We start from the raw sequence: 144,179 nt of genomic DNA on the forward strand, positions 1-144,179 counted from the left end.
AGAGATGGTGTTAGACTGCAAACAAGCCATCACATGCTGTCTAAATATCTTATCTTAATGCCTGATTCCTGCAGTTTATGGCTCGTCACAACAACTGGGATGTTGTCTGAGTGGGGAAGAGGCAAAGAGCCAGCGCAGGATTAATGGAATGGCATAAAATATTTGGAAAAACTAATTTACGGTCGTATTTTTTTTTTCTCTTCTTGGTGAAGAAATAGCTTTTGCTTATAAAATAATGAATGGCTTGCAGCCTGTGGAATTCATCGAGTTATATATCAAGGAAATGAGCCTAAAAAGAATAAATAATCTGCTTCATGTGCCAGAGATCATAATTCTCTGCATATTTATGCCCGCAATTTACAGGGAATACATCATTTTTGTGGAGGATATGAGCAAAAAAAAAAATGTAGTAGGACTAGTAGGTCAAAGTTTTCCAGGAATGAAAATAAGTCTTCAATATTTCTAAGGTGAGATAATCAAAATGAAGACCTTTGTATCGACTCACTTGACAGCTAGCTGACTAATCAGAGCTCCTGCTGCTGCTTCGTGGTACATTACATTTCTTATACGTCCTCTTTGAATGTCTAATATGAACTTTGAATGTTAACAAAATAAAAACAATTAGCTGCCCTTTTTAGCAAACAAACATGGATGACATTGCTAGCTTGCTGTTCTCACCCAGGTTTATTATTTTAGCTTCTTAGCAATCAAACATTCACTCACAATACTAACACACTGCTCTTAAACAGGTATGTTTACCATTTTATCCTATCCTATTTTAGCGTGTTGGCGTTTATGGCGTTCACGCTCTTTGTGAGCTGATGAATTACCCATCACTTAGTTTTAGTTGAGTTAGCATGCTAACATGCGCATAGCTGTTTTTTTTTTAGCAAGTATCTTATTTTGTCTGCATAAATCGTCCTCTGAATGCCGATGATAACATGCTGTAAATAAACAGGTATACCTTTATTTAGTTTAGCATGCTAACATGCTCAAAATGACAATGTCAAACTTTTACTTGTTGGCTGTCAAACTAAACATGCTAGTTTGCTAAATGCTTACAATGATAATATGACACTGTGTTTCTTAATTTGGAAAAAGGTCCGTTTCCTGTTTGTAGTTGGTCCTGTGAACATATTTACATCATTCAGTAACAACATAACACTATTTAAATGAAGATAGAATAATATACAGAAAACATAATATAACAATGCATCAATTATAAACCAATATACTGTAAGTGAGACATTTCAAAAACAATATATTTTATTAGTGGGTCATCAGCTCTGGTTCTTTTTTTGTTTTTTTTTCTCAAAAATATCTTTATTGAGTTTTCTCAAATGTAGAAAGAAAAAACACACAGGACCTTGTAGCTCAGGTTCAGTTTCAGTCAACACTTGACCTTTACTGTGAAATACTTTAAATCTTCCATTTTATTTAAAAAGACTGTGGCAAGATGAAGTGACTGAGAAGAAATCAGATAGTAAGGGAACACAGATGATGTATACAAAAACCCTCTCCCCTCTCAGTTTGAGTGTTTGTGTGTGTGTATGTGTGTGTGTGTGTATGTGTGTGTGTGTGTGTGTGTGTGTGTCCTCAGCACAGGGACACAGTACATGACTTAACACAATGCCACCCACTCTCTCATAAGAACAAAGTGCATTTGAATAGCAAAGGCTATCGGGGTAGTGGTGGATGGAGGAGAGCAACGATGTGGTACAGTGCCTGTCAGAGGAAGAGCACTGGCTGACACTAACACACACATACACACACACACACACACACACACACACACACACACACACACACACACACACACACACACACACACACACACACAATAACTGTTTATTGTACCAGTGATTCCAGTTTGTTTGCCTTTTTGAATGTTTCAGGCTTCTGATTTTTGCTTGTTTTTCTATCTCTCAGTTCAGTTTGAGATCTTAAGAGCTGCAAAGATCCCACTTTTTTTTCCCAGGCTCATTGTTGTTGTGTTTCGTCTGAGAATCAAATAAGAGGCTTAGGGATGACATGCAGTGGTCTCTACCAGTCCCCCTTCCTCACTTTGATCCCTGGACCTTGGGACAATATGGACGACAATCTACTTATGAGAAATGTGAAAGAAACAGAGATACAGTATGTCCCTCATAATCATAAAATGCTCATTAACATTTGTCTCCCATCACACACACGTGAGGACGATCTGCAGAATTCCCATTCTTCTTCCTGTCACCCACACATGAACGATCACAGATAAACACATTGATCCTTTTCCCGCTCTGTGACAGTTTGAAGGACGCTGTCAGCCCCCCTTTTTCCATTTCAACTTACACCTCCTCCCCCTCTTTTTCACCCTCAGCCACTCCCCCTGTTTGCCCCTTTCCACCTGACTGGCCAATGGGACCAGACGAGCTTGTCTGGGAAGGGAATGACTGGGTAGTGGGAGGGGGAGGACCAACAGGACAGGACCCAACACCTTGCCAAGCCAGACAGCCAGGAGCAGACAGGCTGAGAGTACAATTTTTTTTTATACATCTGACTTCAGGTTTGAAACATTTCAGCCTGTTTGTTACTCAGCATGGATCTATTTTGCTGCAGGTTTGGAGGAGGGAGGCTCTAAACCCGAGAGGAAGACCAGAGGAAGAAGAAGAGGAGATACACAAAAGGAAAAGAAGCTCCTGACACCAAAGCAGGAGAAAGTACATCAAAAGACAGAGCTGACCAAGGCTGGCAGCACTGCTCCTGAATAACTCAATTCTGGACTAAGGACACACACACCTAAAGACCTGCACGATGCCAATGGGAGGACGGAGATTCTCAGATGTGGAGATGTTAGTGGGGATGGAGGACAAGCCAGCGGACAACAGCAGGGGCAGAGCTGGGAGCTGCGTGGAGTTTTCCAACGTCAAAGTAAGTTTAACTTTTGCTCTGTGGCTTTTGATAAGGGCCGTACTGTGCGTGTAATCACTGTCCTGGATTTAAAGATGTAAAGGGTGTGCAGATGAAAGTGATTTCTATTTTTCACAGGAAAGATGGGGAATTTCCCTGAACGCTTCACAGGGACACACAAGAATGTGCTTTCACACTTGTTGCACACACTTGTTGAATTTCCGAGTGGAAGAACTAACAGAATAGGGATGAAATATTACTTGACTCAGTCACAAAAATGTCAAAGCAGAAGTGTTGGGAAACTCATTAAATCACCATTGGAGCTCTCTGTGAGAAATATTTGTGTTTCTCAAAGTTGTGTGTGGTGGTGTGTGAATTATGATTGTGTGACCTTGGAGCTGAGATGGCTTGGTGATGACCAATATATATCATATAAAAAAGTGTGTTAATATGGCTGGAATTAATACCAGACAATACGGCCTGTTATTTCAGAACACCTGATTAAGAAGGATTTTATGATATTGAGTTCAATAATAAAAAAAATGGACAAAATGTAAAACATCAGACTGTGACTTGAAAAGATTTTTGGACAAAATGTTTTTTTGAAAAAAAGAAAAAAAAATCATTTACTCATAACATGAATCACTGAAAACTGAATTATCACCATAGACTTTAAAGATGGAGTGGACTCGTTGGTCTCTCTTTTAGCTATCACTATCTTAATTATTTATTTCTTTATTTTACCCAGAGGAGTCCTTTCTTGATGGGAGGTTGGATCACCCAGAGGTCAAGCTCAGATGCTCATCTTGGCTGAAGTCACTCCTAGCTTCTCTCACCTCCCACTGAGAAGCAGCAATGCCCTTTTAAATTCAATTTAAGCATCGTTATAATTTAATTGGGGAAGTTATATTAAGATATACTGTAAGCCTCTAGAGTTTTCATAAACGAGAACTAATTTGGATTTCTTGAAGCACAAGCCTGTAAACAGTTGCTTCTATAAAGGTTGGCATTTTAAAAGGAGCTCTATGGGGGTTAACTCACTTTCAGAACCAGCCCTAGTGGCTATTGGGGGAACTGCAGTTTTCTTTGGCGCTTCTTCTTCTTCTTCTTCTTTTGCTTCTTCTTCTTATTATTATTATTATTGTAGACAGCAAACACAAACCTTGGACATGTGTGTTTTTCATGCGGATACAAATCTCCACAATACCATACACAGTACGCATAAAATCAGTGGTATTAAGAAGGATAAGGTCAACCGTTATTACAGCCACTTCACTGTGCCTCGGTTAAAGCCAGCAGACCTACAGAGATTTGTATGTGATTGGAAAGAGCGTAGCTGTGCGAGGAGGGTCTGAGACATGCTGCCAGATGCTCATACTGCCTTAGCAGTGGACGCAGCTGAACCTGCCGTGTGTGTTTTTCCCCAGCTTTGCAATGTATCAAGATTACCGTACTTATTTGAAAGCATACAGCTTTGCTCGTACTCAGTATTCATTATATGGCGCTCTATGGATTGGCAAATATTCGCTGCTTCTTAGTCTTGCTTACTGCCTGAGTGCAGTTGACATACTGGAAGGCTAATGTTTGTGTGTTCTGCTTCCCTGATGACAACACAGTTATCAAGTTTGAGCATCATCTATGAAGTTGGAGATGTATGAAATGTGGCCTGTTGGACACTGAGACCCGTCATTGGTAGTATTGTTTTTTGTTTTTTTTTTGCTCTTGATGCTGTTTATATTTCTTGTTTCCTGTTTTTGAGCTGCTGCAGCAACTGCATTTCTCCCTTATATAATTGATTTTCATGGGAATGGGGGGTCTTTTTAGAGAAACCCACATCTGCTTCTGTGTTGTATCTCCAAATGTAAGATAGTGAAACCTGAACTCTGAAATGTACAGCAAAGGCCTCTCGACACCGAATAGAGGCCAACATATGGATACGGCATGAAAGCGTTCCTGACTAATGCAGTACAATCATTATATGTGTCACGACTTACATGTTGTTTGTTTACACACTCTGTTATTGGGGGACACGTTGGAGCTGTTGGTGGTTTGGTGCGTAGCTTAAGGGCATCTCGACTGGACTCGGGAGGTGACCTGGCGCTCTCACTCACTTTTCAGCAACCGGACCAACTTCCAAATGTTGGTCTATAGGTTTGTCCGCACCAGGACTTGAACCAGCGACCCTCCTGCAGCTGCATGCCTCCTCACAGTCACACGAATGATCATGCACTCTTCGCTCAGTCATATACTGTGAGGTATTTTAACATGACTGTCTGACAGTTTGCACAGCTCTATCTTGATATGATTGCTATCAATAATATCTCTGTGAGTCCCTCCATTATTTAACATCGCTCTGATTACACAGTGTCTTGGCATTCACAATCAACAAACCTTATTTCTATGTAAACGCAGCATGCAGATGTGGAAGACACACACATCAGACTTGTACGTCAGGATCTTTCATTTGTTGTTGTCTGATTTAGTCCTCGGGGCTCACATGCAGGACAGAGAGCGATGCAGACTGTGTTTTGGATACAAGCTGAGGTGGATCTCTTTATGTGAAGCTGTTTATGGTCTACTAAAAGTGTGTCAACAGAAAACAGAGCAGCTGTACTTGTTATAAATTTTTCTTTAAACACTTGACGACAGTCTCCTCATACATCGCAGACGCTGTTCATTGTAAAGAGTCAACAACAGACTTCCAGAATGAAGTGATACCTGATTGGAGGCACGTTTTTTGGCCCGTGTGGCGGAGATACCTCAGCCCTCCGTGCACACGTCTGTTTATGATCAGTTCTGGCAGCGGTTTAACTACACTGTTATTTCTCTCAGCTGCCATCTCAACATTATTGCAATTATTAAGTTGAATGTGTTTAGAAAGAAAACTATCCTTATCAAAATGTTTCTGCTTTATTGTCACATTATATTTACGTCTTTTACTTTCCTTTAATAACTCACACATGATGGACTCGTTCCAAACTCGGAGGGGTTGCATGCTTTCTAACGCTGATATCAATATTTATCAGCTTATAGAAACCATATACATCTGACCGCATGAGGTCATCTGACCAGATTTACTCGACCTTCTCATCAGAGGATAAACTGTGGGTTATCTAAATACAGGGTAATCCCTACATGACCTACTCTTTATTTTATTGCCGTATGCGTAAAATGTCAGGGGTCACATGTGTCGAGAAAAAGAGCATGAAACGTGTCTCATTTTCTCCCCTCCTTCTCCGTCTGATGTGAAAACAAAGCCTTTTCTTCTTCTTCTTCTTCTTTTTTTTGCGGTTGAAGTTCTTCGGTCAATTGGTGGCCATGTTTTGTGCACACACATAATAAAACTTAGTTCTATGGGATTACAGAAGCGTGAGTCTGAGTGTACAGTAGGAAGTCAGGTGGCATCACGTGCGGTGGCCCACAGACCGGACAGACTCCGAGGAATGCTGTTTTTGTGGAGTGAGACTCTTTGTTCCAGACCAGGCTGAGGGGCTGCACCTAAAAGCATCAGCAACAGTTCACTTACAGTCCCAATACTGAATCAAGACTTCTATATGAACAATTAAACAAATCAAGTCAATCAATCAATTATTATATATAAAGCACCAAATCCTAATAAATGTAGAAATGAGAAGAACGCAGTAAAAGAAGGTTGTTTGACTCAGAGGGTGGAGTGTGTGTGTGTGTGTGTGTGTGTGTGTGTGTGTGTGTGTGTGTGTGTGTGTAGTGTAGGGGAATGACAGTCTGTTTGTGTTCAACACAGCTCTATAAGCTATGGGCCTGGGCTCTGATGCTCAATCAGTAATACAGCTATAAACACACACACACACACACACACACATACACACACACACACACACACACACACACACACACACACACACACTTGAAGAGTTTGCAGTTCAGAAGGCGTGACGCACGGTGTATCATTAAAGTTATCTCCTGGCTCCTGCAAGTGTATCATTACTGTCCCTAAGTCATAACAAATCAGCCTTACTGTTTATGTATTTAGACATGTATGATGCCTGTGTATATATTAAGCCCTGTGTGTGTGTGTGTGTGTGTGTTGATGAAGGTCCAGGTGGGTAACAGTCATGTTATATGAAGGCATGCACGTGAGTGATTAATGCATGTACTGTGTGTTCTGTGTGTGTGTGTGTGTGTGTGTGTGTGTGTGTGTGTGTGTGTTGGACTTTGCTCCTTTGTCTCCTCAGTCTTCTTGAGATTTTCACAAATTAGCACATTAAGAGATCAAAACACATCTTTGGAAATTCAGATCCAACTTTCATGCATATGAAATACACTCTGTAATACACACACACACACACACACACACACACACACACACATACACACACACACTCAGATATTTGCATGATCCTCACACATAGAAATGCAAAGCACATTTAAATAGCCTGTTCAGCATCCTGCATGCTCTACAGAATATAGCCGTGGATTTCAGCAGCAGTAAATACATGTTTACAGTCGACACTCCTTCCTGCCGCGTGTGGAATCGTGCGCCGCTTCACTCGCAGGCCTCGGCGTCTCGCTGAGCCCTGTGCTGTAGACTGGGGGCCTCTCGGTCTTTTCATGGCTGACCTTCTTTTCAGTGACAGAAGAGTTAGCCAATGAATTTTCTCCACTTTGGATGAAGTCTCATCCAATCGTAACTCAGCTTTTAATGACTTAATGACTCTTGACTTTCTTTTACTGGGGGGATGACTTCTCTTTATCGATGACAAATATGAGCTTTTCCCTCGATCTGCCCTCATGGGTGGCCGTCCTGGCTTGGCCCTCTGAATGTGATCTTCTGAGATTTGCTTCACCAGGAGAGAGCAGGAGTGAGGGATTCAGTGTCAGGCCGCATTAAGTCTCCTGAGCTTCAGACGCTGGTCGTGACACGGCAGGTTGTGAAGTCTGTGAAAACCATGTGGCGGCAGAAGGTATTAGGCCAGCTGTAAGAGGAGGGATTATGTCCCAGTGACCCACGTCCCCAGGTCTGAGAGCAGGAGGTGAAGGAAAATGGGGATCAGCGTATATAGAGAAAGACGGAAAGATGGAGGAGGTGAGCTGGAAGAAGGGGGTGTTAGTAAAGGAGGGAGGGAAGGAGGGAAGGAGGAGGAAAGGGGATAAGGTTTTTGATGAGATGGCCTCTGGCAGGTTGAACTTTAACAACTCCAGTGTGAGAGGTAGCTCCCTCTGCTGCTGCATGCACAAATATCCTGAGAAAAAAAGATGCACCTTTATTTAGTGCGATGTCATTGGCTGTAAGACAACTAACTGGAATTTTACTCAACACTATAGGTAATCTTAATGAAAGTAAATAAACTGTGACTGGTGGAAAAGAAAGAAGTGTACTTTCTGATTATGTGTTGGGATGATTTTGATCATTCTTGCAGAATCAGGAACATTCACGTCAGGTGGGCAGTGGCGGTGACGTTCATGTCCTGGGCGAGCTGTCGTGCTTGATACACTTCTGCTCGTTGATACTGTGAATACGTCCAGTTACACCTCGCATTGTTTTAAAGGCCCAGAATGTGTCGGACTCTGATGCTTTGTTTGCCATTTCCTCATACTTACTCGTGCCCATCCTTTTTTTTTTCTTTTTTTTTTTTAGGTTTGGCCCGATTGGGGCCCTTACTGTACTTTTAAAGGGGGGGTTTTGTGCACACTTTGTTTACCCTTCTATCTTCACTCATTTAGTTTTAGGTTATTCAAGAAAATAGACACAAATACACCTGAGCTTAATTCTTGGTCCAAAGACACATGTAAAAGTGATTAAAATGTGCATGTAAATCTCAAAGTCTTGTAGCCAATCATAGTTCAGGACTTTGAGGTGACACGTGGGGAAGCCAGTAATAATTCAAGGGGGGCCCCTAACTACCCAGTGTCGACTCTTGAGTCTGTTGGGGCCCGACAACCAGCGTTCATCGCCATCATGTCTGCCAATGTCCTGACCTTTACTCCTCTTCTTCTTTTTTCCTCCTGTAGATGAATAATTCCACTTCATTTGTCTTGGTTTACTGTCATTGACTAACTTTGGTTTCCTCAGCTATAATGCACACAGCGCTTCGCCGGGCATTGAGAGAGAATGCTGTCAGATGGTTTCTAAGTTTCATTGCAGAATTTGCAAATATCGGATCAGTGCTTTGGTTTGAGTTGCTGAGCCCAGTTGCCTGCCTTGCCTGTTGACAATAGAAACGTCATCTACACCCTGAAAGATGTATTTTAAATTTGGATGTGGAGAAGAAGCTGAGTCGTTCTTTTGTTTTGTTATTAAGACATTTTTCAAACTAAAGCCCTCTCTGTTCATATCAGGCTTACACTCTCCAGAGTCAAACAGTTGTAAAAATTCCAGCGATGATAAGTGCAGCTTAGAGACTGAGGATCGTGAGCGTATGGCCAAACACCGTGTCACTCAATGTCTGTGTTTCCATAGCAACGACACCAAACACAACAGCTCTCCTATCAGTGGTTGATCTTCCGAGAGCTCGGCAGCGGATGAGCTCGTCCTGATTGTTTCCAGAGCGTAAGAGGAGATGGAGGATTAGAGTCTGACTTTATACTGTGTAGCTGTGTGTGTGTGTGTGTGTGTGTGTGTGTGTGTGTGTGTGTGTGAGTCTGGAGAAGTTGTGTGCAAACTGAAGCCATCCATGAAGTAATTTGGTCATTAGGTTTGGTTATTTTACTGGCTTTCTAACTGGTGCAAAAACATGAGCCGACCTATTTTAATCCACACAGTTTGAAGTTTAAACTCAGATACACAGAAATAAGAGAGTGTGGGAAACTTGAACACATTGTTGGTTGCAGTGAGGCTCAAAATCTGGAAAATATCCGAAGACTTTCTCTGTGGGAAGCTGGAAAAAGTTGACTCTCAGTAAATAGATGTAAAGGTTTTATAGAGGCAAACTAGCCGTCGCTTGTGTGAATATTGTGACCAAAACAGAAAGAAAAGGCTCTCTTACACATCGGAGTGAGTGATTCATATATAAACCTTTATGTTGTCTGGAATCAGAAACTCCAACAGGGGGAAAAAAAAGAAGAAGCAGAGGCAGTATTGTAAATCTTATATTTTATTATGCGCAGGAAAAAGTGGCGGGATGCTGCAGGAAAAATGTTGTTTTTCATAGCAGGGAGGAGTTCAGGTCAGACGCTCTCAGACAACACAGCAGCAAGCTCTGGAAACTTCTCAGCATATTCCTCTTACTCCATGAGATTGCTTTTTAAACATTGCAAATTGGACAGATTTTGATAATCAGCTGAAATAATCTGTGTCATAAAGGCAAATATGGATAACAAACAGGTCGGGTTCAGCTGTGTCTAATGTTGAATATATGAAACTGTTTTGCTGTCGTGGTTTTGAAATGATTAGCCGGCCTCTCGTGTGCCAGATGTCTGGTTTTCAGATCTCCCTTTCCAGCATGAAGAAATACAAAACAAAGTGGTCAACCTGTGACAAGACATCAAAAAACAGCCGCTTGGTTTGAGAGCAAACATCTTCAAATATTGCGCTTTCAGTCAATCCAAAACATCGTCTGTAGATCGTCGTCTCTTCAATCTCATTGTTTTTATTTATGGAATTAGTCGTACTGTTTATTGTTTTCTTTTGTATGTTATCTGATCGTATCGGTTTGTTATGTTTCCCTTGTTTCGTATCGCTCTGATAACCGTCGAGCAGCTGTCATTAGCTTACTATCTCATGCAGTTTGTGTCCTTTTCTGTGTGACCTTCAGAGCCTCATTAGGGTTTATTACAGGCCAACTATCTAAAAACATGCATCAACATTTATGTACAATTGCACAAGAGCTTAAACCCTCACTTGTGTTAAGATCGACGTTGCATGCTCTCTGATACCACACAAAGCTTCCTGTCCTGTAACGTTGTGGTGAAACCAAGTAGCTACCCCGATTTGATTTAAACCAGCTGAACGCCAGCTAGCCGAGTGTCTCTACGCCACGATAAGACAAATCATGTTTAATCTATATCCCAGGTTTAAATTGAAATTGTCAGCGTTGTGCTGACACAGAGAACAGAGGCGGCTGGTATCTGCCCTGCTCGATAGTTGGAGCCTGTTCTTGCAGATAAATCTTGTGGTTAATTGTTCTGCTGACAGGAAAACTTAAAAGATCTCTGATAGCTTTTGTGCAAAGAGATGGTCTGCAAGATTAATGCAGAACAGACAGAAAGGAAGAAATACATGAATACTCGTGTTAAATGTTTGGACCCTGTTATTGATCCAGTTCAACCATCACACACGTCTCACAGGCTTCGAGTAGAACCAGTGGCTGCTGGGAGAATCCACTGTACTGTAGTTTCTACGGGCACAGCGACTCATTTCACCGAGACTTCAGACTGTATGAACATCCACACAGAGCACACAACCAACTAAAAAGATAAGATCTACCGTCAGCTAACTTTGCAAACACTTATAAAAGTTTTGATAGCTTGACTTTTTGCTCTATGTAATATTTCTGATAACAAACTGAACAGCTTGAACGCTGATTGGATTAAAAAAAATGTAATAAAAATGAATACATTAATTTAAAATGCAAAGTCAGCGAGGTGTAAACAATTAAAATCCACTTTCTTTTCATGAAACATTTGCTATATATGTTGTTTTTATCCATTAGACCCCTCTGTCTTGAAGTCTTTTCCTATTTTATTTTTTATCTTTGATCTTTTGGATAGCATGTATAAAATTAAATGATTTCGCATTTTAAAAAACTTTTCATTATAGGCTTTTATTTTGAAATGTTCTTGTACTTGCTTAAGTAAGACCAGTGTTACTTTACAATAAACCAGCATTTATCAAATGAAACTTATGATAAATATTATAATTTAGGGTAGATCAAAGTTTAGGACATTAATTTAACTACAGAAAAAATAACTTGTTACAGATCAAACACACAAAAATCAGCTGAAATGAATGTTAGAAAATTCAAGGGTTGATGGTCTTTGTGGCTCTCCACATGTTGACAGAGAGAGAGATGAGGGTCTGATATGTAAAAAAGACAAAGTGTGGGGGGGGAGAAGGTCCAGAAGACGCACAGAGAGTAGAAAATCATAACAAAGAGAAAGATGAGCCGCTCGCTTCTTCAGCTCTATTTTTAGTCCAGGCCTCCTTATATGATGTCGCTGTCTCTCCTCCACAGTAGCTTCTGCTCTGCTATGGCAACACAGGCTCTCATGTCTTATGTCAATGTTTGCATGTGTCTCTGAATGTGTGTGTGTGTGTGTGTGTGTGTGTGTGTGTGTGTCCCATTGCCCCTTTATGGAGCGTTGCCAAGGAATAAACAGAACTGTCCATAAGTCTACTCAGTATGACCATCTTCAAAGAACTGCACACACACACACACACACACACACACACACACACACACACTCAGTGTTAAATTTGATCATAAATTGTGATTACAGTGAACCTGCTTTGACTTTCTTATTTGTGTAAATTGAAAAATGCAGAACAACAAAGACGTTGTGGATTTGTGAACTGAAAGAGTTTTTTTTAGTTACTCGTGAGTCACATGTGGCTCGGGACCACTAAGATGAAAAATGATGAAAATCCCCACCTCCCACTTTTTGAATCTATAGTTTGACCATGGCCGTGTTCGCTGGGCGCTGAGGTGTAGACTGAGCATGTAGTTGTTTAGTCTTGGAAGCTTCCGGCTGGTTCTTCGCTTATTTGTGGAACACGAGAGAGTAAACTCCCTCCATAAGCAGACGCACCTTTTTTCAACAAACAGCTCAAGACACACAACCGGATCTCAAAACAAAGACATGCGAAAGACATCGAAAAACTGGGTCACTGAAAATACACCCAGACTCTGAAACACATGCAGGGTTGATTTTGTGCATCAGATAAGATGAAGACGATGTCTATGATTCAGATGTGCACACACACACACACGTTGACACTGCAGGATGGTTGTGTGTGTGTGTGTGTCAGGGCGTCACACCAGCAACAGTCCTGTTATCTAAAGTTGGCTCTCAGCCGCTGCTGCACGTTTCTCCGCTGCTTTGTTTTGACAGGACACGAGTGAATGTGCAGCATAAAGCAATTACGGGGCTCGCTCTGCTTCTACTGTACAACGCTTCAAAATAGCCTCAGGCGTTCCCTCCGAGCACAGAGCAGGGAGTGTGTTTCTCCCTGACATTTACACGTTTTTTTCAGTAGCTGTGAGTGAGTGTGAGTTAGCATGTGATTAGGTTTGTGTCAGCGTGCGGAGCCATGTGTGTGTGTGGGGGTGTGTGTGTGTGTGTGTGTGTGCGTGTGTGCATGTTCCTGACTAAAAGCGGGTTAATTGCGGCTGGAAAATGGAAAAAGTTCACTTTCAGTTCTGGTCCAGATCCTGGTTTATTTCTGGCTCTGTAAAGGCAAGACATGCCATCTAACCTCATCGACACACACACACACACACACACACACACACACACACACACACATGAATGCGTCCCTACCCTTCTAATAAACTCCAGACTGTTCCTCTCCAGTTCCTGCTGGTTGGTGAAGGAAAATAGGATCCCGTCAAACTTCAGAGAGCCGCTCCCTCCACCTCAGACCAGCTTCTCTCTTTCTGCTCTGTGCAAGCTGCTGTGCAATCCTCCATCCACCGCTGTTATTAATACACATCATATCCAGTATTCAGAAGAGTGAGCTCCAATAAATCAAAGATATAACCTGAGTGGGATTAATCCCTCCCTCTCTAACGGCTCGTGTGGAGACAACAGGTGGAAAAAGCGAAAACTCTTCTTCATAAACTTTAAATGTTTAAATGGTTAACCATTTCTTACAACGTTCAAAGTTATGACCCTAACTTCTAATGAAATGAAATGCTCATGGTCTCGCCTACATGTGCTTTTAAGGACACTGCACTGACTGCAGGACTGACAGCTCTGCAGTGGCCTCGGTAGGTGTGGTCATAATGTTGGAACAGTTAACCCTCCAATAAAAGAGCGTGCAGCTCGTGCGTCGTGCCGCGGTATCTGTGACAGCAGCAGCACTGCATAAACGCACTGAGAGGCTCAGTATGCAACACGCTGAGTTTGGGATGATGTCAGCGACATTGAACGTCCTTGTGGTGCGATCACAATATTGTTCTGGCTGAATGATTTCTCGTGCAGCTCTGCTCTCGGGATTTTATTTTGAAAAGCTCATCTCACGTGTTCTCATCGAAGGTATTCTCATGGTCGCGTTTCATTGTCTCATTCTGTCTGAGCACTCGACGTCAGTCCCTGAATGTTGACCGCTGACCTTCGACCTTCTTCATAACTGGCTGTTCATGATGTTGGTCGTCAAGGAGACGAAGCTCATGCTGCTGCAGTCAGTCACATTCGAGTCGACGAAACAATCTCATAATAAAATCAAAATACATCACTGTCACCCCAACACAGAGTTCAGCTCCATCTTGACCCCCCCCCCCCTGCTAGGAATGCAGACTCTGACCTGTTGACCCCTGACCTCCGGGGGGCTGATAAGTGGCGACTGGTGGTGATAGCAGCTCACACACACACACACACACACACACACACATACACGCACACACACACACACAGGTTCCTGACGACGCCGTGCAGGATAGTGCTGACTGATGTGCTCAAAGAACACACACACACACACAGAGGCAGATGGACTTTACAGCATACACACTCTCACACACACATACACACACACACACACACATACACACACACACACATACACACACACACACACCAGGAGTGATAAATGGCAGAGGCTGCTGACTGAAGTGTACATAAACACTCATCCTCTCCTTTAAATGCTGCTGATTAGCCGCTCTCTCTCTCTGCTCTGTGTCTGATGGGGGGGGGGGACTCTCTCTCTTTCTCCCTGTTATGTGTTAAAACACAATATTCAAAGAACCTGCCATGTGAAAACTGATCCGCTCTCCTGAACCAATAAATGTTTACTGAGCTGCACGTCATGCTGTCGAGTCGTCGTCGCTGAATCAGACGAGTCACTCAGAGAATCTGTTGCATGACAGGTTTTTTTTTTTCCATTGTTTGGTTTCAATTTGGCTTTGTTGCTTCTTCCATAGCACATAAGAAGTGATGCATTTTTAAAAATTTATTATTTGGAACAGAGGCAAGGGCAAGTTTATACATATCAATATCACCCCAAAAGCACATTGAGGCACTGCATTGATTTTACACGAGGCTCATTTATGTCAAGAAGAACAGAAAGTCCTGATCGTATCTGATGTAATCAATGACTTCATTATTTTGTTTGTGGACGCAGTGGGACGTCCGTCTTGCATCTTGTTCTGACATCTTTGAGAGTTGTGTCAATAAACTGGAGTGAGATATAGAAATTAGAACAACAATAGAGTTTGGTTTGTTTCTTCAAACTGAGCAAACGTCTGAGATAGCTTTCACATTTTACATTCGTTACTAAGAGGACTTTTTTTTTTACACATTATTGTTAAAATTGTGCAGAATGTCCTTCAAGAAAAAGACGACAAATGTTTCAGTGCTAGAATAACAAGCTGCAACAAGAGGAATAAAAGAAACAACAGTGAGAGTTAAGTCAAAGACAGCAGAACAATAATAATAAAAGGTATTATGATCTGAGAGCAGCCCTGACGCCAATCAAAGATTGGACGCAGTGTAAACGTCGAGTATATGAGCTGGCATCATGACTTTACAGAGAAGTGCATGTTTACAACATATCTGTGAGCGTCCTGCTCTGAAAACTGATCCACGTGTGTACAAATAAAAGTTCATTTGGCTGCATATCTGAGTGCCATCAATGTCATTGTTGCTACAACAGAAAAAGAAGTGAAAATATCTGAATTTCAAAACTTTCCATTGTTTGTTTTATGAACTGTTTTGATGATTTTTTTTTTCCTTGGCACGTTAAAAGTGAGGTATTTTCCTTCCCTTAAAATCCAGGTTACTGTGGCGTAATGAGCAGCCTGACATCGACTTATGGAGTGAGCAGTCCAATACATAAAAGTAATCCACCCATAGTTCAACAAAAAATGTGGTCATTTAGAATTAAAATGTGCTAAAGTTTGGGTGAATAATGAGGAAGTCGATTAATTCTTGTGTGCAACAATCAAACTCAAAAGTTTGGACGCTGTCTGAAAAGTATTCACAAATTTACAGGATTAAATTCAGACTGTTATTTTAAACGTTAAATATCTTTGAATAGTTGATTGAATGTATGACAAAGAGCTTTTTTAACAATGGCACAAAGTTGGATTTGTGTAAAGCGTCGTGTTTGTTGCTTTATTAAGAGTTGACTGTTTCTTTCTTCAGACCCTTTTTTTAAGGTGTTTTTTTTTGTACCTGCTGAAGTTCAGTAGCTTCAGCCGTGATCACGCCTGTGTTCATTCATATTGATTGTGACATAGCGTCATATTCTTGACCCAGCCTGTTTAATGATGAACGTTGTGTTTTCGTCGTTGTGAGAGCGAGACATTTCCCTCCAGTCTAAACATGAAAGTGTTACTAAAAATGATCCTTCTACACTATAGTGAGGTGATGTTTTCTAACAGTCTGATTATCTGCTCTACCTTGTCAAGCTGTCAGACATTGTGTTGCCAGGTCTGATGAGGTCAGAGGTTTAAACCCCCCTCTGAGGGCTTAACTGATGGACCGGATATGAGCATATATCAGCAGCCTTTGTCTGGTCAGAGGCCGCTTTAACTGATTACATAAACGTTGATGATGAATGAAATATTAATAATAGTTCTGACCTAAAACATCTCATCTCTTGTTTGAAAAAAAAAAAAGCAGCAACATCTGGTGTTTTAAAATGAAGCCAGTGCAGAAATGCATTAACCTGCAATTCCCACAGTGTCCACTTGAGGCCGGCTCCAAAAGAGCCTTTTATAAAATGTCAGCTTTTACAGCAGAAACAATCATATGTACAGTCTGGTTCAAAACACATTGTTTCTCTATAGTTCATCTCTTTATTGGTCATAACTGTACTAGACACGATTTTTGATTTTTTTTTTTACACCCAGTGGTTATCGAGTCACCTCTTTACCTATTAGATCTTAAGTTTGGTGGAGTCAGCTTTTCCAATACGGTGACCCGCAGCTCTTCTCTTTCTGTTTCTCTGTCTTTTAATGTTTTTTACTGTTTTTTTTTACTGTTTTTAACTGTATACTGTGATTTTTACATGTAAAGTGCCTTTGAGCTCCTGTAAAAGCGCTTACAAATAAAATTTATTATTATTATGAAAATTAAAACACTTGTTATTAACCAAAGGCCGACCTGATAATAGTCACGTAGGGCTTTCACACTTGCAGAAAACTCCTCAAAAACTCCTGATAATGATCTCATTTTTCACTCTGACTTCACCCTCATGGATGATGATTAACGATGATCATTTCAGCAGTTTCCTGTTGACACATGTTAGAGCCTGAAATGTAACATCGAGCCTTTGTGATAAATTTTATAAAAGACAAGTTAACAACTCCCGAAACGTAATAACTGGTCGATTATGTAACAAAATGCTGAGCCCAAGACGTGATAACTTTTTGCAGTTATTACATTATGGGGCAGGCAAAATAACATTTTGGGTCGTCGTTACATAACAGGCTCCATAAAGGCTTCATCATGCACATCTTTGTTCAGCAGTATATTATCCTTCCACAGGCTAAAATTCAGAGGTTGCATCAGAGAAGCTACAGTAGAAATGTGGCAGGACGAGCTCCTGCACGCCGCCTCTGACCGCCCACCAATCCACCACAGGAGGTCAAACTGTCAGAGAGCAATCCTCGCTGCAAGCTGTCGCTGACATTTCAGGCCTGACTTGGTTGCGGTGGAAAAACGTGACTGCTTTGTAGTTAAGAACACACATTAACACATTTTTTTCTGTCCTCTTAAAAATGCTGCTCCAATGATTTAAAAGTGACCCGAGGACCTTTAGAAGTCAAAAAAGTGGATGGATGCTGACGCGACTTTTTTCCCCTTGATGTTTTATTTAAAAAAAAAAAACTCTCAGAACTTCAGCCAAATCATTCAAAGATGAATGTGAATGCAAATATTTCCTGGCAGCGTGATTACATCAACAAATCTGTCTTACATTGAGCGCCGGTCAATACAAACATTTTGTCAGTCACAGATGAAACGGAGAACGTCATCAGTAAAACATCTGTAACGTGCTAACAATCAAACAACAAAGTATGTGTTGCTTTGTTCATGTAGCTGCAGAGAGGTCTTAAAGTGTTGAAACGCTCGTGGAGGTTCAAACGAGACTGATTCCTGTTTGAGAGAAAGACAATTAGAAAGTTGACCTTTGTTTGGCGATGTCACTGTTTCGCCGACGGGGTCATGAGAGTCAGCCTGCAGGACTGCGAGTCTGGCAGGAAGTGTGAGAAGTTGTACTCGTACGTGCCGAAACATTTCTGGAGAATTTCACAAGGAATGCCCCTGAAATCCTCCTGATGGGGTTGCTCATGTGTTCTCCTGAGGCTAGAGGAGGAAACGTTGTCGAAGTGGCAGATAAAGCAGCAGAGTTCGTCGTAAGATAGAATCCCAAACAAATGAAAAAAGAAAGAGTGGCAAAGTGCTCGATGCAGCCGCGGGAGATATTTGGGCTTCAGCTTCTGGCTAAAGGACACTTTGACATGAGCGTGCAGGAGCTGGGGAGTAAAGCTCAAACATTCCAGTTGAGACACGACCAACTTCACCACTGAGCCACAGTCGCCCAAAAAGATGAATATGGATAAAGATAATGGACACCTGCCTTTCCCACTGGGAATTAACAAAAGGGGATGGAGTACATCGTGGAGTCCAGAGGTCCTTTAAACCCGACGATTACAAGGCTTTTATAGTGTCCTAACATATCTTACCTAAAGCAGACTTGAGCAGAGTTAACCACCTGACGTCTCACTTTCTTACCTGCATTGCATCTTAAAGTGATCCATCACATACCCGGCAGAAACAGTCCACATATGTGGAGTTTCCTGCCTCCTGTCAGGTCAGGTCACGGGTATGCAAATCTTGAAAAACGTGTCTTTGTCCTCACGCTTTGTAGTGAGGTGTTAGTTACACTCCTGACGACCCACGTAACTTCTGCTGCCTCACTTTAACTCTTTAGTGGGAATGTGGTGGAGGAAGACCGTGTGAGCTTTACACTTTTATTTGGTTTATTTTCACGCTTGAATATCTATTTAAACTGTTATTAAATAAACTCCTCCAATTGGATGTTAGTGTTCACTGACAACGGCAGCAATGGTTTTTTCTGCTGTCTAATTGGTTAATTCAAACTCTCATGCTTGCATAGAACCCCTGCTGCTCTGATGTGGAAACCCTGTTGGGTTGAACCTGCTGCTGACACCAGCACGACCTGACCTCCCCCTCCCCCCCCCCCCCCACCCCGAGGAAATAACCCAACCTGTCCCGCTGCATCTATTGAATGACTACACACACACACACACACACACACACACACACAAATAAACACCCAGACACAAACACGCACACCAACAAACACAAGGCAAGAAGACCCAAGTCTTCATCACAGAGGGGAAGATCCAAAGGACTGAGTTTTGTTGTTTTCTTTGTCTTTGATTATGTGTTCAAATCGTTCAAATGGATCATATCAAAGCGAAAAAACTTGTTAAGATTTGTGACTGTAATTTCATATTTAACCCAAATGAACAGCATAGCACAGACACACACTGCTGCGTCGAGACACAACAACAACAACAACAACAACAACAACGATGAAGCACAATCACGCACGTCGCTGTGTGTCAGTAAAGCATCCCTCACTGTAGGGAGACTGAGCTAATCAGATTAACAGGGTTAGAGGGTCCGAAAGGTGGAGGAGGGGTCTCGCGTGTGTGTGTGTGTGTGTGTGTGTGTGTGTGTGTGCCCACCAGGGGAGCAGATGTAACGGGCCAACAGCGAGGCTCAGACCGTCTGTTTCTCCGATTTCTGTCTCAGTATCTCTCTGTCTGACTGACTGATGATCGCCTGTCTGTTTGTTTTTCTGTCAGTCTGTCTCAGACGGGTGGGGCTTATGACAACGTGAACATGTTGGCCATGTTGAGACTTACAGGCTCACTTCACCCGATGCAAAAATATCTCACATGTACGCACATGATGTTCCTCTGGCATGAGCAGGTGGTTTCGGTGCTGAAAAGATGAAAATTCGGTTTCATTTCTGCTTGAGGTGATTTCACACAAGATGTTTCTGTTTCAGTTCAGGACTCGTATGAGCACAGCTCTGAGTACAACAACATTTCATGTGTTGACATTGCTGAAATTATAAATTGCATCGACCCAAAACCAGTCTTCAGCCTGTACCTTTTGTTGGATTAAATCAATGCAGCGCTTTGTATCAGTTCCTTTATGACCATCCACCCTGACCTCGAATGTCTTCCTACTATTTCTTTTGGCTTTCACACGTCCTGGATTTCTTTAAAACATTCTCAGAGAAACCAATTACACTTCCAAAACAAATTAGCTGAACGTAAGCATTTTCAGGAAACTCAGCTCCTTTTTTTTTCCATAAAAAGAAGAGAAGCAGGACAATAGAATTTCGAATTACAGTTACTGGAAATAACTTTGGCTGAGCTTTCTTACAAAACTGGATGACAGGTCGCATAAACTTTCCCAGAATTAGCGTCCTTTAAGTCACAAGGATCTAATTAAGAAGCCCTGGTTGTGATTAAGTAGTTAAAACCTGAATAAATCAAACAGAAAAAATGAAACCTTTCCAATTTGGCTTAAACAACGAAAATAAACATGCATTTTACAATTCTCCGGAAATCATGATGTTTAAGGGGAGCCTGTATGTGAAGAAACGCAGACAGTCGGGCACTTTGACATTTGACATATTTCCATCGTCACACACAGTGTTTTCTGGATGTCTTCCCTCCCTCTCCTCCACCTGAGTCCCTCCCTCTCACCGCAGGCTCTCTCTCTCCGTCTGCCTCACCTCCGTCTGTCTCCTCCACACGTCTCCACCACCTGATCCTCCTCTTCCGCAATGTTTAGACAAACTGAGCGAGGCAGAGACGCACTGACTGTGTAGCAGAGTGATGCTTAAATTTCCGCCTTCTCGTTCTGTGTAACTTACCCTGATGTTTGACTCGGAGAGCCTAAAGGATGGATCCGTAAATCCCTGACGAGTAAACAAACGAGGGGCGGAATGAGGGCAAATACTCACTTTCTATTCTTTGCAGGATCCCCTCATTTATGGAACACAATACTCTAAATGTTTGCAATTCAGAGTGCTTAATCGTTCTTATGTAAAGGACATTGAATAGCCTTGTAGTGGAAAAGTGCTTTGCAAATAAAACGGCCTTTTCTTGCCTAAATAGTGATATGAATTTGTTGGATTCAAAAAAGGTCAAAAGTCTGCACCACATTTCTTTTGCATAAAAGATTTTAACACAGAAGTTTCCCACATCGTGAGTGTTTTCAAATGAGTGTTTATGGTCAATAAAATCACTTTGAGTGATGAATAACAAAATGTTTGCTTCATAAAGACAAAGAAAGCTGAGCTCTACTGCATGCAAAGGCCTGGTGACAGCGCCTACATGTACCAGGATGCATTGCCTATCAGCAGCTGTAGCTTCTGCTTGGCTCAGCTGCTCTATACCATTGCTTGAATAAATACTGCTGAAGATTGAATTGATGCATTAAAAAAATAAAGATGGAGCAGAGAGAAAAGGACAGTTAATGAAAAGTACATTTTTCTCTACAGGAGTAACCACAAACTACAGTCTTACACAACTTCACACATGTTGCCAACGTTTGCCTTGCAATTAATTTCCAAAAGTATTTCCCAACCACAAGTCATTTTTTCCAGAATTGCAGCCGTACCTCAAACATTTGTCACCCAGAAACCTCTGCTGCTCAGGGAAAAGAGGAAACAGTGGGTCTTTTATTTTTGGCAGGAAACGGAGAAGTCTGGCTTCTTAAAGTAGCAGCCGTGGCGACAGCGGTGGTGGCAGAGGAGGCCTCCGAAACTCACCGTCTGCATGAAGCTTCTCTGTTATCCGTCACACATCGCTCGCTCCTAACTTCCCGTCATCAGTCCGTCTCAAATATCCAAAACTACTCATCATGTCTTTGTGGTCGCTCTTCAAACTCTCTTAACGTGTGTTTGTTTTTCAAAGGAGGAGGCAGGGAAAAGTGGAGCTGTCTTAAAATAGATAATCAGCTCGTGTGTATACGAAGATGCTTTCCATCATTTGTTTACTAAGCAAAGTGAAACCCTGCAAATGGAAGAATAAGCTCCTGTCAGGCCTCAGGACTCTCTGCAGCTCATCTTCTAGCTCTAGAAGCGACTGTTTAACATCCAGGTTCATATTCTCCGTCTTCCTTTTCATTGTCCGACTCTTAAGATGTGACAAAAACATTTTTTATCAGAAAGATTTTGTAGGAAATGTGAGATGAAATGCATGAGGACAGATATTGATTTTCTGTCATGCATTTGAAGGGAGATCCGGCCTCCTGTTCCTTCCTGGCGTGAAGTCACTGAATCAATCAATTAATACGTTATTTAAAAGAAAGAACCAAGTTACAACAAAACATACAAAGAAAAAAAAAGTATTGCAAGAAATACCTGTTGCTTCCTTTCCATTTTGCATTCCCAGATTAAATCTTGCATGTACTTTTAAACGTTTGAAAACACAAGCAAGATTTAATCTGGGAATGCTGGATGATCGGCATATTTACCCAAAGCAGTGTGAAAATGTGTCTGAGGTTGTATCCAATCAGCAGCCACATGAATACAAATATAAACACATGCACCTAGCCGCTGTACTACAACAAGTAAGTGCACAATTGTAAATTAAAACAAAAAATATGGTTAAATAGAGAAACATTTATTTCCCCAAATTGTATGCTGTTCTGATGTTAACGCAAAAAGTGGAAAAATAATCCAACCTCTTTAATTCATCTTGGAGATGTAAATATAAACTACCTGTAAATTGAAGTAAAATGAATTTAAAATCCTTGTGTTATTACGTTTAGTTAATTCTTCCTAGCGCTGCTGTCTGAGAATCGAGGAGGTGTGTGGCCTTTTTGGGGCTTTTTGGGTTGAAGAAATGTCTTATTTTTGGTTATCGTGAAGAGATGTGTTGCTTTGCTGTGGATACAGAGAGAAAAAAACTTTTTATTGATGCAAGCCAGCGTCTTCCAGTGACAGAGTGGAACAATGAAGAGGTAGAAACAAAAACAGCGCCATGCAGTAGCAGACGTGGTCAACCAGCGGCATTCCCAACCACATTTCTGACACACCCTCCATCTAGTCTCCAGACGGGCGACTCTGGACAAACTGCAGGAAACAAAAGCAGTCATTTCACCCCTAAATCTAGAGAACATGAAGTGCAATTTTAAGTTCAAGAACAAATGCGAGTCTCAGCCACACTGGACGTTATAGATGAAAGGATGATGTCGACGCTGTCTGCAGACAGTTTGACTCTGCTGTTGATTCAAGCAGCCTGTCATCAAAGGGGTCAGAGAGGCTTTTATCAATTCTCTTATCATCCCATGCAATGCATTTTTCAGGGGACAGATAAGATGGGACAATTGTTGCATACCTTTGTGTTTGTGCAGAGGAGACGATGGTGTCCAAAAAGCTTGTCTTGTTTAAAGATATGCTTACTTCCCTTCAGCTCATGGTTAGATTTTTAACACTACTCTTTCATTACCTTTTTAACACTGTGTTGCCTTTACACGGCTAATCGTTAGCTCTAATGCTCACGTTCGCCTTCTTGTATATGTTTTCTCACGGTATGCCACATTTAGCTTTCTAACTACTAGTTTCCAAACCATATCCTGCCGTTAGAGCTCGAAACATTTCTACCAGTCTGGTGCTGTGATCAATCTTATAGAGATATCTTTCTCAACATCAGAACTTCATTTGATGTTATCGACTGCCGTTAGCCTTTTCTCACTTAGTTACATTTAAATCCTTAATTATCATTAGCTTTCTAATTCTTTGCTGCTGTTAGCTCTCTAGTCCTTAAATAAAGATAGCCTATGTTACTGCAATTTGCTGTCTTAAATTTGCTTTTTACGCCACATTGTATTATACGCTGATGTTAGCTTTCTAACCATTAGCACTCTGTTAGCTTTAAAAAGATATTCTGCTGTGTTTAATAACCATTAGCTTTCTGACAGTATGGCGCTGTTAACTTTCTAAATGTTAGCTTTTATCAGATTTGCTGCATTTAGCATACTTACCGTCAGCTTTCTAAATGTTAGCCCCCAAAAGATACTTCATAAGTTTTCTCATTGTTTTGCTTTTGAATGTTAGGCTAAGTAGTTAATGTTTTTATTTTATTTAAACCTTATTAAACAATTTTTCTTCAGGTCTTCTTCATCTCTTTTAAGAAAACAAAGTTAGAGCTCGAACAAAAGTCATAATTTGCTGTTGTATCCGTCAGTCCATAATCAAGAATATATGGAGTCCATGTCGTCCCTTAATTCTCGACATTTGTCACCTCTTTGGGTATTGTGCCTTTATTTTGCAAATGTGTTTCCATTTTTTTTTAATATAGTGAACACAAGTATTTCATCCCAATTACACATGTTCTGTTTCCATAGTCAGCAAATGGGTTGAACATCAGCTTTAATGTAGGTGGGTCGTCCTCCTTTCTCCTTCAGGTTTTTAAAAGTCAACACTCCCACCCACTCTCACAGTTTTCCTTCAGTGAGGTTTACTGTAGCTGTAGCTATAAGGCAAACGTGTCATGCGTCATGCTTATGCAGAAGAAAAAATAGTGTGGACATTCCTCCTCATCAGTCATGTTATTCTTGGCCCTCGGTGCACATTCTTACACCTGGCTTGGACCCTCTGCAAACCGCGTTTCCTCTCATACATGAACAGTCAGCTTCTATATGTTGCCAACGGGCAGACAAGGAAAACACATGATGGGCCCTTCAAATAACAACACACAAGTTGTAGGTACTACAGAGAGAAGCTCAGGAGTTAAACCAACATGAGCTGTGTCAAGTTATGCAGATTAGACCAGGAGAGAAAGTTAGTCCTGTTTTCAAAATTAAAGACACAACAAGATGGACTGATTTAAGTGAACAGACATTTGTACATTTGTTTTATTGCATTTTGATGCTAAACTCAGTTCTTTTTTACTGATGAAAGTAGGCTATTAACATTTTTTTCGTTCTCATGCAATCAAAGGTGACGTCATGCTCATTTTGATGGATGGATCACCTTCTGTGCACTGGTACTTGACCCCTCACAGAGGCTGCTATGTAAAGTGACCATCATAACAGGCATCGTTACACGCCATAAACGAAGCAACTTGGGGGGTCAAGTGTCTTCTTGCCCAAGGGCACATCGGACAAGTTGCTGCAGGAGCTGGAGATCCAGCCCCAAATCTTCATATGTGCTCACAGGAGTATAACACCTGTAAGATATTGTTTGTAAGATTCATAGTAAACATGATGAGTGGAGATAGAGGGTAAATAAAAAAAAAAAAATTCAGATTACATAATTTACATAAGCAAAACTACATTTCTGTTGGGCAGTGGGCCAATCAGAGAATAAACCTTCATAGAGGCAAATAAGGTGGTGAACAAACACATCTGGAATGACCTACACAAACAACAATGGACATCATGTTCCTCACACCTTCACACCGCCTGGGACGCTCTGTACATCCTGCAGAGTTTCTCCCCATCAGGGGGCATGGTGCCATAGTGATGAGGGAAAATGGTAGGAGGTGTTATAACACCTGTAAGATATTGTTTGTAAGATTCATAGTAAACATGATGAGTGGAGATAGAGGGTAAATAAAAAGGAATTTGTTTCCTGCTCTGTTGAAAAAAAACCCTATTTTTCTCAATGAGAATGTAACACCATTAAAACACTATTTTTTATATGAAATTCCTAATTATCGTTTTCCTTTATATGACTTTGTGTTTGATGTTATTCCACTAATTAGAAACAGTCAACGTAAACACAGTTTTATTTTGAAAAGCCGTAGTGGAAATCACGTGGTCCCTCCCCGCTCACTTCACAACATCAGAGTGAGTAGAGGCAGAGCGGACTCTCTCCGCTCAGAGCAGGGTGCGCTCAGACATACACAGACACATTTGGAGACAGAGACAGAGAGGAAGCAGTGTACAGGTTTGATCTCCTCTCCTGCATCATGGATCCTCCTCGGGCTCGTGCACTCCTCTCCGCGGGATAAACCTTTGGAACTTACCCTCGTATCATGGGAATATACTGTCTCCGTGGATCTATACTGTCTTGATGGAAAGCATGTCACCGCAGCAGGGGACGATGGGACAGAAGAGGTCCGACTCTCTGACGGGAGACAGCAAAGCGCTCCCCGACAACAAAAAGGTAGAAGAGACTCTGACGGAGCTCAGTGATGGAGAGATGAATGTGAACTCTGTGCGTCTTTACGCACGGACTTTCTCACCGAGCTCATGAAGAGTGCAATGATTGATTTAATTCACAACCTTTGCAGAGTTTCATTGTATTGTTATATTTATGTGTGAGTTGTCAGTCTGGTGTTTAAAATGATAAGAGCGAGTTTATTGTGACTCGATATGATTGGTTGAGCATTCCCAGAACATTCTACTTTATTATTTTTTATTTAGTCTTTGTTTGATGGCCTGGTTAGTTTGTTTTAGGATCTGAGCAAATCTGCTTTTGTTTTGGCGTGCTTCAGGTGGGGATCACTTCTGGAATTGATCTTTGATCGCCATCATTTAAAAAATATATATATCAAGCATTAATCGAGAATTTTCTTTGACTTGTGTCCATTTCACTTTTTTCCCTCATCACTTTTTAATGCCTCTTTCTGAAAACTTATCTTTTTGTTATCTGCGTTAAACATGTGGGAGAGCATGTTTTTTTTTTTTTTGTAATCTTCCATATCTTTTGATTGCTTCTGTGCTATTTTCAAATTCTTTCTCAAATTCCCCCAAAAAATAACTACAATAAATTGCTTTACTTGTCTCCAGCATATCAGTCTTTCGTTGAATAACTCTGCATCTGTTTGAGCTGTGGAGTCAAAACGAAGCCAATAACAAAGAGGGTGATGTGCTGATTGTGATAATTAGTTAATCAGACAGAGAGGAGTCAGCGTGCAAACACAGAGCAGGATTCCTGCCGCGAAGACAACGGATCAGATAATACTCAGCTACTTTAATTCGTTATATTTCATTCAAATGTGGTTTCTTATCCCTGAAATTCCAGCCAATGCTCTCCACATTGTTGCAGTTATTGGTCGCATATTTCTGTCCTTGGCTCGGTTTGGGTCTAATAAGACAGGAGAGCTGATTCTCCAGCAGCTGGTGGTAAACAGCGCCCTCATCCAGCGCGTGTTTAAAAGGAGGAACTGCATGTTTCTGCTGTCACGACGTGAGAGGTGCAGAGTGGAGAGCTGCCACAGAGCTGCGTGCAATTGAAATAAAAGTGGAAGAATGAGTTTTGATAGAAGCAAAAAAGAACCCCAGTTCTAACCTTGGATGAATCTGCTCTGATGAAACAAAGGTCTGCTCTGTTCGTTGTGTTGTCTTTATCTGTCAGGGAAAGCTGAGGCGAGTGTTTCGTACCCAGTGATTGAGGTTTAATAAGCAAACCAACCCACAAATATTCACTGTGTAAACTCAGTACAGTAGTTCCAAGTGTTGCCATCCAATTTTTCCAACCTGATACATCGCTTTTGGCCCCCTGTATGCAGATTCTGTCGGATTCACAATGTTTTCACAGGGATTGAAACACTTCCCAGACCTTGGCTTGTTGTTTTTTTTTTTGGTGTCATAAATACCTCAAAATGTTGCTGCAGCTTTGGTTTTTATTGCTGCACTTGGGTCTGGATTGGGAAGTGGGTTTTTTTGGGTAAATTGTGAGGAATGAGGTGTCAGACTGAGCTGAGAGAGTGCAGCTCTGCTGTGTGTGAATGTAGAGCTTCCACATGCCTCCCTTCAGTTGATTGTGTCAGAGGTTTGAGAGTTTATCTTGAGCTGCACTTGACATACGTGACAGGTACATGCATGCTAAACATGTGTAAGGTCTCAACTAAGATTTTCAAACATGTTATACACTCCAACGCTTTCCAATATCATTTGTTTTATAATGAGACAATCTACATTTTTTAATGATCAATAATAACGAAAAATACCTGAGCTTTGAAAAAGACGACAGATGTTTAGATGTTTTTTTTTAACCCAAAGATGCCGTAAGCAAAGACAGCAGCAGTGGTTCATCTGAACTCACTGGTCAGCAGATACTGATGTTTCTCAAGTCCTTTTGGCTTCTTATAAAGACCAAAAGTTACGTCACGTCTCTTACAATCAGACAGAGAGCGGAGGAGGTGACACTGTCCACATTGTGCAAACACATTTTTGAAACGTTGCAGATTTATTTGCGTAATCTCGATGGATTGAAGGAGTTTACTTGCAATTTTTGGAGATTAAAAAACAAGACATTTCCCAATATTTTGTGTCTGGGAGTTATGATGCTGTTGCCGTGCCAAATAGTTCTGGTTTAAGTTTTGTATCATGAGTCTGTGCTCGGTATCCGCTTGCTGTGTCTGAAAAGCAACTGAAACATGCATCCTACTTGGTGTCTGCATAATTGAGACATCAGAGCATGTTTTTTGGTCTTTCACAATAAGAGTCATTGTTATTTTATGTTGAAGTGGATTGTTTGGGTGTCAGTGCTGCATGCTTCCTGTCAATCAACTCTCACCAGCAAGGGGAAACAAGCATGTCACTCTGTAGGTGAAAAAAACAGAAGTGATTCATTTATGTAATTTGGATTATCGCTGACTTTGTAAACTAATCTGGGTCAGTCTGCTGCATGAAACAAATCAAAGTGTCACTCTGGTCCAAACTTTAATGCTTTCAACAAACCATATGGAAACAAACTTCAACCAGGTAGTTGTTTCATAGCTTTGGAGTAGAATAACATCAATTTATGGCAAGTTTTGTTTTGTGAAATAGATGTCGTTTTCAAGCTTCTGCTACTTTACAATATTATCAATCATTAGAATAACAGAGATGTTAGTGAATAGTGTCGGGGTACCCGTCATTACTGCACACAGTAGGTTGAACTGTACGTTGGAATCAGAACGTCTCACAGAAGGTCGACGGGAGAGCGGAACACGTTTTTATAAAAAGGACAAAAAAGCTCGAGGCCGGGTTTGAAGGAATGTCAAGTTGATGCATCTTTTTCCTTCTCCAAGCTCTCCGTCTTGTGTCCCATGATGCACATGGTGTTTCACTTTAGTGTGTGTATGATGAACATGAGTCCAATTCTTCCCTCCAAGCCTTCAGCATGGCAGGAATGTCACCCATGTCACTGAAAACTGAAGCTATTTGGTTTCTGATGATAGATTGAATGACTGTAGTGTCCGTCTTCCTGAGTGGGGGGTTAGCATGTTGTAAGGCTCACATGCTTTCAGTATGTTGTAAATAGATTAGGTTTAACTGAAAAGGCTGCAGGATGCCTGTCATACCTCACTGAGGGAGCGTGCGATTCATCATGTTACAGTGTGATTATGAGGGCTTGCAGACATTGTGCAATGCCAGACGACTTCTTTCACAACTCCAACCTCCTTCTTCATCCCTCCGTCTATTCTTTTTTCTTTTCTGTCAGCTGCCATCTTTAACCACTTATCGGACTTCCTCTTTTCCTTTTCTCCTTCTGTCCCGCTGTCACTTCTCCTTTTCTTTCAGTCACCATCCTCTTATGTGTTCTCTGTGTTGACCAAAGCCAGAAACCAGAACCAAGCAGTGCTGACTTTGTGCTTTGAACCTTTTGTTTTTGTCAGCCTCAGTGAACATCCAAATGCAGTTAGAGAGAATGCTGAAATGCAAAAAAAACAAACAAGAAAAACTCCTTTATTTCACCTCTTTTATTGACATGTCGTCCTGTCTCTTTCTCTTTGCCTGTGCAGAAGATGAAGACCCTGGCCCAGAGGCGACAGTCAGCTCCCTCACTGGTCATCAGCAAAGCCCTTACCAGATCCAGAAGCACATCTAGGTATGAGTTCACACACACACACACACACACACACACACACACACACACACGCACACGCACACGCACACGCACACGAGAGCTGCTGCAGGGCTGACATCATTGTTGGCCTCTTTGGAGCGATGACTTCTCTCAGTAGATGCTGTAGCAGATGTGGCTGCTGCAGAAAGCTTTAACCAGCTGGACGAGTTGTCCTGCAAAAATTCCTCATAAATAAGAAGTCTTAGGATTTACTTTTAATGTCTAAGTTTATTATTTCTTTCTGGTCCTTTAAAGTTTTGAGACGGTTTATCGTTTTTTTCATGGGGTGCAGGTATAGTCCTTGGCTCCTGATTGGAGCAGCTGTGGGTTTAAAATCTGACCTCCTGCGCTCCTATTGGGATATTATCACTATCGTGTAATTACGTAGATCGATTAGATGATCGTGTTTAGCGTCGGAGTCTATGTCTTCAAACTTGGCTGTTTTCACTTGAAGGAAGTTCTTCCAGAGTTTTGATTGGTTGTTAGCGCCGGAGTCAAAATAGAACACAGTGTCATCTGCATAAAAAGAAACCTTTACGCCTTTAATGAGCTGGCAACACAACATCCCTACGAACACTTATGTGTTTCAAGGCAAGGCTGCTTGATGCATCCAAATGTTTTCTCAGCCATCCAGCCCCAGAAGACACAGAGCCGGGGATAAAAGAACGTGACTGCACGCACAGATAATAGAAAAACGAAGGGAAGCTCGGTGGCTGCTGGTTAAAACCTCAGAGCAGAAGTGGAAGCTTGAGCTTCCTCTGGTCAGCTCCAAGTTGCAGGTTTTGCGGACAAACTTAAAAACTGGCTTTATCTATAATCCTCCTGCTTTGCCTTAAATGTGTCTCTAACATCAGAGTGGGCCTCCCTGACTCATTCATGGCTGAAAGGGGGATCGAACACTTGAGCTATCAGCATTTCATCATCCTTCGTACGCACACACACGATCCCTTCCTCCTCCTTTTACTGAGTCGGAAATAGATCATTACAGACTCCTCTGGGAGGGTTTTTATTTACCAAAAGCTTTGGCTGTATTTCTTTTCTAGTATCAGCTTTTGGAGACTTTAAAGGAAGAAAAAAAACTTCTCAATCTTTTAAAACTCTGCGTTTTAAGAAAAATAAGACATCAGAGGAGAGTACGTCAGGAATGTAGCGGCGTCTGAAAAACCTCAAACTGCCTTTTGGAAGCAGCTTTAGGTTTTAAAATACAGGTTTTTATATGTATTTCTCATGCGAGCGCACTGTGTGTGTGGGGATGAAACCTGATGTGGTGCGACTGTCTGACATGTTTATGATGTGTGCGCGAGCTGGTGTCCCTTTTTTTAGTGTTTTGCAAAAGGGATCAGGCTGAGCGGCAGCACGCTTATCTGTGAAATTGAACCATTTAGACCAGTGCCGAGGGAAACGCTCCACACTGTTAAATGGGTCAGTGCTCTCAGGGCAGTGTGTGTGTGCGTGAGTGTGTGCGTGCGTGTGTGTGTTAAAGACTCAGGAGTTATGGAGCCAGCGCCTGACACTCTCAGCTGTCACCTTTAACCTTTGGACTCTCATCAGGAGGTGTAGGGGCAGTTGAGGTCACCTGGGGTCAGAAACCCCCGTGTCTGAGGTGTTCATTAAAGTCCGGACGTGGATATGAGGGTGCACCGGGGGGGGGGGGGGTCACGTGAAATGGTAGCAGTCAGATAACTCACAGTAGGTAAAGGTGAATGCTTACTGTGACATCTTTCAGCAGGTAATGTTGCTGACGTTTATATTTTGTCTAGAAACGTGACTGAAGTTTTTTTTTTTTTGGACTTTTTTAACCTTCTCTATGCTTAGTTACTGTTGTGCAAAAACAATAACACCCCCCCTTAAGCCTGATAAATACACTTTTAATGGATACACCAGTTCTGCCAACAGCACTTGGCAGCTCTGTTCTCATTATTGGATCACCACTGTGCTCTTTATCCAAGCACATAACTGGCTCAAGCAATATTACAAAGGGAGGAAAGATACAAGCTCTGTTTATTTAATAACTCAGAAGACAGTCAGGGGGATTTTCTGCTTAAATCTGAGGACCTATAAGGAAGGGTTGTTAATATGGGGATTCATAGTGCTTTACACAAGACATCAAAAGCATCACGATGAGAGGCAAACAAAAAAAACATGCTAAAAGAGGAACTTTAAAATTGAGTGAAAGTTATGAAACCGTGCAGTTAGAAAATGTATTTTCAGCCTCGATCTTGAAGAAGCGTTTCAGTAGACCTGCTGGGTCCTGGGAGATTGTTCCAGATCTACAGAGCATAGAAACTGAACGTTGCCTTGGTTTGGACTCTTGGGACAGACAAGGAGACCTTGTGTAGAGAGCTAGGCTGGGTTAGCTTTGAGTTAGCTCGCCTAAGCTACAATGAGCAAACGTTTCCTGAGGGAACGACTTCTCAAAGCCTTTAAATCTCTATTTTTTTATTGGTAGTGTGTCATTATTTTAAACTACAGTGTGATTGATCATACTGTAGTGGATATAGCAGCTACAGTCTTAGACTCGGTGTTAGCGAAGCAAAGCTACAGAGCAAGATCTCTCCAAGGATGATGACTCCTAATCGTAGATCCTTTGAGTCGTTTCTTTGAACTACTTTCAACAGCTTAAGTTCTTGGTGTTACCGTCTTAAATGCACGACCACTTATGTACTAATTTTCTTCTTGATGCCAAGTTTGGAGCTGACCTGCAGTCAAAGTGATCCAACATTTGATCCCCAAGTCTGACTCAGAGAAACACGTGATCATTATTTCCTTTATTCAAAAGGCTGTTTCTTGCATTTCTCAACTCAAACCTTATTTCCAATTTATCTGGGAGTCCTTCTTTTGCCCCCTCTGTCCTGCCTTTTGCATCAGTCAAAAAGGTGCTGATATGCTCTCTGGCTTTCAGCTCAGCTCACTTACATCATCCCCACACACACACACACACACACACACACACACACACACACACAAACGCCATCCAGAAGTATAACCTCATCCTGCAGCCTCCCGGCTTACAGTACAGCACGGGGTATTATGGATTCAAAGTGGAGTAAAAATACCCTCCCCCTCAGGCAATGAAATGTATACTGCAGGGAGGAAGGTGGCTGCAGCATAGAGTATAAAAACATATGAATGGCTGACCGCCCTGACCTCACACTTTCACTCATTAAAACGCCACAGAGTCCCTGCAAAGTGTCACACGGCTCCGGAAAACACCTGAATGTTAACACACACACACACACACACAGATAATCTTTAACACACGTAACGTTTACCTCTCTATCAGTTACTCCAGTAGACAGACACTCGTGTGTACTCATGTAAATGTCACAGCTGGTTTACTTAACCTCATTCCTCGTCTCAACCTGAAGACAAACTCCGAACCTGAAGGAAGCCACAGACAAAAATGTTCATCGCAGCAGATTACTGTGGCAGCTTGAAGACATTTAGTCCTCAAAATGACAAATGCCAGGACACACACACACACACACACACACACACACACACACACACACACACACACACACACACACACACACACACACACACACACACACACTCACATCATGCAAAAGACATTTCCTGGATTTAATAGACAGATCTGCAAAGGATATCATGGCTGACAGCCTCTGGTCACTTCTCTCTTTATTGGCTGAAAAGAAGGGAAGAGTTTCAGTACTATGACCTCATCCTGTTCGCACGCGTGTGTGTGTGTGTGTGTGTGTGTGTGTGTGTGTGTGTGTGTGTGTGTGTGTGTGTGTGTGTGTGTGTGTGTGTGTGTGTGTGTGTGTGTGTGTGTGTGTGTGTGTGTGTGTGTGTGTGTGTGTGTGTGTGTGTGTGTGTGTGTGTGTGTGTGTGTGTGTGGGGTGTTGAAGTGTTGCAGCCGCAGTCAGCTGTGGGCGAGGATTTCTCAGCCAGGTGGAACCGGTGAAGACAAAGAGGGAAACCTGCTTCATTCTTCTTCCCTTTCACTTCCAAATGGTCACATTTCAAACACACGTGGTTTGATCATCACGATGACATCTTCTTTGGCCGCTCAGTGGGAGACGTTTCAGTGAGTGGAGAGATCCCTCTTCTCTGCCTTTGTGGTCCAACAAACACACACTCAAGTCATCATCAACATTAAAGCAGATTAGGTGCTTGAGATGTGTTTCTTGCTTTTAGCTTGGATTTTTTTTTCCATTCCCCAAACCTTCCGAACTTATAATAATAATAACTATATAATAAATAATAATAATAATCTTTAGCACTTTTTGAAAACAACAATCCACGTCAGTCACTGATCTAGAAAGATGGTCGGGCACTTTAAACATTCTCCTCTCTCTCTGACTCTGAAGAAAGTATAAAGAACAGAAAACAAACTTTGGTTTATCGTGTCTTAAAAAGTTGCGTGTGATTGTTTTCGTGCTGGACAAAAGACTCACTGTGGACTCGGGAGATGGTACAGACTGGTGTGTGTGGCGTGCAAAATGACACCTTCTTTAATCTGAATGTTAACACACAGTCTTTTGTCCTCTCTGACACACACACACACACACACACACACACACACACACACACACACACACACTGGGACATCAATTGCTGCTTGTCTGCAGTCTGGACAGCCTTTATCTGGCAGTGAGAGGTCAAACGGCTGCTGATGAAATCCTCTGTGTGCAGACACACATGTACAAGTTCAATAGCTGACACAAAGATAGTCAACACATATTTATCTATCAAAGATTCATCTGGACTCACACAGAAACACATGACACACACACACACATCTTCACTTACTCATCTCTGACTCTCCTCTTTTACCACTTTTTTTTGAAAAAGGTCAAAGTTCGAACGTTGCGTAAGAAACAAAGCAGCGAGCCGAGCTTCTCCAGTCAGCAGCTTTCTGTTTATTCAAATGTTTTTGGTTCAGGTTGGATTGAAGCCACAGAAACCTGTTGATTGCCCCGCAGTCAGTCAGAGAGAGAGAGAGAGAGAGAGAGAGGGAGAGAGAGAGAGCCTTCTCATGGATATCAATAAAGCTGCTGAGCAGATGGTTGGAGTTATATAAGTGTGTGTCACCCTGCCCTGAGGGTGTCAGTCCGCCCCGGTCACAGTCATCATTTGTGATGAAATTATGGAGTAAACGATGTATCAAAACCAGATGTAACTGAAACACAACAAGGAAGAAAAGTATAAAAAGTAGTTGAGTTGTAAACATTGACAGAATATTTTTTTGGGGGGGTAAAAAGACAAAAAGAAAAGGATGAAAAAAAAGTTTACAAGGGAGGCAGAAGATGGATAGAAAGTTCCAGCTGTTAGTCCAGCTGTTGCCTTCAGGGTGTGCGCGTTTTTTTTTACTTTATCTATGACGAAGACTAAACTCATCTTTCCCATCCGAGCCTCCTCTGATTTTACGACTCAGTGAATCACATTTAACACAAGAAGAAGAAGAAGAAGAAGAAGAAGAAGAACAGGTGTGTCGATGCGTATACATGCTGCACTGAAGATTTAATCTCATTTAGTAAAACAACACCATTAACATGTTCACACAGCGGCCTCCTTATAAACATGTTGCAGCTCTAATTTTCACTGCTTCCAAATTTGACAGCAGCTGAAAAAACAAACAAACATTGTACCACATGAAACATTACGAGAGGTTTCAGGTCATGTGATATGCCGTATAAAAACAATCCCTGTGATCACAACGTTTTAACTTATAAAAGATTTTTTTATTTCACTAAAATATCTGGACATGCACGTGGACTCAGTCCAAAAAACAAGGACAAGTAAACCTAACAGAGAGCTGTCAGCACCCTGAGCAGACTTCCATTGTTTTGCTTCAAACAGGAGACACAGTGAACTGTTCCATGGAGGACAAGCTGCTCTGCTTTGTTAAAGCGTGCATGGCGGCGACGTCCTACAAAACTACGTCCACATTGGTGGAACACCTTGTTCAGAGAGTCCCCGACAATAGAGTCTCATCAGACTCATTCACGCCTTGTTTTAATTCTTCTCTTACGATCATTTCTGATACCAAACGTTGATTCTATAAACTCCTCGAGCTGAGGATTATTCATGCCTGGACATTAGTATTCTGAGTCGCGTTGTTCGTTGAACGCCGGCCTCTTATTGTGTTCCAAAAAGTCAACAATTCTCCTCACACCGCTGTGCCTTCAACAAAAGTGGCCAAGCATTTTCGGGCAGGCCAGGCACGCAATTTATCAACATCACATGATGCACAATGGAGCCATTAGCTGCTCATCCATCAGAGCCGAAGGAGAGCGGCTGAGCTGTCAATCTGACATTCAGGAGGGAGGGATGCGTGTTGAATACGGAAGATGTTGTCTTTTTTGGAGCAGGGAGTCGTGAAAGGGGCTTTGCAGGAAGGTTTGTCGGCTTGTATTCGTGTCTTTGTGTGTGGGCTCTCCTGACAGGAGCGTTTCCTGGATCTCCCCATAAAGAACAGAGGAGGATGTGTTGATCAACTTAAAGGGGATGTCGGACTTCTGCTCAGCACAATTTAATCAAAAAAAAAACCTGATATGTAAAATAACATTTAAGAGTGTTCAGAACCAAATGGAGGAACGATATTCCCAAGGTGAGAATCATTGAGTCAACTGTCTTCTGTAATGTTTCGTTAAAGATTCTCAGATTTCTTCAACTCTCAAACTATTGGCAACATTTTGGTACCAGACCTTCATCTGGCAAACAGTTTGTTAAAACAGACACAATGGATGAACTCTCTCCTTCACGCCTGCCTTTAAGGGTGTTTTTTTCCTTTTTAAATATTTTTATACCATGTCATTAGAAAATAGATCTTTCACACTTGCAGAAAACTCCTGAAGCTGCATTTTTCGCTCGGACTTCACCCAGAGTTTCTCCCGCCAGACCCGTTGTATTTTATTTGCGAGTGTGAGTAAGCTCCTGTGAGAACGCAGCAGGATATTCTCCAGAGAATTCAGCTCGAGCCAATGGGAGGGGGAGTGACTTTAATATACTGTGACTGGAGCCAGTGCATTGACTGTCTGCCCATGGCTGCTCTAGGTTTTCTCCTCTCCAGTATGTTCTCTGCTCGTTTGTTGATATTCTGATTTTGCTGAACGACACGCAGGCATTGATTTGAAGGCAAATCTTCTCATTATAGCGTCGTAAAGCGGACTCTATTGTCTTACCTCAGGAGACCACGCCGCCCTCCGTCCCACCTGGCTGTTAGGAGCACGTGTGAACATCCAGGTCGGGTGAATATCAGGAGAAGTCGTCACATTATGTGGCTCATTAAAGCAGCCATAACGTGATAACGTCAATGCGTTTGATAAAAGGCGTTTGAATGAACACAAACTTGAGGCGAGGCTGATATCTGCTTCGACTTTAATCTGAACTCTCCATGAGGGAGCACTTACTGCTGCGCTCGGGGATTCATCAGTCCACGGTGCTTTGAACTTTATGAACCTCCAAGTGAAATGTAGATAAAGCGAAGCGCTCGTCGGCGTGCCAAATATCCACACTTTGGAGAAAGAGTCGACTCCAAAAAGGAGATTTACATGTTGTTGATGATTATTTTTCCGCTGACAAAGAAAGGATGAAAGGCTGAATTTATGGCTGTGACTGTGTTATGTAAATGTTTTCAAAGGAGTGTAAGTTCATTTCACATCGAAACACATTGAAGATGTTTTCCTCTTTCCACGAACAATAGCTGTTTGTCTCGAAACTGTTGGTTTTCTTACTGTGATGTGCCACGATGTCCTTTTGAAAATGAAGCATTACAAACCCAAAATACTGAGACCGATTCATCTAATCCCATCTTTTATGCACTTTTTATGGAGCTTTAATGAGTTTCCAATTCCTGTTCCTGCAGGGCGATGTGTCCCGCACAGCATCAGCGTTTAATTTATTGCTTTTAATTGAATTCTCTCAGCCAGCTTTTTGGATGTATTTTTGGATGACACAAAAAGAGAAACAAAAAAGGGGAAGGGATCCAGCGTGGCCATCTGTTTTGCATTAATTAATTACATAACCAACAATTTACGCAATCCAGCTCTGAGGTTTGTTGTGCGTGAGACAATGCCGACTTCTCCATCTTCCCAGTAAGATTGGATTTATTGAGGGGGCTTCACCAACAAAGCTGTGTGTGTGTGTGTGTGTGTGTGTGTGTGTGTGTGTGTGTGTGTGTGTGTGCATAAGAGAGGGAATGAAATGTAGACCTGTTCATCAAGGACAGGGTGTGCTCATGTTTTTGGACATGAAAGAGACACAAACAGGCAGAGATGGGTATGTGTGCATGAAAGAGGAGGTTTAGGGCTTTTATCTGGCACAGAAGGGTAAACAGGAAAGGATGGAGCTCTTGAAGTATTTCCTCTTCCTCTAAAGGAAAAAAAAAAAAAAAATCCCTCCATTTAAATCCGTCCACCAGTGGCACATGTTGACGACAGGGGAGCATGCTACTTTGATTAAGACAAAAATGTTGGATATTTCTGTCCCCGATGAAAAGGAAATGTGGGCTTAAAATTCAAGAACGGTTGTTATAAAAGAAAAAACAAAGAGGTTTAAGTTATAAAAAGTTGGATGAGTGGTTCAATGCAAAAGGAAATAGCAGCTATATACTTTTACATTACATGTAGTCGACTGATGGCAACTCATGCTGCTCCAAAGCATCAATGAAAGATTCATGATTTGTTCAACTTTTGCAGCGCAGGTTGAAAACTGCTGTCAGGAGTAAAACTGACTGAAGGAATGACCCAGGTGAATCGTCACATTTTAGACTGTTGGCATCAAAGCCTCTCGACAGTTTCTGGAGGTTTCTATGCCGAACTTTGACCAGAAGTCGAGGAGAATAAACACGTAGAAGAAACCAAACAAAGCAATCAACATAGCGAGAACTCACAAAATGTACAAAGTTGTCCATGTTTTCTCTTTCGTCATTTGTCTGGTATGTGATGGAGTAGGTCAACAGGAAGAAGGTCACATAGCCAGTAGCTGAAAAGGGACATAATCACCACTTACCATAGCAGAGTCAGTCATACTTCCATCAATAAAGACATACAGTAGATTCTCATTGCTGTGTTTTTTTTGCACACAAAAAAACAGTACAGGAATACATGCTAAAAAATACAAAACAGGCAAAGTCAACGAGTCTCACTGCTGCATTATGACATCAGCGCAGAAGGAGTCAGGTTTAAGGGTTAGTTAATTCCAGTTTGTCGTCGTTTCTCTTTCGTAAAGGTCAGTCTGCGTCCTCGTATCACTGAGGATATTTCTGCTTATCTCATTGGTGCGTTTTAAAGTGTCGTGGAGCACAACATCTCCAGATTTATAATTACCAGGAGAGGAGGCAGTGGGCAAACTGGGCAGCTTATTGGCTGCGATGCGTGAACGTGCTCAAATAGTTTGATAGAATGAAATCTGTGGGAAAAAAAACAAACTTAATCTTCAGTCTGCTGTTGAACTGCAGCAAAATCTTCAGTTTGGAAAACCTCTTTTCCTCTCTTTATTTGTAAATTCCTTGAGATTTTGGGATATACACCGATAAAACTGTTATGACTTCAATTTGACTCCAAACCAAATCCAGTCCTGAGGTCCAGACCTGTTGTTTAGAGACTTGCATTCAAACACGTCTGGTCTAAACAGTGTATTTCTCTCTCTTCCCCCCCACAGGGAAAGCTGTCTGACGCCGGTCAGCCCAGAGTCGTGTCCCCTGGTTCAGGCTTTCCTGGCCGAGTGTCTGGGCCGCATATTCCTGGGACACGCCCAAACGCAGCTAAAGACGGGCCTGCAGACCCAGGAGAGACATCTCTTCCTCTTCACCGACACACTGCTCATCGCCAAAGCCAAGTAAGTTTCCTTCTGTCTGTTCTTCTGAAATGACAGAGTGAAGGAAGGAGTGTGTGTTTATGTGGTTTTGTGAGTGAGAGCAAAGCGGAAAAATGAAGACCGAGAGGCATAAACAGGAAGTGAAGAAAGAACACAAATGTGAGAAACAAAGGAGCGACATGTTTAAAAAAAATCATAATACCTGTTTTTCTTTTAAGTCTGAAAATATCTGTAGGTATGGTGAGGATACGTCCTGCCGCCATCTTTCCTTCGACTCTCCTTCCCTTACTGGCCTCCTTCTTTCACTTCACCCTCCCTCATTTTCCTCCACTATATAATTATTTCTCAGCCAATTAAACCCATATGAAGCCTGGCTCAGATCAAAGCCACACTGGCCTGCCTTGGGCCTAAAGTATGGGGCTCCCCACCCACAAACTGCATTACACACACACACACACACATTCAAAAATAGAAACTTAAAAAGCACACGTGTGCACTAATGCCTACATATAAACACATGTAGAGGCAGGAGCTGCCTTCTGCTGTGTGTATTTACTGTACATTAATGCAGAAACAGCAGGAGCTGTGGTCATGTGACAGTGGGCGGAGCTGACCCTTCCTGCACAGAGAGCATATGCTATAATTGGTTTTATTACATTGTGGCTGAAAACAGAGTGAGTTGGAGGAATGTGTGTTGGCATGTGTGCGTATGAGAGAGAGAAGTTAATTGATGTGTGTGTGTGTGTGTGTTTGTGTTTGTGTGTGCGCCTTTATAGCTGTGGGACAGCAGGGAGAGTTGGCGTGCCTGCCACATGTGTGCATTTAGAGTTTCTGCTGCTATAATAACAGATGCAGTGGTTGATAAATACGCCGCCTGCTCTTAAACATGCTGGAAATAGTCGGGTCTTTATATATTTCTAATCTATATAAAGTTTTCCAGAAGGGTTGCCTTTATGCGTAAGGTTTGTGGAGAAATGTTTAGAAGAAAATTAAAAGACAGGATGAAAAAGTGCGGGACCCAGAAAGTCTCCTTGTGGAACACCTTTAACAGAAAATTAAAGTTTGTTGTTTCTCTCAGGCAGGGCGAGTGAAGTGCTCAATAACTATATTGAAGACAAATTCTGAGAAAGCTGAGGACAAGCAAGCCCACCTCACGGTTTTTTTTCTCCCATCAGCCATCATTTGTTTGTGCCCCAGGTTAAGGTTAATGTCAGACACTGTTTTCTTTTAGGTCTCCAACTCATTTCAAGGTGAAGTCCCAAGTCCGAGTTGGTGAAATGTGGACTGCCAGCTGCCTGGACGAAGTGTGTGAGGGAAGCACCAACACAGAGAGAAGCTTCGTCATGGGCTGGCCTACCTGCAACTACGTGGCTACCTTTAGGTAACCTCATTCATCCTGTATTAAAGTGTGTTAAAGAAAGTTTTATACCTGCAGGGGAGAAATTGACTGACAGCGACATTTCAACGCAGCAATTTTAGCATTATGTAACTTCATTCACTACATCCTTGAATTGCAGGACAGTTCTTCGTGCCAAGCACTCTACACATATTTCTGTGAGTCACTTTGGTGCACATCTGAAAGTGTACACCATGTTCTCATATATGCACACCATAGAGAGGGAACTGACGCCTCAACAAGCAACCACAAAATCCCTAAATCCTCATGTGTGAAGGCATTTCCCAGCTGTGAATCTGCTCAATCAGACAAAAAAGTAAAGAAGCAGACACGCACAACAGGCACGAACATTTAGAGCGATTACGAGGACATTCTTATACGCTGCGCCGTACATCTGCAACATCCTCGACGTTGTACACATATTTATACTAATTCACAACCGCTCGTTAGATTTTCCATCTGCGGGAATCCAGACATAGTTTGGGGAGGGGATGTCTGCTTGCTGTTTTAGCCAACAGAAGTTACATAACAACCAAAATAGACGGTAACTCTAAACATGATTTTCCTCTGATCGTGTTTTATCACTCTCCTCCTCAGCTCCGAGGAATACAAGGACAAGTGGCTGATGCTCATCAAGAGGTAAATGCTTGGTTTAAGCCAATTTTGAAATGTTTTTGTTCGTGTTGCAATTCAAACTTCCCCCAAACATTTGATTTGGAAAGAGGGGAAGTTATGAAATAAGTTGAATGAGAAGTTTGAGCTCAGTGAAAAATAGAGCTGAGCAGCTTTACAACTTCTTGCTCTTACTTGTTATTTTATATTGTGGTAATCACAAATGTTGTCCTTGCAAATTCTGGCCCTGTAGACTTATCTATCTACTGTATGAGTTACAATGAAGTACAAGTTGACACTTATCTCTTTCCTTTATCTGTCCTGTTACACAGTCGGATAGTTGATGGGAAAGAGAAGGACGACCCTAAGACCATCCCTCTGAAGATCTTTGCAAAGGATATTGGAAACTGTGCATATGTGAGACTCTCCTGTTTCCTCTGTGATTTTTGTTTTGCTTCCATCAGCACAAAAAAAAAAAAAAAAATCAATATTGTTTAATTGCATGGTCGGTGCTCAAGTAGGGAATTATTGAAATCAGTAGCAACATAAACAACTCAACATTTACATAATGTTTCCATCATATTTCCACCAGGCCAAGACTCTCGCGGTCAGCAACACTGACAGCACCACTGATGTCATCCGCATGGCTCTGCTGCAGTTTGGAATATCGGTGAGTAAGCAGGCAGTGTTGATACTCGGCTTCATGAACAATGATTATGATTTAATGAAATGTTCACAAAGACTTTAGGAAAAACACTGGTTTGATTTTAAAAGTGGCCTGTTTAGCAGCTTTGATTTGTTCTGGATGGTAGAAGGAGGATTTGATATCACAGTGTTATGCAACATGTTGATGGAAGGAAGAAAGCCCTGAAGGGGGCGACGTCCTGTTACTGGTCTTTGCTCGCTAATTGCAGGACAGACATCGAAACAAAATCAGAAAGAGCAAAGAGGATGTTGACAGAGAGAAAAGAAAACCAGAAACAAATCAAGCAAGAAGCCAGATGAGAGTAAATCACAGGCTGAGCTGAACACGAGTTCAATAACTGAAGGGCACCACGTGGCAGAGAAACAACAAAGCGTTGTGCTGCCATTTCAACATCTGATGAAACTTTTCTAAATGTTCCTATCCAGGGCTGCGTTAAAGACCACCGGCTGTGGGTGAGCTCCTGTAAGGATGAGCCTCCTTACCCTCTCATTGGTGAGTTTGTCTGTTTATTTCACATCATGATCTAAAAATGTTCAAAACTTTGGCCATGAAAATACTCTTTTCTCGTTAGTCATTGCATTTTTCCTTTTTGAGGAACTTTTAGGAGAAGCACTCTGCAGAAGATTCACAATAAGTACGATAGATATATAATCCTTTTGATCCCTACAGGCCAAATGTTACCGCAGCTAACATGAGGAGAAAAGTGAAATACTGGAATCAAGAGATAAATAGATATTTTGGTTTGATTTGTTGCACATTGTGATGATTATGATAAAACTTCCAAAGTTCCAAAAGTGTAAAAAAAAAAAAAGGACGTTTCAATTGTGCAGCTACGCTTACATTAACGACTTTAAAAATCACTTAAAGACGAGTAAACATTCTTGTCTCAGACTTTTTCTTAAATTCATTTTTATTTGAAAATCAAAAAGTACCAAAACGGACGAAGTCCACAGTCGGGAGTCTTTGCTGTACGATCGTCAACAAAACATCTGGGAGCTTTTCAAAACAGTCACAGCTGTTTGTGTGACATTCTGTTCCCATAATCCTTTGTTTTGTTGTTCACATTGAATAACAAATATCCAAACTAGATAAGAGATTTATCAGATTTGTAATTTACCCTCCACCTCTCATTCAGGCCACGAGTTCCCCTTCAGCATCAAGATGAGCCACATACGGGACGGTGGGAGCAGCAGCAATGGAGGTGGACTTGGAGGAGGACTGGGAGGTGGACCTGCGAGGGATCCAATGAGTCCCACTGACTGTCCCGGGGTGCACCTGCTGGACCAGTGTCTCCCCCCAGACACCCAGTGCCAGTTCATCCTCAAACCGAACAAGGTGGTCCAGGGACATGCTCAGCTTCTAGGTGAGACAGATCTTCTCAAACACGCCTCATTTGGACGTGGAACACATGCACAAGCTCTTGTCTCTCACAGAAGCAATAATTCAAACACATTATGACTGTACATTGACACATTTCAAATCACAGTTCGGTCTTTTGTCAGCCCTTTGTGATCCGTAAATATGGCACATTTTTGCATTGAGGGAAGGAGATGTTGAGATGGTCAGTTCTGGTCATGAAACCTCTGTAAAGTGAATTATCTCTGAAACCACAAGGAGGAAATGTCGGACACAGAAGTTTCAAAGCAGAACAAAAAGTACTTCCTTTAAATTTGTTTTGCTTACAGAAAGCGTTTGTTTTTGCTCGCTCTTGTCTCTGAAAGACACACAGCCATGTTTGTTAGCGCTGAGGATGAATCAGAAAGTAGAAGAAGAAGAGAAGCTGTCGAAGAGCTCGGTAGGAAAGGAGATTTTAGCGAACAATGGGGGTTACAGCAAAGGTTAGGGGAGACAGCGCACAGACGAAGAGGAAGAAACCCCAGAAGAGACATACGAGTGTGAGAAAAGGAAGATGGAAAAGTGAAAAGAGATGACACAGCTGTTGAGTCATCCTGAAGGTCAACATAGGTGAAGGAAAAAGTAACAACAGGCTGTAAAAGATAGAGAAAGATGAAAAGAATAGAGGAGGAAAAAAATAAGGACGTGGAGAAAAGAAAACAAGAGGATGGTGGACAGAAACACAGACGGGTAACGGGGATCCAGAGAGCGGGATGGAAAAAGACGGGGGCTGAGGTTAAGAGGAGAAAAGTGTATGTTTTCCAGTCAAGGAGGCTTCACTTTGCCAACCACAGTCTTCTCCTCGGATTCCTTTGCCTCAAGCAAAACAGCATCTTACATAACCGCTCCATACCAACCCCGCCGTCATGTAGGTCTAATCGTACACACCCAACACGAACGCTAACGAACATGTATATTTTTATTGAGCTGCAGACCTCGGCACGAGCTCCTCTGCAGGCAAATATTTTCAAACAATCCCACAGACGATTTGCTCTCAAATGTTAGAAATAACAGACGAATTGTTGAATCGAGTCTGTTACAGCAACAATTTCCAAACTCCGTGCTGTAACACACCTCATGGGCTCCAGACATTTGATAACACTCACTGGTGTCAAATTACATGTTCGTTTATGCTTTCAAATAATCTTCTATTTTAAAGTGATAGTCCCCATGAGAGTAAAAAAAATAGCAAACAAATTAGGGGAAAAGTTAAGACTGGGGGAAACATAGACTGTATAAAACATGGACATATGTTCAGAGATATTATCCCTTGGTTTCTGAAGAGACAAGATAAAGCCCAACAATGACGTACGAGAGGTTGCTCTATCGAGCCATAGCAGCTTCAGTCAACTAAGTTATGCCACGATTTATGCTAAGTGATGCATAGCTTTTAGCCTTAATACACCTGGGACAATCAGTTGTACTGTAACAAAATGCAACATCTGTATTATAGCGATAAGAGCTCCAGAGTCTACAGAGCCAGCCTCTGGTGGACTCTTGAGGAACTGCAGTTTTGTGCACTTTAGCGTTAGCTTCTTTTTTTTTCAAAACTGGACGCTGCCACTCGGGTTGATCAACATCCTAACAAATCAAACGCTTGGCAACGTGTATCCTACCTCTTGGCAGTTATGGTCATCCTGGCTCAGAAAAAACACACAAACTAATGAGTGATGTCATCTTGGCTACGTCCGCTTGTTATTTATGGTCGATGAAATGGAGGAAAACAGGAGGACTCACTCTGACCTATTTTTGGTCGATGTAAAAACATTTATAAGTGGTTTAGTAGACACCAAGTAAAGCACTCAAAAAACATGTTTTTTCACCCATTGTGAGGACATTGTGTTTCCCTCTAAAATGGTGGGATCGTGGCTGTCTGGGTTCAAACTGCTGCCTGTTTAATACCCGAACCAGAATTTACACCATTGTGCACTGGCTTGTATGCTGTCGCTATGAATCAAATTACCTTGTGTGAGGAAACTAGTCTTGTCTTGTGTTTTATTGCTCATGAGGAGAATGCTGCATGTAGCCCGTCTGTTTTGTAACACCAGCAGATGATTACAGCACGATGACAGACGTCGCCCACCCAGACGACAAGTTGTCTGTTCCCTCGTTCCACCTTCGCTACAACTCTTCCCCGACGAGAGAGTAGTTATGATGTAACGCCTGATTTACAGCGAGGTTGTGTTTTTTCTCCGTGATGCTGAAGCCTGCTGAGAAGTGCCAGAGCAACCCAGTAATTATGTGACGGCTGAACTTTGTTCTGAAGAGTGCTCAGGCATGACGCCACAGCACGTCGTTAAATAATGAATTCTAAGTATGCCACATATTTGTTCTGTTTCTTTTGGGCTGCCGACATCCTCCACCCACTGGAAGTATCTCTGGTGTGTCAGGAGAGCTCCACCCTTGGACACAAATCACAACAGCTTGATAACATCAGTGTTTATATTTTAGGATTGTTGGTTGTTGGTCAATCACTTCAGTGGCTCTTGTGAAGAGTTACTGCAGTTAAACAGACAAGGGCAGCATATCATCACATTCCAGATCCAGAGACATCGTTCAGGATATATCTTTGTGATCAATCTATTCCTTTTCATACCTTAGATTTCTTTCAGTTCACTCAGATTTGGCAGTTCAGTACAAATCTTTGGTTAATTTCACTGCAAACTCCGATTACAGCCAACAAGAGACTCATGCTCGCTGCCGCGCGTGCAATATTTAGAGGCAACTTTATGTTGGAGTGTCAAGACATGTCTATTTTAATATATCAAAGAAGGGAATCTGTGATTTTTGTAAGCCAACGAGCTAAAGTTAGAAACTTAGCTCAAATCTCAGCTGAGCGACGTACAGTAGCACCTTCAAAAGACCGTCAGCAAATAAAAAAAAAAAAGGTTTCTTTAGCTTTGGTGCTTTTGTCTCTTAAAGGTGTAGAAAACATTGCTGCTTTTCAAAACTGAGTGATAAAAAAGAAAACTGAAAGAATCCAAACCCTAAAAACAAACAAGTGATGTCGCACCTTGCAGAGCCTCCGGATATTTCCTGCATCAACACGTGAGAGTGTAGAGGAAACACTAATCATCGTAAAACAGCTTGTTTCTTTTTCTTAAAGAGCATATTGCAGGTTAAAGACAAAACTTAACTAATCATAGGAAAATACCTTGTTGTGTAGTTTCGAGATGCAGTTTTTGAGGTTTGTGCATTAAAGGCTGACTGAATCTTCCAGACTAATGAATTGTCTACTTTAAACAGGGATGTTGTCTAGACAATTCAATATATAAAAAAAACGAGTCAATTTAGGGTTCGTACATCACTTGTTTTGTGCGTCCCGTGAAGGCAGCGCTGGTTTAATCCAGTTCCTCCTGCTGTTTGTTTCCCTCAGTTGAAGTCATTTTCAGTAGAGATCAGACAGAACAGTGTTTGCTGTACATTCTCATTAAGACTCACTTGGATGCATCCATGATATGCAGTTTCATAACCGCAGCATCACGCCGAGCTGTTATGTCACAGAGAACACGTCTGTGCAGCGACGAGACACCTGCAGACAGACAAACACAGGTAGTCATTGTGACTTTATGCACCGCTGAGCAAACACGCAACAGGGAACTCACAGTCCCGAGCTGTCAGAGGCACACAAAGCCCCTTACATGCATATGTTTTCACACACAAAGGCGCACATAGATAAACACAGACACCCACAGACATGCACAACCTCAAATGGTGCTCCCAACACATGAGAGCATGTCTGCATACGTTTCCTCCAAACACTGAATCCATGGATCGCTCTTTCTGACACCGTCTCTCCGTGGAATCTGGCTCTGAACTCCTACGAATGTTTTAGAGTTTGATATTTTATGCTTTATGTTTGTTTGATCTTGCTTTGGAGATGAGATTTTTTAAAGATGTACGAAAACGAGTATCGTCCCTTGTTGAAAAGACGTCCCAAAACGTTCACACGTGAAAGAAATTTTACAAATTATTTGGAAATACCGGATATCTTTCAGTGTTATTCTACAAATGAACATTGAAATCAGCGCTGCTGCTCTCTGGGTTCGACTAAGATCTCACATTCATGCCAAAAATGTCCAACATTTGGAACTTCTGCTGTTCACAATTCACAACTTTGATTACTTTTAAATTGAACCCAGAACTAGAATATGTAGAATAACTACATATATCAACCTTTGCAAATGTTACAGTTTTGCATTGCTGGGCCTGAATGTACTCCAGTGTCTCTAACATGCATGACTCAAACAACATCTGACACCACAGTTCAACTCTTCCTCTTCTGTCTTCCCCCCCCACAGAGCCCGGTCAGCAGAAGTCCTTTAAGAGAAAGAGGTCTCTCATCAACTGGCCCTTCTGGAAAGGCTCCAACACCCAGCTGGACGGCATGCCTCTGTCCCCGACCTCGCTCTCCCCCACTCAGGGACGGCTGTTCGGACGACCCCTGAGCTCCGTCTCCTCTGCTGAGCACGGCCTGCCCAAGCCTGTCATGGTGAGCCGAGCAGAGGTCACGTAGTCGGGCAGGAGGGGGGTCGGGACCCTGTCTTAAGGGGTCACAGCAGGATTTAGGGTTTACAGTGTGTTGGGGAAAAAGAGTGTAGAGATGTAGGTGCATCGGGAAGTAAGTGAAACCGCAATCTGACTAAGCAGTCCAGATAAAATCCACTCAATGAAAGTGTTTCCTGTCTGTTCCTAAAATGCACTAAAGAGGCCTTTTAGAAACTCAACACGAGATCTATATCAAGCTGTAGTTTCTGTATAAAACTACATTAATAAGAATTTTAGATATTTCAGGATTGCCAGTTACATTTATTTTAACCTTCTAATTGGCTCCTGACGTCCACCTCAGTGAGAGTGCAGTATAATCTCATTTTTGTAAACCCTGATCTCCATTGAGAGAGAAAAAAAGGGTAAAAAAAAGCACTTGTGTTCTTTTAAATGAGCTCTATTTACTCTATAAATAACAAACCCCATATGAGTCAGTGGTAAATATTTATGACAGATTCCTCCAACTCACCCAAATAAACCTCAGATTCTCAGAAGAGATGAATAAGAAATAAAACAAACAAACAGCGGGGATTGGGAAAGCTAAAATTCACTTAATCTCTGGCTCTGATTTCCTCTGGTTTCAACATCACTGGACGTCTGGCAGGATTCCTGAGCAATTAGCTCCTTTGGTGTCAGACATAAAAGGCTTTCTGCTAGTAGCAGCTAACATCCATACAGACAAACTCGAGTTCTTACTTTTGGCAGCAAAGTTCTCAAGCTACTTTACTCCATTCCCAATTTTCACATGGCAGCGAATAAGGTTGATTTAAGAAGATTTTCCGTTTATGGTCTTTTTAGTTGCTAATCAAACAAGATGCTGTGCATTTATTTAGTAATCGTTTATTTGACTGCTTACTATAAATTACTGCTATGGTTAATTAGCTTTCATCCCCTACCGTCCAGGATATGTTGGTGTTCCTGTACCTGGAGGGGCCGTACACCAGGGGCGTTTTCAGGCGCTCAGCCGGGGCCAAAGCCTGTCGGGAGCTTCGGGAACGACTGGACAGCGGCACAGAGGACCCGGAGATCACACACCAGTCTGTGTTCGTTATTGCTGCTGTCCTCAAGGTAACACACACACTTAACACACACACACACACACACACACACTCTTCACTCTACCCCGGCCTTTAGTGGTTTGAAAACAGACAACAGAAAGCAGGATCGTCTGATGTGCATCCAAAGTCACAAAAGTCCAGACAGGATAATCTGTCAGTGCTCAGCCAGGCAGGCTGCCAGTCACACACACAAGGTGCTGCATTGTTCAGCATCCAGACCAAACAGCCACCACAGTGCGGGGCATCCAGGGAGCAGCAGAGGAGTTCAGTACAGAGCTGATTCATCACCTTCCTGTGTTGGACTTTTCTACGGACAAGGATTGCGTATCACCTGAGAGGAACATCATGTTGTTCTTGAGAGACTGACAGATATTTCAATACTGTAAAATATCTAAAAGCAATTGAAGATATCATTTTAAAGGCATTGAGACATGGAGAAGGTTTTTATTTTTGTATGTTTTAAATCAAAGAGTTCTTGTTCACTGAGATCTCTCTCTTTTTTTCTGTGTACAGGATTTCTTGCGTAACATACCGGGCAGCATCCTGTGTGCAGATCTGTACGACCAGTGGATGGATGTGATGGAAGGGGAGGGAGGGGAGGAGAGGACGCAAGCTGTCCAGAGGTATGAACTCCAAATCCGTATCCTGAATCTTTAATGACATCACGCAACCTCGTTATCAAAACAGCTCATTCTGAAGTAATAACATGGGATTTATCGTCGTCTTTCTCTTTTTCACAAGCGCACACAGAATGAGATAAACAGAAAAAAGATTTACAGATGGGGGGGAAAGTTTTAGGAAACACTTTGGATAACTTTTTATTTTTATTTTTAGCAGCTTTTGGTTTCCCAGCACCTCACTGTGACATTTTGTTGGATTTTCCCTTTATTACAAATGGTTTGTGTCTAGAAAAAAAACAGTCAGGATGTTGCTGCAGGAAAAACTCAATTAAATTCTAATAGGTGAATAAAAGAGACAAAAACGAGACTGAAAATGTGTGTGGAGAAAACTCTGTTCCGCCTCAGTTTCGACTTGTTTACGAGGAAACACTGTTTATGTTACGTCCATCTCTGACAATCCGTCTGTCAATCATCCTCTCTTGTCAGGTTGCTCCAACTCCTCCCCGCTGAGAACCTGCTTCTGCTGCGTCACGTCATGGCTGTGCTGCACTGTATCCAAGGCAACGCCCACGACAACCAGATGAACGCCTTCAACCTGTCCGTCTGCATTGCTCCCAGCATGCTTTGGGCCCCGGCACCCACAACCCCCGAGATGGAGGGGGAGGGTACCAAAAAGGTGAGAAAAAACACACAGACACTCAGATATCAACGACATGAGACCTTCTGGCTTTTGTAGCAGATTATAATACAATATATATATAATATAATAGAGATGAGGCAGATTTATTTAGCCTTCAGAAGGAGCATGCTAGTTGTTTCTAGTCTCTATGCTAAGCTAAGCTAAACTGCAGCAGGATTCATGTTTGTGTTGAACATTACAAACATGACTGTGGTTTCACTTTTCTCATCCAAGACGTGGCAAGAGAGCAAATCAGTGTCCGAGATGTCTCTCTGAATATGCTGAGCTTTTATACCAGTGTGTGTGTGTGTGTGTGTGTGTGTGTGTGTGTGTGTGTGTGGAACAGAGGCTTGCTGAGACAGTGTGTAAACTCTGAGGAATTTAACATTTCAGTGGAATAATTGAAGGCAAACTGCCTCAGCATGAGTGTATACGTGCCTCTTGTGATGTTTGACACAAATGCGACCAGACAGACCGACGTTGTCAGAAACTGCACACATACGGGATCACATGCAGACTTCATCTCTGTCAGCCCCGAAAACCACTCGTCAGCAGCCTTTAAGTTTTACCGGCAACGTTGACCTCCTAACAGGACTTGACCGACTAACACACAGTTGTAACACACACACGCACGCACACACTCACTCACACAGGCTCTGTCACGTTCACATGTCATCGCTCATGAGCTGAAATCAAAACAGTCTTACACTCGGTTGAGCCTGAAATCCCCGAGCTCAGAGCAAGACAGGACAGGAAGGAGGAGCGCTTCACAGTTTCACGCTGACTTACTCCTGAGCAAAATGAAAAATAATAATAATAATAGGCGCTTGAAAAATCAGCTGCTAGCTTCATAGAACCTGTTGAGTTTTTAGGGCAAAAGGAAACGTTCTTCCTCGCAGCCTACAATTCTGACCAGGCTTAAGTGACAGCCTCGGTTGCCACAGATGTTGTTCTGATACTTTAATATTGTGGACTGCACATTTGGGGGGAAATTTATAGGAGAGCAAAAGCCTCCTCAAGCTTGTGATGCTAGCCAATCCTATGATAAGTCTTAAACCAACCAGGGGTACCACAAACATTTAGACCTGTAAATGAATATAAAAATGGAGGATATGTCTCCACTTACTATTACTGTAAAAATTGAAGCCAAATACACCCTGTGTTGGTTTTGACATCTTGATATTTTGCAGTATTTCTACAACAGTCTGTGGTTTGAACAGAGCAAAATAAAAAGCTTCACTAGCGCTACGCTAGCTCAGCTAGCGTGACTTGCTCATATCTCAAAACTCTTGACACAGGAGCAGGTTTGTCGAGCCGCACTCTTGTAAATAGTGACCTTGCAAGACTTCCAGTCGTTGTTCAATCTTGTACTTTGCAGCTTAAATATCTGTAGACCTGTTTCCCAGGATTCTTAGGGAAGTTTTTTTCATGGAAGTGTTTGCAGAACTGTTGACCACAAATATTTAAGATGTCTCAAAATTCAAATTAATAGACAACTTCCAGAAACACGTCTAACTGTGGTTAAAGTAGTTACAGTATCGTATAACACTCATTATTACTTTGTTAATGTAAAGTCAACCTCGATAGTCAGGCTTCATTTCTCGCATGTTGGCCAGCAGGGCAAACCCCAACTGACTTCATTTCCCAGCAGCAGCTCGGGTGGAAGCCCCCTCGCCAATCACCCAATGAAACAGTCACTTTGACATGACAGAACAAATACAAAGATTTCTGACTTGTGGTCTTTTTAGAAAGTCACAGCTGAGTTAAATCCACAATCTCTGTGGGTGGCTGCCCAGCATATCTTTTCAGGTGTGTGTGTGTGTGTGTGTTTATCTGTGTGTATGTATGACGTGGCCGAGGTTCATTGAGAAAACATGCAAAGAATTTTCTACAGATCCCGAGGCCGAGTGTGTTTGAGTGGTGAATTGTGTTGCTGTAACGCCCCTCCTTTTCCATCCTCTCACACACACACACACACACACACACACACACACACACATTTCAGCACAAACGCCCCCAACACTCACAAATTCCCAAATATCCCTTTCCACAAATACCCTCGCGATGAGACTTTCTCCCTCACACACTGCTTGTGTGTGTGTGTGTGTGTGTGTGTGTGCACACAGCCTTTTCTGCAAGAAAAAAAATAACAAAAGGGAGATTTCGACATTTCCCTCCTTGCGGTCGGAGACGGGGGCCAACTTAAACCGGCGTGGGCCCCTGACCGCGTAATGGCTAGTTTCCAACTTTGTCATAAGACACGTGAGTGCTCAGCTTGACCAAACTCAGTCCAGCCTCTCTGTGCCGCTGCTTCTGCCGTGCAGTATATAATTTAGATATTTTTGGCTGAACATACTGTAGCTGTGTGGGAGTGTCTGAGGTAAATACAGCTTAAGTTTAAGACTTTAGACGGAGACATGTCGTCCAAAATGACTTTGTTTTTCTCTTTGGTTCGGTTCTTGAAATGTGGACCAAATGCTTGTTATCTCCAGTGTTTTTTCAACATTGTGTGGATCTATTGGTGGAAAAAACACAGCTGGCTTTATGTGTCCGCTGAGGACTCTTAAACTGACCCACTAACACACAGCTGCAGCATCCTTTAATACACACACACACACACACACATATTTGCAGATAGCCTACCCGCTCCATCCTGAAGCAGCAGAAAGTCAACTCTCTGCCTGCGCTCATACTGAAAACATTTGCATGAGTGACAGGTTGATCTTCTGCCTGCGCTCCGAATGGTTGAAGCAGAGTTTAAAATAACATCCTAAAGAGTGAAAGAAGAACAAGCTGTTCTGAATGGGCTGTTGATGGAGTGGTGAAAGTCACCTGGATGCCCACAGGCTCTTTGTAAGCGTGCTGTGCATCACGTAGCAGCTCTCTCCGAGCAGCGAGAGGAATGCTGGATGAGTGATGGGAGGAGGTGCAGGTGTAGAGAGAGTGGCAGGTGAGATAAGAGGAAAGACCAAAGAAAAATTGTTGAAGGAAGAGGAAAGAGAAAGGAAAGACGGAATTTTTACTGTTTAGTCTTTTGCTTTAGCTGCTGTTTTCATACCAGAGCGTCACCAGACATGTCCACATTTGTACGCCTACAACTGGATTTTTGGGTCACCGTTTGGTAAAATAGGCATCCCACATTCAGAGGGTACATCCTTAATAAAAACAGAAAAAAACATCATACTGTATGTCTCTTTAACTATAGAGTTTGATAGCCTGGTTAATAAAAAAAAAATTTAAAAAAATTGAGCATCGATTCCCCAAATCTGTGACGCTCCATTGGTGTGAAGTATTGAGTTTATTGCAATCATGTTTTTTGTTGTTGACAGAGACACACCCGTTTCTGTTGCCTGCAGCCTCTCGGTGTCACATGAAGCTCTGTTGTTCAGGTTTGAGATTGAGACGGATGAATGTGCTCTGATAACAGTCACACACACAGTCACAGAGCAGCAACAGTATCTCTATATCTGTAACCACAGACAGGTTGCTTCTCTTCGACATGGAAGTGAATCCCTGACGTGCATCTTGTGTTTTTGTCACCTCTGCCTGCAGACTTAGCAAACAGGAAGGTTTGTGCATCCACGTGTGCAGGTTGTGGATGTGCATACATTCTTCTCCACACTGAGTCATGTTGCTCATATGGATGCCATACAGATGCACGAGGAGACAACATCTGGTCCCACAAACAAACATGGAGGCCTTAGAGTGTGTTTGTCTGCGTTTCCACAGTGTCACAGCAGCAGGCCAACGCTGGGGAAAAAAACACATCTTGTCTCTAAACAAAACAGGAAGGTTTGAGTGGAAATTTTCCACAAGTTGCGGGAGGATGTGCCCCTGGTGTTTGTGTCCGAGGACGTCACACTGTATGTGTTTGGTAAATTGTGTCTGTTTAGTTTCAAAGGGCAGTGGGTGGTTTCAGCCAAGTAACGTGATTTGTTTGGTGGATGCATGCCAACTAGGCCGACAATTCCCGAAAATCACAGCCACGATGTCGGCATGTTTCAATACTTCGACAATGTTTATTCTTCAGGAAATCTCACTGTTTGTACTGAAGGTCATTTTTAACGTGTAATTCTCTTCCTGCCTTTTTAAGCTGCTGTATTTGCTACTAAATAAGATGATACCTTATCTTCCAAAAAATGTCAAGCTGTGATTTCTCCTTCAAAAACCCTGAGTGTCTTTTTAAAAAAGGATTTGAGCAAGCGATAATCAGATCCAACACATGAAGTCATACTTGATTAATAGGAAGTTATCCAGGGCAGCGAAGAAGACGTTTGATGTTTTCTCTATCAGTGTGGAATTCAAATACTCTTGTAGTTGGAAGTGCAAACAAACCAACACTTTAGTCAGAATGATGATGTGGGACACTGTTTTGGACAGCTGGTTGGAGCTGGTATCACAAAGGTATTTAGGTCATGGACCCACAAAATGAAAAAAGGCATACACTGCACTACTAGCAAAAACATTAGCTGTTGTTTTCATTGTTTCAGCACAGCATTACACACTTCTGATCAATGTCAACACCTTTACTAGACAGCATAAATGTTGTTTTTTTAGCCTCTGCAACCGCTCATAACCTTCTGGCTGGTTCTGGTCCAGTTAAACCTTTTCAACAACTGAGGTTCCAGTTTAAACCAGCACACATGTCTCGCTGTGTACCGATGGAAACGAATGATGAACAGCTGCAGAGAGAAATGGGAATAATCCTGCTGTAACCAGGTGGCGCTTGTCTCCTCGCAGGTGTGTGAGCTCGTGCACTTCCTCATCGAGAACTGCAGCGGCGTCCTCGGAGAAGACGTCACCTCACTGTTCAGGAGCTTCAGCCAGAAGAGCAGCAGCAGTGATCACGGATCAGGTACGAAATCTGGGAATGTTGGGGAAGAAGAAGAGCAGAGGACGTAAGCATGATATGAATGAAAGATGCATAGGTAGGACTGTTTTGGAAGATCGAATCCAAGTCTGTGGACTCAGTGGATTCCAGTTCTGATCCCTCACCACTGGAATGACATAAATGGTATTCATCCCACCATTTCTATCATTTTAAAATCCCAGCAGTCACATTTTTTTGGATCCGCTCTCTTGGATAAACGTGGGGATGACGATAAAGAAGCACATTACTGGAATCGTTGTTGTCCAAATGTCCCAGTTTCCCAGAAACGCAACAAAAAAGACACATTAAGGAGTCGTAATACTTAGCTACATTTTGAAACTTGATAATTTATCAAACTGACATTTTATACGAAAAGTCCTGAAAAGCATGAGAAAAACTGTGGGAACGTGAGGACTTACCTGAAAAGGAAAAAAAGAGCAGAAAAAAAAAAGCTTTTGATGAAATTCCTAATCCAAGTGCTTCTTCCTCGTCTGTAAAGAGCAAAAATGTCGGCACAGTTTACCCCACTGTGACCTTCAAATGCTCTTTATTATCCATTTAGCGCTGAAAAGAGGAGAGCTAAATAAGAAGCAGAGAGTTGTGGAGACTTCTGGAGGATTTCTTAAACATGGTCAGGGTCAAAGTGCGTCTCTGAACAGCAGCTCTTTACCTTCTTGTTTTTCTGAAAGTTATTAACAGAGGCTGCTTCAGTGTGTAGCTCAGCATGGGTGTAGTATAATGGTTTAGGCTCTCTCAGACCTGTTGATTGGGGTCAGGAGGTCGAACCCCGGAGTATTTTCCCCGCCTCCTGGGGTCACGGCGTTGAATCTCCTCATTCATAAATTACGCTTAATTTGTTCCTCGCTCTATAAACAACCACCAGGGGTTTAAAGAGCGCACAGCAGGACGACACTTTGTCCCCTGTTCTCCTTCGTCTACAGCAGAGGACTGTGGCGTCGTTCATTTAGCTGTGCAGGTACACAATTATTCTCTGGTTTCTCTCAGACTTCAGCTCTTAGCTTAATAAGCTCTGTAGAGAGGATTCTCCAAAGAGAGAGTGACAGATTAGGAGCACGCAGTAACCTTCTTATTGCTGCATTGTTTGGACTTTATTGGCAGGTTAGGTAAAGTCTAAAACTCCATTTTTTCTTCTTCCAGATGTTTCGTCCTTCCAGATGAACGACTCATCCTACGACAGTCTGGAGAACGAGCTGAACGACGACCCCGAGTCTCCGTACCAGGAGCAGCTTCCCCTCCGAGACAAAGACAAGCCGGACAGCCGAAGCCGTGACTCCGTGATCACCCTGAGCGACTGTGACCCTGATCCCGACCCCGACTCAGACCAGCTGCTTCAGCTCCCCCCGCTGTGCAGACCTCGGAGGTTCAGCCCTGCAGTCCGACAACCCCGCACGCGCCAAGTTAACGGCCAATCACAGGGTCCCAGGAGGCTGAGGAGGAGCTCCGAGCCTGCCTTAGCTGTTGCAAACACAACACTGTCAGGCGCAGCGATTGTCCATGTGGATGCCAACCACCTTCCTCTAAGGAAGGCGAGCTACGATGCTGCCATGGACGGGGAGGCGGATGAGGAGGAGGTGTTCCTGGAGCAGGGGCTCAGCGGGCTGCAGCTGAAGGAGGACGAAGAACAGAGACGCGAGAAGGGAGGAGTCAAAGTTCAGAATGGTGGACGGAGGAAGTCGAAGAATGCCCCGCCGCCTCCGTTACGCTTGGACGCCAGCTGTTCCAGCCTGTCCTCGCCAGCGACCTCGCCGACAGGCTCCTCCCTCAGCTCTTTGGACTCCGCCTTCTCTCAGTACTCTACGGACTACACCACCAATGGGGTGATTCCATTGAATGATCCTGTTCCGCTTTCTCCTCTCTTTCCTGGACGATCCCAAGTGTCACCCAGGGCCTCGCCTCCTCAGAGAGAAGTGGCTTCTCATTTGTCGCAGCCCAACCCGCCCGCTCGGATCAGTCAACAGCCCCAGAACTCTCATGGGCTCCATCCGAACACGTGGCTGAAGAAGGATCGTCGCCTGTCTCTGAGGCAGCCTGAAAATGGACACACAGAGGAGGACTTGCCTGCCGTTAACGGCAAAACTCAGCCAACCTGTAATGGCTTCCCCACAAGTGCGCAGGTCGCCATGACGACAAACCAACGCAGATCCAGCAGCCCTCCATCCTACCAGCAGGCTATGCTGCAGCTGCAGCGCACTCGCTCACCGTTCTACAGGGGGACTGAGAAACCTTTGACGGTCAAAGAGCTGAGGCAGCTCCACGATCAGACCCCCGCCATCAGACCGCCAAACGCCACCTCCTCTAACGCCGCAACACCACAAACAGTAACTGAGGTCACTCAGAGGCTGGCCAGGAATGACTCCCTGCAGCCCCCACAGGGGGTTTTCTATGGACAGAGTGCCTCCACCTTGGTCCTCCAGAGGCAAAAGTCCCATTCTCTGACTCAGACCCAGGAGGGTCAAAAAGGGAGGAGAACCCTTCCCCTCCCTCGCCGAGCATCCGAACCAGCCAAGGTCACAGTGAACTGTCACCCTTCTTCCAGCCTCACTCTGGACAGGCCTCGCACTGCTAAAAGTCAGACCCAAAATGGCGGTCTGGTAATGTCAGAGAAAGAGCCCAACCATGCAGAGTCAGGTTTTTGCCTGTCTCCGTCTGCCACACGGGCTGTGCAGGACTACTTTTCCTCCCAGGGCCAGGAGGATGCAGACGCCTGCTTGAGGAGGAGTCAGGAGGTGGCGCTGGCGATTGTGCAGGGGAAGAAGGAGTGGCAGAGCAGGAGGTGCAGCGACCCTCGAGTGGATGATTTTGAACAGCTTTTTTTTGCGGAAGAGTCATACGTGTAAATAACAACTTTGTACAGACAAGCTGTGTATAAGAGACTTTTAACTCTGAAATATGCATCAAATTGCCTTTGTTGTTGATGTGAGAACACTCCGCCAAATGCACCTTTCCCCGAAGTCAGTCCAAATCAGATAAAGTGTTTCAGTTCATTCCTATGGTACATCCAAGGTGTAAGACTTTAAAAGGTACAGAGGTACTTTTTTTTTTTTTTCCGATAAATCTACTTCTGAAAATATTTGTATTTGTCAAGGTGTCTTTGTTACGCCTTTAGAAAGTATCAGTGCATTTAAAAGCATAAAAAAATTAAGGAGGAGCTCTTCTCAAATTCAAAAGAATGGACAAAGCAGACTTATGTAGGTCAGTTTTTATCAGCAAGACCCCAAACTCATTTTAAATTTGACTTTATCAGGATGAAAATGAAGACTTTTTTGTACATTATTTTACGCATCCCAGTTCTTTTTCTGCAAATAGCAAAGCATCAAGGTCATAATCTCATCATTGTATTCGATTGGTGACACGAGCTGCTTTCTGTAGTTTTACAGTAAAGACAACAATATGGTCAAGATACTTCTCTGACGTCATACGAATACAATGAACACACTTCTCTGGAGTGCCAAAGGCGACAAGTTTGAGGACGGATGCCACCGCTGTACATACTTGTAACATCTTGGATTATTTTAACAGCATTTATATCTTTTGTGAACAATTATGTCTGTAAAGTGAAACCATTTTTTTTTTTTTTTGTCCTGAGCGAGTGAAGTTTGTATTTGGTGATACAACGGGGCTGGTATTTATTGAAATGAGCGGACTGGTTTCTAGACTGGCTGTGTGACCAGGAGAGGGGGGTGGGGGGGGGGGGGGACTGTCCCTGTATGTTTGTGTGAAAGAAAATCAAAGGTATGATGTGATCATTGACAGCCTGTCGTGAGAAAACGTGTGCCATTGAGGGAGAAATCTCTTTTACTCTTGCATTTATAGCACTTCATTAGTCTCACCGAGAAGCTAATTCAGTCTTTAAAGAAAGACGAGGACACAGCCTGTTGTGTGTTTGTGTGTTCAGCTCACTTGTATGAACTATTGGAAAAACAGTATTTGTAACTGTTCTGTGTTATTTCCTCACGTCGCCGTATTCACTCAGCGTTTTTTCCTCAAACAACTCGCTCAGTGTCAGAGGCTCGAGGGCTGTCAGAAAAAGAGGTCGTACCTCTTTGTGTTCCAGGTTGCAAATTTATTAAAATGTAGGTTACATATCAAATCATTATGATTGAAAAATTAAGAAATTGAGAGACAAAGGATTAATTTGAAAGATTTAATCAACAACACACAGGGTATAGTCACAATAGCATCTTAACGTGCTGTTAGCTAGCTACCATCAACACTGTGTTAGCTAGTCCGTGTCCCTGGCTAACGCAGCCAATCAAATAAAGTAGGAGGTTTTAAATGATGTTCTTCCTTCCTCGTCTGGGAGCGAAGCAGCAGCTTAAAGTTAGCTTGAGTGCCTCTGTCACACTGTGACGTTGCCTTACGAGCGGTCGAATGTTAACACTCACGAAAAGTGTTTTCATTGAAAATCAATAATGTTCAATCGGGAAGCTGTGAGATATATTAACAATTTCTCGTATGTGTTACGTTTATTTAAATTACAACCTGGAGCACAACAACATCTCAGCTTTTTAGCTTCCCACCCTGAGTGTGATGTCAGAGAAAAATGGCTGCTTTATGAAGAAGGTGAATTCTGATTTCTGTTTCAGTGCTGCTGCTAAAGCGAGCTGAACTCTTGGTGACACTTAACACTAAATAACCTTTTTTCAGTGTGCATCAATTTACTTAAAAGTAGATGTGACATTTATAAAGATAATATATTGTAAGCAAAATGAAACTTTTTCACACGTATTAGCACAGTGTTACGATGAAATGAACAGATTAAACACGCTGGAATAAGATCTTTGTGTTGTTAAGTGTCACCATTAAAAATGTCTCTAAAGTACTTTGTCCTGTATTATAAATATTATAAATGTTATCTCGATTACAGATAATGAATCTGTATTCAACTTGTAAAGTTCTGCATATTTATGATACAGAAATATCTAATTATATATAAATATATTATCGTTACTTTGGTATGTTGTGTGACAAATTCAAATGTGTATTTTTGTACATGCCAATTCTGCTGCTGCTGTCTCTATAGAAAGTATATTTGCTACGAAACGCAACATCTGTATATTGTGTACATCTGATGTCCAATGCTCACGAGAAACAAAACTCTCATTGATTTTAATAAATGTTGCTCTTGTGAAAGTAAAGTGCAAATCACTCTAAATTTTTTTTTTTTGCACGTCTACTCAGATATTTCTGCAGAGTGGGATCTTAACAGCTGATGTGACTTTCTCTTCTTCATGTGCTCAATTTTTCATTAAAAACCTGGTAACCAACAACAAACAAACACATTGTCCCAAAAGTGTAAAATTACAAATATATCAGCAAGGGACAATATCATTGCTTCAGGTTCTTTATTTTGCTGAAACATTTCTTACAACAGTATTTAAAAATTAATGTTTCCCATTTTTTTGGCACAGCTCTGGAGAAATGACGTCCTGTAGTTGACATCTGAACTATGATTGGCTATTTGTCTTATCAGAGGCGGGACTTGAGTGAAAATTATGCTTTGGATGCGTATTTGTTGCAACAGGCTTCTAGTAGCCTTTTTGCAATTCTTTGTTCCACGTTTAATTTTGTTAGTCCATAAAGTTGTGACTTTTAACAATCTTTGGCTGTTTTCAAAACCGCCTACTAGAATAGAATAGAATAGAATGCCTTTATTGTCATTATAGAAATTGTACAACGAGATTACTTGGCTTCACCTTAAAGTGCACAGCTAAGAACAAAAAAACAAGCGTATGGGTCAAAAGAAAAAAGAGTGACCCTAGTTAATGGTGGGATATGTGTGGTAGGACTCCTTACAGTTTGCAGCATACTAAATTTAAATGGATAATGGATAATCATAATTTGGCCTTTTTTGGGTTTAAGAAAACCCAAAATGTAATAACTGGCGATGATGTAAGAAAATGCTGAGCCCAAAACAGAGAAACTTTTTGCCCAAACTGTAACAAGAAACAAAGAAAAACATTGTTAGTAGAAAAATATTTTTATCAGCATTTTGTTTCATTATCAACCAGTTATTACATTTTAGGTTTTGTTTTCGTTTGTTTTTATAACATTTCGGGTAGTTTATACATCATGGACTCTAACATGGCCCATTCATCATGCAGTATGGGAACAAATCTAAGATCTGACCGTTTAAACTCCTTATAGCATGATCATGGAGTCTGTAGATTGAGTCCACTGGGTTATAAAGTCTGCAGGTTAAAAACAACTGGCAAGTCAGAGCGAGAGACCTAAAACAGTCAATTTACAGCTTGGACAGCTTAACAACTTACAGTAACTCACTTATATCCTCTGTGAAGTCAAAGGGGACTGAAGAGTGGGGGTAACTTTTCCCCTGATTGATTGAACACACTTTGTAAAAATACAGGTCATCAAATACTTCAGGTTTGAAAAGTTCTGTTATCCCAGTTTTTGAGATTTCAACATTTGTTTGGTTCTTTAACTTGTAAGATATCGATTAAAAAAAGACCAAAAGTGTCTGTGTTCGAACAGTGGGTGGATGTACATGCTGTTGGTGAGGCTGAAAGAGTCGTAAGATTACATAAGTCTCAGAGTTTATGAGATAGGGCTTCTTGGTTCCCCACTGACTGCGGTCTGAAGCAACCGGGAAAGTTTGTTTAAGACTTTTGATTTATGAGGGCAAATCTGATATGGGAATTTACCGCCTGGAAAATTGGAAAGCAAAATTTACAAACACAAGAATCAACTGCGGCTTTGAAACAGTTTTTCTAACCTTAATTTATAAGCTCCTTCTGAAAGCCATTAACGCACAATACAAAGAAAATACCGAACATCAGCAGTCAGGTCGGCCCTTTTGTATATTCTAGGAAAACCAACTAAATTATGGACTAAATCATCAAAAGACTTTGTACACTTACTGTGGACATATTTTCCAGCAGTACACCATGTGAAGATTTAAATGTTGTTTATTGACGATGTGGCTCCGCCGGTCTGATGCTCCTCAGGTTGCTTTGGCTCTTTAGGTGACGTAAACCAAACTCAGCTTTGTTACATAATCAGATTGAGATCCAGTCGAATGCTAAAGTTTCCTTAAAAGACCGTCTTTTGGCGTTCGGGCTCCACGGACATATTAAACAGATAACGAGAGTGTGCGTGTCAGAGCAGCTTTTATTTTCCTATAACTTTTCTTGACTGTGTTTTTACAGAGATGTTAAATATCTCTCTCTTCCTAGAAAAGAAACCCAAACACCTCCTGGTTCCCTGAGGTTACATAGACCTGTGAATGACGCAAAGCAGTGATTTAATGTTCCTCTTTGCAGTCTACAATCAAACATCTGCTCTGCGGTTGCCTAAGGATGGATTTTCCTTTGCTAACATGGCGGACACCTGTCGGGATCTTCTCCTGGTGTCAACCTTTATAAACAGCAGTTAGGGCTATATGTTGCTCCTGTGCTGTTTGTCCCTTCTCCTCTTCCGTAGTCTCCAGCTGTGTCCAGGGTTGTGTCTGAAATCACACGCTCATTCCCTGCTCCATACTCACTATGGAGCGAGTTATATTTAACTCTATTCAGAGCGGCAGTGGCGTCATTAGCCCACCTCATGTTATTGACTCTGACAATGGCTCAGGAAATAATACACAACTTCACATTGCATCTAAACCATTGCACAACTTCACATTTAAAAGGCATATTACCCGACATGAATAGACCTAGACCACCAGGGGAACTGGCACCTTGTTTCTCTCTCTCCTTCTTTCTCTCCCTCTCTCTACTTTCATATCAAAGTAGAGATATGAAATCGTATCCTATCCTCCTCCCTGCATCTTGTCCCATCTCCCTTTATCCCATTTTCAAGCCCAGCACAGTTTAGCAAACTGCTATTCGGTCTGTTGAAGATTTCTGCCCGTTAAAAGAAGTTTTTTTTTCTTGCCACGCTGTGATTAAACTGGGTCCTTGTAATATACCAATAATAAGGTCTGTCACCTGCTTTTTGTAAACATAATGACGAGCATGCTCTCTTGTAAAGTGTCTTGAGATAACACTTGTTATGAATTGACGCGATACAAATAAAGATTGATTGATTGAGATTGAATACATCAACAGTCATGATGCATGTTTCTCTGCTCTAAGGAGGTGATGTGACAGGAGTCAAAGAGTTTACAGTCAGATACAGCCAGCTGTTAAACGTGAGTGAATCAGCCGTCGGAAGATACGAGCAGAGATTCTTTAAAAGGACTAAACTGAACCAGAAATGTCAGGGCATCTTTTGAAGCCTATTGCGATGCTGCTGGACTGAACTCTGATTGTCCTCTGTGACCTTGAAGATGATGTTAGCAGGGAGGAGAGCTGGTGGTATTTAGGTCTCCACGTACCTGTCCGGTGATTTACCTACAGGACACACAGCTCAAGGGAAAAATGCTCAAGTCGTTTTGGTGGGGCTTTGGTGTTGACCTGTTGGTTATGTGTTTTCTATGGATGGATTTATGATGCTATGAGTCAGTGGGGTAATAAAGAGTGAGGGGGTTATTATCCCAGAACAGACTTCATGGTCCATCTTCAATTTTAAGAATCCTCTATTAAAGCAGACAGCTTTGGGTGTCTTTAAACCACTTTCCTCTGTTATTATCCTCTACTTTCTATTTTTCCCCACAATAAGAGACTGACTTCAAAATACTTTGTCGTTTTTGTTCATAGACGTATATCTAAGGGGTTAGGGTCAGCTTATCCTGCTGTCTAATGATTATTGATGAAATGAAATTTACATAACTTTTCATAACTTATTTATGGTAATGAGCAGTAAATCATAGGTTTACAGTTGCAGGAGTTGCAGGAGAGTCAAGGACAATTCCCAAGTTCCCATATGCTGGGATTTCACTTCACGCCTGAAGGGACTTGGGTTGGGCTGCCCGGTTCATTTTGCAGTGCGGACCAAATCTGGAATCTAGTCTGGTAGCTGGAGATGTGCCAGTTAACTTCCTGAGCTCTGCCAATGTGCCTTTGCCCCCCCCCCCCCCCCCCCATTTCCCTCCATTAGTGCATGGATCCTGTTTGTGCCGGTGTGTGTATTTCAGCCATGTGTACGTAACGTTTTCAATAACCGAGTGTACAATTGAATTTCCCACCACAGGTTTTATCACAAATATCTGCAGTCGTGACTCAGGAAATCACGACTTCTCTAAAAGCCAATCTTTACAGCTGAGTTCTTTAGTTTCTTAGTCTTCCTGCCTTCCAGCTGTTTGTGGGCCTTCTTTGTTTTCACGCCTCTTGTGGGTTCCACGTCAGAGCCAGTCTGGTTACATGGGTCTTCAGTTTCCGATCCAACCGTACTTCCTTTTCCTCATCGGGGTGTTTGAGTTCTCTTGGATTGTGATCTTTGCAGATCTTGATTTCTGGTGTTTGGCTGGTGTGTCGTTGGTTTTGCTGGTGCAGGATTTTTGTTCTTCTCCATTGTTATCTCTAAACAGTAGAGCACCTATGATGCGAATGCAGAGTTTGGTGTTTGGCTTTATACGTTGGGATTCTAGACGGGCTTCTTCCCAGTTCCCCGTCCTGCATCTGTCCCTAAAGACAACAAGCAGAAAAGGCCAAAACAGCACATACTTCTAGAGCAATCCGTTACAAATAACCAATGATTGCTACTCCAATGATTTAATACCCTCCAAAAACAGCACCAACGACACAAACAAAGTAGAAGAGTGACATTTAGTGACTGAATTTGCAAAAGTTGGTTGGTTAAAATTCAGCCTCTGTGCAGATGTTTCCAACTGGGGTAAAATTAGATTTATAAATATGAGGCCCCATCAGGATTTGGTTACCACTGAAGCAGCATTTATCGGAGGAGCTGAAGTTTTTCGCTCCTTGATGTTGCATTTAGGAATTTAGAAAGGCATCTTCCTACATACACAAGAACCAAACTTTGTTCAAACTCCTTTCAAATCCTGCCGACTTCGCAGGTGCAGTTCACACTTTCACACCGTCAGTTTCCCTCATAGCAACATGAATGTTTTCTTTTGTCGTCAGGATGATAAGAGAAACTCAGGGCAGCTTGGCTCCTCACTGAGATTCCTCCATCATCTCGTAGCTCTCGCTCAATGAGGTCATGCCTGATACCATCTCTCCCATTTGTAAATTTCAGTCAAAACAGCAATTAGCTGTATTTTTTTCTCCCAGTTGACCCACTCTGCAAAGCATGCAACTCCCTGCAGAGGAACCCCTGGTGATATTCCCACATATTGTTTTTCTGACACACTTCCTGCAGCTTAGTGTTGCAGTGAAAAGCAGACATGAGTAAACCCCCTCTTAAAGCCCCACAGGATCCTTCCATCTGATGTTGATTAAGTTTCTATTTGCAAAAAAATATCAGAAAATAATGGGCCTGACAGAGGAGCAACTCTGTGCCAACATCCATATTATTTTACAGTCCTATCCCATGTGAGGGAAGTAGCTGTTGTAAAAGAACCGAGCACATTACAACATCACTTCTCCCACGCTGGAAGCCACAATATTTATGTGTGATGGTTTACGGGGACCCTCTAAAGGTACACAGTCATTTGAAGAAAAACATGTCAGTTTTTTTGTTTGACAGTTTTACATCTGAATACCGCAAATTGCAGGCGGAGCAGCTTAGGAGAATTTAAGACCTCCAACAAAGTTCAGTTACATAACAGGAGAAAAGATTTATGTGCTGGAGCTGAGGACAGACGAATATGCAACAAACAGAGATGAAGACACCTGTGAGAGAGAAAGTGAAGGAGACAGACCCTGTGGGTGAGTAGAGTGAAAATGACTTCATGTTAAATGGATACTTCACCCATTTATATGAAGCTGTGTATCATTAGAAATGCGGTAGTAGTGTTGAATGGTCGTGAATCCAGCCCTCATTTTGCCCTGAGATGAGAAAAATATGTTTTTCTTTGCCTGGAAGTTTTCTTCATGTGATGCAATATGACGCTTTTTGCATCACATGAAGAAAACTTTCAAGCAAAGAAAAACACATTTTTCTCGTCTCTACTACCATGCTTCTAATGATACACAGCTTCATGCAAATGGGTGAAGTATATTCCTTTAAGATGTATGTGAACTGTTAAGTATTGAGATCTACTTTCAAAATCCTTCAAATGCTGCATATCGGTGGTCAGGTATCACCAAGTGTGCTGTTCAAATATCATAATTTGCCCCCCTGAAAATGGACTTGTTTCTTCTCCTCCTAAACAGTAGCACCCATAGCATTACTTTTGCTGCCACTAGCACCTACTCTACCGACTCTAGCTCTATATTGTCTGTGCTGTAGATGTGAATGTGAGTGTAGCTGGTTGTCTGCATATCAGCTCTGGGATTGACTGGCGGCCAGTCCAGGTTGTACCACGCCTCTCACCTGGTGACAGCTGGGATCGGCTTAAGCCTCCTGTCGACCCTGAACAGGGAAGCAGTAGATAACAGATGGATGGAGATGCATTCTGATAGCACAGTTTGTTTAAATATCTTCTTTTTGGCCCGTTCGATCCAAAACAAACATTTTTGATTCAAGCTGAACTTTAGATTTTTGATCCATTTTACCTTGAGCCAATACTGTGCAGGTTTTGTATTCCATATTGAAAAATAGATTAGTGTAGCACAACTTGTCTTGCATATGTGTGAATGTCTATGTGCATGAAATTATGTATTGTGGATGATGCCCATGCACATGAACGTGTGTGTGTGTGTTTTTTTTTTACACTGAATACATAATTGTGTTTGAACGTCACTCTGTATTTACACTGACAAAAAACACAAGGCAGCTCGATCTGGCAAAAAATGTGCAATCACAGATGTGTCGTTACTCGGTGGTTTTGAGGGTGTTGGTGTGATGTAAAAAAAAATGACGTCAGTGCATAACTTCCAAAGTGACTTGTCTGAATGTGACTGGATAATTTTAGAATCAACATCTGCTGATTAGCTGACGGGTTTCATGACTTCACAGTTCTGACTGAACTAATGCCACGCTTCATTTAGACGTAGTCCAGAAACCAGAGGCCGCACGCTATTAATGCAAATTCAAATTAGAGAATGGTCGCCCATGACTGGGTAATTAGAAGGAAAGCATTTAAACGTTTAAAAGTCTGCAAAACTGAAGCTGAACAAATACTGCACCATCTCCAGAGCAGCTTTAGTTCTTATTTCATGCAGTCATGCAACATGTAGCTGAAAGCTAAATTTGAAGTTTCAGGCAAAAAGAATTAAAATCACAAACATTTGATTTTTTTTTTGATTTTTTTTTTTTAAGATTTATTTTGGGCCTTTTATGCCTTTATTATAGAGGGAGGAAGGTGGATAGAGTCGGAAAGGGGGAGAGAGAGTGGGGCGAGACATGCGGGAAATGGGCCACAGGCCGGACGCGAACCCGGGCCGCCCGCGCGCGAGGACTATAGCCTCAATACATGGGATCGCGCGCCCTGCCGCTGCGCCACCGACGATCCCAACATTTGATTTTTTAACTTAAGTCACAATCTATTTGATTAGAATTGTATTGAATTCCTGCTTATACAGCCCCAAAAACTCACTCACCTTTGCGAGTACAAATAATAAGAACAAGTCTGAATCAATAAAACACACAATATCAGCACAAATGAAGTAAAAAGTATTTCAGAGGAGCACCCAATCATTCACTCTTCAGTTTCATGTCGGCAGAATGGGGAACTTCGGGATACTTTTCCCCTGCTGTTTTCCCACATGCTGCTGTGCAAGCTTTTGTATTGGGTTCTCTTTCATGTGTGTAGGTGAAGGTGGGTGGGAGGGCGCAGAAGTCTGACCTTTGCTGGCATTAAAAGAAACGGATTAGGCCGAACTTTCATCCAGCCCTTTGTTATCACCACCAACGCTCTTATCCACTCCCCCCCACCCCCACCGCCCCGTAAAATGAGCGCCATCAGGCTTTGAAGACTCTTTTTTCCCCCTCTAAGTAACAGGGGAACCCAAAAACATCCCTAAGGGAATCCTTTGATTGAAGAACCTTCCATCTGAAGGATTCCTTAAAAGCAGAGCTTGACCCCAAGAGGCAGATGCTAAGGTGATTCGTTGAGCATTGAATTTACTGTGGTCATTCTTTAGGCGTGTTCACTCCTTTCCTATATTGTCTTATTCCTCAAACTCAGCCTTGTGACAGCATGACAAACTTCTCTTTAGCTTGATAGATAGATAGTGCTCCATCTCTGAAGTTCTTCCAGCCTTTATGATCTGATTAAGGATGCACTCAATCTGAATTACACTTGAAAAGGTAGATGAGGTCGTGATGCTGCCACGACCTATGAAAGGTGAAGGCACCATGAACCCACTGATACCACCTCAGTCCAGCATCAAGGCTTCAAAAGCACAAAGTCCTCCCACCCATCAACACGTGCACCCCAGCTCCCTCTGTGATGATCGACACGTAGGTGAGTCTCTTGTGTTCCTATTTATAGTTCAATGAAAAAACTGCTATTATGATCCCGCTGAAATATTGATCGTTATGTAACAGACGATCACTTTAAAGGGTACTGCGTCTAGACAGTGGTGAAAATAGACACATTCCTCTGCTGGAACCAAACATGGGTGAGCATTGCTACAGGTATGCTAGGCTATGATTGCTATGTATGCTTCTGCCAAGCAACATTATGTGAGAAACAGCTGCATGCAAATTATATAGACACACACACACACACACACACACACACACACACACACACACACAACATTAAGCTTCTGTGTTTGGTTTTAACTGGAATCCTCTCGGTCTATAAAAAAAAACCTGGATGTGCATGGATGGAACTGCAGTTCCTTAAGTGGCCACTTGAGGCAACCTCGGAAAGTGAGTAGGACCTCATTTGTCCCCATATGAAGTTTAAACAGAATTCATCACCTACAACCTTCATATAAACGGGGGAAAAACATATTAGATAAGTCTTTAATTAAACTCAACAAAGACGCATTCCTAAAGACACATAATGTCTTAAAATCACACATTAGACTGAAAGTCACCAGATTACATGGACACTCTTTAAACTATAACACTGGCAAGGACTCTGCCTTTTCTAGAGATTTAAATTAAATTTAAATCTTAATATGTCTTTAAGGTTGGTTGTAAGGTGATGTAAACATGCATTGTTTAGAAGAGATTAAATTAAATAGCCAATAAGGTTTAACAGTATTTTCAATGGTGGCCACCAACTCTTTTTGCCCTCCAGCTACAGACAGAGTGACTAAACCCATGACTGAAAGTTTATGGCTGTGTGACGTGTTTTTATATGTTGAGCGGGTTATACTTCCTACATCACGCTCCACGTTAATTGTTTCTTTCAGAAATATGGCAGGTGTAATTTATGATATGACATTCCAAAAAGTCATAATAAAATGAGTCACTGCTGTGCTCAGTCAGTGTGTAATTTACCTCCACACAAACCATCAGTCTGAATGAAGTGACACACAAACATGTGCACATGAAGTGTTATATAATGAACTATGCGCTCAATGACACCTGACGGACAGAAACAAAAACAAGACCTCATTTAACTGTCGGACCGTGTCCGTGTCATTACTCTGTTCTGTTCGGTAACACGATGAAACATAGCAAAAATATTATCAACGATAAAGCCAAAATGAAACCAAACATATATGAAATGTCTCTTATAAATTCTCTACACTAAACATATTTCTGCAGTGAAGACAAACAAAAAGCCGACATTTTTACATTTTTGGGATGTTTAACAGTTCAAAAAGTTGACGGCTTCCCTCTGGAAATATTTGCCCATCATGCTCCGCTGACTTTCGTTATGTCTTTCGAATCAAGTGATTCATAGCATGACCCCAGTGAGAGGTCTTGGCAGGTATTTTTTGAAGTGCTGGCTGTGCTGCGCGCGTGTGCTTTCCTTCTAATTACCCAGGCATGAGCGGCCATTACCTTCACGACCTCTAACCCTCTTACATAAGAATCATTGTTGATCACACTCAGGCCTTTTTTAAGACCCCTAGCATGGGTTTCCACAAGTTTTGATATGGCCAAAATAAAAGTACTTGTCGAATTAGGTACTCAGAGTTGGAAGCAAAAATTGACTTTCTTTTCTTCTTTGGAAAAACAACCGTCAGCTCACGTTCATGCAAGAACAATCATGAGATATTAATTTGTGAAAGATTTTTAAGTCAGGACTGTTTTGTCAAGAAATAAAATCCTTCATTGCATGATTTTTTTATTTGGTGGTGTGTCTCTGTTATGGGATCTCCCTGCCTTTCCACATGCTTACGTGGAAAGCATTAGGCAGAAGCAGGACACATTCCTGCCTTTCCCTGCCGTGCATACAAGGCAGGGTGAGAAACAGTGCAGACATCAGTGGCAACAGCATAAAGTCAGAACAGCATAAAAGGAGGAGGGTGGAAGAGGCTCTTGCAAATGAGGGAGCAGAAAAGAGTAGGCAGTTTAAAAAAGGCACCATAATCGACCAATAGGATGCTTTGAAGCGGATCAGCTGGCCAGCAGCTAATGAGGAATGGTAGACAGCCCAAGGACCCCATGAAGAAGAACAAGGACACAAGAGTGACAGCAATGGAAAGGGTTTCTAATATAGGAATCCCAGAATGGTTAGCATGGTAAAGTTGCTGCTCCTAATAGCTTCAATTAAAAAGTGCTTCATCACCTAAGATGATGAGCTGCTTCTTACCTAAAGAGAAATGGAACAAGAGTCATATTAGGATCTTTCAGAGCCCCCTTCTTCCTGAAAGTATTCTCGGCAAATCCAGCTGGGAGGGAGAAGAGGGCCGACCAAGATTAAGTGGGATGGATATTCCTGAACATCCCAGTGGTCTTTGAACATCTTGGGACTCCCAAACTGACACAAAGGATGTGACTGATCTGTGCCAAAAAAAAACGGTGTCCTCCTATGTTGCCTGTTAGTTTATTTCCTGTCTTGTGTTTAAAGTTTAGTCTTTGGTGTTTCCCCCTTTTATTTTGTATATCTGGTTTTGGTTGTGTTGTCAGTGTTGAGTTTTACTTTACACTTGTGTTCTTTGTTCCTTGTGTTTCCCTCCTGTCTGATTACCCGGATCGTCCTCACCTGTCTCGTTAGTCTCACCTGCGTCTGATTACCCCATGTCTATTTAGTCTCTGTTTTCCCTGAGTCTCTTGTTGGTTCATTGTCTTTTGTCTTTCCCAGTGTAGTCTGTGATGAGTGTCCATCGTTGCCTGTCTGTTCCGTGTTCCCTGGATTTACTTTGTTTTAGATTTTTGAGTAAGTTTTGTTTTGCCTTTTGTTTAATAAATATTTTTGTTCCTGCACTTGGGTCCTCCCTCCATGTTTCCTACCCGCAAATCGTGACAGAAAAGAATAAATGGATAGATTGAAGCGGTGAATAAATGCAGAAAAGCTTATTCTATGTGAGGAAAAGTCCCAGCATGAATAATGACCATGGACAGAATATGTCGATATATGAATGTCTTCATAAATGTGATAATGTTTTTCGAATTAATTTCCACCAATTCACAACAAATGTCATCTCTAAACCCTTTACAAAAAGAGCATCTCTACAGTTGTTTTCTTTATTGTATTTATTAATTTTCCCAACTAAAGGGATTCTATCTGCCCTAACATGTTCTTCTCTTCTTAACTTTACTGTGACCCCATTATGGGATTTATAAACCAGGGTCTAAAATCCATCCAAATCCGCCTCTTCCCTCCAAATGTTCTCATGTTCTCAGCCTGAACCCCTCACCCCCTCTGTTCCTGTCTGCCTGAATATGTCACCATGATCCTCTGCCCAGATTTTATTTGACATTCGGGCCAATCAGGCATGCTGTCACAGCCTAAAGGCGGCTTTGGGTATAAGTGCCATATGTTACATAATTAGTGATGTAACCCACCATACTGCTCCAATTCCGTTCAACATTGTTTTCGTAAATTAAGAAAGAAAGCACAGGAGAACACCTGAGCCAAGGCCTTAAGGTCGCCCAGATGGCTAATGGAGTCGACATCGTCGGTGACATCATGGTTACATAACACAGTCAGAGTTTAATGTATAACGGCCATACTGAGCCATGTTGCTCTATAGGGGTACGACAAAGAATGTGTTTTACAACAATACTGCTGAGTCATTCTGTAAAGTTAGGAAATTGTCCATAAAGTTTGTTTTTTTTGTTCACGGATAAGTCCAAAAAGATGTCGAATGTTCAAGTCCTTTTAAAGCCGTACGAGATCTTTATAAACAGTCAACACTTTTTTAGGGTAAGGATGTGTTTTTTACACGTTCAAGTGAGACCTCCGTCTGTGGCGTCGGACAGTCGTTCACTTATGGTCTCATTTAAGTATCACACGGGGCAGTCGCTTCACAATGGGAAGGTTGGGGGTTTAATTCCCAGCTCCTGCAGCAACTTGTCCCATGTGTCCTTGGGCAAGACACTTCTCCTGCAGCTTCATCATGACTGTGTATGAATAGTTACTTCTGATGGTCACTTTATATGGCAGCCTCTACCATCAGTGTGTGAATGTGTAAGTGTGACCTGTCATGGTTTGGTTTCGTCTCTCTGTTTCGTCTTGTTTTAGTTTTTCTTAGTGTTCTGTTTCGTTTCTCTGGTGTGTTTTAATGTTTCATAGTCTTGTGTTTTCGTTAGTCTTAAGTGTGTTTCTACGTTACCTGGAAGTTCATTTCCTGTTTTAAGTCTAGTCTTTAGTGTTTCCTGTTTTATTTTGTATTATCTGGTTTAGCTTTTACTTTGTAGTTGTCAGTGTTCTGGTCTTGTGTTTTCTGCTCTCTTTCCCTCCTCTCTTGATGACCCTGATTGTCCTCACCTGTCTGATTAGTCTCACCTGTGTCTGATTACCCCTGTCTATATAGTCTCTCTGTGTTCTTACCCTCATGTCGGATCATTGTCTTATGTCTTTTGTTGGTGCAGTTTGTCGGTGTCTTTGGTCATGGTTTATCTCCTTGCTCCTTGTGGTTTTTGGATACGCTCTGTTCTTCGTTTTGGATTTATTAGTTAAAATAAATATTATTTATCTGCAATTGTGTCCTCCTCCCTGTTTCCTACCCGCAAACGTGACAGACCTGCTATATAAGGTCTAGTCCATTTACCATTCCCTCTTCTACTTTTTGGTTTCTACCGATTTTGTCCATCCACAACGAAAAAAAGGCAACATAACCAGGTCGAGGTGTAAATGAGCTGAAGAGGCGTGATGTCACATGGAGGTACACAGGTCAGGAGCATTATGTAGGAGTCAAGGTGTGAGACAACCTAAAACCTTCTGCTGCCTCCTGTGTGAGGAGGAGACGTAACTGACTGATGAGACAGCACGCACTCTCCATCGGCACTCAAACACATTTCAACCTATTCATAAACTCACCTTAATGAGGGGTCGTTTTGAAACAGGGGTCATGTTAACCCTTTCTTCTGGAACAGAATCTTTTGAGCAATGACAGAAAATGTGAAGATTACAACATTTAGAAAGTCTGACACAGAAACTCCTGCAAGTCTGGAACACATAACGCTGGAAAATCCCAAACAAATTTACTTTTAAGTTTAAATGCCACTGCATGACACAAAGCAAATATTTGCATGGTTGAGTCCAGGACAGACCAGCAGGAGAAGCCACATGAGGCTCCCCCTGTCCCAACGCCGCCTGTTTAGTGACCACACCCAACTTTAGAGCACAAACCACCTTCAAGCACCTTAAATTGTTTTGTGTGATTATGTGGGGAATTGTTCATATTTACCAAAATTAGACTTCTCTTAAATAACCCACTGAATCTAAAAGGATTTCCTCTTTTAATAACTCTCCTCCTTTATCTATTCATTCATGTTATATTAATATTGAAACATTCTCCAGCTCACAAAGTAAAAAATCCTGTTACACACGTCTCTTTGGTAGAAATATCCTTTTCAATTACTTGACTTTTTATACCTTTTACCCATCTGTACTGTATGCAGGATTTAATTGTATTTAAACAACAGCTACCACATAATCCCCTATAACATTTTAAGCACCACAGAGGAACAATTTCCAGTTTTCATCAGCTCAATAAATCCCTCAGAGGGATTTCCTCCACAAATACTCTGAAATCTGATTAATATAATCATTGTAAGTGGCCCTGAGAAGCTTTGGTCCCCATTCTGTTCAAATCTGACAAACTGAACAATAAAATAGGCACAAATAATATTCAGGCACGACTCAATCCCTGGTGAGAGTTTAATCTACCACGCTGACCCACTTTCTGCTTTTTTATTGGCTCCCAGCCCAGCGGGTGTTAGGAGAGACGGAGTTCACCAGCTGTCACTCACCAGCCTATTTGCTGGGATGCAATTTAGATTGTCAGCATGCTTATTACTCTTGTTCTCTGTTTGTCCAGTTGACCCTGTGACCGATCCGCTTTTCACACATCCTGTTTAATTTCACAGGGCAGCACACACGAGAAATATTGTCCAGGAATTTTCTAAATCTTTGGTGATGATTGAAAAAAATGTGTCCACTTAGCATGTTTCTTTCCACTTCCATTGTAAAAAAAAAAAGAAAAAAAAAATGAAACGGTGGCCAGTAGGGGTGAAAAAAAGAATTGTATTAAAAAAAGGAGAACTCTTATGCTATCCGTTCATTGCAAGTCAGTATATTTATAACAGCTGGCTGTATTTGAAAGTAAGGTTTTCATGGATTGGAGGGGGCTGCAAATATATTTCACAAACTGGAAAGGGTAGGTGCAGATTCCTTGTTTCTGATTGGTCTAAAGTTACGTCAGTACAAACATGTGACTCTCTTCTGCTGTACTGTCTCCACTGTGTCGTCTGCAGTGTTTGTTTCTTAGAGCGGCTTCGAGTGTTGACCGTTGACTGAAATATTTATGATAAGAAACCAAGGAGAACCTTAGAAACCTGGGAGTTATTTTCGACAAAGACATGTCTTTAGTCCAGCACTGTAAACAGCTGTCAAGGAACTGCTTTTTTCAACTAAGGAAGATCTCCAAACTTAGAAACATGGTTTCGAAGAATGATTTGGAGCTCATTATCCATGCCTTTGTGTCTTCACGTTTAGACTATTGCAATAGTTTGTTTTCTTGTCTTAACAAGAAAGAGCTCTCTAGACTACAATTAGTTCAAAATTCTGCAGCAAGAATTCTGACCCGCACAAATAGGAGGACCCACATATCCCCTGTTCTGAAAGACCTTCACTGGCTGCCAGTGTCCTTTAGGTTCAGGTTTAAAATCCTGGTTCTGGCCTTCAGAGCCCTACATGGTCAGGCTCCCTCTTACCTTAGTGAGCTGATCCAGCCTTACGCCCCTATGCGAGCGCTGAGGTCTATGGATCAGAACCTGATGAAGGTCCCTCGAGCTCATTTTCGCACTAGAGGTGACCGGTCTTTCCAGGTCGTTGCTCCGAGCCTCTGGAATGAACTTCCATCATCCTTGCGCTCAATTGATTCAGTTGACACTTTCAAGAGTCAACTGAAAACGTTTTTATTTGTCCAGGCTCTTAATTAGTCTCTTTTAGGGCTGCTATGATCTTTGTGCTGTCTGTATATTGCTTGTGATGTTTTAACCCTGTTTGTGAAGCACTTTGTGGCCCCTGCCTGCGAAAAGTGCTATATAAATAAATTTTACTTACTTACTTACTTACTATATATAATCATACGTGCTGCACTGTAGACTCACATGGTCAGCTCCCAAAGACTTCTCCAGCTTGTAGTAAGGCGGCGTGTTGATCCTCGTCCTTCAGTGAAGAACAGATATGAGTTTCCTGTAAGTCACCATGCAGCCTTAACTTCATGTTTGACATGAATGTATAACAAGAAACATCGCGTCCTCATCCCAAACATTTATACCGGAGTCATCGGGACCTTTTTAATCTCAGGGTGAAAAATGAAGCCCTCGATGGGTTTCTCTGTGGGTTCTTGGTGTATTACTGTACATTCAGTGTTCAAAGATCCCTAAAGTCCGTTCAGTCTTTCACAAGTGTCTCCTTGTTATGTACATTTCAGGTGTCTTACCTTGCCAGCTAATCTAAAAGAGGGCTGCAGGAAAGAAGCCTTGTGTCATTCAGTTTTTATTGAAAACAGATACATTACTTAAAGTCATAAAAAAAAAAAATTTTAAATCACAGATCTCAGCAGGTGTTGGAAAGAAAGTCTCATTTTGACAGGCTTGGCATCCCAACCAATAAACTCTTAAACTCTAGCTCCTTAAATCTGCACAAATTGGATAGAAAGTGGGAGGAACATTCACGTTCAGAGAGGTCATCCAGAAACCAAACCACCCACTTCCCTGTCCACAGCGCTCCTTGTTTTGTCCAACATTCCTCACACAACTTCCTCCCTTCGCCTGACAGAGTGAGACAAGTGCTCTCTGAACGTCTCACGACCAGTCCAAGAGCAAGAGACGGATTGGAGGGAAACGATTCCCTTCATTCAACTTCACTGGCTGATATCTACGTTGCAAAAAGTCTTGCCTAATAATATCTTTAATTTTGAGTATAAAATAGAAATCTATGCCGTGATGGAGCAGAGGAAGGTGCACACACACACAAAGATGACTGTGGTTGTTTTTGAAGATCTCCGGCCTTGGAGAGAGTTTTGAACATCTGTATGACTGTGTGACTGATCGCAGACATTTCCAAGATCATTGAGCCAAAACATCACCTGGCAGGATAAGTCCGGACACGCATGAGATAATCAGTATCAGAGGGCCAAAGACGAGGTGCTCTGTTTTTTAACCAGCTGGCACAAAGGAGGCCTGAACGAGGCCCTGGGACGGCGCCGTACGCAGTTTAACATCGGCCATCTTGGATCTGATATAAGCACATGTCACCTCCTGCTGCTTCCTGCGGACATGAAATTGGATGATGATATGATGTCAAAAATAGATCCAAATATCTTCTTTATGGGGGAAGTAAAACAAGAGATTTGAGGGACATTTGTAACAACTTATTGGTAGTTTAGACAACCACAAAGCAAAACAAGAGGAGGAGCAGAAGAGAAAGAAAGAAAACCAGATGGACAGAACACAGAGTCAAAGAGCTGTCAAGTTCAAAAGCATCCTTGTTGAACTCATCAAAGCGGTGAGTCCCGGCCGGGTTGAGAAGAGGTCGTCGTTCCGAGAGAGGAGGCTGAAGGCAAGGTCAGAAGTTAAAGTTTGAACATTGGTGGAAGATGACAGAAAACTTTGACTTTCCGCCATAATTTCCAAGAAAAGAGTGTTTTTGGAAAATGGATTTCTCTGAATTGTGAAAGATTTTTCGAGATAAATTGATTAAACAAGACACACAATTGTTTTTTTTGTTTTTTTTTCACTTTAGCAGGCTTGAATGTGCACCTGTTTAGACTTTGTATTGAGATCAGAGCTGGAACGTTTATCATTTCAATTTAAGTCAAAGGGGATTTTTATCCTCCCGGCTAAATGAGTGTAGTTCTTGGCTGACAGGAGATCTGTTAGAGGTTCCCAAGCTTTTAAAATGAATTAACAATGTTTCAGTTATCATGTAAATATGCAGCAGCAGATGTATTTGAGCCATAGAGCAGGTTTGTACATGTAATTGAGACTGATACACTTGGAAACAAGTCTGGATGTCTGGAATCATCTACACGCACCTGCAGAAAAAAAAAAAAACAACAAATGCAAACACAGTGCAGACAATGACAAAGTAAAAGGTCTGCAGGGTTGCCAAGTGAAATATAGGAATGACATTTAAATAACAATCCCTGCTGTCTACAGAGAAGCCGGAGAAGCGATAGCGAGCTCGCCTGCAGAGGAACAAAAGGTCACAGATAGAAAAGCATTAGTCTCAGCGCACAGCAGGAGGTCTGTTTATTCCTGACAGTTCTGGATGAAGCTCAGATTATACCTTCTGCTCAGGTCTGATGAAGCAGCCAGAGGAATAAACTGCAGCCAGGAAACATATTCAAAACGCTGACTTTGTTGGAGAGAGAAAAAAAAAAAATCACGTCCCCTGGAACGTGCAGATATCTGTATTAGCGTCTGAGGTTTTCTGCCTGTTTTGTGGTTTTTGAGTTAGCGTTACTCCTGGGGGTTTTTCGTGTTTTCAATTTTTAGCTCTCTTCTCCTAAATATGAGACATGTTTTATACGGAGATGTTTTAAGTAAATCTGCTAAACGTTTACATAAAAACAGAAGAGATAGCACCATTCATATTTAAAAGTTAAACGGGTACCATACAGGTCTTAATCATGCCATAATGAGGTCTTGTTTGAGTGAAGCTGCAGTGTTCCCTTTCTGTCCCTGACTGGGCCGTTATCATCTGCTGGTTAAATGAAATGACCCAGATTTAAAATAAGGCAGAGACGCCCAGTGACCGGAGATGTTATGGTAGAAGAAAAGCACAGAGTCAGGAAAAGGTCAGAGTGTATGTGAGCACACATTATATCCATACAGTAAGGTTAACTAAACAGACTTCAGCTATATGTCACATGTAGAGCATGACTTCACCGGCCTCCTTTAAAAAACAGCTCTGTTTGTTTACCCCACATTAAATGTGACTGGTGTCATTTTGTCGTTCAGTTTGCTCTGTCATGGCGGCTGCTACAGGCTGTTAGAACGATAAAATTAAGGATTCCTCTGCGTTTGATAACTGTTGGACATACACTATATGAGGTGATGTCAGTACTCAACGATAAAAAAAAACAACAAACACATAGGTTTAGTCTTTAAAGGGAGAATGTGCAACCATCTGATGTAAACACAGCACAAACAACAACACAGCCGGCGGGACTCAAGCGTCTCACTCACTGTCTCACAGGTGGATCTCTCCGTGTCTGACGAGCTTAAAAATACAAACCAGACCAGGACAGATATCAGAGCGGACTTTGTCAATCGCGCCTTCGTCTTCAAATATTTACACCATGACGCCATTAATGAACAACTCTAAACACAAATACTGTTTACGTCTACGGTCACATATCTAACAGTGTTTACAGGCCGCCTGAGCTCACGTCCACGCCGTCTGTGTGTTTACCAGAGAGAACTGTTTACATCATCATACCAGGAGCTTTAGTGTCCTCATTACCAGAACATTCTCAGCATCAACAAATACAATAAGCACAACAATGACAGTCAATGGAGATCGAAATGATGTGAAACCAACCGCCCGCCTCCAAAGTTACTCCAAAGTTCAGCTTGCTTTAAAACAGCTGCTTCTATTCTGAAGAGATAACTTTTCACATGATGTGTTTTTGTTAGTGCAGTAAACCACTTTGTATCTGCGAGCATTGAAGACAAACACTCACTCCCAGGGCACGAGGGTTCAAACACTGAGCCGACTCAAGGTCTCGAGAGAGACGAGGTCCTCCCTCTCTTTCTCTCTCTTTTCATCTGAAGTTTGCCAAGAACGAAGATTTTATCATCCCCCGTACTAAAAGAGGCCGAAGCTGCAGGACAGTGAGGGAGAGAAGACAAGCAGGTGACCTTGCTCACGTTGGAGCTGGGCATTTTCTCTGAATGACACCTGAAAGCAGCAGGACCGTATCTTATAAAAACATCATTGCTAGGTCTGAAAATTGAAGCTCGTCAGCCTTTTGACCCTCATTGTTTCAATGTCAACATCTCAAGGTCATAAATGTAGAAAACAGTACGTACTTCTCTCCTGCTTCATTATCTGCTCCTCACATCTTCCCTGCTCTTTTCTCTCCTCCTCACTCTTCTTCTGCTCTCTCTCTCCTTTCTAACTCCTCTCTTTCTGTTCTCTCTTCCTCATTCCTCTCCTGCTGTTTTTTCTTCTCCTCTCTCCTCTTTTCTCCTCCTCCCTCCTCCTCTCCTCTTTTCTCCTCCTCCCTCCTCTCCTCTTTCCTCTCCTCCTCCTTCCTTTCATGCTGTTTTCTCCTCCTCACTCCTCTCCTCTTTTCTCCTCCTCCCTCCTCTCCTCTTTCCTCTCCTCCTCCTTCCTTTCCTGCAGTGTTTTCTCCTCCTCACTCCTCTCCTTCTCTTTTCTCCTCCTCCCTCCTCTCCTCTTTCATCTCCTCCTCCTTCCTTTCCTGCAGTGTTTTCTCCTCCTCACTCCTCTCCTCTTTTCTCCTCCTCCCTCGTCTCCTCTTTCATCTCCTCCTCCTTCCTTTCCTGCAGTGTTTTCTCCTCCTCACTCCTCTCCTCTTTTCTCCTCCTCCCCTGCTCTCTCTCTCCCTCACTCCTCTCCTGCTCTGTTCTCTCCTCCTCCTCTCAAGCATCATTTCATCCTCATCGTACTTTTCACCCCCCTCCTCCTCCTCCTCCCTCCTCCCTCCTCCTCTGTGTTTGTGTCCTCTGCTCTTTGATGTCGTGATTCCACCATATAAAGACACGAGGAGACTCGTGCGCAGGCTAAAAGCGACACGTGCCACATGTCACTGTGACTGATCGTGCTTCAAGTGAAAGTGACCCATCGAGTAAAACAGTGATTATTATCCTGCAGCGCCCTTATATGGAGAAACAGGAAGTCTTGCTCTCGTTTATGCAGGCCACTTGTCACTAGCTGAGCCTCCTGATAAAAGTCTCACTCATTAACCAATCACAGCTCGATCAATCACACAACAAGGCGGTCCATTTAACAACAACTTCCAACTGAGCTCACCTGCTGAAGCTCTTTGTTTCGAGCCTAAAAGCCTATTGATCCACGCTCTCACAGAGGCGGGGTCAGGCGTTGCATTTGCTGGAAAGTCTTTGCACGCTGCTCAGCCAACCTCAGGAGCATCTCGAGTCGAGCCAGCGCTACCAACTTAAACCGTGTTTTAAAATAACCACAACATGTTTACTGAAGTGAAAAGGTTTTAGATCATTTACAGCATCCATTAACTTTAGTGCCAGTGTTGAAAAGTGTACCATGTGTTCACAGTCATCGTACAGTAATGCTGTTTGTGAGTGATGATCAGATATCACAGGATTTTGCAGCACGTCTTGGAGGAAGCTTGCCTGTGAAGGTGCTCTGTCAACCCTCTGTCATTTATCCTGCAACTCAACCCTCCATAACCCAGTAGTTTCCACCAGACCACGGCTGCCTGAACATCACACATCATGCACATACACTATGTAGATTTTACAATAACACATTTTCTTTTTTTTTTCCTTATTTTCATTTAATTTCCTAGAGTTGGTCCTCTTCCTCCTTCCAGCTGCCACCACTGAACCCTCCAACCTTCATGTATGGATAGAGTGGAAAAAGTCCTAAAACTATCCCACCAGGATCCTGATTATTTAGTCTCACTACAGAAGACAAACACAAGTGGAGAAATGAGAAAGGATCCTCCATTTAAAAAAAAAAAGAAACCACAGCCGCTCACCTCGGCACAAACCGCATCAAAAAAATGTGGTTCAAGAATCGGTCACTTGAGCAGCAGTCCCACCCCCGAGTGACCGCCGATGATGACAGGAAAATGTGATTTTACCTTTTTTAAGCGTATATATTTTCAGGAAGAATATCTTATACAAACACATTTTTGTCTTTGTTGTTTATCAGTTTAATGATTTATTTGATGTTATTTGGGTCAGCTGTCTCTATTCATCCGGCCACTTTGATTTCCGTCCAGTAATCCTCATTACACTAATAACAACAACAGGCGTTACTATCTCCCTTCTTATCGAAATGAGGGCAGCGGTTTGATTTGTCCATCACTTTATTCCACCTGAATAATATTTCATTTGGCATCCAGCGGCAGTGATGGCGGGTTTCCCTGTTTCTCCTCCACGCTGCTGAAAACACCACGTCCCCTTCAGACAGAAGCCAAGCTGTGTGTTGACGAAGGCACGAAGGCCGGTCAGTGTTTGCCTCGTCGCCAGAGCTCGACACCCAAACAGTGTTAGCGTGAGCCACACTGACTGACAAGATGACCTGTGTGCGCATGAAACACAGAGCGGTGCATACCTGACGAGGGATTAACTGGAAACACCTCGAGTAGTATATCAAGTGAGGAAAGCAGGTTTACATTGTTGGTCTATTATTAGAAGGAGCAGAGCTGGAGTAATGAGGTTGTAAGATCACTTTAGTGGGCTGTCTGTGGATAATATGAAACAGACTACGCCTGCACTGTCCCTTTCATGAAATGTTTTTTAAGTATGTTATAAGCTCCTGAGTTCTCTTCTCTTGTAGGTTCCTCTGGATCGCTGGTGAAGATCGCCTATGGCTTTTTTTTTTGGGTCGACAGAGCAAACAAAACATTTCTGTTTGCCTCACCTTCTGTTGTGTATCACAATCTGCTTCTTTCAGAATAAATGACTTTAACTTACCAAAAACAACTGGTTTTATGTTGCTCCACTTTCCCCCCATGAGCCGGGTCGTAACATAAATGGGAATAGAACATGAAGAAATGTGACTTTGAGCTCGGAGTCACACGATGTGAAGCTGCATTACATGAGAAGCACGACGCCGTACGTGGGAGTAATGTTAGGTTTCAACTTTCAACACCGGTGCCGTGGTTACGCATTGTCGCCTCGCAGCAGGAAGGTTTCTGCGTCAAACATCTGGAGGACTTCACGTGTTGGTTGGTCCCTTCACTTCCTCCCACACGTCAAGACTGCTCTACTAAACTAAATGCTTCTCTAGACTGTGCTCCTGGTTCACCCTGAATCTCCCCTCTGGGGATCAATAACGTTTTATCTCATCTTATTAATGTTCATAGAAAGACTAGATAAGATCTTTACAGCCATTTACACAGGAACAAGACAGTACAGGTAGATTTCAGTATAAAAAATAGAAGAGCAATGTAAACATAGGAGAGTTAAAAAAAAAAAAAAAAGAGATTTTATTGTTGTTTTATATCTCTATAAGAAATTATTAAAGACAAGATGAGCTTTTTTTTGGTAAAATGTCGTAATTGAGATAATATTTGTTGTGAATTGGTTTTTAACACAGTGAAGAAAACTGAGCTTGTGACGCATCAGTGAGATGTAATCGTGCAGATCACCAGATTGAAATGTTCCCAAGTAAAATCTCCTGATAAGTCAAAGTGAGTAAAGGTGTCATTATATCCCATTGTGAGACAGATGCATGTGTACTGGGATCAGGATCTTTGTGATGGTTGTGGGAAGCTTCCCCTGCTGTGTGTTCCTGATGATGAATGAACATGTCAGCCTGCGGCTCATTTATTCGATTTGTGTACAATTTGAACAACAATGGAGCTCAGTGACTCAATCAAAAAAAGATAGATTGAGCTGAAGAGTTTATTTGTCCTGGTTCCTGGTCTTTTCATGGGAACTTATTTTATTTTGTCAAACTCTCCGCCTCCTTCTGCCAGTGATAAATGATGTGTTTGGCATTTTTTGATGAATAAATAGAAAGCAGAGGATGGATATCACAGCTGAACGGACGGAGGCAAAGAGGACAACAGGAACACTGGAAAACTTTAGAAACTGCAACAATGAGAAAATGTCAAAAATGAGGTGTCGTGTCAAAACATTGGAAGTTCTTTGGAAAGTGCAGAAAAGAAGGAAAACACATGGGGATCATGGTTTCTACAAAATAAAAGCATGCTTGAATGAATGCATACAATGGTGAAACATAAGGACTGATAAAGTCATAAATGTAGATGTAGTTAATATAAAGGTTAATATAAACCAAACAGCGTCAGTAAACAAAGACTTGAGGCCCAATGATTGAATAAGTGAAGGTGTTGTGCCACAAAGTGGTCGGCCAGCTTTCAGAAAGTCAAACCTCCTCCATGAGCAAACAGCACTTTCTATTGTGGGCTGTACTGTACTGTACTGTACTGTGCACCTTTGATGAGGACGTAACAGACAGCGTGGTGTGTTGACTCTCCCTTCAAACAAGACAAACCTCTGTTTACCTAAAAGACTTCAAGTGATCAATATGCAAAGAATGGCACGTGCAAACACTCGCGCTTTGACTCCTCACAAGTGTTTGCTCAGTCTTTGAAGCGATAAAGGGATCCAGAGGTGGTGATTTGCTGCCCCCCTGTGGCAGAGGGTGGAACCTCCAACCAGACTTTAAACCAGACAGGAGAGGAGCTCACCATTGCACATCATTTTATAAATGAAGATACCATGCCTTGTTGGAATTTCCGGTGATCGAATGCACACATTACTTCCATCTCGTCACTGATCAGAACATTTCTACTGTGTGTTTTTTTTGCCCTCATAGTTCACTGACAAGGTCTCTATTGAATATTTATTGAATATTTCAAACAGAATTAAAAGTGTCGCTTGAAATAAAATTAAAAAAACGATACATTTGAGTATTAAAGTAAAAATTAACTTCTCTGAAAGTGTAGAAAATAAATAATTTGCATTTCTTGCAAACAGTTTTTTCCACAGTGTTTACATTTAATTTCTTTTTGTTCAGTGACGTCTTCCCTGAGGACAAAATGTGTCCAAAAGACGGACATTGCTTCCATGTTGCGGATGGACGTGACTATTTTGAAAATAATCGACATGCACAAGATTATGTCGATTAGAGGTTCTGAAGGTTTCCATTCATTGTCGATTAATTGCCCATGCAGCCCTAATCTGAGGATGAGGATAATGCCACATCCCTGCCTTCACATCTGTTATCATTGAAGACCTTTAAGCTTCCCTCATGTTATACGTTGTTAATCAAACGTTGTCAGGAAAGTCCTCTCTAACCTCAGCTGGAGTTGAATGGAGTTGAAACAGAATAAACTCTGATCTTTCGGTGAATCTGTTCCTGAGCACAGACGGAGGGGAGGTTAAATGAGCAGGTCTCGACCTCACATTTCCTCCAGGAAGAGAAAAACAACCTGCAGACTGTCAACCATAATCCTCACATGCAGATAAGATGACCCTCTTTTTAAATCTCAACGTGGAATCCTGTTTTCATGGACATTTGTAGGATTTTATGGCATGCACATAAATTACAGCTGCAGCTATGAGCAGATGTGACCTGAGCTCTTTGCCAAGTTATAATTCAAACTCTTTATTCATCACCATGAAGGACGCACACAAGCATTAAATCCTTACCTTTAATGAAAGATGGCTGGGAGAGATTGGCTGTCTCTATTTGTGTGCACAGTTAAAAGATCTTTCTGGTGTAAATGTATTATTTAATGGTCTAATGTCTTCGCTGTGCACATGTTTTGTTTGAAGATAATAACTGGCAGGGTCAGTTCATAGTAAATAAATGCCAGGGCTCTATACAGTTTGATGGTATTCATCTACTTTTATTTTATGGGCATGTTCAGTATCAAATATATCAATCAATCAATTAGTCCATCCAAACTTAAAGATGCTTCAGGTTCTTTATGTCCGACAAGAGGAAGTTTGTTTTGCAGCAGAAGCACAGAGGAGACGAGAAAAACAAGGACAACATCACAGTAAAGCATCAATAATGAAACGAATGTAAAAAATAAAACGACACAAGAAAATATGAAACCAAATAAAACATCAAAATGAAATCAGTCAAGAGCTCATACGAGGATGTTTTTAAACATTAAGTTATAAAGTAAAGAGTTTAGGTGTGTAAATGTGCAATTCAAGTGCAAAAAGAGCAACAGAGCTACTTGTTTAATATTTTAATGGCACAAATGGCGTGTCTCCCCGTGGGAGTTTTTCTTCTTTGTTTACTTTGAGATCATCTTTAGGACTACAGATCAAGAACCAGTCTGCATTGTTTCAGCCTCAGGCTGTTGATGTGCTACAGTCAAAACAAAGATGATTTATTTATCTGGCTTTAAAAGGAGACAAACCTGTTCAGAGATAAGAACACATTAGGTCTCTCTCACACAAAATAACCGCATGTGTTTAAATCGAGGTCCCCACTGCTGGCAGTATGCCTTTGTATCTGGCGTTGCCATAGAAACCATGACACGCTGATGTCATGTCCGTAAATGGCCATAAGGTGTCAGTGTTACACAACAAAACTTAGTTGAACTATTTTTAGAAGCGACTCTACATTTTGAAAACCTAAAATATCCACATTTACAAACTAATGTTAAATGCACCTTAATTATTCCTTTAAGCCAGTGATTCCTAAAGATAACTAAAACAAAGACAGTGTTAACTTCCTCTCAGCTTCACCTGTACACAAGCGGACAACGGAGAGAGACACTCCTTCACTTTGCCACATTTCACCTGTGTGTGATGCTTTCCTGCCTCAATCAAGACGAAACACAAATAAAACTGGATGTTAAAAAATGAACTCAGAGCGGCCGTCTGAAAGCTGCACTCCAGACTTCAGAAGACCTGTGACACTAAACAACCTCGAAGACGGGAAGGAGGAACCTCATGCACTCAGGAGGCTGAATTTCCCTCCTGGGATTAATGAATCTTTGTTTTAGGTCGACGTTCATCCTCAGAGGGTAAAGTTTAAAAAAAAAAGTCAGTTTAAAGTAATGTCTGCTGTTACATCTTAAAAGTGTGAACGTTTCATGTTCCTGTTTCCGAGGAGCATGACTGACAGTATGGATAACTGTATGTGTTGATGTTTATGATGAGGGGGGGACGAGCTTGAAAATGTCTTCTTCTGCCAGAGAGGAGCCCAGCAGAGAACGTGGGATCTCGTGCTTTAAGTACAGAGTGAAGGGACCCAGACGGACACACGGTGAATGAACTCCAAGGTTTGACTCACTTGGAGAGACTTGGAGTCTTTACAAAAGGACTTAAAAGACTTCAATCGACTTGTCTTACGAGACGAGAATTAAATGCTGCTTACAGAGTCCCTGCAGTGCATCCTTGAGATTAGACGCTAATCTCATTTAATGTACTACATTCCTTCCTAAAACTGCATTTGGACCGCGGAGTGATAACGAGAGGACACGGCCTTGTAAGAGGAGACAAAAGGAGAAGAGGGAGTGAATGAATGTGAAAGAAATGTACCTTTTCCCCAAACTAAACCATACTTCCTCATGAGAGGAAGAGTTGAATAAAATGTAAATATAACAACAAAAAGAGTCAGGATGATTTAGTGAGGTGCCTTGCTTTTGCACCTGTCTGTATTTTCTGTCCCATCACACTGACATCAGGAGCGATTCGTCATGCTGCACAATGTGAGATTTTTTGAAAGCATCTGTCTTCCTCACAGACATCTACAAGTATTTCATCCTCCTCACTATGCTCCACATTTATAGGAATTATTTATAGAGACTTAATAGGCCGGAGATACAACCTGATGAATCAGCCTCTCTGGAGATCTGCCTTTCTAATCTGACCTCCATTTTCCACTGTCGTCTCTCTCTCTCTCTCTCTCTCTCTCTCTCTTCCTCCTCTTGATGGAGGAGTTGGTGTCCATTGTTCTCTCATTCTGCTGCAGCCTGAGCTCTTCTGACACACACGCTCACATGTTGTGATGATCGCTCCAAATATTGTGTGAAAAAGAAAAGAAAATGGACAAATGATGATGTCACTTCTGGAGACGAGGCTGCACACTCACGTATTCTCAACATTATCAGCAGAAAACAAACAGTAGTGTCAAGAATATGACTGTGAAAGGACAAAGTGAACAGCATGATTATATTTAGAGGTAGTTTATTTCAGCAGGTATTTGACAACATGTTTTATTTAGGCTCTGGCAAAGTAAAGTGTTTTGAGTGGATTTGTAATCAGTGTTCATGGAAAATGTTGAACATTCAAACAACACATTCCTTCCTTTGAATGCTACTTTCTATTGATTTTTAAAAGCCCTGTTCTCCTGCTTACATTTACCAGGATGCCTTGCACAACACAGGCCACGAGCTTTGCATCCTTCGCCACATTTCTCCAGAAACGTGGCTGATTATTAAGGCATCCTACTGTATGCCTTTCTGCTGGAGGAGCAGGTTTACAGGTGAATGTTAAGACTACAAATCCAAGCTGAGTCAGCATGTTGTCTACCTGGTTACCCTCAAATAATAACACTGGCGCAGGAAGAACATGTACATTTATGAGGCCTGTCTCGAGGACACGTTCGTTTGGATTAATTCATCAGAGCAAATAATGCATCATCAAAACTAAAATAACTCCTCTTTGACCTTTGACCTCACCTATCACTGAGCAAACATCTGTCCACAGCAGCTCTGTGGTGCAATATCCCTTTAAAATACATATTTTTTTAACTCTTTGATAACAACATTTGAGGCTAAAGTTAGAGCAACAATCCCAGGTAAAAAAAAAGAAGTGTGTGTAGGGCAGACAAAGGTAACAGTTACCTGAGTGACTTGTTTAAAAATCTAGTCATTTTGGCTCCTTCAGGTCGTCACCTGCTCTCTCTCTCTCTCTCTCTCTCTCTCTCTCTCTCTCTCTCTCTCTGAGTGACTGTCGCAGATTCCACATCGGCTGTGTGTTTTTCTCATCGTGGCTTCGAGTTGAGACGAGCTGCGAGCCTGTGACTCACAGCTCCGAGATGACACATCTCTCCTCTTCACAACCACACGGCTCCGTTTCACAACACGGCTATTTTCATAAAGCTCTCGTCAGCGGGCGGGGATGAATGGCGAGCTTTTTCAGGAGATGCCCATGTGTTGAGGCGGAGAGAAAACTCTGGAGAGAAGAGTGGAGAATGTCTGATGTTTACAGGACATCCCTGACATTTATCACAACAGGAAAAAAAAAAGGCACAACAATAAGGATTCCTGTGCAGCTCTGTACAAACACAAGAGCACACAGTCCTGGGTGGCATGGCTTCAACACGTGTGTTTCATTTGTTTGTTGTTTTCTCATAACTCCATGTCGTAAAGCAGTCTGTGGTCTGCTAAATTACTCTGTAACACTCAATCTGTGCTTTCATACATTCAACTGTGAGCATTTTTATTCCAAAGAAAGTCAAAAACATACAAGAAAGGACAGAGATTAAGTCTATAATTGTGTCAATCAGTCGCAGTTCGGCATTAAAAGAACTTGTGAGTGAGTTTAATTGACATATATGTTGTGAGTATGAGCAGAGGTGCCGTTTGTCAACAGACAGGGCAGGCATGTACCTGCAGCCCCCTGAGAAACAACCAAAGCTGTGCTGCAAAAAATGTGCACGTATTGCAATGACCTCCCGAAGTTGGCCCCATCTGACTGCACTCACTTTGGTTTGCCTGCTCGGCGTCGCACGAGTTACTGCGGTGAAAACCAAAGTTTGTCAGTGAAAGTCAACCAACCAATATCATCGGTCTGCAGGAGAGAAAAAGGAAACAGGAACACAGAGAAGTGTCAGTGGACAGAAAGGTGAAGAACGCAGGATGGAGGCCCCTTAATTGTTTTTGCTGAGGGCCCCAACAGACTTAGGATCACCCCTGATTATGAGCCCTGTATATATTTTGATGATAGTTTTCACTGAGGTCTTTGGTGCTTGCTGTTTCATTCACTGCAGCTCATAAAACCAGACCAGCATATCAACCTGGACACTTGATCCCATATCCAGTCCTTATACACCGTTCAGTCAAAGCGTAGCACATTACAATCTGTTAAGTATAATCATTAAAACAATGTACACATAAATTGCATTTGCAAGAACGGCTTGAGGACTTTAAACGGTCTCCTTGCTGGATGAGATAAAGTTTGGGACCTCAGCTCTGCAGACTTAATGTCACAGGGGGGCGGGGGCGGGGGCGGAGGCGGTGGGGGGGGGGGGGGGGGTGAATCTGCAGGACTCCGCTCACCACGCCTCAGTACGGTAAGTTCGTCAGCCATATTGACTGTCTGCACCTCTTCTCCGGTCGTGGGAGCTTCCACCACTAGAAGCCAGTATCACTGCACCGTCGGTATAGCCTGCGCACCGTGTCCGGTAAACTGCGTAGAGGACGGGAAGGTGAAACGCTCTATTTTTACTCTGCGTGGATAAATAAAGTACCAGCTGGAGGGAGGGTGACACTTGGACATATCCTCCTCAGCGCAGCCGGGCTGTTAGAGGTGAGTTTGATCGGCTTCATCTCAGCCTGCCTTCCTTCCTTTTTAAGCCGTTCAAATGAGGGGGGATTTATTTTCTTCTCCGGGCTGGAACGAGCACAGTGCTGTGTTTTAACGTGGGCCCGGTTAACGAGTGCGTAGATACAACTTCTCTTGCAGCACACACACACACCTTTCTGACAGGGAGGCTGCAGACAGCGTGCTCAGTTTGTGCTTCACCGCCGTTTCTTACCGGCTTCTTCGCACGTTTCAGGACGGGAGGACGGGTGAGTGGACGGCTGTCACTTTGCGCTTTGGTGCGCTGTGCCACTGGAAACGTTACGCAACGGAGTAGAGCTTCCATTCCCAGTCAGGGTAATTAGATGCGTGTCCCCTTTTTTCTCCCCAGAATGAACTTCAGGCGGTGCATATGCTTCCACTGTTATCATTTAAGATTTTGCACCAACAATCAAAAGAATAATTTCCTACTTCACATTTAATTTAGTGTTTTATTGTGGTAATTTAACTATGCATAGGCATATTTCTTCAAAAGGCGAGCATGTTTCTTCACTTTTTTTTTTGTTGAAATTCCGTGTTTCTCTAAGTCTGTAAATGCTCTGCTGCACCGTGGTGAAACTCACAGTTTGAACTTTTTTTTTTTTTTGCGCCGTTTGCAACTTTGTGTCTCTGGTTGTTGTTGCTGTTGCTGCTGACGGTGCATCTTTCTCTCTGTAACAGTAGCAGCATGTTCACATTGACGCTGTTTCTTTACTTTTCGTGCTCGTGGGAGATTCAAATGTTGCAACTTTTGCGCCTTTTCCGCTTTCGTCACGAGCATATTTACAGTTTGGCACGTGAAGCTTTGGGGGGAAAAAAGGAGCAATTTCATATCAAAGACTCGGAAATTGCTTCTGATATTGTTTTTTAAAACCTGGTTCGTCCTGGAAACCACGCTGAGTTTCCAACGGGAAACACGGGCTAGTTGATTATTTTCACGTAAATATCCGTCCTGAATACTGTCCCGCTCATCATGCTTAGTTAGCGGTCCATCTGGCACAAACAGATGCTCCGTTGCGCGTCAAGGAACCCGAAGGTATCTGATTGGCCTCATTACAGCTGGCTGAGTGAGTTTATTGGCTGTTAACCCCCGTCACTCAAATCCTCCTGTTGCTTCTCTTGGCCCCGCCCCCCTTCCAGGGACCAAATTACAACTCATTTGAGAAAGAGGCTCGACGTGCATCATGACATAAGATAGCCTTTGACGGAGGGTTTTAGATTTCTCTCAGCAGCGCTATATTTTGTAACCTGTTGAATCATCTCACGACTCCACATCAGAGCAGGGGAATGAAGGCAGACATGCAGATTACTGAGAAATAGATTATTATTATTATTATGATGTTGTATGTTTTTATGTATTCTCAGTTTTTCAACTCAGTTAAAGTTATTCTTTCTGCCTGAAATGAAAACAGCATTTTGTGCAGTAGATTAACTTTCAAGTCCGTTGTGTGTTGTGTAATGCATCAATATTTTGCCAAGTAACTCCTTGCATGGGATCTGAGAAACGTCTATCTTTTCTAAATCATATGGAAAGGTCAAAAGGTCATAGTTTAGCAGAAACAGATTTTAGATTTGCAAAATCTAACAAAACTTCATTGGATGTTGCTGAACTTGCATATTTGGCTGAATCTTGAGCATTTCTTCACACGCCAGCTGCTTCTGTGAGACTGAAACTGATGCAGACCTGCGCTCACATGCATGATCAGCTCTGCCTGCTCAGTGGTCAGAATATGAAAAAAAGTACACCTAACTTACATTTGCAGTTTTTTTCTGTTCACTTGGAACAGGGGTGTCCAAAGTGCGGCCCGGGGGCCATTTGTGGCCCTTGAGTGAATTTTTTGTGGCCCTTGACTTCAAATCGAAGAATCAGAAGATTTTGGTCCCAGGCCTCATCAGATGGCTTATTTCGTTCTTTTTTTTCTTTTTCATGTTAGCGAGGGAGACCTATAAAAGCCTGACAATTCTTTCCAAAAAAATAGAACACAACAGTTTCCCACTGCAATTAGTTATTGTGTATTTACATTATTTTTTGAAGAGGTCAAAATACAAAAAGTTCCTTCCAATATTTAAAAAAAACCCCAAAAAAACCCTGTGGCCCGTGAGCGATTCTAACGCGACAATTTTGGCCCGCAAGAAAAAAACTTTGGACACCACTGACTTGGAATCTCAGAAGTGTGGCGGTGATTTAGTAATTTGTTTGGCGATGGTTAAACAGCCGGGTCAAACTGCCCCCAAAATAGAAAGTAGGAGATAATAAAGGTGCCAGAAATAACTGTTCAGTCATTCCCTGTATTGTAAATGTGCATGCATGCATCAGTAACGTGTACAGTAGGTCACAGTTCACTGCAGAGGACAGGAAATGTTGCGCTTCAATAACAGTGTAACACTCAGTTTAGTGAAAATATCCAAATCAGTGGTCTGATTGACTGAATTGATTTAAGATTGTGAACATGTTTGATACCCTGACACTCGTCTGATACCACGTGATCGAGCTTCTTAATGATCGACTTTATCTGAAAGTACTGAAGTTTAAAATGTCCGACGGGTGCCGAGGAGACGATATTATTGCGATTTTAAACGTTTTGCAGAGAATTGTGATTCAATCGATTTGAGATTTAACTTTTAAACTAAATCAAGAACTGGTTCGTCCAATAAGAAGTCAATCTCAGTCTGTTAATCTCACTTAAGCCTTTTTATTTCTACACAATGAGAGTCTAGCCCACAGACTGACGACACTGTGCTCAAACGCTGCAGGGACCTCACCATCTGAACTGTTGGTGTTTCAGTCTGATCAAATATATGAATATGACTTTTGAACAGTTTTAACAGCGGCCTCGTTTGCAATTAAAAATGTGAAAGGCACATTTGCGATTGATAAAATAAAACTATCGATACTTGGCAGCCATGATATCGCCACACTAAATAATCACAATACTACGCTGTATCGTTTTTTTATATATATATATATATATATATATATATATATATATTAGTTAATGGGTTATAAAACCTTTAATGTGCAGGAAATCTCATTTCACTGACTCTGCAGAAGAATATTCACCTCGTCCAGCTTCTCAGAGAGCCGACGTCAGACTTTTTTCTTTTTAGTTTATTTCTCATTTTTGGTCATTTTAAACATTAGCAGACATTTTAAGCACGTTTTATTTACGCAGCTATGATGAATTCAGCAATCATTCTGCAGGTTGATCGATGTAAAGAATAACAGGATGACGCTCTGAAAGAAAGAGTTCGGGCGATGATTTGACTCTTTCTGTTTCAGTTGTTGTCGGAGAACAAAGGTTGAAGTTTGACAGCCGGCCTCGCTGACAGATAATATCTAGTTTCTCTTTATTTGTCACTCCGAGCAGCTCGTCTTCTGCTGTTTTGATTTTTATCTCTTTCTATCTCTGTTTTGCCTCTTTGTCATTTCTGCCCTTTTCTTCATGAACATTTGACATTATTCAGGATGGTAAAATCTTTTCACTGACAGGGTGAACTTTGCAAAGAACAAAAGATAAAAACGTGTTTTGTCTTCTCTGTTCACTTCTTAAAGCAGATGATGTGGTGCGGTCTCAGGTAGCTGTACCTCCACCACCAGCTCTGTGTCCTTGAGATGAACTCGACACACTGAACATTCGTACGTCAGCGTGGATGAGTGTCAAGTCCGTGCTGGAGCAGACGGGCGCGATGATGTCATTCTTCTCACGTTTCCATTCATTTTAACAGCTGCTGACTTGTTTTTGTTCAGCCGAGCAAATAACGATGACCGTAAATATTGATCACATAATTCTAAATCTTAATACCCTCTCTTGTTGTTGGACTTATGGAGAGATTAGAAAGTTTCTTATAACACATTGCATCACCCTCTGATTTTTTTTTTTTACCTAAGCAACTTGAATTTGAAGTCAGAGTTTCCAGATGTCCATCTGAATGTGCTAAAAAACAATTATGTTATTGCTATGCTATTGTAGGTTGTTAACCGTAAGATAACAAGCTAACTCCCTTAGAGGAATAAATAAATAAATGAATGAATAAATACATAAATAAATTTACACTTAAGAGGCTGAAAACATAAAATTATTACGTTCCCCCTTGAAATATAGCTCAAACTGGGGGGGGGGGCGGGGGCGCTGGTGGCACAGTGGCAATGTGCGCGCTCTCATGTATCGAGGCTACAGTCCTCACGTGACCTCTCTCTCCCTGATCTCCGCTCCTGTCCACTGTCCTTCATCTCTAATAAATAAATACAAAAAGAAATCTTTAAAAAGAAATGTAACTCAAACTGATCAACATAATATCAGAATAGTTGGTGGCTAATGAAATAGTTAACTAGTTGGTTCATTGTTCTGGCTCTGCGCGTGTGTGAGGTCAGAGGTCACAGCCTGAACGAGCCATTTGTGCTCGAGCTCTCGCCTCCTCAGGCTCGATGAGGAATCTGCTGGTTCTTCTGTCGTACAACCACAGCTTTGTTGTCAAGAAAAGCAGTTGGTACGGTTTCCTACTGCCAGAACAGCTGTTAGGAGTGTGTGTGTGTGTGTGTGTGTGTGTGTGTGTGTGTGTGTGTGTGTGGTTGCAGGCAGGCTCTGACAGCGGGACATATCGTATTCTCGTCAAACACATGAGAAATGACAGACGTTATGCAAACCTTTTTCAAAAAAGATGATCAAATTATTTTTAAAATGCGTTGTGTCTAATTGTGCAGATATTTGGATTCCATGAGGAGAATCACAAAACATGTCGGCACCTCAGGAGATAGACCAACATTTATCAACCAGCAACCCTGAACTCGCTTAGTGAGAGTTCAAACATTCTCACAGAGGCAGCGAGGACAGTAGAAGTTGTAACTCAGACGACGAGAAAAGAAAAATATGAGCCATTTGTTCAAGAAATAAAAACCCGCAAAGTAAAGCAAGCTGAGAGAAAGATTTCTAAATTCTTTATTGCAAGATATTTAATCAACTCTGAATTCTACTAAACTCGAGCTTTATTCCTGATTGGAAAGTGTCATTCATGGAGTCATTGTTTAGTTTATAAAATTGACTTTATTAATTTATGTAGCGCACAGGAAAACAAATACAAGGCACGTAGAAAAAGCATGACAGCACGTGTGTGGGCGACAAATGGCTCGTATGAAAACCACACCTCGAAGACATATGAAATGGTAACGCAACAAAACCACCAAACGAACAAGATATCAGACGTCTGAATGAAGCGCAGGCACGCAGCATAACCCAGACTGAGGAGGAAGTCATAACAGGCGAGACGTGACATCAGAACGAGCAGGGCAACGCAGCGCTGTGTGTGTGTGTGTGTGTGTGTGTGTGTCTTACTGAGTGTGTATGTGGAGCTCCAGCTGTGAATGCACAGACTGGGACGAGAATTTAACGTTGTTACAGAATCAATATGAATGCACAAAGACGAGATGACAGCTGAGATTTGTTTCAGCACTTTTTCAAAATATGCAATCTGAAAAAAAGGCCTTAAACAAGTGAAGGAAAAAAAACCAAGTAAATAACCAGACAAACAGCAAATGTTACAGCCTTCAGCTACAGAACATTATAAAGGTCACTCCTTGGTCTGTGCGTGCGTGTGTGTGTGTGTGTGTGTGTCGATAGGCCACGAGGTCGCGTGCGACCAAAAGCCCTGAAGCATCCATTCAATCTTATAGATGGTAATCACTTTCACCTTGCCAATATGTAGAACGACGGTGACCTCACCAAGCAGGCGGTCATGATTTGTATTTTTTGTATCTTGTTTTTCTTCCCTCGTGTTGTTTGTTTCCCCTGTGTGTTAATGTTTCCTCGTTTAGTTGTTCGTGTTTTATTTAGTTATTTCTCATGATGTCTTCGCTGTGTTCGAGTGTGTATTCTGTTTTGTGACTTCTCTGTGTGTCCTCAGTGTTTCTGCTGTTCATCCCTACCTCTCTCTGTGTGTCCTCCCCTGTCTCTAATAGTGTTTGATTTACTTTTCGGTCCTTTTCCTGATGCTTCTGCAAACTGAAGTTGAGACGTTTAGTCCAGAATAAATCTTCCTCTGAACATCCTGAAAGTTGCAGCGTTGGTTAACAAAGCTGTGCAGACCCTGTCCTCTGAAAGTGACTCATCGTTCCTACTTCCTGTAAAACTCCAGAAAGGAGCGAGGCAGCTCTCAGTCCGTTAGTGATTGGAGTATTCAGTATCTCCTAACTGCAGGTATATGGGTCAAGACAAGCTTTGAATTCTTATGTGCCTCTTTCCCTTTTCTCCCATGATGCATTATTCTAGTCCTCACTCTCTCTAATCCCTCTCACCATTAATAAGGTGTTAATATAACGATGCAGGAAGAAGAGATACAGAGGGGGCTGAAGGTGGAGAACCCCTTTGATGAACTCGCTCACCCTGCATATTTTTGAAGCTTTAATAAGTCGCCCCATTTTCGATACCGAGCTGTTCGCCTGGAGACGTTCACTGATAAAGGCTCGGCTCCTTCACCTGTGTGTGCGGCTTATATACCGTAAATTCCGTACTATTGAGCGCACCTGGATATAAGCCGCACCGGCTAAAAATAAGTAAATAAATGTATTTGTACATATATAAGCCGCACTTGATTATAAGCCGCAGGTGTCCACGCTATAACAAGAGCTATTTACACAGACCTAGGCTACCGGTAACATCCGCAAATACTGTAGCGTCCGTACGGACGTTAAAGGACGACGAGAGTGTTCAAATAATAACTTTTAATAACCCGATCACTGTCGGCCATGACCACGCCGTTTACAGCAGAGAGCAACACATAACTTTCCGTAACAATCCAACTCTCTCCCCCAGCGTTCTCTCATACAGCCACTCAACACGTTCTCGCTGGTGCATTCACTGACTCTCCACATAATCGGAATTATGAACACATTATCAACTACTGACTTTACAACATGAACCGTTACAATACGAAGCCTAGCCGACGGTGTCTGTAACACGGCTGATGAAAAAGATGACCGTAATATATTTCACAAGAAAAAGTCCATCCATTCACTGCCTCAGAATGACTTCATTACTCACTTCCTCAGTCTCTGCTGTCGCTGTCAGTGTCATCTTAACGTGCAGCAGCTCTGTTAGCTTCTTTGACAGCCAGGTCGATCGCCTTTAACTTGAAAGCTGCATCATATGTATTTCTCCGTGTGTTTTCCATCATGAGGGTGCGTGCATGAAGCGCAAAATGACTGATATTAAGATCCGACGTGACGAAGTCAAATGTTTTTGCGGCAGAAGCTCATTGTCCCCCATAAAAAATCCATGCATTAGCCGCACCGGAGTAGAAGCCGCAGTGCTCGAAGTGTGAGAAAAAAGTAGCGGCTTATAGTCCGGAATTTACGGTACATTATTTTTCACCAGCAGCACACTTGGGATTACGTGTGGCGCTTTAATCTGTCCAGGCTGCAGCCGGATGCACCGAGAAACCATTAGGGGTGTTCCACTTCATTTAATGCAGCCATGCATAGATTATAAATGATGCTGAGTCCATTGACTGCCCCGCCCAATCACCTCGCACTAACTTTAGAATTAATCAATACAGACGTGAAGCCTTTTTTCACCACTTCTGCAGAAACCAGGAAACCAGAGTCGCTGAGTGTCTTTTCTCTCTTGCTGTTGCTACATGAGGTTTTTGGAGGTTTTGTTCATGTTGGTCTCGCAGCAGTTCTTCTGATATGTTGTCACCGACTGAGCTGCTGCTGCTTTTTGTGACAGTATTTTGAAACCTCAAAGTGAATTTGGTGCTAAATAGGCCAGCACATCTCTTCAACTGAGTCTGTTCTCTTTAGGCTCTCTGGTGTGATAGAAACATTTTTTCTCTCTGTGTGTATCAGAAACCAGATAGTGAAGAAGCAAATATCTGATCTACCGCTGCTTGAGTTGCAGCGATAACCAATGCTTCATTTGATCAACCATATCTTCTACTTCCCTTTGGACCAATCACTTTGCTGTTTGCATTCAGATTAAATGCCACGACCGTCTGTAAAATCCTAACAATGCAAGCTCCTGGGTCAAAGCTGCTTCGATGGTTGGCCAATCAAATTTTGCATTTACTTGTAGAAATGTTGTGACGTTAAGCTGCAAGCACAACATGAAGAAAAGTATGTTGTTTTTTTAGCTGTGGGGAAAAAGGATTGAACGCAGGTGTTGTGTGACTTCACCAAATCCAGCTGCTGCCATCAGTCACTCAAAGCAGCCGTGACAAACTTAGAAATCCAGTGTTGGAATCTGTTTAGGAATCTTCTGGAAAATGTTTCCTCTCCGATCAGAGTAAATCGTACTATTACACCGACCGTGAAAACATTGAATCATCAGGTGTGTTTCCTCCCTCGCCTGAGTCTGTGTGAGCGCGAGTCAGTCAGCTGGTTTCCCTCTCTGTGCTGACACTTGAGAAAAGTCTATTTGTGTCCCTGCACATCGCAAAGATCTGACACCTGGGGGACACCCATACTGACTGCTCTCTCTCTCTCTCTCTCTCTCTCTCTCTCTCTCTCTCTCTCTCTCTCTCTCTCTCTCTCTCTCTCTAGGATTCTAGCCATTTAGCTTACAAGCACTTAACCTAAAGTAATCCCACACTGTTCAGCTAATTATCTGAGGAAGCAGGTCAAGGGTCGCCTTGAAGAAACCAACAGCAAGGCATCTTAAGAGATGAATATCGTCTTTTTATTTTCTGCCGTTCTGCATATCTGTCTCTGTTTCTCTTTCAATGATTTCTGCGTCTCTATTTTTGGACTCCTCTTCCTTCCTTCCTCTCACATACTTGCACATTTCTCTCTGCGACGGCCTCTTCCTTCTTCTGTTCCCTCTATTTCACAACTTTCTGTTCAAAACGAAGTCCAGATACACTCCTGTAACGTTCTGTGGAACCTGCAGCTGAAGTGCCCGACCTTTTTTTATTTTTTTTGTCTGTAGAAAAATCAGATCCATTAAAATCTTTTTTTTTCCTTTTTTTTTTGTAGAAAAATGATATTTGCTCCATAAATTAGAAGATATTATGATGTAAAACTTCCTTTACATTTACAGTTTTCCTTTTTGTAGAGTAAACAAACCTTTCCCGGACAGTATTACCGGTTCTTCAATCATTTTTATGGGAAGAAACCTGCTCAAACTTTTTCCCATCCAGGCTGAATTTTCACTTGTTATCCTCTTTGATGACGCTGTGAGGACTTTTGAAATAGCTGTCTGAGAAGTGTCTTCCTGTTCCCATTTTATTTTTCTTTCCTCTCTCTCAGATTTGATCGTTCTTATTTGAACTTTCTCTCCCCCTATTGTTTTCCTTCTCCATCTTTGAGTCTGGCCTTTGATCGTTTCCTGACCTTGTCTCTTTCAATTGTGCAGGTTAGATTTAAAAAGGGGACCAATGAAAGGAAATGGGAGAGTTACGTCAGCCAACATTGTGTTTCAGTCTGCTCTTCTATGGCCTGTTTTTGAACGTTTTCATTTGTTGCTTTGCCTCAGGCGCTGGTGCCCGGAGAACGGCAGTAAGACGGAGGACGACTTCTTTCTGTTTTGTCAGCAAAGGGGGACGGGCGGAGAGAGGAGAAAGATGCCCAAACCGGTGAGTTCTGAACATTCGGGAGGAGATTTGTAGCATGTGGAGAGATGCCGATCTGCTGCACGCGTCAGGATCGGCCTGCAGAGTTTTTCTTCCACAAATTATTTTTAGGTATTAAATGTTTTGGAGGATTGTTTCTGGTGAGCTCTGTCTTTTAGTCTCTGCAGCATTGAAGCCTCTTTGCACTGGGACAGACAAACTGCAGTCATGTGATCTGATAAATATGTTTATGATGAGATAAGATCACGACATCATTATGTTAAAATCTACGTTTAAAACATCAGCGTTTTGTTTGTCTTCGAAGGTGTGTGTGTGTGTGTGTGTGTGTGTGTGTGTGTGTGTGTGTGTGTTTTGTTTTTTTCACCCTGAAGGGCAGCATGCTGTCGTTTTTGGATCATTTGTAACTGAAAACATCATTTTTAAAAAATTGAGCCAGTAGTGCTCTATACCGGCTCTCCCTGTCAGAAATAATGTGTAACAGAAGTGCAGAGTTTTGGGAACACACACACACACACACACACACACACACACGTAGTGGGTCACTCTGTGGGACCGTCCTGCCTGGTGAAAAAGGACAAACACAAAGAGGGCTTTCTCCGCTCTATTTTGGGAGTGAAGGACAGTGGGAACTTTCACGTCGCTCTGACACACATGCAGCGTTTGAGTTTGTGCTGCGGCTTGAAAAAAAACAAAAAAAACAGGATTATAGGCTGAAGCTTGTGAAGCCATCTAATACATTACCTTTACTGTGTTTTCACCTCGGGAGCAAAAACAGTCACATGTCATTTTTAACCTCAGAATGGAACAAGTGATTAATTTCATGCAATCAAATAAATGAGGTGAAATGTCAGATTGTTGTAGCATTGAGTGAAGTAACATTAATACCCAATGACATGTGATATGATGCTGTAAGATATAAGATGAGATGTGTGACTCATTAAGGTTCATATAACGACACAGTGATAACTGTGATTATTGATCATCACATGATCTGATTTACTGAAGACTGTGGTGGCAGCGCGTCAGGCGCAGGATGAGGCGACACAGTCCGATGGTGGAGGCTGAGCGTCAGGCGCAGGATGAGGCGACACAGTCCGATGGTGGAGGCTGAGCGTCAGGCGCAGGATGAGGCGACACAGTCCGATGGTGGAGGCTGAGCGTCAGGCGCAGGATGAGGCGACACAGTCCGATGGTGGAGGCTGAGCGTCAGGCGCAGGATGAGGCGACACAGTCCGATGGTGGAGGCTGAGCGTCAGGCGCAGGATGAGGCGACACAGTCCGATGGTGGAGGCTGAGCGTCAGGCGCAGGATGAGGCGACACAGTCCGATGGTGGAGGCTGAGCGTCAGGCGCAGGATGAGGCGACACAGTCCGATGGTGGAGGCTGAGCGTCAGGCGCAGGATGAGGCGACACAGTCCGATGGTGGAGGCTGAGCGTCAGGCAGGGACTGAAGGGCGACGCAACAAAAAAACCCCAAACTTTAAATTACCTTTATTTATCGCGAGTGTTTAGAAAATGTTATCAGACGAGTCAGAGCAGCTCGTGCTGCATCGATCTTAATTTTATTATCTGTTTCAATACAAAATAAATCAAATCAGTGCAGCATTTTAAACAACCTCAGTATGAGTAACCAATCACCTGACTGTTCACCTACCAAATGAAAAACTCACATTAACTCCAGATGGATCAGACTGAGGTCAGAGGGGGAAACTGCAGCAGGAGAATGAAGCTTGTATTTGCAGGGTGTTTGCCATCCTGCTGCCTGTAGCAAACATCCTGACTGCTCACACCGTTATCTACAGCCAGCCAGCCAGCCAGCCATCGCACAGAGCCCCCAGTCTATCAATCAAAGTAATGGGGAAGAATTAGGCCAGGCTCAATTCCTGGAAAGAGACTATGGGAACATGTGACGGGGGGGGGGGGGGGGGGGGGAGATGTAGAAGGTGAGGGAAATGGATAGAGGAAGGGAAAGTGAGGCTGGAAAAAAAGTTAACACCAGAAATAATTTAAACTCTTCTGAGATTTAAAAAAAAATATTTTTAAGGTTAAATAAAATCTGTTCAATACAAAGCTTAAACCCTCAACCCTTTAGTTTTTTGTTCAGCAGGCACACCAAACTCCTGCTATAAATCAGCATGCATGAGTCTAATCTTTTACCCAATGACTGATGTTTATTAGAAATTCCCATTAGCAGGGATTTTACACTCTGTTCTGAACTCTTCCATGATGATTCTTCCTGCACAGCGTAAAAAAAACACAGATTGTTAACAAAAGACTACGAAGTGTTTTTGATTCTTTAAATGATTTTATATCTTTGTTGTGACGTGGACACGACCTCAGTGGATGATTCAGCCTCTCGCAGTAAACATCATTTTGTAACTAATGCTTTTGTAATGCTCCTTCAGTGTAGTAATGTACCGTGTCAGTGTGGTTTTAATCACCAGGGCAGGAATAATTGACATCTTGTTAAGATTCTCATGTCTGATGCTGAAGAGTCATTTTGAGACTCAGTTTGGGAAGCCTTTCGAGAAGATCACTGTGACGCTCCTGCGTTGTTCTGCGTGCGATGATCCGGCTAAAAAAGAAAAAAAATGATAAGCATGTGTTGACGTTCAAACCTCATTCACACATGCACAAAACTCCTAAATGTGAGCTACGTGTGTGAACGCTAACCGACACATTCCTACTCAGACCTTAGCCTACATTTTTATCCCAGTAAATTTTCCTGCGTGATTTCGGGGCTGAGCTGATGAGACGACGGCGTAGGATGTATTCGGATAGAAATTCAACAAGAGCGAGTGGGAGGGGAAATGTTATGTCGCTGTGTTCGTATCACTGAGAAGAAGTTTCCGCAATACAATCGGAGAGAGAGACGGAGAGGAGAGACACGGAGCATGTGGACGTCAGGATGGAGGGAAATTTGATAAGAGTAAGCAAAAGAGAAAGTTGAAACGGACGAGTACAGTTGAGATTATTGAAACACGCCGTAGGGGATGAGAGAAGGCGCACAAAGGGGCCAGAGAGGATTTGTGAGCGGACTGATTGACGGGCACTTTGTTCAGATCCCGTCCAGAAAAATGACACCCGTGCCGCCCTCGAGGGGAACTCCCACTCCGGTTACATTCGGTTACAGCTTTGACATTCAGCCTCCCAGTTTGACAGTAAACACATCAGGCCTTTCACTTGTTTTTACCTTGAAAACACTCCGATGTCATGTTGGATTTGGGGATGAAGCTAAAGTGGTCCCCACGGGCATGCTTTAAGCTAGCATGCATCCATTAGACTGTCTCTAATGACATCAACAAAAGAACCAATATATAGATGGGAAACTCATTGAGAATTATGTAGGTGAGTCGAGTAAGCCTACACAAAGCCTCTGAGGGTCTCTTTATGTTGGAAGCAGCTTTCCTTCCCCAAAAGGCAAATCAGGCTACAAGCGAGTCGGCCTCAGGCGGGCCATTAAAATGTGGGTAACTCCCCTCAAGGTTGTGTTTTAACACTGTTTGTGTTTGGACACACACCTCAACCCCCCCTCCCCCCCTGGTGCTCACTTCTTTCATCCTGTTCAAAGGAGGACCTTACAAAGGGCGCTCTGTGTTCGCTGCAGACCAGACAGGGAATGTTTGGACGAAGGAGAGGTGATTAAATCAAATTAAGACGAGCAAACACCCAAAACACAGTCTTGTCTTTTCTTCATGTGCTGTTAAAGGTTTGTGACTGAAACAGTACGAAGGCACAAACACTCACTCTCACTGGAGGAAGGAACAACTAGATTTTGGTGGTCAAGAGTCAAAGGTGACTCCATCCCGTTCTTGTACACACACTACTAGCCATTTAAACACTGCGAGTTCAAGACGGGACTTTTCCGTCCGTGTTAAATCCTCGCCATCAGTGCAAATGTCAAAGAGGCGTTTCTGCTGCTCAGCAGGCCCCTCCGATGAACATGGCGTGCCTCTTGTGTTTCTGCATCGCCACGATGTAAAGTCACCAATATTGGGCCACTGCAAGTTAAACTAAGAGTACAAAGGCGTTCTGAGCGTGGAGCTTCTTCATATCACTGTTGTGGAAATGAAACGTCTAAAGGACTGTAACCTTGATCAGTCCTGTTTATTTTTATTGATTTGTTTATTTGTCAGCGACACATGCAGTAAACATTGCTTCCTATGTTATATACTGAGGAGATGCCATAAGAGTTTCTAGTCTTGGCTTATTTGCTACCGCGCTCCTTTTCTTTAAATCTCCAGTGAAAACACAGTTCATGACGACCTCCGAGCTTTCATCCCCCCCAAAAATCCCTTAAAACCTTTTTAAAGTTTTTTATTTTTATTTTTTAAAAAGCAAATATGCAGCCTGTCTAAGTTTGAGGTATGAAAGTATAGATCTGATCTGAGAACTTCAAAGGCCGACGTCTGTCTGTCTGTCTTACAGTGTCTCCAGGTTCGAGGAGAGAACATGGTGATGTGATACTTCAATATTTTACACTCAGACTTGTCAGATAAAGTCACAAACATTCATCTTCAAACATGACAGTTTAATGTTCCAGTGCTGACAGATTCAGGTTAAGGGACTCACGTCTTGAATGGGAAAAGAAATACAGATACAGATAATGTATCATGGATGAATGACTGTCTGTAAAGTGCAGACTGGGTGACCCGCCTTTTAGAATTGAAATAAAGCTTTAGAGATTGAGAAGGACAAAGAAAGGACATGGAGCAGTGAAAAGAACAGCAAACATGGAGACAATGCTGGAGGAAAAAAAAATCATTGAACTTGTTCAGTAACACACACACACACACACACACACAGAAACCCTGGGGGGTTAAATGTCGCTGGAGAATCCTTACAAAGATGAATTGATTTCCTATATGCTTCGGTCAGTGGCTGTGTTGCCCTGAGGGCGCTGTGTGCCGTGCATGTGTATTCATTTTAACCACATACATGTCGGCCTGAAGCTTTATTTGTGTGTGTGTGTGTGTGTGTGTGCATTAGATCTTTTAATCCAGGGTGTGAGATGCGGCGGCACATCGTACATTATTGATTTATTGCTGCGTTTTGCACATGTTGCCCCTCCTGGTGATGGCGTCCCAGGAGGGCTGAGAGCTGGTGGAATGGGAGCGAGAAGTGAGCCTGCGCTGGAGGCTTTAAATATTTCAGAGGGCCATTTTCATTTATATAATGGGAATTATCCAAGTCACTAACTCTAATTAGAGGGAAGGTGTGAAGTTCAGCAGTCGTCCCACCTCCTCTCCCGAACCTCCCACTAATTCAGCCCCCGCTTTATTGGAACGTAATAAAACAAAGCACCCGGATAAAACATTCCCGTCTACATTAGCTTCCAAAGCTGAGCTCGTGGGATTTATAGCTCTGTGATTTACGGAGATGCACGACATGGCCAAAGGCATGTGGACGCAGCTCCTCCCTCTGCAGTTTATTCACCTTTTCTGTAACAACTCAGTTACAGTTCAACGAGTGCAGTGACTCCACTCAGGACACACTAACGTAACAATTAAAAAAATCAAGTAGTTTAATAACTGTTTTATTACCATGGCAACACAAACCTGCACTGACTGAATTGCACGACAACGTTTGTGCTTTTGGTTAAAATGTGAGAAATCCATCTTTTTATAAAGCTTTGGTACTTTTTGATTCGTTCATTGAATTAAAGGAGATTGAATCATTTTAATACATGGTGCTAAAAAGTCAGAGTTTCAAACATTTTGACAGCCTTCACTGATGAATAATGTTTTTCATTAAGTTCCCAATCTTTGGACAAACCAGACTATGATGTGAATCCTTAATCGAGGTCCTATACTCCTTTTCAGAAAGTACTCCGGATAGAGCGAGGACTCTGGGAGTGCTGAATATTAGTGATTGTAGAACATAAAGATTGTTTAATTTAGTTAAGAAATAGAGTATGCAGATATAATATTTAAACCTGGATCAGTTTTGGCTTTGGAAAGGGGGAGCTTTTAAAGGATCTCACTGGACTAAAAGGTTCCTGGTATGTGTGGCTTGAAAACTCAGCGATTAATAAATATAATTCTGTTTTATACATACAGTAAATAATCTAAATTGGGCTCCTTTTTAGAAAGGGTTTTCCAAGTCCAAAGTGGAAGAACTTGACTGACCCGCGCAGAGTCCTGATCTTAACCCCTCGCCTTTCGGATGAACTGGAAAGCTGGCTGCGAGCCAGAGCTCGTCTTCCCACATCATCTGTCCGAGCTCACTAATGCTCTCATGGCTGAATGAGAGACACGTTTTAAAATGTGGCCCGAAAGCAGAAGAAGCGTTTCATGTATTTATTTGTTGAGGATATTTGTCTTAATCAGATGAGACAGGAAATGTTTGGAGGAGGGAGCAGTGGATGACGTGCAGCAAAGGGCCGAGATCGGATTCAAACCCACAGTCGCTGTAATGAGCTTCTGTACATGGAGCGTGCAACATAACCACCAGTCAACCTGTTCCCCCAGATTTTGGATCGTTTGTGAAGAAAATCCAACAACTACAATAACTTTTGTCATACATTTTATTAGTTTACAGACCAAAACATGAAGCAATTTTATTTAAACAAAAAAACAGCACAAAAGTTTAGACTGGGAGGCGTTTTTGGAGCTTTTTCTTATCATTGGCAGAAAACAAGAAAGAAGACAACAATTAGTTGGCAAACAGGTTTTATTCTCTTGCTTCTTGTTTTAAAAATACACCCAGTGTTTGCATTCTCTCTTTGCGATTTTTATCACACTGGGTTTATGCTCCAGTCCAAATCAGCCCACAGATCCCAGGTCCGACTTTTGATTGGATTTTTCTGCCGTGTGTTATTCATACCTTGCTTTGAATTTAAAAAAATACAAGCGTTAAAAATGAGTGCTCGAAATAACCAGTGAACATTTGAATTAAAAAAAATAAAATGTGTGTTTTGGATGAAAAAAGGAAGAACGGAAAAATTATTTGAAGCGGAACAATCTGAGCTGAAAAGAGGGAGGCGGAGTAGTCAAGGACACGTGGATGAAAAGAGGGGATGGAAAAGAGAGAAGAGTTGATGAATGGGGTGAAGAGGAGGAGAGGATGATGAAGGAGAACGTCTAAGGGAAAAGGTAAAGCAGGCAGCATGGCCCTGGTTGCCTTTAAAGCCTCTATTAACCAGCTTAGCCAGCAACAGCTTTTAATTAAGGCTGTCTGAGTCCCTCATACATCAACAGGTGTTCAGTATTGCGTAGGAGGACTCTGCATGTAAACACTAGCCTACTATTTAGCTGTCACTACTTGTTATGAATAACATGAAGGCATGGAGGACGATGGTAAACACAGCCAGCGAAGCGGAGACAGACATGTGTTTTCCCCGGAGCTTCATGGGTGAAGACTTGGAAGAAAAATGTAAAGACAGACCTCCAGGATTCAAGCAGCATACTCGAATAACATCAGCGAAACAAATACGACCATTTCTCTTGAAAGAAAACCTACAACACAAAACACACATATTTGCTTGTAATTGTCGGTGGTGTATACGTTCTGGTCCTCTCATATGGACCCATTCATTTAGAGGGGGGGAGAGATGCTTCTGAGTGTCCAACAAAACGGTGACGTCAGCCAGAAGCAGCTGAAGATGTGTGAAAAGGACTAAAGTTAGAGCCTTGTGTTGTGGTCAGGAGATGAACCGCTTTCCAGGAAGGTGTAAGCCAGAAAAAGACCCTGCAACATCTTTGATGGTTTGTTTTGACATGACAGGAGCTTTACATCACATCCAGTCTGATGCAGGCTCCTGAAATAAACATCAAAGCCTAACCTATAGACGCTCTGTGTAAAGCCATTATTATATAACAAGTGGACGAGAATATTTTATTTATAGTTTTTAGATTTGTGCATAATACAAACTAATACAGGAACAGATGTTAATTCAATCAAACCAACATGACTCACACTTGTACATTAAAAATAAATAAATGCTTCCATAGCTGTAAGTCTCTAATAAGACGACTGTGGGGGCTACAAGTTCAGTTTTTTACATCACTTCAGAGGTTTTTGTAGAGAAGGTCAAGAAGGCGACATCCAGTCTGTCAGAATGAGTCTCCTGGCGATCGTCATCACGAGCGCAGGCGTGAGGGATGACTTTCAGTTAACAGCAAAAGATGGCAAGTCCAGCATCTGGGTTTAAAAAAAAAAAAAAAAAAACGTTTATTAAAGGTCTGTGAAAAGCAGTCAAATATTTTTGGAATCCAGTGAGCTAAAGACGGGTGTGTGAATCAGCGTGTCCTCTGAAGCTTTGCACCTGTCGCACAACAGCGGAGTGGAACGGATGCAACCTGTGTTTACAATCATTAGCATTATTTATTTGGGGCTTCTTGTGCCTTTATTTTGAAAGCCAGAAATCGGGGAGCGACATGCAGGAAAGAAGCCACAGGCTGGATTCAAACCCAGGCCGCCCGCTTGGTGGACTGCAGCCTCGCAGGAGGCCATCAGCGCCTGATGTCTTTTATTTTTTTAGATACATTTTTGGTGTCTGGTGGAGGCTAACAATTTTTGTTTTTGAAATTGAAATAACAAAACGCATAATTATCGTGATTAAAAATGAGTCGGACTCGTTTATTTATCATTTCTCGTTCCAGCATTAAAGTGATTCTCAGTCACAACCAGGTAGAAGTAAGAGCTCATTCAACCCACCGTTGCACAGGATTGTGAATGGAGTTATGTTGTACTTGTTGGCTGATGAGTCAGTGCTGTTTGTGTTCATCGGCTGTGTTATCTTCTTTTTAGAGTCTGCGCTCGCAGGTTGTTAGAATGAGTGAAACATCCTGTGTGTTACAGCCAATCAGCAGCCTCACTTCTGTTTTCACCAGAGCGTTCTAACGGACCCTTTGCTGAAGAAGATTTACATCTGTTGAAGTTCAAACCAACAGCGCTTGAGGTCCAGCTCTATAAACATGAGCTGAAGTGGAAAATCAACTGCTTTCACTCAGTTTGCAAACCTTTCTCTTTTTTTTTGCAGGACGAGTTCAGGATCTCGATAAGGAAAAGAAAAAATGTCCCTGAAACATTCCAACGTGCACTCCTTCATCCTCTCGCACTTTTTAGTTTTTTTTTTGATAAATATTTGAGTTCATAGTTTCAGAGTCTTTCCAAAGTAAGCGTCCTGAACTCAGAATTTATTCCCCAGCCGTGTCGAGAAGTGGTTCAAATACATTCCTGTTGGTGGCCTGAGTTTGATTCTGTATCTTTACAGTACATGTGACACTGCAGTAGTGGGAGTGTTAGACTGAAGGGACTGAGGACCCAGAGCACGCGTTAAAAGGTGCAAGAATGAACACAACACCCCTGAGCAGGGCTGTGAATGTCTGGCCTTATAATGAGTCTCACAGTACAGAGATGAACATCCAATATGTTGTTGTATGCTGCAAGACTGAAAACAGAAAACTGTCCCTTTTGACATCCAGCTTCACATTGACAGCATGTCAGTTACTTACAGAGCATTTTAAACGTATCATGATGCTCATGTGCATCAATGTTTTAGTGCACATCTGGGTTTCACAGCTGAGCTCTGATGAAGTAGCACCAGGAGTACAGAGGTAATATGAATCATAATAAATACAGCTAGATTATTGCTTGCAGAATAAAGCAAGACGTTTAAGTTGATCTGAAATGTGTTTAAAAAAAAAGGGGGGGGGGGGGGGGGGGGGTCAGGAGGGTCAACAGAAAACATTGCGGGACTGAGACTGCGTGCTTTATCTGCTAACTGTCGCTATCAGCTCGGAGACACACTGCTCTCTCTCTCTCTCTCTCTCTCTCTCTCTCTCTCTCTCTGTCTCTGTCTCTGTCTCTCTCTCTGTCTCTGTCTCTGTGTGTCCTCCAGCAGACACACACATGCATGTCTACATTTCTGCAGGCACAAACACACATTCACACTTAAAACAGTCCCCCTTACAGACAATAGTGCGCTGTATTACGGGGCTTTTTCTCAGCGCTCTGCACAAAGGAAATTAGTGTTATTCACCTTTGTGCAGAGCTGCCGTGGCGTGTTTCCAAAGATGCTGTATTTCTCCTTTCACCCACTTCTATTGTGTTGTTTTACTGAGGCACAGTTCTAGTATACAGATTTATTATTCTGCTTTTTACAGATTAAAAATAGATGTTGTGACGTGCTGGTAGAGTTTAATGTTTAAATCTATGATTTAGAGAACAGTGATCCGGTGCTCTTTAATATTTGCAAATGGTGCAGCTTTTCATTCTTTATTTTTGGGGAGTGATGGTGACTTAAAACAAGCGATTTCATAGTAATTAACCATTAAAACAAACCGTCTGTCCTGTGTGTTGCCTTTGTTTCGACCTGCTTGAGTCTTTACTCGAGGGGTCAATACACATGAGGTCATCCTGACTACGGAGAGTTCAATCCCTCCCGAAGATTCCCCTCAAGGCTTTGTAGAAAATTGCATTCAAATCTGCAGCAAGGGCGTTGCTATGGCGACCCTATCAGCCAAACACAGACACCCAGGAAATACAAAGATATGAACACAGAAAAATGCCACATTGTGTTCAAATGGTGAGTCCATGTAAAGCAACCCATAAGGCTGCACTCCCATGCATAAACACAGATGTACATCTCCCTGCGACACACACACACACACACACACACACACACACACACACACCTACACACACACACACACCTACACACACACACACACACACACACACACACACACACACACACACACACACCATATGGTCGTGTTCTCGTCCTTTAAAATCATCCACTGTGCAGAAAGTGTTCATGCAGAGCTGAACGGATGAAGTCAAGCAATAAGTAAAAGACAACCAAACACTTTCTCTCTCCCGTTGGACGTTCGATCTTCACAAGACGGCGTTGAAGAACTCACACAAACTATCGGCAAACATTGACACAAGCAGTATAAATATCCCAAAGTGAGATTCCGTTGACATAGCTGAACTACAGAAACATGATGTCTGAAGGAGCACACACAGGGAAAGGATCAGACGTCCTCTCAAATAATTCAGAATTCAATTATTTCAAATGATTGATCCCGTCATTTGTAGGTTTGACTCAGCGGGAAAAAAATGCAGAACATCTGGGTTTAATTTTTTGTCTTTAAGATGTTTAAATGTATAACTGAGGGCATTGATTGTGTGCGTGTGTGTGTGTGTGTGTGTGTGTGCGTGTGTGTCTGGTACATTTTCCAGGTCAGTTGAGCTGTCTGTGAGTCTAGTTTCCTCACTGAGGGTTTCTTGTGACTGATGTACTCTGGTCACCTCAGGCGTTGTTGTCTGTCTGTCTTTGTCTCTCTTACACGCACACACTCACACTCACACACACACACACACACACACACACACACACACACACACTATCGGTGTTTCCCTGAGGCAGGTCCTGAGTCAAATAAAAGCACCGCCGTTACATCTTCCTCGTCTCCTTTGTTGTTCCCTCTGTCTCTCTCTCTTTCTTCTCCCCTTGGTCTCTCGGAGACGTTCATTTGCTTTCTGCAGCTCGGTTTGCGTACTGCAGTACAGACAGCACAGTGTCCACAGTGTCCAGTGGAAACCAGGCCCAGTAGTAAACTGTTGAGCCCTTTCATAAATCTTTCAGAGTCGCTCCTTCATGTGTTTTTTAAGCTCTTTTCACACATGCATTCTTTGCACTACTGAAACTGTATGTAAGGTTTCAGGCATGCGCCACAGGAGCGGCCATGATGTAAAAAGAACAAAGAGAAAGTAGCAGAGTCTGCTCTATGACACTCAGTGCTACCTGTAGTTCAACAGAATCATAATGAAGCTGCTTCTGACGTGTCACAGATATCACACGGGTTGTTTGTGTGCTGTTTGCGTTCATTCATTCTGCGTTATCACAGAGGAAGACGTTCCTGTCAGACAGGAGGGACAGTGTGGATCTCAGGAGACGACATGTGACGTGTGAAAGATATGATGAAATGATTTCAACGTGTCCAAAATGGTGGAGGAAGCAATTGATTCCAAACCTTGATAACAGTTTTAGCCTTCATATTATCGCACCTGTGACTGGACCTATTTACAGCATAAACGTCCGAGTGGTGATGTGTTAAAATAAACGTCCACTTGCTCGGACATGACTCCTTCCATACACGCAGCTAACCCTGAAATCTCTCTGATTAATTTTAGGTGTTAGTTCTCTTCACACTGTACATCTGCTGGCTTGAAGCTCCATTAAGAAGCTCGTTCCCTTATTATATAGTGATAACATGAAGACATTTCATGTTGTACAGAGTTAAATTGCACATTTGGCAGCAGATTTCAATCATATTTCCACGTCCTCATATTTGGCTCACAAAGTCACAGCTGACTGAATAAAGACTCTAAACTGGCTTTCTTCTGTCTGCAGCTGAGCAGCAGCCCTCTGCACTGCAGTGCTGCCACTGCTCCCAGTGGCAGTAAAACACTTAACTATTTTACCATCATGAATAATTCAATATTATGCGCCTGTATTTGAGCTTAGCTTTTTTCTTTTCTTCTGCACTGTACACAATCAAACATAGTCAACGTGGAGTGCAGTGAGAGCAGAGTCAAACATGTGCAACAAATACATGAAAAGGAGAGAACAACGTCAAACTTTTGAGAAGAGAAGAGGGAGGGAGGGATGTAGAGAAGAGAAGATGTCATTTTAAACAATTGGAAAAAGATTCCTCATAATTAAAAGTGCCTGGAAAAAAGAGGTAAATCTAAGTGGAAATAAGAAATTAAAAAAATACTCATGAAGTTCAGAAAAATCCTTTGAGAGTAAGTTGAAGTTTCCGAAGTAGCAGCAGATGAGGTTCATATGAATAAATTGCCATTTTCACATCTTGCAGTAGTTGTGAATGTGTTATTTTATCCACTTGTCAAGTCATCTTTTTTTATTTCTCATCTGTTTCAAGAACCGTCCCTTTATTTGTTGTTTTTAATACCCATTTGGGCATCATTAAGTGGCATGCCAAAGAGGGAATCATCCCTTCGCCGAACTGTTGCAGTCGTTCTTTTTATCGTCGAGTGCAGAGCGACCCTGAAGAACCAGGAGAAATGTTTATTACAGCAATTCTTTTCTACTTCCTGATGGCTCTCTGTGGATCTTCACAGGTCTGCGTGGCCCTCTTTCTTTCCTCTCATCCCTCAGATAAAGTATACAGTTTATTCTCCAATTAAAAATGCATGTGTGGGGACTTAATTATAGATAACGTCTGGTTAAGGAAATGCTGCTGGAACTCCTCAGTGGAGTTTTCCTCCTTCAGAGTGAAGTGAAAGCAGCTTCTCTCTCTGCAGCTTCCTGGCAGAAGGATGAGCAGCAGTCGCCTTACAAGGAGACTGACAGTCACACCGTGTGTGTGTGTGTGTGTGTGTGTGTGTGTGTGTGCGTGTGTGTGTGGGTTCGTAATGTGTCAGGAATATTTATAGACGTCTGATGGGAGGACACACACAGCTGACACAGGCAGTCCTGCCAACAGAGGATTAACTCAACTCTACATTCAACTTAAATACTTGAATATTTTATTTTATTGAAGTACAAATAGACCCAGAAAATTCCTCTTATATGTAAATGTACTTGGCAATAAAAAACGAGTGTGATTCTAACCTCAACTCAACTTTCACTTTATTCGTCCCCGGAGGGCGATTTATTGTGCGGCAAGTCAAAACAAGACAGTAAAAAGACAAAAGGACAACAAAAGCAACACAGTGACGATGCAAGAGGCACCGAACAGAGGTTAATACAGACTGTGGGTCCTCTGCTGCTCATTCTGGACACACAAAAATAACAAACCTAAAAACGTTTTTTCTTGAACTTTTCCATGACAACATCATAAGATCAATTTTATTATGTCATTTTAGAAAATGTGAACTTTATGATTGTCTCCACTTGTTATGTACAGAAGCATAAACAATGCTTTGCACCCAATTAGTACCTTTTACTTGTAAATATAATTGTTCTCAAGAGCTCATTCTGTGGTTCTAGTTCTCTGTTCCAGTTTTGAGGTATTCCCAACAATCATTTGAACAGATTTTCTCTGTGATAGCTCAGAGAGGGAATCATCATTCTGCAGCTGTCTGCCTTGCGTGTGTGCGTGAGTTCAGTCTCATGTGTGCGTGCCACATACTGAACTTTAAAGATCTGCTTTCATTTTTATCTTATTGAGAAAAAAAAACAAAAAAACAGATTCAGTAAATATTCTCATGGCTCAGCTTTGAAACTAGATGAATCTCCGGATCACTCATAGTCGTGCAAAGATCATTTATACTGATCTTGAGGCACAAGTCTGTCTACGTCATGCAATATGTTGAGAAATGGTTTCAGGGTCATGTGAAAGAAGAGGACTTTTTGGGATAATAAGGATGTTTTCTTTGTAGCCAGAGGGGCAAAAACAGTATTTTTTTTTTTTACATTTCCCAAAATGCTTGAAACTGAAGTTTTAGTTAATTTATCTATTTAATTATATTCCACACAAATAGATTCATAACGAGGAGCATGGTGTGAGATTAAACACGACCAGGAGGATAAAAGATTTTTCATTTAAATACGTTTGTTGTTATTGCACAAAGTGGGGACTATATGACCATAGTGTAATATGTACTGGGATTTTTGTTCTTTACTGGTCTGATCATTTCATTTAATCGTCTTCTTTTTATTTCTGCAGATCAATGTGCGCGTCACTACGATGGACGCAGAGCTGGAGTTTGCCATCCAGCCCAACACGACAGGCAAACAGCTCTTCGACCAGGTGAGACACACACACACACACACACACACACACATTCATGTTTTTGTGCATTACGAGGACTTTGACTTGTTAATAGATTGCGAGGGTCGATAATTATTAGCAGCTAACTGATACAAAATGACTTCCTGAAGGAAGTCATTTTTGGTTTTGAACATGTTGACATTTAAAAACGCTTAAATTCTAAAAAGCTTAACATTCAAATGAATGCTGAAAGTCGGTTTGTGCACCAGTGGGTGAGTGCCTGGCTGAGAGTCAGTACTGGTTCCATTAAAAAAAAAAAACAACAACAACAAAGTGCTCTTTGTGTGCAGCCAGAGCTTTTAGAAGACAGTGGATGTAAGTGTTGGGTGGACGGTGTGTGTCTGTGTGTGAGTGTGAGTCTGTGGAAGTAAAAGGGCAGCTTTCAGCATTGTTTCATGTCGGCCTCTCAGGGCTTGTCGAGGGCTGCGGTGACATGAAGAGAGGAAGACAGATGAAAGAGAGGATCTTTGTGTTCTGTCTTTTTTTTTTTGTTGGCTGTTTGTTGAACTTTGTGGTCGATTTTTATTGCGCAACATAAAACCCCCAAAGTCGTATTAAAAGCTGTACGAGACATGTTTATGTTGTCGTTACATGTGTCTTCTCTCTCTAACTGTAAACACTGGTGTTCATCTCGTACTTTCATGTATTTTTTCCTCCTGTTATGATTTAAAATGGCAGCGACAGCGACGGTACAGTGACATATTATATTTCAAGCTCAAACTCAAATAAATGTTTCCAACTTGACTTTATTGTTTCTATACTTTAAAATTGGATATGCACAAACTTGGACAAGAAGGAAGAAGAATAATATGTTTGTGGCTCAGTGGTTGAGTCGGTCGTCTCTCAACTTGAAGGTCAAGGGTTCGATCCCTAGCTCCTGCAGCCACATGTCCAATGTGTCCTTGGGCAAGACATCTAACCCCGACTTGTTCACACAGCAGCTTCTTTCTTAAATCACAGTGTACACATCACTTTTCTAATGTCCTCATTATAATATAACTTCCTGATGTTCGAGTTAATCCACCAATGAACAAGCGCTTTGCAACAGCAGAGAAGTAAGACTTCTTATTGAAGAGGTAGAAACTGCAAGCAGAGCCAGACTGGTTGATGCTCAGTCATCTGCTTTGACCGACGGGTCGGATTTTATCTTTAAGCATTATTCATCCTTTTTCTTTGGACTTCTGGTCACAGTGTAGAAGCTATTTAAAGAGGTCAGCCGTGCTTCTGGGAACTAGAATGAAGTGACGGAAGTTGGAAAGAGAGTGAGCTGGCAGGTGTAGAAGTCATGTTAGACCTCAGTGGTGTCTCACTCTGTGAAGTTTCATGTGTCCGTCATCTGCCGAGAATAGATGATGATAAAGTCGATGTACCTTCCTGAGCACACAGTTCTGCTTTATTAAAACTACCGGAGGTGAAATACACAAACAACTCGGGCAGTTTTTAGACCTGGAGTTGTTGCAGATAGGTTTCAACACTTTTACTGAACATAATACCAGCGCTACATGATGCACAGAAGAACCACATACTGTTAGCAATAGGGTTCGACCAATATGGCATTATTGGGGCCGATACAGGAAGAGAAGATAGATTTCTTATTGTAACGCAATGATAATCAAATGAAAAGCTTTTGGAGTGGTAAATACATCTAGTGATGTCAGTGCATATCTGCAATTTAAATTAGCCAATACGTTAGGATCGAGATTATCGGCTGGCCGATTAAAAGTCAAAAAGTCAAAGTCATCTTTATTATCAATTTTTCTGGTCATACGGAAAATTAAAAAACAACTTTTTTTCTCTGAGTCATGGTGTAAACTACCAGTAGAAAGATTTTAAAAAGTAATTCAGATTTACAAAACATGTCAAGATACTGTGCAAGTTGTGCATTTTGAATCAGTCGGTCTCTACTTAGCAACATTTGTTTCTCTCTGTTTGACTTTAACACTGATCTGTGTTGAAGGTTCAACACAGGAAGTCACAGTTTGGGCAGTAAACTGTGAGCTTCATGATAATGAGCCGTGCCAGAGGCGGCCTGTTTCCCTTTTTTGAAAAGGTGCAGATTGATATGAATGAAGAGAGGGCTCCATTGATAAATTAAAAAAAAAAAAAAAAAAGGTTGTCGAGCTAAAAACCACCAGCCACATGTACACACATTCACACACACACGTACAGACAAAGAGAAAGACACGAGGCCTTTTCATCAAACTAACCCCGACAGCAGCGTCGAACGAGAGCGCTTTGATGCTCTAAAACCACAAACGCTTTAAAAACTGTCGACATGAACGAGTGTTTTCATCTCATATCAAAGAGCGGAGTCCCTTTCTGTTTTCCAGCAGGTCCTTTTTATGTCACCCGACTTTCCTCCCGTCGCTTATTATTCCCTCTCTTTCATCCCGGTGTTCCCAAATCATTGATGCCCTTTCTGAGGCTTTCTCTGCTCGCAGTATTCCCAAACTTTAATGGGCGCCATGCGTGTTTGTGTGGATTTCTAAGTGTGTTTGTTTGTGTGGTCACGGAGCCAACAGGGTTTTTAGATGGATAATTCAGTATTTGTCTTTTGTTATGTGTTTACAGCAGGACTTCTGTTAAACACAGAGGTTTTTTCAAGTGTGACTTTGTGTGTCTGAGCGTGGGAGAGAGTTAATTATGTGATGGTAAGCGCCATCATATTGACTGTGTAAATCACATTAGGGTCTGAGTAAGTGTCCACATCCCCCCAGGGACACACACACACACACACTCTCTCTCTCTCTCTCTCTCTCTCTCTCTCTTTCTCTTTCTCTTTCTCTTCTCTCTCTCTCTCTCTCTCTCTCTCTCTCTCTCTCTCTCTCTCTCTCTCTCTCTCTCTCTCTCTCTCTCTCTCTCTCTCTCTCTCTCTCTCTCTCTCTCTCTCTCTCTCTCTCTCTTACTGAATGAAAAAAAGAGAGGACAAAAAAAGGTCTGGAAATGATTTAGCACCATGAAACTGTGACTTTGCAGTGTCCCCCCCCCACCCCCCCTCCGGTGGATGGGAACTTCAGTCTCTGTCGACTTGTGCAAATATAAAGACAACAACATGGCAACTTCAGTTAATTATACCCAAGTCTGATCTTATGTAGCCTGGAGGAAGTAGACAGCTGTGTCATCATATTTTCATGAGAAGAAAATAGACTGAGGAAAAATACTTTCCCTTCTGTTTTTGGAGTTTCTCTACATTTATTTCCAGTCATTTTCTCTCTGCAGAGCTTTTAATTTATGAGCGAGTGAAGATGCAATGAATGGCCTAATGTGCTGCACAGCTTATATTTTTAATAATAAAACCCGAGGTAGTCCTTGAAGAGATCCAGATGGATAGGCGTTGTGGAGCCTTGTATGTTCTCTGCATGTGTCGGGGAGGTTCACATCGACGGCGTGTAAACTGACTGTGTGGTTTCAGGTGGTGAAGACGGTCGGTCTGAGGGAGGTTTGGTTCTTTGGCCTGCAGTACACCGACAGTAAAGGCTACATCACGTGGCTCAAACTCAACAAGAAGGTGAGAGACTCTGAAGAGAACCGCTCCTCATGTTTATCTTTGGGTAAATAAGTTAGCACTGAACGCCTCCCGGGGTTCGACTTGATCACGCTAAGGAGCCTCAGAAGTCAACTGGTGCACATATATTCAGTTAATATCTTAAATCTTGTTTTCAAAGAACACAGTTTGATTTAGAAGAGATTTATTCACATTTACAAACTCTAAAGGCGTGAAGGCAGAGGATTATGGGTAATGTGTGTACGTGTGTGTTCTCTGCAGGTGACCCAGCAGGATGTGAAGAAGGAGAATCCTCTGCAGTTTAAGTTCAGAGCAAAGTTCTTCCCGGAGGACGTTTCTGAAGAACTCATCCAGGAGATCACACAGAAACTCTTCTTCCTGCAGGTACGGACGGATCAAACTACCTGAGCAGCTCCGTCTGTCAGGAGGTCGACCAAAATGTCACAGACATGAAGCCGACTTATTCTGAAAGTGTGATGTGATAAACAACAGTTCTTACATTTCCTGTCAGATGCCCTTTTTTAATTTTTCTTTAGTTTGATGCTTCGTTTTTTTTTATCCTGCATCAGTTCTGCGTGTGAAGATAATCCTTTATTCATCTCACAAACAGAGACCTTTACAGTATTACAACAGCAAAGCAGCAAATTAAATCAGACAAAAATATAAAAATGTTACAAAATGTGCCTTAAAAACTAGTTTAAAAAAAGAGCCAGTTACAGGCAGGGCCACGGTTGTTCCAGTTATAGAGGAAAAAGCCCAGCGGCGGGGCAGGAGCAGCTGTAAGGTGGGGCCACAAGGGCGGCGCTACACTGTGACAGCATCATGTGCTCAAGAATCAACTGTATCACCAGACTTCCATTCATGTCCGTAGTGACGTTCATGGAGTTCCCTCACTTCCAACAAATGTGACTTCTGATTGTTGTTTTTTTCTTTCGATCATCTGGATTTAAGATTTCTGAGTGTGACTTTGTGTGTGTGTGTGTGTGTGTGTGTGTGTGTGTGTGTGTGTGTGTGTGTGTGTGTGTGTGTGTGTGTCCTCCCTCCCTGCAGGTGAAAGAGGCCATCCTGAACGATGAGAACTACTGTCCTCCAGAGACAGCCGTGCTGGTGGCCTCTTACGCTGTCCAGGCAAAATACGGAGATTTCAGCAAAGACATCCACAAGTCGGGATACCTGGCCTCCGACCGCCTGCTTCCACAGAGGTTCAGCAAATACACAGCTGCACTAACATCTCCTACCAAACAAACTGTCCTGTGCCCTGCAACACTATTGTTTTCCGTTCAATGCAATGCTATGAATCAAGATAGATTTTCATTTCCTGCTTTTACTTCTCATGCCATCTCTTCCATGTTTGTGTGAATCTGCTCTGCAGGGTTCTCGAGCAGCACAAGCTAACAAAGGAGCAATGGGAGGACAGAATACAGACCTGGCACGAGGAGCACAGAAGCATGCTCAGGTAAACATGCAGCTCTATGATTCAGAGGATCTGTGTGTGTGTGTGTGTGTTTGTGTGTGTGTGTGTGTGTGTGTGTAGGACTTACTTTAATGTTGATCGTGGTTCCGTGCGTTTGTGTGCAGGGAGGACGCCATGATGGAGTATCTGAAAATAGCTCAGGACCTGGAGATGTACGGGGTCAACTACTTTGAAATTAAAAACAAGAAGGGCACAGAGCTTTGGCTGGGGGTCGACGCCCTCGGACTCAACATCTACGAGCACGAAGACAAGTAACTAAGTCTCTCTCACACACACACACACACACACACACACACACACGCATGTCGACTGAAATAAGAAGCTGAGTGAAACAAACTTGTTAAGAAAGTGCTTCACAGACTTTTTTCCGCCAGTTGCTCGTTCATGACCCACTGATAACAGCTCTACGGCCCACTTTTGGGTCCCGACCCTCCAGTGAGAACCACTGGTCTCAAAATAAAGAGGAAGAAATTGAGACCACAAGGGAAGTGACGTTGTTGTCAGTGAAACCAAGGACCCAGCTAGCATGAAGTTTAGAAGGCCGCTGCTGTGGATCCATGTTTTAGTGACATCTTGATATCAGTGAGCTTCACCGTGGGTCATTAGAGTCTCATAAGAACGTGAAGTGTGAATCCACACAGGAGATCAGGGAATGAATACACACTATAGAGGATCTTGTTTCTCATATGACACTGCTGCCATGTTTCATCTTTTATCCAAAGTTTGACCTGTAGACTTTCTCAGCTCCCGCCATGACCTGGAATTGCATTAGTTTGAAAACAGCGCCTCTTGTGGCGATGGACAGAAAATAACCTGAAAAAAGGACCAACACAAAACTTTAGCTTTAATTTGTATTACTTTGACTTTGTGTTAAAAAAAAAAAAAAAGTTCCCGTTCAGTTCCAGATGAACATTCCTGCTTTGTAAGTTTCTGTTAAGTTGATGAAACATTTTTTCCACAGCATGGCTGGTTCATCTCAAGGTTTCTGCCTGTTCAAAGGCAGCTTTGTCTTGCCATTCTTACTGTGCGATACGTAGAGAATATTACAAAGAAGAAATCGTCAAGTGTCTTGAGATGAGCTGTACAAATAAAGAGTGACTGATGATTTTTGATTTTCAGGTTGTCACCAAAGATCGGCTTCCCTGGAGTGAGATCAGAAACATTTCCTTCAACGACAAGAAGTTTGTCATCAAGCCCATCGACAAGAAAGCTCCAGTAAGAGTCAACAATATGTGGACTGATGATGTTTCTTTAATGTATGATCGTTTTAACAGTAACCGTCTCTCCGTCAGGACTTTGTCTTCTACGCCCCTCGGTTGCGGATCAACAAGCGCATCCTGGCGTTATGTATGGGAAACCACGAGCTGTACATGAGGAGGAGGAAGCCGGACACCATCGAGGTGCAGCAGATGAAAGCTCAGGCCAGAGAGGAGAAGCACCACAAACAGATGGAGAGGTACAGGAAACGCGTCGTCTCTCTCTCTCTCTCTCTCCTGACAAATAACGACAGAAAGGATCAAAACGAGGAGGAGGGTTTCTACTTTGGCTTTTAGCTGTGCGACTTGTTTTGGCGTGATTATACAACTTCAACAGGTCTGAAATGTTCCTCACGTTCGACCTTTAGCAGAAACGTTTTCATGAGAGCAGGATGTCTATTAAAGAAATCCAAAAACACGCACACCCTCGGTAACTTATACGAGTGCTGAATCCTCAACCAACACATTTATCACACGTATTTTTGGGCAGCACACCAACATTCCCACTTTAATGTTGTTTTCAGCTGTGTTCAATGTATTACATTTATTTAATAATCATTACGATGTAATGCTTTCACTTTGCAGACATTCATCTTCTTTCCTGGTTCTTGTTTTTCAGCCTTTGTGAAATTTACACTACAAACCCCTTTGTCAAAGGAAATAATCTAAACAAACAACTTAAATGTTGAATTTTATGTCCTTGTCTTTAAAGGTAGCCATTTCTAGAAACATAAAAATACAAGGTTTTTTTGTTGTTTTTTTTGGGACGACAAAAAGATTTTAGAATTAACTGAATTTTACCGAGTTTGAAATGAAATGATGAAGCTGTGTGACCAACAGGGGCAGTGTTGTGTTAATAACACAGAGCTACTGTGACGATACTCAAGAACGTTTTCACTGAAAACACTCCACCTCCCGTAGCTCTGAAGGTCACTTTATCCAGTTTTTGTTTTTACATCACACAGCCACTTTTATAAAGGTATAAATGTTGGTTGTCACTTGTTGTTTGCTTTCTGATTGTCATTGTGGTTATGTCACTTTGTATATGTGTGAACTGCCAACCTGCCTGCGGACAACAGATGGAAATTACCCCAAGACTCCAGCTGGACTTATTTACATGTTTATGATCAATAATGTGTGCTATCAACATACCTGAACATTTATCCCAAAATCCAAACTCAACACACAACGTCCAAATAATTCTCCGACATATCCGGAGATTTACATTCCCTTCAGACATGATCTGATAACATGTGATGGAGACTGACTTTCTGATGATGTGCAGGTTAGGACAAACCATGGTTTGCTTTCCGTTATTTGGACAGAGCGCAGCTGGAGAACGAGAAGAAGAAGCGCGAGCACGCGGAGAAGGAGAAGGAGCGGATAGAGAGAGAGAAGGACGAGCTGATCGAGAGGCTGAGGCAGATCGAGGAGCAGACGCATCGAGCGCAGAAAGGTACGACCGCACCCACACCGAACGTGGACCCCAGACACTCCGGGGTGATCACACTGGTGAGAACCAAATCAAGTTTTTGACAGAGCAGTTCAAGGGTTTAAGGGTAATTCCAGATTAACCTGGTTCCCTCTGAGCTTTGTTCATCGTTTCTATCACTTACAATACCCTCGCCTTCATTTAACTAATTGATTTAATCTGGAGAGTGAGCAATCAAATTCTCATTTACCTTTTTCTTCCCCTCTACTGACTTGGATTGAATATACCACATCGAGCCTCCACCAGATGTGATTCATGTAGTTTGTGTTATTGTAAGCGCAGTGCTTTGTTCTGTGGCGTTACAAACATAACATCACAACATCTTCCAGAGATCGTTCCCAAATAATGTAAAGGCCACAACTCACCAGGTCATGAGTTTCAGAGTACGTTACCATGGTGATCTAGTCGGGGTTAAAAGAAAACCAGCTTCATGACACTCGTAAAAAAAAAAACAGACTTTAGGCTCCTGCGGCCCGGCCTCCCCTCTGATCTCGCTGTCAGATATAACCCTAAGATTTAGTATCTACTCAAGAGTATAAATCACAACGTTTAAAAGTCGGAACTTTTTCAGAAAACATACGCCTGCATTATTTGCATCATTAGCATTTCTCAAAGGTCAGCTCGTCTGAACAGCTCGGTGTTTGGCGCTCACAGACACAGAGCTCGTTCTCCAGGTTTTGAGGAGGGATAAAGCAGCACGGGTGACATACAAAGGTCAGGCCAAGAAAAACATTCAGACCCAAAGATGCCTGCTCGTCTCCAACAAAACATGCTATCTCCTGTCGCTGTGAATTTGCATACAGTGAACGCTTTAACGCAGGCTGGGAGGAGCAGAAGGCGGAGGTTTTTTAAGTACGGCTTGTCCAGTGTACCTAAAATCCTGCCACACCAAAAACAACTTTAGTCATACATTTTATTTGGCATAATTCTGTCAAGCCTGAAGAAGATATCTGTCTTTAGATTTATAAAGACCAGATGAAGCATTTCCATATCGTCATTCATCTCAGTCATGTATTTAAATGTGTGCGCTCGCAGAGCTTGAAGAGCAAACCCGTAAGGCTCTGGAGTTGGAGCAGGAGAGGAAGCGAGCGAAGGAGGAGGCGGAGCGGCTGGAGAGGGAGAGGCAGGCGGCGGAGGAGGCCAAGGCAGCGCTGGCTCAGCAGGCAGCCGATCAGATGAAGACACAGGAACAACTGGTACACGTCAATCACTCGCCGCAGCATCTGGTCCAAACTCCAACTTTTACCTCTTTAGTTTATTGTTTCGGACTCGTGTCCCGGCAGCTAACGTTGACCTCAGACATGTAGGCTGCTTCTTTTCAGCCTGAATTATTACAGAGAGTTTGAGGGGCAGATGGTCGGGTCATGCCCTCAGGTTTAAGTCCAACCTGCAATTCCTCTCCTGCATGTCATTCCCAACTCTCTCTCCAGATTCCCTTCTCTGTCTACTGTCCTCACGAAATGTAGGCCCCCCCAAAATTCCTAAAAATGTCATTACTTATTACTTAATTAGTTTCAGAAATAATGTTGGTGTGTTCTGTGTGTGTGCTTAAAAGTAAAATAAAAATATTGTTGGAAAAAAACAACGTCATTACTACAGAGAACTTTAATATTCTACGGCTTATTTATTTCCTAAATTGAGTGTTATAAACGGTCACTTGTCTGTAAATGATGAATATCTCTGACGGGATTTGGGACTGTTGGTTGGACACCACGCTGTTTTCACTTTGGGAACTGTTGATTTATTTTTGAACAGGCTGCAGAGTTAGCTGAGTTCACAGCTAAGATCGCCCTGCTGGAGGAGGCCAAGAGGAAAAAAGAGGATGAAGCGACAGAGTGGCAACACAAAGTAAAGTACCCACTGTAACAGGACAGAATACAATATGTTATACAGATAACGTGTGTTCATACAGAGGAGACAGATCATAGAATTAAGATTAAATTATTTTGAAAAAACAAATCTAATATGAACAAGTTACAGTGAAAAAACGCTAAACATGGTGCAAAGTAGAACAACTATCATTCTTCATATAACCTCGTACTTGATACTTCCAGTGTGTTCTTATATTTTCTACTCTTCACAATTTTTTTTATTTTTAAAAAAAAAAAATTTGGAGAAACAAATTCATGCAATAAAAAAAAAAAGAAGCGATTTCTTGAGTGGCACATCAACATGAAATTTTGTCGAGTAAGCGCGTGTCTATATCTTCCTGAAGCCCGTTTCAGGCTGCTGTTTCAAGAAGCAGTATTCAGTGTGCGTCTCTCTCTAAAAGCGGCCATGTTTGTTTCTGCAGGCTCTGTCAGCACAAGATGACCTGGAGAAGACCCGGGAGGAGCTGAAGTCGGCCATGACATCTCCGACGGGTCCGGAGCACGACGAAGAGGACGAAACGAACGCTGAGGCGAGTGCCGAGCTGCTCAGTGACGGCGTCAGTAGCCAACGCAGCGAAGAGGAACGCATCACCGAGGCTCAGAAGAACGAACGCGTCAAGAAGCAGCTCCAGGTAGAGGGACGATGCATGACATGACAGTCAGGCTGCAGGCTGCTTAGATGTGCAGGTTCAGTCACAGCTTTCACAGAGGTTATGTGCACTATTATTTAGTTTCACTTTCGTCACGCTTGAATTCATGTCACCTTTATGTGCCATGGTCTGCTTCACTCATGTGAACCAAAGTCTGATTTCAGCAGCTGCAATGTCCGGACCGAGACAAATCAGAAAAAAATTTAAAGTGTGACTAAGATGTGATTTGCAGAAATTGCGTTTTAGGAGGATTTGTGCCGTACAGTCCTGCTCTGGTTGTTTCTCATCTTGTCCCCGCCTCTCTCTTCTCTCCAGGCTCTGAGTTCAGAGTTGGCCGAAGCCCGAGATGACACCAAGAAAACGCAGAACGACATGCTGCACGCTGAGAATGTCCGAGCGGGCAGAGACAAGTACAAAACCCTCCGCCAGATCCGCCAGGGCAACACCAAGCAGCGCATTGATGAGTTTGAGTCCATGTGAGTCGGGGGAATAGAAGATGGACACACCCATGAAAAGAAACAGTTAGTCTCGTTGCCATGTCAACGCCTCACTTTCCTTGTCAAGCCCAAAACCTGCTGCCACCGAGGATCTCCTGTGTGTTTTCTAACCAGGAGAAAAACCGGCTAACGGGCTTCGTAGCTTCAGCCTCGCCAAAGCTCTCCCTAGCAGCGGTTGGCCAATCCCACTGCTACCTGCTTTTTAAAGCTCCGCCCCCCCGTAACCCAATGAAAAAGCACATCTTTTAATATGTCCGAAAAATAGCAAGCAACTTTTCCTGTCAAACATGGACCTCTCCCTTCTACAGTACTGACAGTTTAAACGCTTGCATGTATGATACTGAAGCAACAAACGGGACTGTTCGACTTAAAGAGAGACTGAACAGATTTAGTTTGGCTTCGTGCGTTTACTCAACGAAATGAAAGGGCCCTCTGTAGCTTGTTGATGTTGCCGGCACGCTTGTCCGTAAAGCTTAAAAATATGTGTACCTTATTTTACTTCTTTTGTCATCAGTTGATCGAGTTAAATAACTTGTTTTAAAAAAAAAAAAAAAAAGAAAACGCCTTATTTGTCTCAGTTCCTTCCTGCCCGGTTTTATGTTTTCATTCTGTGTTGGGAACGTTAGTGTGCTCAGTTGTGCGGTCAGTGTCATCGACACGTTAGCGTTGCATCAGCTAGCGTGGCGTCTCGAATGGCCGTCAGTTTGCAAATGCTGCTTTTGAGACTTCTGAGCAAACCCATTTGAAAAAAACCAAATATGCTTGTTTTACATCATGACTGTGCTCTGCATCCATTTTGGCATTTCATTTAATCTGTATGTTGCCCCACAATAAAGAATGAATTTATATTTCCAACTCTGCAGCTAAAGCATGATCTAAAGAGTCCTGACTCGGGCTAGAAGCAAAGTTCAGCTGGACGGGATCTGTTACGTTTGGACTGAGATCCAGGACAGACAACAGAGTACCTTATATATGCAAACACCCGTCACAACTTTCTGGTTCAATCACATGTTCTTGTCTAATTTCTTTACATTTCTTGAGTCTTATAAATTTCGAGACATTGAAGAAAGTGTTTTAAAAATAGAAATAAAAAAGCCAAGCAAGTGATTCTATTCAGCCAATGGCGCTGCACGCATCGAACTTTAACCTCAATAAACTTCCTCTCTTGGCCAGAGCGCAACTTTCAAGTTTTCGCTGGCTGCATGAATCATCATATAGTCCTTAAACATCCACAGGTAGAGACTCAGTAAACAAATATAGAACAAGAGAGGTGATGAACCTAGACAGACTCATCCAGTGGGTTTTTACTGGACCCTTTAAAGCCCGAGGAAGGAGACCTGCCAGCGTCATGACATGAACACTATCTATACAGGCTGTCGTCACAGTCAGGGTCCACGGAGAGTTTAGAACTGAACCCATTTGAGGAACAGAAATGCAGACTGTCGGACCAGTCGCCTGGCACTGTTGAGGATCAACGCCAAAAGAACAACAAGGGCGTAGTTGATGTCATGGTGTCCATGACGACAGAGGGATTGATTTATTACGAAGACATCAAAGAGCAGGTGTGCCTATTAACAGGTGTAGTGCCGAGAAGTGCATGCACCTGGGCAGGAACATGCGACGTTTGGCAGACACGATGTGTGCACCCACCCTTAAATGTCCTCTACACACACTTTAGAAGAGTAGCTGTTGCTTTAGAGCCAAAAAACTAGGTCACCCATTTTTACACAGGCCAATGAAACACATATTCGACCGAGTCACTTCCAGCTCATTAAGTATAAAGTTCTGATACTCAGGTCTGCCCCCACAGGGGGGCAATAAGACTTAGCCTGGACTGTTTTTAACACTTCTGCAAGGTGCATGTTCGGCACATGGTTCTCATACACACACATAGGTGTGTTAGCGCGAAGTGTCGGCACATAAATCAATAAGCCACTCTAAAATGAACGTCCTCACGGCGCCTAAAGAGAAAAGGCTCTGGTGCCATTGATGCAATGCACAAGTGCAATAAAGTCAAGCTGAGATGACTTACAGGTTGACTATTTGACAGCATGGTGGTGTCTGTAGTGTTTTGGTGCAGATGTGTTGTCCGAGTATGGTTCAGTGACATTGTAAAGAAAACCTTCTGTATGCTGTGACAAAAGTCCCTGTGGGAAGCAAAAAAAAGGATTCGGCTGATCCCAGCGCTCACATGCTACAGTTACTGTTCTCTACATTAGAAGGAATTAGCTTTCACGTTGCCCTCGTCTATAATTAGGTTTGGAAAATGTAAATGGTATTGACAAAGTTAAAATGTAATTATTTATTTAAATGAGTATAAACACAATTAGTATTATTCATCAAGGAACACTGCTGCAATTAATCAAATCTAAACGTATGTTTTAGTGATGCATCAGTTCTGTGGACAGACATCGACACATTGGCATATAATGTTTCATGAACCGATGGTAGCTGCTGATGTATTTTTCTTTTGCCAATTTAATTATGACATCGAGTACGCCGAACCGAGTCAGAGGAGGTTTTATTGGGCAGATGAAGCCTCCGATTATTCGTCATGCTCTGATGGACATTTAGCTCCGAGGTTATTGTGTTTATTTACATGACAAGAGTTCAGGGGTAAGGCGAGTTAAATGCTCATAAATGCATGTCTGCTTTTTTTCCATTAGTATTCAACACTGTAAAATTTAGAACACATTTGCCCAGATTTCACGTGAAAAAAAGACTAAACATCAAATGAACAAACTTTACAAGGACAAACGAGGCATTAAAGCTTGAATATTTTTTTTTTTTATTGTTCACTTTTAATTAACACACAATAACAGTCAATATGTCTCACAGTTTTTCTCAGGTTCTGTAGGTACGGCAGCTTTGATTTGGGCTTTAGTTTTGGGTTTCATTGCTGAAAGCTCAATATGGCTCCACTGATCTGTGATCTAAACATCTGAAGAGTTTACATCACGTAAATTAATAAGATAAGACTTTAAAGGCAGTCTTGTTGTAAAGCATTTCAGCCAATTTCATCACACTCAACCTTGTTTTTATTTTATTTTTCACAGTGAATACTAAAAGCTGTACTGTAATCCATTCCTTTGACAATTTACATTTCAAAACCTTCTTTTAAGCAATACATTTAGGTGGAATTGCACGATATGCTAGAACAAGTATTTGCTTATGTTAGCTTTGGGATTTTGGTGTGAAACTCTTCATCAGCCAGTAAAGGACAGACAGTGAAACAGCAGCATTTTGGTTTTATATTAGCACCACTGTCATGAGAGCGGGAACATCGAAACATTAAATTAACAACCTTTTATTTGGATTTGGTCCCTGGGTAGCTGGCCATTCATTTTTTATTATTGCAGAACTAAAGCTGAAATTACAGCACATTAAAAAAATAACAGTGAGAATAAACTGTGACAAACAGGGACATTATTCATTACTTTTCTTTCATTGAATAAAATAGCTAATGTAGTCGACACAACAAGTTAAAAAATAATCTGTCAAGACAAGACCATGAAGTGTTGAAGGTTTGTTCAGACTGACTCGAAGCAAATTAAGGCAGCAGATTGACATCACAAGTGTCCAATCATAGGCCTGGGTGATAAAACAATAACGATAATTACTCCGATACAATTTGTCTATAAATATAACAAGTTTAACGGTGATGCGCCTTAAACGCTTGTTGCCACCCAACATTAAAGAGAAGAAGAAGAAGAAAAAGACAACAAACAGCCAATCATGACGGAAGGTTATGGGTGGGCGGGCTTACAGACATTTGGAGCCTCTCGGCTCAAAGCAGGAGAAAACATCGACGACAAGAAAGGCCGCTCAACTTCAGGAGTTTGGAGATATTTTGGCCATTTGGCCAACGTGATCATGTTCACTGTCACTGGCACAGTTAAGCATCGTTTACCTCCCTTTAGTCAGCAAACTACAATCTCTTCATGCAATAAAGCCACTGTGTATCATTTGAAAAATAGCTCTTTAACAATTCATGATCATAGAAAAATATTCTTCTGCCCACATTCACTAAACAAGGGTTTAAATATTCACAGGAATGTTAATGCAAACCCTATATATAGGAAGCCTGTTATATTAAGTCATAGTGTCTAAACCCTGCAGCAAACACTAGCACACAGTGCCAGCCCGAGAAGCAAGGCAAGAGCACAGCTTCTGAAGAAGTCACAAAGTAGCACAAGAACAATCATTTGACAGACTTTTAAACAGCTTGATGGCACTGAGCACTTGTTCCTGAGACGACACTTTTCAGGTTAAAGTTTCAAGTAAGATCGCTCTGAATCGACGGAAGAGCAAGATGTCAGGGAAACAGCGTCAGGAAAGATTTTGAGCTGCCAGCACAAACGTGTGAACAGCTCAGCTTCGAGCCAAGCTGTTAATTCAAACCTCGCACAAAGCGGTCACAAATTCTGTCCTGAGAGGGGCCGTGAAAAACAAGGCTATAAATGTCTCATACGTAACATTGAACAACAAAAAAAGACAGTTCTTCCCAGTGCCATATATGCCTTTAGCCATGCTAGGGCTGAGTCAACATCAACCATCGTTTAGGTTTAACTTGTTTTGGGGGCTACACAGTACCATGCTTTCAGTTCACTCACAACATAAACACTGACAATATCAGGGGACCTTCTCCTTCCTAAAGCCCCTTTGTATAAATATAGACTACAAACCAAAGGTGGCAACGTTTGCCACAGATACTCATATTCAACATTGTTTGTGTTGCTATTCTCATATCAAACGATAATATTGTTTTAAAAGTTTATATGATACAATTTGTATCAACTAAGAGAGGTGTAATCTGGCTAGAAGATAGTATGTTAACCAGGCAAGAGTACAAGCATTAAAAACCTTTAGACCTCCAAAATAATCCCATTGGTGGAAATCACCAAAATAACAATATCCTTATTTCATTCAACAATGCATTTCAAAGTGCTTTAGATTGAGAGAAAAATGACTTTTCAAATGAGTAAGCAGGCAAAACGCAAAAAGGTGAACATTTAACTAATTAAACAAAATTTAAATTAGAATAATGGCTTATTGTTCTAATAGAAGAAAATTTGAAGGACTTCATTTGCTTGTCGTTGTCCTGGTAGATCCGTTTTTCCAAGTCCCATTACATTCACAGGAAATACACATTTTTAAATATAATTTTGTCCTGATATTCTGTTTCTCTTCTACATCACTGAATTCTGACTTGACCAATGAGATTATTTGAACTTCGAAGAAAGGTTTTTTTCACAACTGAATACCACCAGTTGTCATGTTTCCAACTGTTCTCATAACATTAGCAGTGTCTGACGGACACACTCTGCTGGGAACTTTTGGATATTGAGACATTTTCCAGCTCACAACAGTCTATTTAAGGGGTTAGTTTAACCCCAGACTGACCATGGAGACCCTGTGCCTCGTGTACGACAGACATTCACACAAATAAAAAGGGAAATAAATTAACACAAATCTTAAATTAATGTCAAACTAATATCATCGGTCTTTGTTCCAACTGGTAACCATGCTCTTACGAGATACATTGATGTGATTTAGTTTTAAGATGGTGTAAGGTTGTAAAATAATAAATCTGTCAAGGCTATTCTACCAGAGGAAATGTACTCCAATTTAAAAGTGAAAAACTGCCTCCGGGGTTTTTGAGTGGAGTTTTTGCCGTCTTCTTTTGTGGGTATTGTCTGAGTTTCACTTCCCTGTCGGGGAAATCCAAAGAGTCTCACCGCAGCAGCTGATCTGCCACCTGTCCTCATAGAAAGATCTGTTCGCTGAGCTAAATCAAGAACTAAATACGGCAGGAATGTGTTTGCACTGTAGCAGTGACATTTTCACAATAATGTGACTGGAAAACAAAGACGAAAAAAAAAAAAACGATTTGGGCTTTACCTACACCCTGACATGATTGCTGGAAAAAGATAAGGAGGAACCGCCGCTTTAACAAAAAAGTGCCAAAAACAATAATTTTAAAATACATGTTAATAACTTAAAAATATAAAAATAATTTAATTTAACATGAACAACACTGTCAACCCTTGAAACACATTAAAGCCTCCATAAACATAAGCTGAATTTTGCTCATTCTTGATACGTAAGTGCTGAAAAGAGCCAGCATAGTTAAAGAAAAAACATGGCAATTTCCCTCAAAAAGTTACCCTTTTAAAATTAATGGACCAACATACCAGCTATGAAAACAAGCATTTCATTAACGGCTGTAGGCTTTTGGTTTGTGTACGTCAAACCTTACTTTAATAATTAAGATGATTGCAAGGAAAAATACCTGCAGCCATGGTTTCAATAAAGATGAAGCTGGTACTTCATCATCTAGCTTTACTTAAGAACAGTGTTGTGATTTCTCCATCAAAATTGCAGCTGCAAGTTCCTGAGCATCCATAACATGAGGATTACTGGTCATCACCATCCTCACTAAATCTGAAGGGAAGATGCGGCACAAGTTTACAAACACCTTCTCCCTTAAGTCCTGGTATCGACCCAAGGCAGGGGGCTCTTGGTGCTGGGATACTGCCGGCAGGGGGCTTTTGTGGGAAGTAGAGGATGGTAGAGACAGCAGTGGGAGTGGTGGTAGGCTTGATGCTGAGAGGCCATGGGGTGTAGAATGAACTTGTCTTTCCCAAGGAGAGTGCCAAGCCCTCTCATGGACTTGTGGAATAGTTTTGAATGCAAACGGATCAAAGCTAGGCTTGGGTGACTGCTGGTAATGGAGATCCCAGCCTTGCTGATGCTGTGGTTGTTGGTTTATTCCTAAAGAATTTCTTCTAGAATGAATTGGAGACCCTTTGTACAATTGGGAGTCCTGGAGCCCACCTTCCTGCCAAAGGGAGCCCATTAAATTGCGTCTAAGTGGGGAGCTCTGAGCGTAGGAGTGAGCAGTGGATGTTTGGGGTGGACAAACTGGGAATTCCTCAGGGAAACCACTCAGCAGGGGATGTTGAGGTTGGCTAGAGATGTATGTAGAAGGAGTCTTGAAGGACCGTGGAGATGCATGAGAGGCAGCAGAAATTGCCGAGTCCTCCAATCCAAAGCCATGTTGTCTCCGCATTGGAACGCTTTGAAAGCCTTGAGAGACATGATGGCCAAGTCCAGGAGGAACACGGTTTACAGGGTGAGCATACTGGCCAGGACAATGATGATGGTGGTGTGGATGGTGGTGGTGATGATGGCACTTTGAGCATTCATCTAACACAGGGTCAGGGGAGAAGGAGTCTGAGCTGACACTGCCTTCACTGCTACAGTCTGATACCAGTGATGCAGCTCGTAAATCAGCAGGGAAGAAGCATTCAGGACTATTTGGCACCACCAAACTGAGGCCAGAGTAGGACTTTACCAATGAGCTGTAGCCCAGGTCAGGAGACTCACATCGGTGATGAGTGTCACCAAAACTTGGTCCTGAGGCTCCAGAAAGCCTTGAGCAACCTCCTTCACTAGCCCCAGAGTGATCCCATCGCTCAAGACCTCCTGAAGAAGGGGGTCCTCCAGGGGCAGGGTGACCTAGAAAGCTGCTGCTACAGCTACTACTACTGCTGCAGTTGCTTCCCCGTCGCCCTTCCACCTTAGACTGGATCCTAATCCTATCCTCTAGGAGATCATTAAAGGAGAAGCGTGGACTGGGGTACGGATGTTTCTTTGGAGTGTTCTGACTTGGCTCAGCCTCAGCCATTCTTTCTTGTTGACCAGAACTTTGGGTCTTCGCCATTAAGGAATCGTCCTGCAGGCCTCTGGAAGCTACTGATGACATTTTGGCACTAGCACGGAGCTCATCAGCTACTGCCCGCTGGGGCTGAGTACCCCTCTCAGGGTGATAAAACTTGCATTTGTGGCCATATGTGCACTTCTTTCCTGAAGGCATAGTGAAAAACATTAAAATTAGTATCTGTATCGTATTTAATTTTCCTTTTTTTCTTCACTGCCCAGGAGTTAAAGTATCCTCTCTGGTGTAAAAATAACTTTAGAACATTTATAAATTATACAAATTCCAACAAAAATACTTTTGCACAGTTTAGAAGGTAAAAACTGGAGTTTACCATAAGGACATGGCTGCTTCCTGTGCTCTGGAATAACAGGCCTCTTCCTAAGGAAGTTCTCCAGACTTGGTCCATGGCGACCCAATGGGTCATCTGGTGGCATGAACCTATGAAGAGTTTACAGCTTAGCATTAACATACCCACATTTTTGACCAACACATCCACACACAAATTTTATTTTCAATATCATTTTCCAAGTTTTTTTGTTTTTTTTTAACCCAATACTTAGTTGATATAGGTGTCTTACTTGTCATTTACAAAGGAGTACATCAGTAGACGCTCATCAATGAATTTCTTCCACTCTGGTTTTTCATTGGCTAGGTCACGGTAGTTGTCATTGGAAACAATGATGCCATCTGACTCGTAAGCCAGTTTGACGATAAAGCGATCATCATAGCAAACCACACGGCGACCTTGCACACGGCGTGATGGAGTGAACACCAGGACCTTGTCTTTCTCTAGTCGCCGTAGGATCTCTTGGTCTGGAGACAGAGGGAAAATGTTTAAACAAATGAAAGACAATGAAGAGCTTATAAACGGTTCATTTGACTTTGTCGTCTTTATTAAGGTTTAATTTAATCACTGAAGCTGTAGAAGCCGTTACCTGTGATCAGAGCATCAGGTCTTGACTGCTCTTTTCTCCAGGCAGGGACAAAAACAGTAATGTCCCGGTGACCTCTCTCCAAGAACCAATCAACAGCCAACTGGATGCCTTGACAGGAAAATACTTCCTTATTTCCGTGACTGCAAGAGCAAGAAAGACACTTTAATGTCAGACCATGGAGCATATTCAAACAAAGGGGGTAAATGTGTCGACCCTGAGATGAAAGATGTCAATGCTGGTTTTGCTGTATTACAATGGTAGGTATTGTTGCTTGTTTTAGGGTTAATTACAAATCAAAAATTGGTTAATTGTGAGCACTTGCTATCCCCTTCAAAGACCCCTTGGTTCGGAGAAAAAATGAAAGCCTTTCATGACATAGTCTTGGGAATGAATAAAGACGACTTTTAGAAGCGACAAAAAAACCCCCAAAAAGGAGCACAGTTTCTTTGGATATTGTATCTAAATGCATCAAAGAAGAACAATGTGAACCAGTAGGATTCTGTTACAGAGGAGCAAATACATGTCAAAACCACCAATGATATTCAAGTCTAGTCTGTGTTTGCAGATTGCAGATCTGTTATGGACTTCCCAAGTGCTGACAGTAATGCACTGCAAGAGGAAATCTCAAAGAGGAAGTGCAGACCACTGAAACTGTTGTTGAATTAATCTGTCACTGGCTACTTTGGTCTGCAGGAAATTCCTGGCTCCCTTTCATAAAACACTCTGTGAGAATGAAAAATATGCAACCCAAACTCAGTGCAGCACTTTTTTGGCATAAAGAAAGGAACTGCTGGTAAATGGATAGTCAACATCCATTTTAAAGGCGTTTTCCTGGAACTGTATACTGCACAGAGAATACTGAACAGTTAATCATAATTAAACATGGAGATATTGTTAACAATGCACGGACATGATAACAATGTCCTACCAAATTGACTTTAACCTTTACTGCTTTTTTGTTGATCTTTGGCAGTATGGCTCGAGTGGCTCTGCTCTGTCCTTGACAAAGTCAGACTCAAAAGCAAATTAGGAAGTCTAAAGTTGCTGTGGCTAAGCTGCTAAAAAAACAGCCAGATAAACGATCATTGTATGGTTTGACAGTTCCAAAAATTTGCCATTTATTTCTGAAACATCTCTTCCTACCTCATGGCTACGTTACTTCCATCCACCACAACAGGACGAAAGTTTTCTTTGTCTTCAAGGAGATGTGAAGGACACAGCTGTCGACAGGAGTCCAGAGAGGAGTTGGAGGAAGACAAGGAGCAGTCCAAAGAGGAAGAGGAGGAGGAAAACTGGGAGACCATCGATCCTCCTTGTTGCTCCATTGTCGTTTTGGTTCCGAGTTTAACCAGCTCACCTAGCACATCATTAATGAGTGCGTCTGGGCCGAGTTTCCTCAGCACCAGTAGCACCAGCTCCTCAGGGTAGCCGAGTTTGAGAGCAAATTCTACTTTATTGCGGTAGTCTGTTGCGGGATTAGAGGGAGATGACGTTTCTGGCTGTGCTGGGTCTTCGAAGGACTGATTTGGCGCCAGGTCCAGCCTGACCATCTGAGAGACTGAGGGGGGCTCTTTATGGGGAAGGTGAGATGACTGGCCTTGCATAGGGTTTTGAAGTTCAACACCAGACCCATTTTGTAGCCGTTCATCTTCACTGTCTGAGACAGCACCCTCCTCAGAGAAGTTACTGCAACTGCTACTGCTGCTGTAGTTTGAATGAGTTCTGAAACTAGTGCTACCAATACTGTTACTGCTGTTATTCAGGGACCCGGGTACAACCTGTAACACACCTATATTACCAGTCACAATGCTCAAGCTGGCTTGCCGCTCAGCACCGTCCACATGGAGGTAGTCCAGATCCAGCCCCAGGCTGAGGATGTGACCATTTCCATCCTCCAGATGGTTATTCACGCCCATGAAGCTGTCTCATACATCCAGCTCCACGCTCTCTGTGACCTCTCAGGTACCTGACAGACCCCACCGTTACTGCTGATAGGTTACTGCACACTGACACGTCCTGGGAGGGAAGCTGAAGGAAACACAAAAATCGTCTGGTTAATTTTTTGAGAAAAGCATGAAAATTGAATGAAACTTATTTGAGTTTATTAAAAAAAGGTCTTAGAAGCAAAGATTCATGTGTCTGTAAGCTGGATTTTAAGAAGTTAAATCGCAAACGAAAACAATAACCTCTCCTACAGGACCTGCTGTTGCACCTCTAATTTGCATTTTAGCAGCAACAGGATTTGTTGTCAAGGACATATCAATTAGGCTAGAGGCAAAATACCTGACAGCTGCACCTAGAACAAACCCCAAGGTACAACAAACAGCTTAGTAAACGTCATTACTTACAATAAACATACAAGAGTAGAACGGAGGTAAAGTAGCTGTCAAAATGAAAACCTCAAATTGAGGGGTGGGTGAAAACAAAACAATTTCAACACTTTAAAACAGCACAGAGTGTGTGTGTTGGAAATGTTTAAAGACAAGTGAATAGAATTAAAATGGCAGCAGAGTTTGAAAGAGGCAGACAACAGGTACACATTTTACATCAGAAGATCGAAGAAGCACCTATAAGGTAATCGACTTGTGTACATCTGAATATATTGTCATACAGGAGAGTTTTATTTGAACGCCACAATAATAAAGAAGAAGAATATATTAATATTATGGTTCGCATCAACTTAATAATGGAGTCATACTGGGTTGTCTGACTGCAGATCCACAGGTGGATTTTCTGGTTACAAAACATACGATGCATTCACCTCATTTCAAGATGGACCAGGCATTCGTTTCATTTACGATGTGTTCATGTATTCAGACCTTTGTTGTGTGCATTGCAGGCTAAAAGTAAATACTCCTTTTTGTAAGCCAATTTATTTACTCTCAAAAATACAACATTAAAACGTGAGCATAAATTTCTTTTAAACCAACTGTGAATAACAAACACTCAATAATCTTCCTGCATGTACCCAGTTTTGAGGACAATATACTCAATCTAGAGAGCAAACATCATAACTTGCCTTCACAAAAGGCTTCTTTTAGGCCTACTTAAAGGTTCTTTATCCTTGGATCTAGTTCATGTTTGTCTGATGCAGAAGACATGGGGGCTTTGTTCATTGTGTTAGAGATTATCAAATATCAGAACAATGGACATTATCATCCTCCAATTTAGTCCTGCTTATATGTACTTTATGTTTGTTAGCTTGGTGCAAACACATACAAAAAATGCCATTGATTGGCAACAGAAGTAGCATTGCGATAATTTAAACTTAGAAAACAAATTTAGTTTTTTTCTTAACATACTTAACAAACAACACCTGAGCCACTTGTATATGCAGGTTATTCAATATCTACTTAATATTTACCTTGGCCTGGAGTGGATGAGCAGCGCCCCAGCACCTGCCACTGAAAAGCTATTGCTTCGCACTTGTTATTTGATCTTTATAAATTTTGCTTAAACTACATGCAACTGAGCATTTTGAAACAATAACACTTCATGCTTTCTGTTCACGTATACTGGGCAGTGTTAGCAGCGGCTACAAGCCCAAAACACAACCATTTGCTTTTGTCATTGAACCACCTCGAGGTGTCGACACAAATTTGTCATCAAGGAAAATCTTAATTATGATTTCATGCATAATTTGCAATGTCTTGTGTTGTCAAGAGATTAAAAAATTAAGCATTTTTAGCTCATTAACTATTTTTTGGACGAACAAATAACAGCACAGGGAAAATGAGTTTGGCCCATTCTGTTAACAACGCAAATCAACAGCAGGTTTCTTCAGCAGGACGCAGAAAGTTGCAAGAACTTAGTCTTACAAAAACCTTGATGGCAGGCTCATGCACAGACCTCTATACTGACAAAAATGTGCTTGTTTTTTTGGCTTTTAGCATTGCATTTTCCAGAGAAAACTTATTAAAGTTTAATATTATATTGAAGACATGAAATTAAATGGCTTTCTGACCTCTAAGATTCGGAATATAATTAACTTGAGTGGCTTATTTTATGAACTGCCCAAGCAAACAGATTCAAAAAGGAACTTTTTTGATCTTTGTATTTATGCATGTGTGTGGTTATAATTTCTCCAGACATTTGTAATGAAGAGTCCCTTCTTCTTCTCGGGCTAAAGCACCGGAAAGCCGGGGCCTCTTAATGCCGCGACCCCGACGTCTAAGCTGCCGCGCCGCTGTTTGTCACCCTGAATGCCACAAGAGAGCTGGAATAATTTAGTTCGCCAACAACAAAAGGGGCACAAAAGGAAAGAGTGAGAGTGTGTGTATGTGTGTGTCAGAGGGTGGGGGGAAGAAGTGTGTCTGGCTTGCCGTCCCTCAACAATGCAGCTGCCACCCAATCTGTCCTTCTGTGACGGGAGTATTGTTCTCTTTGCCTGAGCGGCGTGCACAGACGGAGGCTGGGGCTCTTTAAACCCGTTCACCCCGGGCTTCACACACACACACACACACACACACACACACACGCACAAAAAAAACAATGCACGCACATGTTGTTTGATAATGCAGAAGTCTCACACCAGCCTCAGTCACAAGTCAGACGCTATCTATGAGGAGTCAGCAGAAATATGACAATGAAACAGCAAGTCATAATCAGACTCCCAGATGTGAGACCACAGCTGAACACTCTGCATGGCCTGTACTGTCCAGCTGTGAAAATGCAAATAAACATTTGATACAATCTTAAATGTGTGTCAATGGGCGCTGGTTCAACTTAGTCGGTAGAGCAAGCGCGCCATGTACAGAGGCTACAGTCCTTGCTGCACTGGTCACATGGTTTTTCACCTGTTCCTGACGCTTACATGTCACCCCCTGCTCTAACCCCATATTTCCTGTATTCAGCTGTCCTTTCAACCCCCCCCCCCCCCCCAAATAAAGTGTGCACAAATGGTATTTGATGTTTTGCGCATATCTCTCCAGTAAGACTATGCTACATGGAGTTAAAGAAGCATCAATAAATAAAATCTTGAGAGAAGACAGCCCTGCAAAGTAATGCTGAGTGCAACTGTTTGAGCAATTCTTCAACTTTCAGACTTATAATCAATCACACATCAAACCTCACACTGAAACCTGTACTGAAAAGTATAACAACGTAGTCGTCTACATACTCTGACTTATTGATCTCATAAAATAAATTTAATTCTCATAAAATCAATGTTAAATGACCACAACTCAGAGCTGTCTCCAATGGTAAAGTATTAACGCCTTGTTTTTAACCATTAGTACTTTGTAAATGTCACCCCTAATATGCAAATGCAGATAAAAAGAGCAGCTGCACCACAACAACGTTTAAGTTTTCTGATGGCTTTCAGTTCCTTTAGTTGAAAGTTTTTTCAGCATCTCAGATGAATTTAAAGGATGTTGAGTTTAAGTTTATTATTTCCTATGGTAGGGACAGAATTACTCATCAATCCAGTCATTTCTGAGTTGTTTCTTGGCATTTTGTGGGAGGAAGGGCAGTCCATACTGAGCAGATGCTGCAGCCTCCACCTCAGTGACCCAGCCTGCCTGCACTGCCACTGCAATGTGTGTATCTCTGTACATGTCATGGTCCCGGGGTTAGCCCCCTTGGGGATGTATGGAGGGATGAGCTCCCCAGAGGCCAGACCCTGACCAGTCCGTCAGGGCCGTCGCATGGCTGCCATTTGCCGGCTGAGCCCGGCAGTGAGCCAGTCTGCCACACCAGCGACCGGCTGGGATGGGGGATAAAGGGGGGGCTGAGATGATGGGGGTAGGGGTATGTATGGGCAGCGGGGGCAACAGATGCCTGCTGAAGCCACAGGGGACCTCCCTGAAAGCATCCTCCTCCTCCTCCCTTTCCACCCTCCCTTATTACTTGACTGCAACTGGTGGTGTTGAGATTCATCCTCTGTGACACATATCACCACTGTCTGTCTGTCATGTGACCTTCCTGGTGGGGGGTTGTGGGTAGTACTCACTTTCAACTCTGAGTTTTTGCAGACTCAAATGTCTGGTTCTGCTTCCCTGCTGTGACTTAACTCAGGAGCAGACACGTCACAGGGTAATGCATTCTGGTGTGGATATTAAGTGGGAATTGAAGCGTTAATCACATCAATATATGCAGATGCTGTGATTGGCAATGGATTAAATGCAAGAGAAATAAGAAATAAAAGGCAAAGTTTTAGGAGAACCCGGAATAACTCCCCTCTTGGACATATTTGTAAACCACACAAAGCCATTACACTTTGACAATGAAACACTAAAAACACACCTGGGATTAAAGTTAACTAAATGCAAATGTGCTGAAAAAAATATATCTATGTAAATCACACTGTGTGCAGGAGCTTTCCTTCAATTTTTGGTCATTTTAAGCAAGAAAGGAAGAGGGACCAGGACTTGTATTTTGTTGCCATGGTAATTAAACATTCATCTGCATTGTTTGATTTTTTTACTAGTAGGATGCTTAAGTTTAAAAATGTGGCATTGTGACAACTCTTCATGGGACATTTACTGGAAATGGATGTGTTAGTTGATAGTCTACATTTTTAATAGCCATCCATAGAGCTATACTATACTAACTATACGAACTCTATGATGATCCTTTGCATATATGTAAATGTTGTGTATTTAATGTTCTTGCATCATTCATGTAAAAAAGATTTAAGCTGGAGACAGAAGAACACAAACGAAGCAACAACTCTGAAAACTGAATTTGTGTTTGATCCATATTGATGTGTTAAAAATCACTACTGTGAGTTCACTAACTTTAGTTTCACCAACAGGCCGAGGGCGATTTCTAGATTAAAAAATGATGTGCAACTATCAACTATTTTTTAGCAATGACAAAGCATGAAAAAGAGTGACATATTCTATCGACATATATATCTGCCGTCCTAATAGTTCTTAAACATGATAGACAATTTTAACACTCACCACACAGCTCCAAGAGAAACAGCAAGGCAGCAAAGCAGAGAGAAAGCTACAATTTCATTCATCAAATGCTTTTTTTTGATTATTCCAGTAGCAAAGCACAAAGTCACAAAAGAACTCAGAGAGTTTCCCAAAAAACGTTTCCGTTAATGTACTTGCAGAATCCTTCTTAAAACTTAAAAAGACAAATCTCAGAATCCCGTATGGAGTTGGAGGGAGTAAAGCTGTCGATCCAAGTGAGCGAAGTTGGTTCCCTGGTTCATGAGCTTGAGCAGCAATCCTAAAAATGTCGTCTTCAAAGTCTCCTTTTTGGTTGAGAAGCAGAGTGCAGTGTCCTGATGCTGCAGGTTTAGTGGTGTGACTGACAACAGATGCAGTGTAAGAGATCCACAGTCCTCTCTTCACACAGATTCTGACCAATGAGAAGGCAGAAAAAAACGACCACAAACACACCCACATCTTTCCTCCCTTCACCAAAGCTTATTTTGTACACACACCAATCAACCCAAATCTCAGCCAATGAAAACAGACACCAAGATAAACCAGGATATCTCCACCCACTCTACCACACCCCCCCACTTCCACCCAAAACCTCACACACTCACACAAACACACCAACTTATGAATGGACGAGAAGGCATGAGTTGACAATAGTGGGGAGGGTGACACAAAGAAGGGCCCTCGGCGGGCAGCTGCACACACACTCACCATGCTCAGGGCCATTACACACACACACACACACACACATACAAACACAGAAGGGGGGGAGATCCAGAATTGGATCCAGAATTGAGCCCTGCGGAACACCTGTCCCACTGGGGACGGCTGCCGCCTTCGACCTCTTTGTTTCACGGTCGGGGAATTGGCTTGACTCAGACAATGACACAAATTATGTTAAAAGTAGTGTGTATCCAGGAATGGGTGTTAGCAGTGTGCGTGTGTGTGTGTGTGTGTGTGTGTCCATAGGTAAGCAGGTGGAGAAGGAAGCCATGAAAGGAAAAAGCTGTCAAACTAACAAGAGGCAAAAAAGGGAAAAGAGTAGAAATAGCCGTAAAAGGAGGAGAAAAAGTGAGAGTTGGTTTGCACACAATTCTGACAAAATGGCGGCTTCGTTTCTAAGGGCTCATTGTGAGGAGGGCTTATTCTTAAAAGCTCAGAAGGATCAGATACAAAGACTGGCTGTCTGTCAGGCTGGACTTAAACAGTTTGAGTTACCAGCCCATTCGACCTTCAGAAAGGAGAGGGTTTATTATTTTATCACCAACATTTTCATTGTAACAAAAGGAGATTTACTTCTCAGTAGAAAAGGGTAAAAAAAAAAAAATGAGTGTGAATAAATTCAGACATGAGACAAACTTAACAAATGGATCTCCTTCCAAGTGTGCAAAACTAAAAAACACAAACATTCAAGGATAAGACAAAAGAAAATGGAAAAAAGTTAAAGAAGGTTAATTATTTATTAATTTATTAATTCATCTCCTGCACTCATGTCTGAAGGGGAAAAAAGACGTTTTTTTTAAATGCTATATTGACAGAGATTATACTGGATTAAAACACGCTGACTTAAAAAGAACCGATATCAAAAAGTTTGACATCAGAACCTCCAATTATAAACCACGGTATGACACAATCCGGATCTGAAATGACTCATTATGTCAGTGTGTCAAGTGGTAATGCTATTGTGAAACAAGACCTGAAAAAAACTGGTTCATCCTGCACTTTGAGGTGTTAACTAATTTTGAGTTCAGTTCAGTGTCCTGAAGTGTCCCTGGTCCTGTTTGACAAGAAGATCAAATAAATATGTTGCCCAACTTAATAAGAGAATAGCTGATAACACCGGCCCATATTAACACATTTATCAGCTCATATTAATACAGACGTGTGCCAATATTACTGGATTTGTTCACCTATCAAATAGCATTTCATTTGACTTTCATAGTATTAAACTAGTAATTGTCTTTCTATATGGATTGTCAAGTGGTGACTCATTTCCAGTTAAGTGACCATATCGTTTTCCTTCCACTGTAAATCTTTTCTCTAAGGTTTAATGACTGCATTTGAGGCATCAACAAACATAAATCCAATAAAGATATCAGCGGTTTTATCAGTATCAGACATTTTTACCTCCTTACTATCAATATTGGTATCGGTCCCACCAGTCCCATATCGGCTGGGCCAAACTTTAGGGAATGTTTTTACTCCATGAGAGTCAGAAATGATTCTCCTCACCCAATCTGAGGCAATGACACACCTGACGAACCCTCCAGAGCAGCCAAAGTATTGAACCCACACACCGTTCCTCGTTGATATAAAAATACCCACTTTAAGTGTTCCAACTTTAATCTCTCTGGATTGTTTGCCTTTATGGAAGACGGTGAAATTAATGTTTTGGGTTAGTCAAAAATGAAATGTGTATTCAGGACAGTTGCAGAAAACTGACAACACAGCAGAATAAAGAGTGTTTGGGTGTGTGTGTGTGCAATCTATTTGTGGTGAGTAGCTGAACCATTAGACTAACATACGTGAAATCACATTTGTTATCAGTTTTATTACTCATATTGACACAGAGACTTTTGTTACTTCACGTCTTGGCAGACAGCGCTGATGGCTTGTCGCCAGCTTGTCACACACTGTAGAGATCCTTTTGCATGCTCATTAAACAGGCCCTGAACAAACCAGCATTTTTACCCACGATGTCAAGTAATCCCCATTTACGACTTTAAAGAACTCAGGCACGTCACTCCTCGGAAGCCAAAATGCAAATCTGCAAGTCGAAGTTTAAATTTCCAAGTCCAAAGCACCCACAGTAATCTGATCAGGGTGAAGCGCTCATTAAAGGTCATTATGGGTAATGTCCTCGTTGGTTTATGCAAATGTAACTTCTTGACGTGTCAGTCCCACACATCTTTGGTTTCATGTAGCTCAGTTAGCCAGACCTGTTCTTGGTGAGTTTAGCAAACAGCTGATATGAGACTGAAGCTGTCGACACACACGCACTCCTTAAAATGTCTAAGATATCTCCTGCCGCTGAGTCGTTTATTCACAAATGTATGTAAACTGCATGTCACTCTATGATATTATCAAAAAAACTAAAGTGATAGATAAACATGCACGTGGGAAGTCAATTATAAAGTGTTGTATGGAGTGCACTTGACTTACTGGGAACATTGTTACATACAAAAAATGTTCAAGCATGTTGTCCTAAGTCTGCAATATTTTGATTAAAAGTGTGTGTTGTGGGCTCAAACTAATTTAAAGTTTTAAAATATTTG

General features: G+C 42.1%; 3 protein-coding genes across 5 annotated transcripts; 2 read left to right on the plus strand and 1 right to left on the minus strand.

Annotated features, from left to right (window-relative positions):
• The first annotated feature begins 2,428 nt into the window (after positions 1-2,428).
• Positions 2,429-60,698, plus strand: arhgap20 (Rho GTPase activating protein 20). Of its 2 annotated transcripts, none has more exons than XM_079358136.1 (15): positions 2,429-2,910; positions 29,766-29,851; positions 39,500-39,676; positions 40,887-41,036; positions 41,649-41,690; positions 41,996-42,080; positions 42,256-42,333; positions 42,795-42,861; positions 43,505-43,732; positions 48,066-48,256; positions 49,216-49,380; positions 49,884-49,993; positions 50,477-50,666; positions 55,410-55,524; positions 56,698-60,698. In XM_079358136.1, the coding sequence occupies exons 1-15, from the start codon at positions 2,794-2,796 to the stop codon at positions 58,395-58,397; spliced, it is 3,501 nt and encodes a 1,166-aa protein (XP_079214262.1). In that variant the 5' UTR covers positions 2,429-2,793; the 3' UTR covers positions 58,398-60,698. The 2 variants fall into 2 exon arrangements, with proteins under 2 accessions (XP_079214262.1, XP_079214263.1); XM_079358137.1 differs by lacking the exon at positions 2,429-2,910 and adding an exon at positions 25,905-26,197.
• Positions 60,699-89,993: 29,295 nt separating this feature from the next.
• LOC306832231 (radixin-like) lies at positions 89,994-126,202 on the plus strand. The gene is given in 16 exon segments (XM_079356737.1): positions 89,994-90,258; positions 99,756-99,855; positions 114,498-114,581; positions 118,015-118,110; positions 118,369-118,491; positions 119,158-119,309; positions 119,480-119,563; positions 119,686-119,832; positions 120,701-120,717; positions 120,720-120,796; positions 120,874-121,037; positions 122,163-122,293; positions 123,365-123,525; positions 124,085-124,177; positions 124,623-124,832; positions 125,166-126,202. Coding segments are annotated over 15 exon segments (1,716 nt in total). The 5' UTR covers positions 89,994-90,258; positions 99,756-99,843; the 3' UTR covers positions 125,331-126,202.
• Positions 126,203-129,743: 3,541 nt separating this feature from the next.
• Positions 129,744-141,242, minus strand: LOC306832647 (putative ribonuclease ZC3H12C). Of its 2 annotated transcripts, XM_079357493.1 has the most exons (6): positions 140,911-141,242; positions 135,149-136,033; positions 134,006-134,145; positions 133,649-133,883; positions 133,402-133,508; positions 129,744-133,216 (listed from the first exon to the last, which is right to left on the minus strand). In XM_079357493.1, the coding sequence occupies exons 2-6, from the start codon at positions 135,919-135,921 to the stop codon at positions 131,694-131,696; spliced, it is 2,778 nt and encodes a 925-aa protein (XP_079213619.1). In that variant the 5' UTR covers positions 135,922-136,033; positions 140,911-141,242; the 3' UTR covers positions 129,744-131,693. The 2 variants fall into 2 exon arrangements, with proteins under 2 accessions (XP_079213619.1, XP_079213620.1); XM_079357494.1 differs by lacking the exon at positions 140,911-141,242 and having other exon boundaries at positions 135,149-136,054.
• Between the last annotated feature and the right edge of the window lie 2,937 nt (positions 141,243-144,179).

Source organism: Symphodus melops, assembly GCF_947650265.1.
Source record: "Symphodus melops genome assembly, chromosome: 12".
NCBI lineage: Eukaryota > Metazoa > Chordata > Actinopteri > Labriformes > Labridae > Symphodus > Symphodus melops.

Coding starts and splice junctions, on each gene's coding strand:
- LOC306832647 (XM_079357493.1), bottom strand. CDS start 135,921: ATGGGCGTGAATAACCATCTGGAGGATGGAAATGGTCACATCCTCAGC. Junction 134,146..135,148: donor GGAAGTAACGTAGCCATGAG/GTAGGAAGAGAT, acceptor TTGCTCTTGCAG/TCACGGAAATAAGGAAGTAT. Junction 133,884..134,005: donor ACCTGATGCTCTGATCACAG/GTAACGGCTTCT, acceptor CTCTGTCTCCAG/ACCAAGAGATCCTACGGCGA.
- arhgap20 (XM_079358136.1), top strand. CDS start 2,794: ATGCCAATGGGAGGACGGAGATTCTCAGATGTGGAGATGTTAGTGGGG. Junction 2,911..29,765: donor TGGAGTTTTCCAACGTCAAA/GTAAGTTTAACT, acceptor TTGCCTGTGCAG/AAGATGAAGACCCTGGCCCA. Junction 49,994..50,476: donor AGGACGCAAGCTGTCCAGAG/GTATGAACTCCA, acceptor CTCTCTTGTCAG/GTTGCTCCAACTCCTCCCCG.